The 144179-nt window shown below is 43.8% G+C and overlaps 1 protein-coding gene across 3 annotated transcripts; it reads left to right on the forward strand.

Annotated features, from left to right (window-relative positions):
• Positions 1 to 26216: 26216 nt before the first annotated feature.
• ARHGAP12 (Rho GTPase activating protein 12) lies at positions 26217 to 116599 on the forward strand (the record flags this gene model as incomplete). Of its 3 annotated transcripts, none has more annotated exons than XM_080716924.1 (17): positions 26217 to 26888; positions 67039 to 67302; positions 73662 to 73802; positions 74914 to 74994; positions 80199 to 80324; positions 83995 to 84084; positions 89823 to 89884; positions 93304 to 93385; positions 100060 to 100161; positions 101832 to 101930; positions 107894 to 107996; positions 110107 to 110223; positions 112174 to 112272; positions 114319 to 114396; positions 114683 to 114817; positions 115606 to 115708; positions 116425 to 116599. In XM_080716924.1, the coding sequence occupies 17 exons, from the start codon at positions 26217 to 26219 to the stop codon at positions 116597 to 116599; spliced, it is 2529 nt and encodes an 842-aa protein (XP_080573050.1). The 3 variants fall into 3 exon arrangements, with proteins under 3 accessions (XP_080573050.1, XP_080573051.1, XP_080573052.1); XM_080716925.1 differs by having other exon boundaries at positions 83995 to 84069; XM_080716926.1 differs by lacking the exon at positions 83995 to 84084.
• Between the last annotated feature and the right edge of the window lie 27580 nt (positions 116600 to 144179).

Genomic DNA, 144179 nt, shown 5'->3' on the forward strand with positions numbered 1-144179 from the left:
TTGAAAGTTACTCTGGTCTCAGCAAGGGGTTCAAGGTTGAGTTCAGGAGCTGTCAGTCTTCCGCCAGGCCGAGTAGGGTCAGCAGCGGGGCCTGGTCTGGAAGGGTGGTCCCCCATGTTGAGGCACCTGGGGCTCACCGCTTTTCCAAGGATGCTGTTCCAGAAGGTGGCGCTCCAGAGGGCTGAGCGGCCACCACGGGCCGCAGGGCAACTACCAGGGATCTGCCTTTGGCCGAAGTCAGGTTGTACGCTCCATTTCAGCCTGTTCCTCTCAGGAGTTAAGGACTTTAAATGCCATGTTCACCAAATCTCAATAGGGTTTGAGGGCTGTCATCAGCCTTTCTTAATTTTTCAAGTATCAGGGGCCAATTGCCCAATGAAATGGGTTGCCGACACTACAGATTCTGCCTCAGCAGATGGAGCTAAGCTGGTATAGAGGGTAAAAGCCTCCTGAAACCAATTAAGAAAAATGGCTGGGTTTTCATCTGGACCTTGGGTGATTTTCTTAAGTTTATCATAATTAACTGCTTTATGGGAAGCAGCCTGCATGCCATCAAGAAGGCATAGTATCATATGGTCTCTCATTTTTAAGCCCTCACCCCCACCATTTGGGGCTGGCTGATACAAGCTGGCTACCAGGCACCACCACAATGGAGTGACCAAGATGACAACCTTGTGATGTCACCAGGTTACGACCGCGTCATCACAAGATGGCGGTTAACAGGGAAAATGGGGGCTGATGGGGGAGAGCGGTCAGAGGGACGGGAGCACAGGAAAAGAAGGCCTGAATATAAAGGACTTCTGCCCATTTACCAGACCACTTACAAAAGTTGCTGATCCCGGTCAGGGTATTAAAATCTAGAGTTCTGTCTTTGGGCCGCAGTGACCCATTATTTTGGAATTCTGGCTTCCCATGTCTGGTCTGCAGGCAAGAACGAAAAACAGAAAACAGGCGCTCCCGATTATCCTGATCAATGTCTGGGAACTAGGGTCAAGAGGGCGGAAAAGACGTCTCAGTCCCTCCTCAAGTCAGGAGGATGACCTGGTCATGGGGGGGCAACTCTGATGTGCCTACCCATTTCAATAACAGAGAAGCTGAAGGCAAGAAGCCAGAAGGCAAGAAGCCGGACCCGCTGACCAGAGGAAGAGAAGGAACTTACCCTGTTTGAAAGTGGAAGCGGTCGGTCCAATTCAGGGCTGGGTCTCAGAGTCCAGGTTCCTGGGAGTAAAGAGAAGGGCTCCTGAGAAGAGTCACAGGGGCTCAGGGAGGAGGAAAAAAAAGAGAGAAAAGATAAAAAAAAAAAAAAGTCCTCTTGGGTTCAGAGGGTTTTGGCACCAGATGCAATGTTGAAATTGAGTTGAGGGTTGCGAAGGAGGAAAACACACCAGCCAAGTTATTAAAGGCCTCTTTAATTAAAACTGGCGCCTTCGGGTGAGGTCTGCTGACGGGGCCGTGGGGGAGGGGACCGATCACCGAGCAGCAGAGTCACGCAGTCAGCAGAGTCACGGTAGGCAGAAACATGCCGCACAGAGGAAGTGAGGGGACTTATGTAGCCGGGTCTCGGGGTCGGGCTAGCGGCCGGCCCTCTCGTGACATCTGCAGCCTCGCAGCACCTGGAGTCTTGCGACATCTTTGCTTCTGATTTCCAGGGTTCTTCCTCCTTTCCCCACTGCGGGGTCTCGTGGCGGAAGGGAGGGACCTGACCTATCACCCAGGGGCATTCTACCTCCCAGCCACACTCCCAACCCCCTGTTTTGTGGTACTGGGGATGGAACTCAGGGGCATTCTACACCCCCAGCACCATTTTTCATTCTATATTTTTGAGATAGGGTCTCACTGAGTTGCAGAGGGCCTCACTAAGTAGCTGAGGCTGTCCACGAACCCCAATACTCCTGTCTCAGCCTCCCAAATGGTGTGTGATTACAAGCATGTGCCCCCCCCCTTTTTTTTTGGTGGTACTGGGCGTGGAACCCAGAGGCTTTCTACCTCCGAGCTATACTCCCAGATCTATTTTTTTGTATTTCATTTGGAAACAGGGTCTCACTAAGTTGCTGAGAGCCTCACTAGCTGAGGCTGGCTTCGAACCTGTGCGATCTCTTCCTAGAACCAAAGCAAGGGCAGATGACAAAGGGAAACTGTGCCCTGATAAAAATGTGCTGAGGTGTTAGTTTATTTAATCCTCCACCCATCCTGAGAGAGCAATTGCATACATTTTTTCTTTTTGGTACTGAAGGTTGAACCCAGAGGCATTTACCTCTGAGCTATACCCCCAGATCTTTTATTTTTTATTTTAAAACAAAGTCTTGCTAAGTGGCTGAGGGTCTCATTAAGTTGCTGAGGCTGGCCTTGAATCTGTGATCTTCTTGTCTCAGCTTCCCAAGTGCTGAGATTACAGGTGCTTGGCTAAATTATTATTATTAATTATTATTATTATTATTATCATCATCATCATCATCAGTGCTGGGGGTGGAACCCAGGGCATTGTACCTCTGAGTTCCACCCTCAGCCCTATTTATTTTTCTTTATTTTGAAGCAGGGTCTCACTGAGTTGCAGAGGGCCTCACTCAGTAGCTGAGGCTGTCTGCAAACCGTGATCCTCTTGTCTCAGCCTCCCGAATACTGGGATTATAAGCGTGCGCCACCACGCCTGGCTTCGGCTGAATTATTGATTGGCTAATTATTTAGTTTAAGTTTGAAGGCCAATTACTAATTTTCTCTTATTAAAAGCAACCCATACTATATAATGCTGAAGCTGTAGGTGGCAGTTTATGAAACTGATTATATGGTATTTACATAGTAGAAATGGTGAAACTTCACAAGAAATTAATAATCCTCGAAGAGATGGCGTTCTGTAAATCTGATCACGATTGCCATCATAAGAGACTTCTGAAAACTGAGCGCACAAATAAATATAATCAACTGCTGGAACCTCTCGGGCAGAGTCATTTTCAGGGTACTTGTGTAACCGGTGGCAGCAGAAGGCAGCTGACATTACGGAGTGGGCGACTGAGCAGATACACACAGAAACACACGCCTTTAGTGTTTTTCCTCAAATATATTTTTTTCTTGACCTTAATTAGCAGACAAACAAATGATCCGTGAAATTCTAATTTTATTGTGTCCCAGAAAAGGATCCAAGTCGTTAAAACTTCTTCAAAGCTCTACCTCAAGAATAATTTAAAAAAGTACCTTTGAAAACTTACATACATTGACACAATGTACATGAAGCCTCAAACTAATTGCAGTATCTGGATCTTAAATTATTAGTTACAAATATTGATAAATCAATATCTTCCGTCCATCGAGTTTGCTTATTCATTTTTCTTTTTTTCATGTAAGAAAATCTTAGAAATCTTAATATTAAAACCTAAAGAACGGCCAGGTACAGTGGTGCAGGCTGGTAATTCCATGACCTGGGAGGCCAAGACAGGAGGATCATGGGCTTGTGGCCAGCTTCAACAATTTAGTAAGACTCTCTTTCAAAATAAAAAATAAGCCAGGCATGGTAGTGCACGTTTATAATCCCAGGACTCTGGAGGCTGAGACAGGAGGATTGCAAGTTTGAAGCCTGCTCCAGCAACTTAATGAGGCTGTCAGCAACTTAGTGAGATCCTGTTTCAAAATAAAGAATAAGCCAGGTGTGGTGGTGCATGCATGTGATCCCAGTATATAAGAGGCTGAGATAGGAAGATTGTAGGCTCGAGACCAGTCGCAGCAATTTAATAAGACCCTCAGCAACTTAGTGATGCCCTGTTTCCAAATAAAAAATAAAATTGGGCTGAGCCCGGTGGCACATGCCTGTAATCCTAGCATTTGGGAGGCCGACACAGGAGAATTGCAGTTTTGAAACCAGCCTCGGTAACTTAGTGAGGCCCTCTGCAACTTAGTGAGACCCTGTTTCAAAATTAGAAATAAAATTGGGTTGGGGGTATAACTTGGCCTCTGGGGTCTATCCCCATTAGCTACCCCCCAACAAAAAAACCCCCTGACAACAGTTGGATTGACAGTGTAGCTCAGAGTTAGAATGCCCCCTGGGGGGGGGATTCAATCTTTAGTTATCAGAAAAGTAAATGATACACACACACACACACACACACACACACACACACACACAGATATATGGCTGGGGGTGTAGCCTGGAGGTAGAATGTCACTGGGTTCAATCCCCAGTACCCATATAAAACAAAACAAAAAAAACCCCAAAACACAGTAACAAGAAAACACAAGAACCTATCTTTCCATATTTTGGGATAAATCCCTAGAAGCGAAATGGGAGCTTCTGAGTATATATCCGTTTTTAATTTTGACAGATACTAAATTCTTTTTCATAAAGGCTAGCCAAAGTAGTGATACCACCTATAAATGAATGCTTTTCCATTTAGAAATCTACCGTGAAAAGTAGGTTACCTATTAAAGAATCAGGAAGAAACTGGGGCAAGTTTATTCAGCATCACATGAACGAACTCTTTGAAACACAGTTCATTTTCACTCAAAAATACACTCAAGAGAAGCTGGGTGCGGTGGTGCATGCTTGTAATCCCAGAATTTGGGAGGCTGAGACAGGAGGATTATGGTTCGCAGCCAGCCTCAGCTACTTAGTGAGGCTCTTTGCAACTCAGCGAGACCCTGTTTCAAGATAAAGAATATAAAATAGGGCTGGGGGTGTAGCTTGGAGGTAGAATGCCCCTGGGTTCCATCCCAGTGCTGCCAAAAAATAAAAAATAAAAAAAATAAAAAAATCCAAGAAGAATTTCCTGCACATCTACCCATCTCCCATCTCCCAAACACTTGTAGGGACTTGGAATAGATACACAGATCAGACTCCCATCTCTGCCTGTGTGTGGAGGCTACATTTGAGTCCTACATGTTGGAACTCTCTGCTCCTTCTTAAGAAGCCAGTTAAATGTCAACATTCTGAAAATGATCTGTTGAGATTCTGAGCGCCAGCTCCAGGCATATGCTACAAGTGTTATTTAAAAACCAGCCAGGGGCGAGTTTGCATATGATTTCATAATTCTCCATCAGGCAGGTCCTTTTAAACAGTACTCTAGTGGGAGAGCTCTTTCTCTCCATTCCATCTGCTGTTGGCGATCAGCATGCCGTGGGCACTGTGGTATCATCGAGATTAGGTTGCAAAACAGGAAGTGGTGTGGTGAGCAGATTTGCAAGTGTATGCACACTACTTGGTTCTAGTCCTGCTGAAACTCAGGGCGCCCAATTCAGGTTTGGGGACTAGGAAAGATAAGGTTATCAGCACTTTCTTATCAGGGTACAGTTTCCTTTTTGCAGTCTGTCTTTGTTTGGGTTTTAGGAGATCACACAGAGGATCCTGTGGCAGTTTCAGGAGCATACAGCAGCAATACTCTGTATGTTGAACAAGGGTGTGGCGAAGAGAACATGCTAGAAACCAAGAGTGGCACCGGAGATAGCAAGGAAAGGGAAGAGTGAATGCAGCCATCAGGCTTGCTTTCCTGGGACTGCGGCTTGAACCCAGGGGCATTCTTCCTCTGAGCTATACCCCGGCTTGAACCCAGGGGCATTCTTCCTTTGAGCTACACCCCCAGCCCTACTTTCCTTTTTTTATTTTGAAAACAGGGGCTCACTAAGTTGCTGAAGCTGGCCTAGAACCTGTGATCCTCTTGTCTCAGCCTCCTTCAGCACTAGGATTACAGGCATGTATCAGAGTATCATAAAATGTTAGCACCCACTAGGTTTAACTTAGAAGATTGTAAACTATAACTGTTAAAGTCATGTCAACAGGTGTGTGTGTGTGTGTGTGTGTGTGTGTGTGTGTGTGTGTGTATTTTTATTACCCTCTAAAGAAAAACTAGGATTTCAACTTGTGGTAAGGAGGCCAGATATTGTGGCATATTCAAGTATAAAGAGAAACACAGGAAAAGAGCCAGCTACAGAGAGGGGCTCTTGAACCGTATCCTGACTTTTATCTTTTTTTTTTTTTCTTTTTTGTGGTACTGGGGATTGAACCCAGGGGCATTCTACCTCCAAGCTACGTCCTCAGCCCTATTTTTTATTCCTTATTTTGAAACACGGTCTCACTAAGTTGCAGAGGGCCTCACCAAATAGCTGAGGCTATCTGTAAACCAGCAATCCTCCCGTCTCAGCCTCCCATGTACCGGGATTACAAGCATGCCATCACAGTGCCCGGCTTCTGCAGTTATTTTTCTTATGGTCATTATATAGGTAGAAACCCATGGGCACAAGCCTGCAATCCAAGTATTTGGAAGGCTGAGACAGGAGATTAGAGACCAGCTTCAGCAATTTGGTGAGATCTTGTTTCAAAATAAAATTAAGAAGAGGGCTGGTGGTGTGGCTCTGGGGGTACAAAGCCCTTGTACAGTCCCCCTTTGTTTGAAAGTGTGTGTATAGTTTTTGTGTAGTAATAGGGATGGAACCCAGGGGCATTTGACCTCTGAACTCCACCCCCAGCCCTATTTTTATTTTTGAAGGAGGGTCTAGGTAGGCTGATGAGTCTCACTACTTGCTGAAGTTGTCCCTGAACCAGCGATCCTCCTGTAGGCCTCCCAAGAACTGGGATTTCATGAGTGCACCACCACGCCCGGCTTATATATGAAATTATAGAGCTAGACCAAGAAGTTAACATTTCACCTGCTAGCTCAGTGCAGAGGGCAAAGTGGCAGTTGAGAGGAGAGGCGGGCTCCTTCCTGATCCCCACTGCGGCACACCTCTGGCGCAGCCTCGCCGGGAAGCGCCCCAGGCCGGCCCCAGGAGGGCGCGGTGCCCGCGGGCCAGGCCTGGCGAACCCCCGAGGGTCTCTCCGACCTCCCCCAGGCAGTGGAGGAAGGACCCAGGCCCCGGCCTTCCCGCTCCTCTCAGCCCGGGCTCCGTCTGCCGCCCCAGTGCCCTTCCCTCCTTTGCCCCGAGCGTTTTCTCAACACGTCCCACTCGGTGTTTACAAAGCGCTGACGCCCACTCTCCGCCATCCCCGCGCTTCTCCCGCCGGACCCCCGCGGCCGCCCCGCCCCCCAACCACGTGACCGCGCCCAACCTCTAGCACCGCCCAACCACGTGACCGCGACCCCGCCCCCAAGTGACCCTGACCCCGCCCCCGGCCCACCGCCCCAACCCTCGCCCCCTCCGCCTCGAGCTCTCGACCCCGCCCCTTCAAAGCACCACGCCCCCCAGCCACGTGACCGACCCCGCCCCTCCCGGAACCCGGCGGCCGCGCGTGGGGTCTCCGGCCCGCCCCCGCGGCCCGTCACGTGAGCGGAGCCCCGCCCACAGGCACGTGACCGCAGCCCCGCCCCCGCCCCGCCCCCGCGCCGGCGCGCCGCGACGTGCCCGGGAACTCACCCTCCTCGGAGACCAGCCCGCGGGACGCGGCGCCGGGAGCGCTCGCCGCCGGCCGCCGAGGAGCGAGCCGCCGCCGCCGGCCGGGTAAGGAGGCGGCGGGCCGGGTGGGCGGCCGGGCCGGGCGGGGCGGGGGCGGCCCGCGTGCCCCGGCCCCGGCGTCCTGCGGCGGCGGCGGTCGCGTGCGCCCGGCGCGGCCTCGGCCTGCGAGCTGGGCCGCCGCTGCCCGCGGTCCCGCCCCTAGTGCGCGGCGGCCGCCAGCCCCGGCGCCCGAGCAGTCGCCTCCGGGTCCTTGAATTACACGAAACCCTGTTTTCCAGCGCGCCGCCCGCCGCCCGCGCCGGCCCGTCGCTGGTCTTTCGAGAATGGCCGTCCTTAACGTGTGATGTCTTAAGTTGCTGCAGACCCCCGAGAAGAAATGGCCACACGCTCGTCACTAGGGAAAAGGCAGGGCCTTGGGGTGTGGAGGCGGGTGGTGGTTTCTTTTGCCTGCAGCCGTGTTTTAAAATGCATCCGCAAAGGCTGTAACGAGGTTTAAAGTAACCTTTATGGAAAGTTCTAATGGCATTCCAAGTGAGGTGTTAGGGGTTGAGGGTATTTAACACTGATACACGATTGGCTGTGTCTCAGTTTCGGGTCAGTGATGGCACACGGAAGTAGATTTTTATTAACCAGGCACACATTCCTAAAAGGAAGGTAATGTGGAGGAAGGAGAGTGAACCCAGAGTCACCGGGGCTCAGGTTCACATCTGCCACCTGGGACTTTGGAGCACTTGGAATGTTCCAAAGATCTGTTAGAAAGTATCTGGCCCCCAGCAGCGCTATTGTCCTATTTAAGTGGAGATAGTGACCCAGAGGTGTACTTATTTGCCCATATTCCATCTTTCTTACCTGATCACAAAGAGGTTGTATTACAAAACGTGTCCTCTTTCTGTTGTTCTGGCCTGCGTAGACCGCCCCAGCGGCTGGTTCTCTCTCTCCCTTCCTCCCTCAATGGGGATTGAACCCATGGACATTCTATCTTTGAGCTACACTCCTCTCTCTCTTTATTTTGATAGTCTCAAGACCTAGCCTGGAACTTTGCGATCATTCTGTCTCAGTCTCCCAAGTATTGGGATTACAGGGGTGCACCACCAAGCTGGGCTACCCTTTTGTTTTAGAATTCACAGCCTGGGCGGGCGTGGTGGCTCAGGCTTGGAATCCCAGTACTTGGGAGGCTGAGACAGAAGGATCGTAGGTTGGCGGCCAGCTTCAGCTACTTGGCCCTCAGCACCGTTGTGAGACTGTTTAAAAAAAAAAAAAATAGGGCTGGGGGTGCAGCCCAGAGATAGAACGCCCCAGGATTCAATCTCCAGTACCATGAAAGGATAAAATCCCCTTGGAAATGTTTTGAGCAAGGCTTTGGTCACCAAAGCAGTACTTCAGAGCAGGCAGTGGCCTAGGGACCCGGAACCTCCCGGCAATCTATGAAGTGCTAGACAAGCTGGGCCTGTATGCCTGCTTGGGGTTCTGCAGGGGTAGCTCTGTTTGGGAATAACAGAGTGTAATATAACAGATGTTATGTGTATGTTTGTGTATATATGCCTCAGTAGTTACTAATATGTCCATTTTTTGGAGGGGTTACTGGGATTGAACCTGGAGCATTCTATCTCCAAACTACACCCCCAGCCCTACTTTTTAATTTTTATTTTCTTACAGGGTCTCACTAGGTGGGCAGCTCACTACTTGCCGAGGCTGTCCTTGAGCCTTGGATCCTCCTGTCTCAGATTTCCAAGTTTTCCAAGTACTGGGATTACTGTGTCCTCCACCACACCCACTCTTTTTTTGTACTGGGGACTAAACTGAGAGTCATTTTACCTGGTAGCTACACTCTAGCCCTAGTTTATATTTTTATTTTTAAACTGGGTCTTGCTTGGTTTCTGAGAATGGCTTTGAATCAGATCCTCTTCTCTCAGCCTGTCATGTATGGGGGTTACAGATTTGGGCTACCACCCCAACTTAAGTACACTAAAATAAAACAATGAATAGTAGTTGTCTGTAGCCACTGAAAGTACTAATACTTACCAGATAAGATGGGCATTGCAAATTGACAATAAATACAGGGAGATTAAATTTTTATCTTATGATATATTTAACATATTTTGTTATAAATTGTAAGTGTGCACTAGTCTGTAGAAGGAATGAGACGTGAAAAGGTGTCCTGGTACCACATAGCATCAATGGACTTCAGCTCATCCACACTTTTTAGGACCCATGGGGCCACTATTCTTGTTTTCAGTTGTGTGTGTGTGTGTGTGTGTGTGTGTGTGTGTGTGTTACTGAGAATTGAACTCAGGGACATTTTACCTCCAAATTAATTACACCCCCAGCCCTATTTTTTAAAATTATTTTGAAAAGTTCTCACTAAGTTGTGGAGGGCCCCACTAAGTAGCTGATTGGAACCTGTACAATCCTCCTGTCTCAGCCTCCCAAATTACTGGGATTACAGGCGTGTGCCACCACGCCTGGCCTCCTCTTTTAGGTTTTATTTTGAAACAGGGTCTCACCCAATTTCTGAGGGTCTTCAAGGTGGGAAAACTGAGGCTCAGAGGGCCAGCGACTTGCTGGGTTGCAGGCAGACAGGGATGTGCGTATTTCACAAGGGAGCCTCTGTGAATTCACATGTGTCTTTCTGATTTAACAGCTTCTGTTTCCTTGAGTATACAGCGATTAATATGGATACTTTGTGTTGTGGCTTGTAGTTTACAAAGTTCTTTTCCCTTTCCGCTCTCCTAAGGCTCTTTTGAGGTTGGCATTTGCTTCCTTTGTTTTACAGATAAGGTGCTCAGGGTCTGAGAACTGATACAAGGCAGAGTTCCTTGCGCTCTCCCTTTACCACAGCAGAATTTAGAGTATATTATGGGATTAGAGTGATAATTTTGAAAGTTGGCTGAAAATTAGCTGTATTTTAATATATATATATAATTGTTTAAAAACCCCAATTTTTTTTTTTGTGGTGTATTACACACACACAAAAGTATAGTAGCACTGACCAATAATAATGAATAAGGAATGAACTACAACCTCCTAGGCAACCTGGATGAGTCTGAAAAGCATTATTCTTTTTTTATTTTTTATTTTTGTGGTAAGGATGAAATCCAGGGGCATTCTACCTCTGAGCCATACCCCCAGCCCGATTTTATTCTTTGTTTTGAAACAAGGTGTCACTAAGTAGCCGAGGCTGGCTTTGAACCTGGAATCCTCTTGTTACAGCCTTGCAAGTACTGAGATTACAAATGTGCACCACCATGCCGGACTTGCAGCCCTTTTTGTTTTGAAACAGGGTCTTGATTAGTTGCTGAAGCTGGGATCCTCCTAGCTCAGCTTCCTAAGTACTGAGATTAATTACAGGCATGTCCTACCATGCCTGGCTACCCCTGCTCTTTTTGCGTTTGTTTATTTGTTTATCTATTTGTTTATTTATTTATTGTGGTACTGGGGATGGAACCCAGGGGTATTCTACCTCTGAGCGACACCCCCAGCCTGATTTTTTATTCTTTATTTTCAAACAGGGTCTCATTGAGTTGCAGAGGGCCTCACTAAATAGCTGAGGCTGTCCTCGAACCCGGATCCTCCTGTCTCAGCCTCTGGAATGCTGGGATTACAAGCGTGCGCCACCATGCCCAGTGTTCTTTTTAAAATTTAAAAATTTTGAGACGGGAGGCTGGCATGTTGGTGCACGCCTGTAATCCCAGTGCTTGGGAGTCTGAGACAGAATTGCAGCTTCAAAGCCAGCCTCAGTAACATTGTGAGGCCCTCTGCAATTTAGTGAGATCCTTTTTTAAAATAAATAAAATAGGAAGTATAGTTCAGAGGTTAAAATACCTCTGGATTCAATCCCCAGAAACATTAAAAGACAAAATTAAGAATTTTGAGACAGAGTCATGCTGTGTTGCCCAGGTAGCCTCAGACTTGCGATCTTCCTGCCTCAGCCTCAAAGTTACTAGGATTTATAGGTATATACCTCTGTGCTGGACATTATTAGGGTTTTGTTTGGCAGTTTTATTAGGGTATAATTGCTGTATAATAAGCTGCACATACTCAAGTGTGAGGTTTGATCAATTTAAACGTTACGTACTTGTGAGACTGCAGTTCTGTAGATATGGTTTGAGCACGTCTTCTAAGGGTTCATATATTGGGAGCCGTGTGGTGTAGTGTGATGTTACCGGGGATTTTTGAGAGGTGGGGCCCAGTGGGAAGTAATTAGGTCTCCCAGGGCGCTGCCCTCAGCAGGAACTGATGTAATTCCCTTGGGACCTGCGGAGCTCTTGAGAGGTTATGGACCAGCAGGCCCCTCCCTGGCATGTGCTTGGCTTCCTCTATCGTGTGCTGTCCTTCCTTCTCGTGCTCCTGCAGTTGTGATGGCGCCTCTTCAAGAGCCATCTCCAAAGCCTAGCCAGTGCTGGCACCTTGTCCTTGAGCCTCAAACTGTGAGCTAAATAAATGTGTGTGTGTGTGTGTGTGTGTGTGTGTGTGTGTGTGTGTGTGTGTGTTTTAAATAAAGTACCCAGCTTTGGATATTTTGTTATAGTAATGGAAAACTGACTGGTACAGATACCATCACCATTATCAAGATAGTGAACATATATTGTTTACTCCCAAATTTCCTTGAACTTTTTGTACATGTATGTGTGTGTAGGGGAGTACTGGGGATTGAACCCAGGGACATTCTACCTCTGAGTTACACTGCCAGTGCTATTTTATTTTTTACTTTTTATTTTTTTATCCAAAGCTGGTGGTACTGGGGTTCCTGGAAACCCTTCTACCTCGTGGCTACACTCCCAGACCTATTTTGTACATTTTTTTTTTTTTTTTTTTTTTGGTGGTACTGGGGTTCCTGGAAGCCCTTCTTCCTCCGGATTACACTCCCAGACCTATTTTATATTTTTGAAACAGGGTCTCTTACGCCAGCGCCGCTGGCTTCGAACCTGCGCGATCCTCCTGTCTCCGCCTCCCAAGCGCGGGGATTACAAGCGTGTGCCACCACGCCTGGCTATTTTGTACTTTTTTTATTTGGAAACAGGGTCTGTCTCTTAAGCCAGCGTGGCTGGCTTTGAACCTGCACGATCCTTCTGTATCCGCCTCCCAAGTGCGGGGATTAGGGGATTACAAGCGTGTGCCTGGCTTATTTTTTACTTTGAGACGGAATCTCACTAATTTGCTGGGGTAAATTGCTGACACTGGTGTGAACCTGCGATGCTCCTGTCTCCGCTTCCCCAGTCCTGGGGTTTTCATTGTGCACCACCATACCTGGCTAGGAGTGTCCTATCACTGAGATACAGCTCCAGCCCTTTTTATTTCATTTTGGGACAGAGTCTTCTGAGTTGCCTAGGCTGGCCTGAAACTTGTGATTCTTCTGCCTTGGCCTCCTGAGTAGCCAGGATTACAGGTGTGCACTGTGTGGCTCCTGTGAACTCCTTGTGATTTTTCCTTGTTTGGCAGCTGCTGATAGGCTCTCTATAGATTAGTTTGCATTTTCTATTAACTTATATAAATGAACTCATATAGTGTGCATTCTTTCTGGATTTTTATTTTATTCTTTTTGTACTGGGAATGGAACCCAGGGGCATTCTACCTCCGAGCTACACCCCCAGCCCGACTTCTTGTTCTTTACTTTGAAACAGGGTCTCACTGAGTTGCAAAGAGCCTCACTAAGTGGCTGAGGCTGTCTGTGAACTGCAGTCCTCCTGTCTCAGCCTCTGGAATGCTGGGATGACAAGTGCGTGACACCACGCCTGGCTTGTTTGGATTTTTTTAACTTAGCAAATTATTTTGGGATTCACCCAGTTTGTTTTGTGTTATCAGTAGTTTTCTTTTTTATTGCTGAGCGATATTTCATTGTATGAATATATGACAATTAGTTTATCCACCGCTCACATGTTGATTAACATTGGAGTCAGTTCCACTTGTTGCAAGTAAAGCTGCTGTCCTTGTGTGGACACAAGGACACATTTCATTTATCTTGGGTAAGTACCTAGGAGAAGAATTCCTGGCTCATGTGGTAGATGCTTATTTACATTTTCAAGCATCTGTCAAACTTGAAATGGTTGTACCATTTTGCATTCACTAGGAGTGTGTGTGAGTTCCAGTTGCTCCACGTTCTCAGGAACAGTTTGTATGGCTACCATGCCTAGCTGATACATGGAGCTTTTTATTTGTGTGTGTGGTGCCGGGGATAGAACTCAGGAACGTCTGCCTTGAGCTACAGGGTCTCACTGAGTTGCAGAGGGCCTCACTAAGTTGTTGAGACTGGCCTCAATCCTGTCACAGCTTCCCAAGGACAGGGCCCACAAGTGCCTGGGTTAATACATTCAATTTCTTGGTCATTGTGGTGTGGTGGGAAGCTGGGCACAGTGGCTCATGCGTGCAGTCCCAGCACTTGGGAGGCTAAGATGGGAGGATTGCTAGTTCTCAGCCAGCCTCAGCAACTTAGTGCAACCCTGTTCCAAAATAAAAATAAAAATAAAAAGCCAGGTGTGTGGCTCACACTTGTAATCCTAGTATTGGGAGGCTGAGACAGGAGGATCGCAGGTTTGTGGCCAGCCTCAGCTACTTAGTGAGGCCCTCCATAAGTTAGACTCTGTTTCAGAATAAAGAATTAAAAATAGGGCTGGAGGTATAACTCGGAGGTAGAATGCCCCTGAGTTCCACCCCCCCACTAAATTAAAAAAAAAAATAGCTGGGAGTATAGTTGAGAAGTGAATGTCCTTGCCTTCAGTCCCCAGTATGCACCCCCCCAGGACAAAATGAGGTTTATACTTTGTGTTGTAAAGAGCAATGTTATTACATATTTGTATATGCTTATATTTGATAAATTTTGTTCCCCAATACCTCCCATCTCCCCCATCCCCTTCCTCTACTCTATTGGTCTCTTTTCTATTTTCATAAACTCTCCCCCTCCCCCTTGTGGTACTGGGGATTGAATCTAGGGGCTTGGAGCTACACCCCCAGACCTATTTTATTCTTTTAACTTTGAAACAGGGTCTCACGAAGTCGCTGAGACTGGCTCTTGAACCTGTGATGTTCCTGTCTCAGCCTCCCAAGAACTGGGATTGCAGGCGAGCACCACCATGCTCAGTTTCCTCTCCTTTTTTAACCCCTTCTTTTTCCATTTTTGTCTTTGTGGTGCTGGGGATTGAACACAAGGACATTCTACCTCCCAGCTTATACCCCAGACCTATTTTATCTTTATTTTATTATTTATTTATTTATTTTGGTGGTACTGGGGATGGAACCCAGGGGCTTTCTACCTCTGGGCTATACTCCCAGACCTATTTTCTATTTTATTTGGAAACAGGGTCTCACTAAGTTGCTGAGAGCCTCACTTAAGTAGCTGAGGCTGGCTTCAAACCTGTGCGATCCTCCTCTGTCTCAAGCGCTAGGATTACAAGCGTGCGCCACCATGCCTGGCTTCCATTTTCATTTCTTATTTGGAAACCTGGTCTCACGAGGTTGCTGAGAGCCGTGCTGAGTTGCCGAGGCTGGCTTTGAACCTGAGATTCTTCTGTCCAGCTTCCCAAGTACTGGGATTACAGGCATGCACCACCACGCCCAGCTGAGCATTGAGTTCTTTTTTTTTTTTTTTTTGGTGGTACTGGGGTTCCTGGAAGCCCTTCTACCTCCGGGCTACACTCCAGACCTCTTTTTACAGTTTTATTTGGAAACAGGGTCTCCTAAGCCAGCGCGCACGGCTGGCTTCGAACCTGCGCGATCCTCCTGTCTCTGCCTCCCAAGTGTGGGGATGACAAGCGTGCCCACCACGCCCAGCGAACATTGAGTCCTGATAAGTGCAGACCATCATGAATTCACCATTACAGTGATACAAAATTAAATGAAGTCTTTTTTTGAGTACTTGGGATTAAACCTAGCGGTATTCTACATCCAAGCTACGCCTTCAGCCATTTTTATTTATTTGATTTGAAACAGTCTGCCTGGGTTCCCGAGAGGCTTGCTAAGCTGCAGAGGAATTATAGCTGTGTGCCACTGTGCCTGGCAAAATCTTACCCCTGGAATTCACCCTTCTTCCCTCTCACCCCTTGCAATCACTGTCTCCGTGGTTTTGGATTTGACCATAAACTGAAATCATTTAGTGGTTGGTGATTTCACAGTGCCCCTGTTTTTACTAGCTAAATGCATACACACACACACTCACACACACACACACACACACACACACACACACACACACACTCTCTCTCTCTCTCTCTCTCTCTCACCATGTGTGTGCACACAGTGCTGAGGATTGAAAGTTTCCTATCTCTGAGCTACACCACCACAGCCCCATTTTATTTTATTTTTTTAAATTTTGAGATGATCTTATTAAGTTAGTGTGGGCCTTGCTCAGTTGTTGAGCCTCTCCTGGAGCCTGTGCTCCTCCTGTCTCAGCCTCCCAGTCCTGGGATCTGAAGTGTGCACGAAGAGGCCTGGTTGGCTTACAGTTTTAGTCTTTGTCTTGTTGAAGGGCATCTAGGTTGCTTTTAGATTTCGTGACTGTTAATAAAGCTCCTATCAATATTTGCAGACAGGGTTATTTATAGACCCAAGTTTTTAACCACCTATGCGCTTCATTGGTAGATAAGTAAGACCATGTTTGACTGTGTGAGAAACTTGAACTGTCTTCAGAGGTGGCTGTAAAATTCTTTTTTCCTTACAATCAGGGAATGCCAGTCTCTTGTCCTGCTTCCTTGCCAGTGTGTGGTGTCGTCCTTTTTTTATGGTCAGATAGTGGTCTGTTGTGCTCACTTGCGCGTCTCTTTTCAGTGGACACGGAGCTGGGCTGCATTTCTTGGCATTGTAAATATGCTGCAGTGAAAGGGGCTTGCAGCTCTTCCTTTGTTGTACGGATTTCAAAGTCAGTTATTTTAGAAAGTGTCATCTAATTTTTCTTTGACGGATTATGATTTCATGTTTGTGAAAACTCATTGCTAAACCCCAGGTCATCTTTCTTTTTCATTTTGAATTGAAATATATTCTACATTCTTGTAACAATCCAAGAACAAGTCATCAACATTGCCCATTTATGATACTGTGTGACACAGATCCTCCTCTGATGCTCTCTGCAAATTTCATGTTATTAAAACCTGTTAACTTCTCCAAATGCGTCCTTTGCTGTGGGCTCCGCTCCTTTTTGTTTTAGATTTAAATCTTGCTTGTGGATTTCCTTTTCTGGTTTCTACTTGACTATATTCTGTACTGCTTTCTAACTACCCAGTTGTTTTATATATCCTATTTTTGTACTTCTTTTTGACCAGACTGGTTTATATTTTCCTTTTACTTCTTTTTTTTGTGTGTGGTACAGTGATTGAACCCAGAGGCATTCTACCTCCAAGCCGCAACCCCCACACACCTAGTTTTATTTCTTATTCGGAAACAAGGTCTTGCGAGGTTGCTGAGAGTTTAGGTTGCTGAGGCTGGCTTTGAACCTGCGATCCTCCTCTCTCAGCCTCCCAAGGCCTGGGATCACAGGCCTGGCTCCCTTTTACTTCTTACATTTTCCTTCCCTTTTTAAAGCAGCCTCTTTAAATTCAGACCTCTCTCTCTGTTTCCATGTCTCTGTCTATCTTTCTCTCTCTCACACACACACACCCTAATTAACTAATTACCTTATTTTTGGGGTCCTGGGGGTTGACCCTAGAGGCAGAATCTCACTGCTTGCTGAAGTTGCCCTTGAACCTGTGATCCTTCTTGCCTCACTTTCAAGTACTGAGATTACTGGCATGCGTTGCCAAATCTGGCTCAATTTTTTGGGGGGGGGGCGGGTCTGGGGATGGAGCCCAGGGGCATTTGACCTTTGAGCCCTATTTTTTATTCTTTATTTTGAAACCGGATCTCACTGAGTTGCGGAGGGCCTCACTAAGTAGCTGAGGTTGTCCTCGGACCTCTATCCTCTGGTCTCAGCCTCCCAAATGCTGAGAATGAATGCTGAGATTACAAGCGTGTGCCACTATGCCCGCTTCAAATGTTTTTATATTACAAATCTGTTTACAGTATTTTTATATTGTGTAGCTATTCCTTAGAAAAAAGGGAATCTAGCTGGGCATGGTGGTGCACGCTTGTAATCCCAGTACTTGGGAGGCTGAGACAGGAGGATCACAGGTTTGGTGCCAGCCTCAGCAGTGTAGTGAGGCTCTTGGCAACTTGGTGAGACCCTATTTCCAAATTAAATATAAAAAATAGGTCTGGGGGTATGTCTGGGAAATAGAAGGCACCTGGGCTCCAGCCCCAGTACTACCATAAATAAATAAATAGAAGAGAATCAGCCAGGCGTGGTGGCGCATGCTTGTAATCCCAGCATTCAGGAGGCTGAGACAGGAGGATTGTGCAGGTTTGAAGCCAGCCTCAGATACTTAGTGAGGCCCTTTACAACTCAGTAAGACCCTGTTTTAAAATAGAGAATTAAAAAAAAAAAATTGGGCTGAGAGTGGTCTGGGAGGAAGAATGCCCCTGGGTTCCATCACTCGTACCAAAAAAACCCAAAAAACAAACAAACAAAAAAGAATTATACATTAAGAAAAAAAATCTAAGTGCATTTTATTGGTCTGTGGTTTCTTGTTAGGTGTACAATTTAGAAAACTATTTGATGGACTAATTTCTTCAGCTGGAATTTATACTAGAATTGTTACTTTTTTATGCTCATTTAGTTGATTTCTTTCTCTTTTCTTTTCATGGTAGCAGGCAAGTGCTCACCCTCTGACTTAGGTCTCCAGCTCATTTTACATTTTATTTTGAGGTAGGGTCTCACTAAGTAGCCAGGCTGGCTTGGATCTTGGGGTCTTCCTGCCTCCCTTTTGTCAAGTAGCCAAGATGATAGTTGTCCTCCATCATGCCTGGCCAGTTGATTTCTTTAGTAGACGCCTTTTCAGGGTTTTTTATTTTTGTTTTCTGACAATTGAACCCTGGGGGCATTTTACCAGAGAGCTACACCTTCAGCCCTTTTCATTTTGAAATAGGGTCTCTAAGTTACCATGCAATGACCTCAAGCTAATGTTATTGATATCTGTTTATTTTGGAGGTTTTGAGGATTCAACTTGTGATCTGGTACATGATAGGGAATTTCTCTACCGCTGACTTACCTCTCCAGTCCTAGTTATTTTTATTTTTTGGTACTGAGTATTGAATGTAGGGGTATTCTACTTCTGAGCTACATCCCCATCATTTTTTTATTTTATTTGAAAGATTTTTGCTAAATTTGTGAGGCTGGCCTTGAACCTGTGATTTTGCTATCTCAGTACACCAAATACTGGAATTTCAGGCATATGCTACCCACGCCTGGCTGGATTATTACTCTTAATATTTTTGTGATACTGGGGATTGAACCCAGGAGCATTCTGCCTTTGAGCCGTACCCTCAAGCTTTATTTTTTCCTTTGAAGCTGGGTCTTGCTAAGTTGCAGAGGGCCTCACTGAGTACCTGAGGCTGGCTGTGAACCTGGGGTCCTCTTTTAGCTTCCTAAATCCTGGGGTTACAAACGTGTATCACCACACTTGGCTTGGATTATTAATTTCCTTTTTTTGTGTGTGTGGTACTGGAGATTGAACCCAGGGCCATTCTACCTCTGAGCTACTCCCCAGTGCTGTTTTTTTTTTTTTTTTTTTTGAAACAGTGTCTCATTAAGTAGCTGGCAAACCTACAATCCTCCTGTCTCCGCCTCCCAAGTACTGGGGTCACAAGTGTGCGCCTGGCTTTGGACGATGAGTTTCTTTTGTGGGTACTAGGGATGGAACCCCAGGGACATTCTACCTCCAAGCTACAGGCTGTACGTATCTTGGTTGGTCTGGAACTGTAAACTTGTTGAATATGGTACATTGACTATATTTATCATAAGACTTTTTTTTCTTGTTTATCTTTTTTTTTATACCTAGTAAGATACAGTTGGCTAGAACAGATGTTCTGGGGGAGGAAGATGTGTTTGCTGAGATATATTTGTGGCAGGCTTCTTAGTAGTGTATATGGGAAAACTGAGAAAAAAATTAGCAGATGGAAAAAAGAGGCTGTTAGATTATGTAATAGTTTGATTAAAAGTTTATTTTTGGGGGGCATTGGGAAGTGAACCCAGGGGTTCTATTTCTAAGCTACTCCCCAGCTGTATTTTATTTTTATTTTGAAACAATCTCATTAGGTTGATGAGAATCTCACCACTTGCTGAGGCTGTCCCTGGACTTGAGATCCTCCTGTCTTAGCCTCCTGGGCACTGGGATATGTGTGTGCGCGCGTGATTTTGAAATATGAGGAAGAATGGATTGGGAAAAGGGAGGAAGGTAACTTGTAAGAGGTACGAAAAGCCTTAGTGGGTGTTTGAAATTAAGAAAAGCAGTAGAGGAGGGTGCCGTGGCTATGCCCGTAATCCTAGGACTTGGGAGGCTGAGACAGGTTCAAGGCCAGACTCAGCAACTTAGCAAGGCTCTCAGTAATGTAGGGAGATCCTGTTTCAAAATCAAAAATCAAGTAGGGCTTAGGGGTACAGCTTGGAGGTAGGGCGCCCCTGGGTTCAATCCCGGCATCTCCCTCCTCCCTCCCCGCCCCCTCTCCCCCCACACAGGCCATGGGGCGTCCTGGGCAGCAGATGAGCAGAAACCGCTGGTGATTGGGCACTTGGTGGTTGCAAGCCTGAGGGGTGGTAGCATGGGGTGGGGGACAGGTACAGAACAGATTCCAGCTAGAGGCCTGCTGTAAAGCGGTTGGCTGTGGTTGAGTAAGATCCTACCCGGACATGATAAACAGTGCTCAGCTTGAAGAGGGTTGGGTGCTGGTGGGGTAGAGGAAGAATCAGCCAATCCAAAATTAAAGCTATCAGCCTTTGTTTCCATTTTGTTTACTATTTATTTAGATAGATAAATTTATTTAGATAGATAAATGCTGCAGATAGAACCCAGGGCCTCAAAGCAGCCGAGCTGAACTGCAGCCCTTCATTCTCAGGCAGGGTCGCCCTAACGTGCCCAAGGTGGCCTTAAACCTGCTCTTCTGTGGCTCTGGCCTGAGTAGCTGGGATTACAGGTGTGCGCTGCTGTACCGGCTCATTTTTAATTTTATCTAACTTTTCTTAAACCTTGGGTTGTGATATGTAATTCTTGCCATTGGCTTTCTAGATAACCTCTAATTTCAGGACCTTCTCTGGGTGGCGTTCATTTCCCACTCCTCCTCCCGGTGTCGACGAGGTGCTGTCTCCTGGTGTCCTAGCACTGATGGGGTCCACTCGGTCCGTTTGCTCTGCCTGGCCTGACACCGCGTCTTCTGACTACTCCGGCTCTCTCGCTCTCCTTCTCTTCGCTGGTTTTCATCTGTGGGTTGTGTGTCTCAGGCTGAGCAGAGCGAAACTGACTCCCGAGCTCCTCCTCCGTGTTTGTAGTGACCAGGGAAGGTATGATCATAAAGCCTGGCAGTGAAGGAGACTACCCTGCGACTGGCCTGTAGCCCGTCGTCTCTGACTCCCCCTCCCACTAGCATGGGCTACATGTTGTTTACCTTATTCTTTTTACTTTCCTTTTCTTTCTTATTAATTATTGTCTGACCAATTATATATGTCTTAGCTACGGTAACCTTCTGAAAATCACCTACATATTCCCTTATCTCCACATCTTCAGCTATTTAAATTATTTAATTACTTCCTTGGCAAAAAACAAAAACAAGTCATCCAAAGATAAATACAGTGGTGTGTCACTTAACAATGGGAAGCGTCATGGAAATCCACTGCCGGCCGGCTTCCTCGTTGCTGAAACATCACACAGTGCACTCATGCCCACCAGGTGCTCAGCCCAGGCCTCGATGCGGTCCAGAGCCGTAATCCCAGCTCCTGCGGCCGAGCAGGAAGATCACGGGTTCAAGGCCAGCCTGGGCGACTTAGCGAAACACTGTCTCAAAAGAAAGAAAAAGTGGCAGAGAGCACTTGCCTGGCACGTGCCAGCCTGGGTTCCATCTCCAGCACAGTAGGTAGGGGGCTGCTGCTCACAGGCATGCCATGCTGGCTGAGACAGGAGGGTTTGCAGCCAGCCTCAGCTACTTAGTGAGGCCCTCTGCGACTTAGTGAGACCCTGTTTCAAAATAAAAACTAAAACATAGGGCTCGTGTAGCTCGGAGGTCGAATGCCCCTCCCTGGGTTCCATCCCCAGACCTGAAAAAGTATTAAAGAAAATAATAAAAGGTATACACTAAACTAACAACAAAAAGGAGAGCATAGTAAACACAAACAAGTAGCATAGTCATTTGTTGTTGCCACCAGGTATTAAGTGCGGCACATAATTGTGTGCTGTGCCCAGGGCAGCAGCTGGGCTTGCGTATGCCAGCCTCGCTCCTCACAGACGTGAGTAATGCTTTGCTGTGATGTCAGGATGCTGGGATAGAAGGTTTCAGAGCCATATAATCTCTTTTGTTTTGGTGCCGGGGATTGAGCCCTGGGCCTCCTGCATTCTTAGGCAAGCAGGCTATCACTGAATAGGACTGTACCCCAACCCCATTGTGCCTGCGCCTGCTCAGTCATCTGTAATGTGTGCTCTAATTGGGATTGAACCTAGGGCATGCTCCCTCAGCCCTGCACCCTCGTTTCCCTCCACCCCCTTTTGGTACCTGAGGCTGAACCCAGGGACATTCTCCTCCAAGCTATACCCCAGCCCTATTTTTATTTTTAATTTTGAAACAGGGTCTCACTGAGTTGCTGAGGCTGTCCTCAAATTTGTGATCTTCTGTACTCCCAAATACTGGGAGTACAGGCATGCACCACCATGCCCAGAACCCTGCTTGCTGCCTGCCTGCCTGCCTGCCTGCCTTTCTTTCTCTCTTCCTCTCTTTCTCTCTCCCTTTCTTTCTTTCTTTCTTTCTTTCTTTCTTTCTTTCTTTCTTTCTTTCTTTCCTGGGGATTGAACCCAGGGGCATTCCATCTCTGAGCTACACCATCAGTCCTATTTTTTAGTCTTTACTTTGAAACACACTAAGGCGCAGAGGCCCTTACTAAGTAGCTGAGGCTGTCCATGAGTTTGCGATCCTCCTGTCTCAGCCTCCCAAGCCACCATGCTTGGCTATTTTGTTTTGAAACAGTCTTGCTAGATCGTTGAGAGTCTCACTAAATTATTGAGGCTGTTCTTGAATCTGTGGTCTTCCTGTCTCCTCCTGCCAACTTCTGTGCACCTACACCCTGCTTGTCTGTTTCTGACTGAGAGAGCATTTTGCAGTGCATGACTGTACTCTGTGCAGTTTGAAAAGTTTTAGGGAGCTGGGCATGGTGACGTACGCTTGTAATCTTGGGAGGCTGAGGCAGGAGGATCGCTGTTTGTGGCCAGCCTCAGCTACTTAGTGTAGCCTTCAACAACTTAGACCTTGTTTCAAAATAAAGAATAAAAAGTAGGGCTGGACTGCCGGAGCCAGCCGGCAAGAGTACGGGTTCTGAAGAGAGGTGTGAGGATGAAGAATTTTTAATTCTAACGTGGGGGAGCCGCCAGCCTACTATCTATACTGGCCGACCCCTGTTCCTGGGTCAATATTTACTACGGGTTGACGACTACGCCTGGGTCAGTATTCTCTATTGTGCCGACGCTCCTGGCCGATGCCTGCTTCTGGGTCAATCTCATCTATATTGTGCTGACGCTGGGTTTGTTTTTCCAGAGGTATTTATACAGTCACAGGTCAATCAATATCCTCGTGCTGCCACCACCAGAATACAGTAGAGACCAATACAAAACACATACATTACAGATAGGTTAATCAGTACCCTCGTGCCATCACCATCTGATCTTCTCCCCAAACCTTGTTGACTCTGGGCGAAGGACAGTCAGCTGAGTCAGAGACACTAATCTAGGGGAAAGCCTTAATGGCTCCCCACACTGGACATAGAATACCCGAGTTTAATCCTCAGTATCACACACAAAGTTGTAGGGAAAATGTTATGTAGGTAAAGGATTAAAGCACAAAGTCACAGTGTCTTGGTAATGCATAAACCTAAAGGCTGATCATTTGTCAGGCCAGAATTTCTAATTATTGCGATGGGAAGACTGGGATGAACAGACTTGGCTGGGCTTGGAATGTGTAGAGGGAAGTGGATGTGGAGAGTTCTAGGTACTTAATAGATCACCAGGTCGATTTTTTGGCGCTGTCTCAGTGTCTTTTTTAATCTGGAGGGATCTCCTTCCCGTTTTCAGTTTTTATGCCATTGACTCTTTGGGGGCATTCAGGTCTGTACCTAATAGAATGTCTCACTCTTTGATTTGTTTCCTGGTAATTGCCGAGGGTAGAACACGCTCTGGACAAGGACGCAGCCAGGTCACATGGTGGCACTGCTCCTCTGAGGACTGGGTCATCAGCTTGTCCCTCTGACGCCCTGTTAAAGTCTGGTCACTTGGCTCAGGCCCGTCTCCCTACCTGTAACTAGCAAGTTGGCTGGCGGGGAGGGAGACGTTAGGAAGCCAGTAACTTATACATGCTGTCAGTCTGTTTGCCCACTTGGTACCGTGAACATGTGCTGCACACCTGTAATCCCCGTACCTGGGAGGCTGAGACAGGAGGACCCGATGTTGAAGGCCAGTCTCAGCAATGTAGGGAGAATCTTTTTCAAAGAGGACTAGGAGTGTAGCTTGGAATTAGGATGCCCTGGCTTCAATCTCCACTACCACAGAAAAACAAAAACCAAAAAACCAGATACTTCTTATTTGCCCCCAGAAAGCATGAGGACAGAAACGAGGCTGAGCACCAGAAGCAACACGGTGGTCCGAGGCACGGCAGGCGCGGGGCGCTCAGCGCTTGTGTGTTTGGAGGGTGGTGCTGAGCGCAGTCCTGATGCGTGGACTGTACTATGTGCCTAAGAGCAAGTATAAGGATCAGGCCTTAAATATGGGCAGCGTTGTATTCTTAGCCTTCTTGAAGGATTTTCAGGTAATGAACTTTTTTAAAAAATGGGTTTGTTTATTTATTATTATTATTATTATTATTATTATTATTATTATTATTATTTTGGTGGTACTGGGGTTCCTGGAAGCCCTTCTACCTCCGGGCTACACTCCCAGACCTATATTATACTTTTTTAAAAAAATTAGAAACAGGGTCTCTTAAGCCAGTGAGGCTGGCTTTGAACCTGTGCGATCCTCCTGTCTCCGCCTCCCAAGCGCGGGGATTACAAGCGTGCGCCACCACACCCGGCTAAAAGAAATGGATTTAAGTGTAATGGTGGATATTTATATCTGGAACCCAGGGGCATTAGACCTTAGAGCTGTACCTCTTGCCCTATTTTTTATTCTTTATTTTGAAACAGGGTCTCAACTAAGTTGCAGAGGGTTTCATTAAGTAGTTGAGGCTGTCTGCGAACTATGATCCTCATGTCTCCACCTCCCAAATTGGGATTACAAGTGTGTGCCACCATGCCTGGAAATTTTAATTTTTTTAAATATTAAACTTGTTGTGAAAGTAGTTTGTCTAGGAAGTAAACTTTGTTTATTTATTTATTTATTTTTTGCAATATTGAGCCCACGGGCATTCTACCTCCAAGCTACATTCCCCCCTGCCACCCCCTTTCCACCCCGTCCTATTTTTTATTCTTTATTTTTTTTATTTTTTTTGTGGTACTGGGGGTGGAACCCAGAGGCTTTCTACCTCTGGGCTATACTCCCAGACCTATTTTATATTTTATTTGGAAACAGGGTCTCACTAAGTTGCTGAGAGCCTCACTAAGTAGCTGAGGCTGGCTTCGAACCCGTGCGATCCTCCTGTCTCAGCCTCCCAAGCGCGGTGATTACAAGGTTCTCACTATTGTGGAGGGCCTCATGAAGGTGCTGAGGCTGTCCTCAAAGCTGCAGTCCTGTCTCAGCCTCCCAAGTACTGGGATTACAAGTGTGCGCCATCATGCCAGGCTTTTTTTTTTTTTTTTTTTTTTTTTGAAAGAGTCCTCGTTGCTGCAAGTCCTGCTAAATTGCTGAGGTTGGCCTTGGCTCTGCAGTCCTCCTGGCTCAGTTTGGGATAAGACACGCACACCACACCCTGTGAAATGCTGTTCTTTAAAAAAAGATTATATTGGGAAACTAAACTTTTTAAGTTAAGTAACTTAGAGTTTTTCTTTAAGCCCACTCGTAGTGTTCTTAATGTTTTGGAAAATAAAAAGTAAACTATGCCGGGTGTGGTAGTGCGTGCCTATAATTCCAATATCTGGGAGACTGAGACAGGAGGATCATAGATTCATGGCCAGCCTCAGCTACTTATCAAGGCCCTCTACAAATTAGTGAGATCCTGTTTCAAAATAAGAAATAGAGGTAGAGGTGTAGCACAGAGGTACAGTGCCTCTGAGTTCAATCCCCAGCCTCCCCCTCACTCCCAAAAGAGTGAGCAATTATTGCAGGCTCACTGCGGGTCAGCTCCTTCAGAGAGTGCCTTAGGTGACGACTGCGCAGTGAGCCCAGCCCGGGGCTCAGCCATGGGCAAGTCCTGATACATGGCCCTCGTTAGCATTAGCCAGCCTTTCTAACCAAGCGAGAGAAGTTCGAGGTAGTCGTGAAAATTAGAAAAGTTTTTTTTTTTTTTTATCCTGGGGATTGAACCCAAGGGCACTGCACCTCTGAGCTACTCCCCAAGCCCTTGTTTATTATTTATTTATAGACAAGGTCTCACTAAGTTGCTGAGCCTGGCCTCAAACCTGCAATCTCCTGTCCCAGCCTCCCAAGTACTGGGATTACAAGTGTGCGCCAGCACACCCGGCTGAGGGCGGTAACCCTTTGAATGGCTGTATTATAGGATGCTTGTGAGTAAACATCAGGTCCACATGGCATTAAACTTTCCCTTTATTCTCTCTCCCCATTTAAATAGCTAGCTATACCAACGCCAGGCCAAAGCCATGATGCGGCACACCCCCCTTTGGGAGAGGTGACTATTCCTGAATAAAAATGGCTGACAGAGGCGGGAAGATTGCTCCAGGACAGGCGTACATTGAAGTGGAATACGACTATGAGTACGAAGCCAAGGACAGGAAGATCGCCATCAGGCAAGGGGAGCGGTACATCCTGGTGAAGAAGACCAACGACGACTGGTGGCAGGTGAAGCCGGACGAGGGTGCCAAGGCCTTCTACGTGCCCGCCCAGTACGTCAGGGAGGTCGCCCGCAGAGCCCTGATGCCGCCCGTGAAGCAGGCCGCGGGGCTGCAGGGCGGCCCCCCGAAGACGGCCCAGAGCCTGCAGCTGCAGCGCGCCCCGGACAGCGTGAGCAGGGCGCCTGAGCTCTCTAGTTTCGGGAAGCCGGCCTCGTCTGCTCAAGGAATGGGCCTTATTCGTGATGCCAATCAGAATTTCGGTTACAGCCCGGGTCCGACTCTCGCTCTCAGCCTGGACCTGACCCATAACAATGGGAAGCTTAACCCTGACTCGCACTCTCCCAGAGTCTCCAGCCAGAACAAGACACGCTTGTTTGGCCACTTTCCTGGCCCGGAGTTTTTGGACATAGAGAAAACTAGCTTCTCCCAGGAGCAGTCTTGTGACTCGGCAGGAGAAGGCTCAGAAAGAATCCCCCAGGACTCCGAGTCCGGAGACGAGCTCAGCAGCAGCTCCACCGAGCAGATGCGGGTAAGGCCAGCCCAGAGCCGTGAGCCGCGAGGCCTCGGTAGGAAGGAAACGTCCGCGCGCTCACTCGTTTTCCTTTTTTTGTGGTCCTGGGGATGGAACCCAGGGGCATTCGACCTCCAAGCTACACCCAGCACTGTTTTTCATTCTTTATTTTGAAATAGAGTCTCACTTAGTAGCAGAGTGCCTCACTAAGTTGCTGAGGCTGTCGTAAACTGCGATCCTCTGGTCTCAGCCTCCCAGTGCTGGGATGACAGCGTGCGCACCACGCCCGGCCTTTGTGGTGTATCTTTGCGCTACTTGGATTATGTCCTGGGATAAATATGTAGAAAATCTGTGAAAGGTCGTGTGATGTTCATCAGGGATCGTGGTGCTTTCCTAATTCTCAAACCTTTATAGCACTAGAACTTAATGTGAAAAAGATATTTTTTCTTTATTGATTATGCATAAGGCAGAAAGGATTTGCTTAACTTTTACCCAGTGATGATATTTCTTTTTTTCCCCCCAGTACTGGAAATTGAACTACCAAGGGCATTCTACCTCCGAGCTGTACTTCAGAACATTTTTTGTGGTGCTGAGGATTGAACCCAGGGGCGCTCTACCTCTGAGCTACACTCCCAGCCTGATTTTTTATTCTTTATTTTGAAACAGGGTCTCACTAAGTTGCAGAGAGCCTTAATAAGCAGCTGAGGCTGGCCTCGAGCCTGCGATCCTCCTGTCTTGGCTTCCCAAGTACTGAGATTGCAAGCATGCGCCACCATGCCCAGCTATTTATTTATTTTTTTTTTGGTGATACTGGAGGGTGGAACCCAGGGGTTTTCTACCTCTAGGCTACACCCCCAACCCTATTTTATTTTTTATTTGGAAACAGTATCTCACCAAGTTGCTGAGAACCTCACTAACTTGCTGAGGCTAACTTCGAGCCTGCAATCCTCCTGTCTCAGCCTTCCAAGTCTTGGGATTATAGGCATGTGCCACCATGCCCAGCTATTTTTTTTTTTTAATTTTGAAACAGGATCTTGCTAAGTTGCTGAAAGCCTCACTAATTTGCTGAGGCTTGTTTTGAACCCATGATCCTCTTGTCTCAGCCTTCCATTTACTGGGATCACAGGAAGGAGTATGCCACCATGCCTGGCTTGATAATCATTTGTTTTCATTTGTTGGTTGCTGGGGATCAAACCCAGGGCCTTGTGCGGGTGAGGCAGGTGCTCTGCAATTGAGCTACATCCCCAGCTCTTTTTATTTGAGACCAGTTTTGGTTGTTACCCAGGCTAGTCTTGAACTTGTGATCTTCTTGCCTCATCCTCCCAAGTTTTGGGGATTATAGGTGTATCTCTCCACACCTGGCATATTTCTTTTAATAGAAAATGTTTTACTCTACAGATAAACTCATTTGATTTGTTTCCAGTACATCTTCAGGTATAATAATGAATAGGTGAGGAAAGGTGTTACTAGAGCATTAACCACTGACATTTGCTCATTGAAATTTATTAACCTAGAAAATCAAAACGGCATAGAGCGCATAAACCTTTAATTCTATTACTCTACTTTTGTGTCTAAGTACTTGATTGCCTTGAACTTTAGTCTAGGAAAAAAAGAGTGTTCACAGTTCCCCACCCTCTCATCTAACTTAATTTTTTTATTAGGTCTGTGCCAGTTTATTTCTCATGGGAAGTAAAGCCTTATTAGAAGCCCCATGCCTGTAATCTTAGTACTTGAAAAGCTGAGACAAGAGGATGGAAGGTTCGAGGCCAGTGCTGATAATTTAGTGAGACTCTGTCTCAAAATAATTCCAATAGGGCTGGGGGGTTTTGCTCAGTGGTAGAAGGCCGTGGGGCTCTATCCCCAGCGTGGGTGCTGGTGCGGACTCTTCATGGCTCGCAGAGGCTTGAATGGGGACTGGCTTTGCCGGAGGAAGCTGCCGAGGGAGGACTTGGGGGAAGCCGCGTTGTCTTCTAGACCCTGAGCTTGGAAATCTCGTGGCCATCCCCTGTTGAGGGTGCAGCTCAGTCTTTTGTGGAGGACTGTACACAGAGGTATGAGTAATAGGATTTGAGAATACTTGGGACCCCCTCACGGGCCCTAGCCAGTAAGTATCAGTCAAATGGAGCTGCCATTGATAATGTCATCATTTCTTTCTCTTTTCTTCCCTCCTTCCTCCCGCCCTTCATTCAATCATTCCTTTTTTTTTTTTTTTTTTTTTTTTTAGTACTGGGGATGGAACCCAGGGGATTTCTACCTCCGGGCTACACTCCTAGACATATTTTTTATATTTTATTTGGAAACAGTGTCTTACTAAGTTGCAGAGAGCCTCACTAAGAGCTGAGGCTGGCTTTGAACCTGCGAGATCCTCCTGCCTCAGCCTCCCAAGTGCTGGGATTACAAGCGTGCGCCACCATTCTTTTCTTCATCTAGCTATCAAATTATTCCAGCACTATTTGTTGAAAACATTCTTTATTTCATTGAATGATCTTTGGCCATAGACATACTGGCTTATTTCTGTGCACTCTGTTCTGTTGGTATGTAGATATAGACTGTCTTAGTTATTCTTGTTTTGTAATAAGTTTTATGTATTTATTTACTTATTTTTATGACACTGGGGACAGAACCCAGGAGCCTTCTACCTCAGAGCTTACTCCAGCCCTATTTTATTTTTTATTTTGAAACAAGGTCTTATTAAGTTGCTGAGGCTGAGCCTGGCGTGGTGGCACATGCTTGTAATTCTAGCATTTGGGAGGCTGAGACAGGAGGATCGCACAGGTTCGCAGCCAGCCTCAGCTACTTGGTGAGGCTCTGTGCAACTCAGTGAGATCTTGTTTCAAAATAAAGAATAAAAAGTAGGGCTGGGGTGTCGCTTGGAGGTACACTGCCCCTGGGTTCCATCCCCAGTTCCGCCAAAAAAAAAAAAAAGTTGTTGATGCTTCTTTGAACTTGAGATTCTCCTGTGCGCCACCACATTCAGCGTATTTTATTTTTTAAACAGGGTCTTGCTAGGTTGCTGAGAGTCTTGAACCTCAAGTCCCCAAGTACTGGGATTGGTCACAGCCAAGCCCAGCTTGTGTGCATGAGAAGGATGCTGTAATTCTTAGCCTTGTCCCTCCAGGTGCTTTCCCTTCCGCTTCTTGCAGGAGTCTCTGTGGTGGTCTGCAGTTGGAGTGTGATGTTGTGTAGGTGTTTTGGTATGTATCCTGCTTTCCGCTTGAGTTCTTACTGGCGTATTGTGAGGCTCGCTGGTTTCTTTCCCAGCCATGTCCAGTGGGCCACTCATGCCATCAAAGGCCTTTTTGTAAAAATTTCGGTTGCAGTTTTAATTTCTGGCATGAATCTTGACTCTTAGATTCCTTTTCTTCCCTCTGCTTACATTGCTCATTGGTTCCTCTGTGCTGTCCACTTTTTCCTTTATAACCTTGAGATGCAGGTATTTTAAATTCCCTGAGAATTCCAGCAACTGTTTTGTATCCAAGTTTGCTTCTGGTATTTGCTTTGTGTTTTTCAAACTGTGTTTCTTACCTTTTGGCATGCCGTGCCATTTTTGGTTGCACACCAGATGCATTGTATCAAGTAATAGGAATGGAGTAATTCAGGCCTCTAGGGTGAGATGTCAGTCAAATCTAGGGTGAGATGTCAGTCAAATCTAGGGTGAGATGTCAGTCAAATCTAGGGTGAGATGTCAGTCAAATCTAGGGTGAGATGTCAGTCAAATCTGGCAGGAATTGATGTTTGCTGGAATTTCAGAAACCAGAGGCTTTCAGTTCCTTATGCACCTGTGTTTTTGTCTCTGTTGTTTTGGACTTCTCTAAGACCTTTTCCTTCTTATATGTCTGTTTTTTTTTTTTATATTTTTATCTGGAAACCAAGTCTCTTAAGCCAGAGAGGCTGGTTTCGAAACGCGCGATCCTCCTGTCTCTGCCTCCCAAGCGCGGGGATTACAAGCGTGCGCCACCACGCCCGGCTATAAGTCTGTTTCTTGCAGATCTGGATGGACGTGTGGGGAGGGGGTGTTCTGTGAGCCTGTTAAATCCTAGTCCACTAGTGAGGCCGTCCCTGGGCCGTGAACTTGCCAAGTGTTTCTTACCTTCCCTCTTCCCCCATGTGAGAAGGAGGCTGAGACAGGAGGATTGCAGGTTCGAGGCTGGCTGAGCAATTTAGGCCCTTTACAATTTAGTGAGACCCTGTTTCAAAACAAGAAGTAAAATCAGGGCTGGGGGTGTAGCTTGGAGGTAAAATGCTGCTTGGGTTCAACCCCTAGCAACCCCCCCCCAAAAAAAAAAAAAAAAGTCCTGTATGTGGTTTTTATGTTCATCTTGTATCCCGTTACCATGTCTAACTCACTGGTTAGGAGTTTATTTTTTGATTCTTTGTGATTTTCTATGTAGATGTAGATAGCAATGTCACCTGCAAGTAAGGACAGCATTGTTTTTTCCTTTCTGTTTAGTATGCCTTGTATTTCCTTTTTTATTTTTCTTTATTGCCCTGGCTAGAATTTTCAGCACCATGTGTAGTAGGAAAGCGTGTACAGACATCCTCGTCTTGTTCCTGGTTTTAGTTGGGAAAACACTGTCTTTCACAATGAAGTATCCTTTTATGTAGATACTCTTTCTAAATTTTGTAAATACCCTTTATTCCTATTTTTTTGTTTGTTTTGTGGTACTGGAGATGGAGCCTAAGGGATTCTACCTCTGAGCTATACCCCAGCCCTATTTTTTTATTCCTTATTTTAAAACAGGGTCTCACTGAGTAGCTGAGGCTGTCCGCGAACCATGATCCCCCTCGCTCAGCCTCCCAACCAAATGCTGGGATTACAAGCGTGCACCACCACACCTGGCTTGATATATTTTTTTTTCATAAATCATGCATGGAGGTTGAATTTTGTCTGGTGCTTTTTTTTTTTTATATCCGTGTGATTTTTTTTTGTTTGTTTTTTGTTTTCCTGTGGCCTATTAATGGCTTACGTCACCTGACTTTGGAGACACTGACTACCCTGCCTGGAGTATACCACATTTGGTCATGGTCATGTGAATGAACTCTTTTGGTTATTTTTTTTGTATCTTGCTGAATTCCATTTGTTAATTATTATTTTTTGCATTTGTATTTAGGAAAGAATTTTTTGGTTTGTATTTTTTTGTGTACTTATTGTTGGTCAGCTAGGATACCAGCAGGATACTAACTTCATAAAATGAACGGAGTAATGTTCCCTCCTTTCAGCTTTGTGTGAGAGACCCTAGCATCAGGCGTAATTCTTTAAACTTTTGGTAATGTTTTCCCATGACTCCTTCTGGGCATGGGATTTTTTTTTTTTTACCGGTAGTGGGGATAGAGCATTCTACCTCTGAGCTATACCCCCAAGCCCTATTTTTTTATTCTTTATTTTGAAAAGGTCTCACTGAGTTGCAAAGGGCTTCACTTAAGTAGCTGAGGCTGTCCACGAAGTCCTCCTGTCTCAGCCTCTCAAATGCTGGGAATTCAAGCGTGTGCCACCATACCCCACCTTGCTATTTTTATTTTTATGGATATTCTTAAATTCTAAATTTTCCACTTATTTCTTTCTTGTATTTTTTTCTTTTGCTAAAGCTTCGTATTTTTGTGGAATTTTCTATTATTTCATTTGTTCCAAATACATTTGTAACTAATTGTTGAAGCTTTTCTTTCTTTCTTTCTTTTTTTTTTTTTTTTGTGACTGGCGTTTTAAGATAACTTCTTTTCCCTTTTCTTTTGGTACTGGGGATGGAACCCAGGAGCATTCTACCCTTGAGCTACCCTGAGGCCTGCAATCCTCCTGTCTCAGCCTCTCAAGCACTGTTATTTACAGGTATGTGTCACCATGCCTGGGCTTGTTTTAAGATCTTTATCAGACAGCTTTGTATCTTGCTGGACTTGGTGTTGGCATGAATTGATTTTTTTTTTCATTCATTTTGAGATGTTTTTGGTTTTTAGGATGACTTAGCTTTGATGGAAACATGGGCACATCTGTTATACCATCACACTCTGGGTGCTAATTAAACCTTACCGAGAAGCGGCTGTTCGGCTGGACGGGGGCCAGGGAGGCCCAACGCTGTTACCTGTTGCAGTAGAGGACCCTTACTGCAGGAGAGGGAGGTGGTCCTGACTCCAAGCCCCCTCAGCCTCCTGGCGGGAGGGCGGGAGTGCCTTCTTATTTACTAGGTGGGTGCTGCCGACTGATGCCCTAGTGGACAGCACCATTGCCTTGCTTACCGGTGGTGGGCTCTGACTCTTCACGGGCCTCTGACGCCATCGCAGCAAGAGGGAGGGGCCACTCTTTACTTCGCTGATGGAGTGGACGTCCAGGCTTCCAATGGGGTCACCACTGACTGCGCTCGGGTGAGTGTGGCGTTGGCGTCCTGTTACTCACCGGCAGTGATACCTCCTTCCTCCCCTGCTTCTGTGGCCCCACCCTGGCGGTGTTGGGCACCTCACTTACCGCTGGTGAGTGTAGAAATCCAGGCTCACCCAGCCCTTGCGGGGGTGTGGGTAAGGCTTTGGTGGCGGTTGCCTTTGCCGGAGTAGAGAAGATAGACGCTTTCATTCTGTTCGGCTGCCCCTTTTCTGGTCGTTTTGCTAGGGAGAGCAGGGCTCCGGGGGCCTTTTAGTCTCCGCCTGTTGTGTTTTTGGATTGCTAATGTCCTCCTTCACGCAATGTGCCTGTTTGAAGCCAAAACTAAACTCACCAGACGCACTGGCCCGTTGGGCACAAAGTCCCATCCACCTGTCTCCGCCTTGCTTCATGTATTTAGTCCAGGGGTTCTATTTGCACTTAGAGGAATAGAGGAAAGTACACTTGTTTTTCTTCCTAGAATTGGAAGTAAGTATTCAACTGCAGTTTTCTAGGTTTTTTTTTTTTTGGTCTCTTGAAGCTTGTTTACTCTCGGCTGCTAGGAGACTCCCTCCCGTCCTGAGTCATTTGCGCTCTGTTTGCCTGGGCTCCTCACGTTTTTGATGGTTTTCTTTCTCCTTTACTAGTATGTAAACTCCAGGCCAAGCTGGTTGCGTATCTTGGTTATGCCTCAGTGTAGAGTGCTTAGAATACCGCCTGGTGCACAGTGAGCCGGGCGAGGTGGTGCACGCTTGTAATCCCTGTGCTTGGGAGGCAGAGACAGGAGGATCGCGCAGGGCTTAGGAGACCCTGTTTCCAAATAAAAATGTAAAAATAGGTCTGGAGTGTAGCCCGGAGGTAGAAGGGCTTCCAGGAACCCCGGTACCCCCCCCCCCAAAAAAAAAAGAATACCACCTGGTGCACAGTAGACAGACTCACTGCTTCTAGAATGAGGGCCAGTGTTTAGCCACGTGCTCAGAAGTTAAAGGAAAGGAAAAGGGGACACCTGGACTAATGTTCTGTAAAAGATGCACGTTTCTGTTTGGAAAACAGGACTCTAGACAGAATATAAGCTTGAAAGAATAAAACCATGAAGCCAGGCATGGTGGCGCACACCTGTTCCCAGATAAAAAATTTTTGGGAGTGTAACTTGGAGGTAGAATGCCTGTGGATTCAATCCCCAGCGGCACAAAAAGAAAAAATAATAATAAAAGAAAGCCAGGCATGGTGGCGCATGCTTGTAATCCCAGTACTTGGGAGGCTGAGACAGGAAGATCACAGGTTCATGGCCAGCCTCAGCTACTTAGTCAGACCCTGTTTCCAAATAAAGAATTAAAAAAAAAAAAATACAAGGCTGGGGGTGTAGCTCAGAGAAAGAATGCCTCTGGGTTCCATCCCCAGTACTGCAAAAAAAGAAAAAAAAAGAAAGAAAGGGGAGTTGGGGGAAGAATTTATAATAAAATACAGAGTTTTAAAAATCTGAGTCAAAATCTTAAAATTCAGTATAAAGAGTTTATGTGGACAAGTTTAGCTGCCATTTCCACCCCTAGTAAAATACCATACTTAGTGTCTTAGAGCAACAATCGTGTAGGTCATGTCAAGGTTCATACTAACGATGATGACCACAGTCAGGAAATGTTTAAATTATGTTCTGTTTTAGTTTTTAATGGTGACAGAAATAAATACCATACACATTATAGGAAGTTTTATTATAATGATAACTAATACTTTTTTGGCATTTGAAGTCTAATTTTAAATAATCTGGAAACTTTCACACATGGAATAAATAACTCATCAACTTTTGAAATTCATTTTTGTAGTATGATGAATTCACAAAACCCATTCTCTAATGTGTTACAGAATTAAACTTTGTTTCTAATTAAAATTATCAAATCTCTTTTAGTCCTTCAAATTGTTTGCATTGTTAATAAAGATAGATGTTTATTGTGTTTTAAAATACAGACTGTAGGCAGGCGTGGTGGCACACGCTTTGTAATCCTAGCACTTGGGAGGCTGTGGCAGGAGGATCGCGCAGGTTCAAAGCCAGCCTCAGCTACTGAGTGACTCAGCAACTTTAGTGAGACCCTGTTTCCAAATAAAATATAAAATAGGTCTGGGAGGATAGCCCAGAGGTAGAAAAGCCCCCATGTTCCACTCTCAGTACCACCAAAAACAAACAAAAAATACAGATTGTAAGTGAAGTGTACTTGTATATATTCATATATTTATAAAGCAGGATCTTCCTGTGTATACAATTTCACTATAATGACTATTGAAAAATATTATACAGATAGTATTTTAGTTAAGAATGCTTGAGGGTGCCGGGCGTGGTGGCGCCCACTTGTAATCCCAGCATTCGGGAGGCTGAGACCGGAGGATTGCGGTTCGCAGACAGCCTCAGCTACTTAGTGAGGTCCTCCGCAACTCATTGAGACCCTGTTTCAAAATGAAAAGATTAAAAAAATAGGACTGGGGGTGTAGTCCAGAGGTACAATGCCCCTGGGTTCCATTCCAACTACCACACACACAAAAAAAAGAATGCTTGAGGGATGTGGTTTTTCAGGTTAGTTGGATTTCTGGTCATTTTAGTGTTAATTATAAAGTGTGTCTTGTTTCAGCGGTCGAGCTTTTCCTAAGTCTCACCCACGGGATGGTGCTGAGACTAGGAGCATGTGTACGCAGGCTGTGTGACTACAGCCGTCCCGTGCTCCCACCCCCTCATGGCCTGGCTGCTGGACCCAGCAGGCCACTGCTTGCTGCCCCAAACGGTGAAGCCGGGCGTGGCGGCGCATGCTTGTCTTCCCAGCACTGGGGAGGCTGAGACAGGAGGATTGTAGTTTCACGACCAGCCTCAGCTACTTAGGCCCTCAGCAACTCAGTGAGGCCCTGTTACAAAATAAAAGAATAAAAATAGGGCTGGAGGTGTAGCCTGGAGGTAGAATGCCCCTGGGTTCAATCCCCAGTACTGCAAAAAAAGAAGGAAAGAATGTAAAAGTGAAAGGCTGATAAACAGCGTAAAAAAGGTACGTGAAATTATAGTAGATACTGTATTGGCAGCAAGACCTTCACAGTGTTTGCCTGTGTACGGTTGAATTGGAATCTGCAGATGAAATAATAAAGTAGCGATTCTTGTCATTTTCCTCATTTTACCGGTTTTTGCCTTACCTTATTAAGTATTAATATGAATTGTTTGACCCTTCCCCTTCTCTCTTTCCTTCCTTCCTTCCTTCTTACTGTCCTCCCTCCCCAGGGGCACGCTGCCTCTGAGATACCCCTAGCCCTTTTTATTTTTTAACAGGGTGGCGCTAAGTTGCCTAGCCTGCCCTTGAGCCCTTTATCCTCTGTCTCGGTCTCCCAGGTCCTGGGGTTCACCTTTCCCTTACTAAGACAAGCTATTCTCTTCTGAAACTTTCTTCCAAATGCTACCTGCCCTTTTACCTCATGATTCCTAGTGCATTTGACTTTATTTTACAGATTTTTTACTTTTTTGTACTTGAATCCCCGTATATAAGAACTGTAATATGTAAGTTTAGAAACTCAGTTGCGACTAGCTTAGACAAAAGGGAATTTATTGGCTCCTGAAAATGAACTACAGGATGGGGTTGTTCACTAGGCCTTAGGAGTGATTAGAACCAGGTCCTGTTCCTGGCCAGGGCTCTTTTCCTTCTCTTAGGAGTGATTAGAACCAGGTCCTCTTCCTGGCCAGGGTTCTTTTCCTTCTCTTAGGAGTGATTAGAACTAGGTCCTGTCCTGGCCAGGGCTCGTTTCCTTCTCTTAGGAGTGATTAGAACCAGGTCCTCTTCCTGGCCAGGGCTCTTTTCCTTCTCTTAGGAGTGATTAGAACCAGGTCCTCTTCCTGGCCAGGGCTCTTTTCCTTCTCTTAGGAGTGATTAGAACCAGGTCCTCTTCCTGGCCAGGGTTCTTTTCCTTCTCTTAGGAGTGATTAGAACCAGGTCTTCTTCCTGGCCAGGGCTCTTTTCCTTCTCTTAGGAGTGATTAGAACCAGGTCCTTTTCCTGGCCAGGGCTCTTTTCCTTCCCTTCCATCTCTCTCCTCTGGTACCCTGCAGGTGCTTTTCTCATTCTTCCAAATAGATTTCTTCCACATGGTTGTGGACAAGGTGCCTGGACTGCCAGGTCACACTCAGCCTCGGCTTTTCTATTAGAGAGTCTGTTTTTCTTCCCTTTGTCCTGGAGGAGTCTGGCCTGGCTTTATTTGGAGCATTTATAGCCAGGGGCTGATGGACCTCATCCAACCTGCATAGTTGGAATTGGAGGAGACTTTCCCTACAGAACTGGAGGTGTGCTGTTCCCCATAGAGAGGGTGCCGGGCATACAGAATGGTAGATCTGCCCTGTCTCTTTCTCTGACTTTGAGTCGGTAGGTCTTCCCACCTTATCCCTGTTCTGTAGCAGGCAAGTCATTGGCACCAGGTGCTGTGAAGAACGGGGGAGCCAGAATGGAATTTCAGGTATTTCTGTTCCCCATAGGGGTTTGACCTTCACGCGGTGTCTGTGCTGTAAAAAGAGCAGAATAATGTTCTTTTTGTGAGTTGTTATATTTCTGTCCCTTCATATTTATAGCTCTCATTGTCAAAGATTCTGTCCTAGGCAGCTCTGCCAACCACCTTCATGAAACGGCAGGTTTCTTGAGAAGAAACCCGGCATTTCATTAAAGATGAAACGGAGTTTCTTCTCCGTTTTCTTGAGAAGAAACTCGGCATTTCCTTGCCAGGTTCTTGTCTATGGTGAGTGAAAAATGACACCCGCAGACTGCAGGAAGGGGAGTAAAGGTTTATTGGAAGCAGGAATAGGGAAAAGTGGCTGAACACCCCAAAGAGGCTGTCGCAACTATGAAGTCCAGCAGCTGCCTTCAGGACAATACTTGAGGGTAGCCCAAGCTTAATGCCTTCAGTTGCAAGCTGCTTTCTCCCAAAGTCCACGCCATCTGCCAGAAAGGAAGTGCAGGTCACCCCTAGGGGCCCTGGTTGGCTTTGATGTCCAGCAGAGGCCTTCAGTTGCACTCCACCTTCTCTCAATGCGAAGAGAGAGAGAGAGAGAGAGAGAGAGAGAGAGAGAGAGAGAGAGACTCCCCAAAGGTGAGAGGTTAGAGGTTCCCTGACAGGGAAAAACCCTCTTGATGACTGTGCTAGGGGTTTATATATGTCTGCATGTCCTCTATTGGTTGGAGTTGGAGATTCTGGGGATTCTGGGAAGCAGCTCTCAGAATTTGCATAGGGTATTTGCATATCCTTTGAAGGGTCCTTTCAGTAGGAGTGTCAGACTTGCTCCAGTGATGTCTCCTGGGTTTGTTGATTAGTAAACAGATGGTTTTGTGAATTCAGCTTTAGTCCTTATCTCTGAACCTTGGGATAGCTGATCTCAAAAGCCTTGGAAGTTAATTAGTCCTCACCCCTCAGGAAATTGACTTTTTTCTACTGAGGCCTCTTCCCTATCTGCCTACTTCCTTCTACCTCCTCATTCTGACAATGAGTAATATAGTAAGTCATCTATATAGAGAAAGCAATACTCACTAAAAAACAACAACAAACCTTAGTATATATCTACAGTTGATAAGGGGTGAACTTGTGAGATTAATTTTATTTAAGAGAGTATGTGTGTGGGGGGACACTGGGGATTCAACCCAGGGGCATTCCACCTCTGAGCTAAACCCTCAACCCTATTTTATTTTGAAACAGGATCTCAGTAGGTTCTGGGATCCTCTTGTTTTCATCCTCCCAAGTCCTGGAATTCCTGGCATGTGCCACCACGCCCTGCTGTCATGGTTAATTTTGTGTCAACCTGACTGGACTCCAACATTTGATCCAACGTTACTGTGGATGTATCTGTGAAGATTTAAAAAATTTTTTTGAAGGTGGGCTGAATCTAAGCCAGTGGATTTTGAATAAAGCACATTACCTTTCCTAATGTGGGTGGGTCTCATCCAGTTAATTCAAAGGCTGACCTCTGTGGGCCCTTTGGACCTTATGGCAACTCTTCCCTGGACCATCCTGCTGGCTACTCTGCACACTTTGGGTTTGCCAGACTTCACAGTCTTGTGAGCCAGTTCCTTAAAATTAATATAAACCGATCCTTCCTCCCTCCTTCCTCCCTCTGTTGATTCTGTTTCTCTGAATTCTGACTCATACACGGGGTGTGGCCACTGCAGGGCCCCAGGCTTTGTGATCACAGCTGCGTGCTCCTAGAAAGGCATGGAGCGCACCTACCCTACGACTTTGTTTTCAGGGACTCCTCGTCCACGGGGCCGGTGCTCACCGGCTCTGCAGCAGTTCTGCTAGGTGTGTTGAGCACCTCTGGGAGGCTAGTTTGAGGGGAACAGATGGACTGAAGGAAGGAGGCTGCTTGTATCCAAAACAGGGAATGCGAGGCAGAAGCAGTGCTCGTTCATGCAGCATAATTGCTGGCTGTGAACTCAGGGTGGTGGTGCACCCTGTCACCCCAGTTCTTGGGAGGCTGAGACTGGGGGATCATATTGCAGGTTCGAGGACAGCCTCTGCAGATTGGACTCCCAGAAATTTAGCAAGACCCTGTTTAAAAAAAAAATTAAAAGGGCTGGGGTTGTAGTGTGGAGGTAGAATGGCTCAGGCTCAGTCTCAAATAGCTCCCCCCCAAAAAAATTGTTTGCCATACATTGGAGTATGTCTGTCTTTTGTAGTAGGGAGTAAATATACTACTTGTGTCTCAGAATTCTTGGATAAAAAAAGCCGGGCGTGATGGTGCACGCTTGTAATCCCCGCTCTTGGGAGGATCGCACAGGTTCGAAGCCAGCCTCAGCTACTGAGTGAGGCTCTCAGCAACTTAGTGAGACTCTCAGCAACTTAGTGAGACCCTGTTTTCAAATAAAGTATAAAAAATAGGTCTGGGAGTATAGCCCAGAGGTAGAAAAGCCCCTGGGTTCCACCCCAGTAAAACACACACACACACACACACACACACACATACACACACAATTCTTGGATATACTGTGTAAATTTCCTTCACATTCTGCCAGATGTCTCCATTTATTCAAGTCTATGATTTAAAAAAATATCTGAGATTGTGTGTGTGTGTGTGTGTGTGTGTGTGTGTGTGTGTGTGTGTGTATTTTTTTTTCTTTACTGGGGATGGAACTCGGAAGCATTCGACCTCCAAGCTATACCCCCGGCCCTATTTTTTATTCTTTATTTTGAAACTGGGTCTCACTGAGTTGCAGAGGGCCTCACTAAGTAGCTGAGGCTGTCCGCGAACCGCTGAGATGGTATATTTAAAGACCAGAGTCACATTGTCAGAGTATCAGAAATTTCTGTGTACACAAACACATGCATATATAATTGTGAAATTGTGAGAGGCAATAGAAGACATGGTTGAAAAGATGGTATAATCATTCATAATAGAGTCGTTAAAATATGTACATTAAAATTGTTCTGTTTTCATCTTGTTTCCTTCCTAGGGAAGAATTTGCTAATCTAGGTGACATATCAACAAAAACAACAGATGTTAAAACATTTTTGCATTTTTGTTGAGAAAAATCTTATCTGTATGCGCAGAATATCTTTGGCAATTGCTTCGGTAAATGCCACACAGATGGCTTAAGCTCAGAATGATTATACAAATAATTTTATCACAACAATTGTTCTGAAGCCTGGGATGTATAACATTTAAGATCCGATTTTTGGAATACAGTGTAACTTAATATACATTGAAGAAATACAATAATAGAAAAAAGAAAGAAATTAGTGTTATAGATGTTCCTGTAAGAGATACTTGACCATTTTTCCAGTTTTTATCTTTTTGTATAGGAGATTGAATCCAGGGATTTTCTACCTCCAAACTACACCCCCAGCTCCCCCCCCCCCCCCACACACACACTTTTTAAAACGGAGGGCAAGTTGCTAAGGTTGACCTTGAACCTGCAATCCTCCTGTTTGAGCTTCCCAAGAACTAGGATTACAAGCATGTGCCACCACGCCTGGCTTCTGTTTGTTCTTAATGTTGTAAATCCTGTAACGTTTCAACATTTGAAAGATAAGCATGATTCACTGAATGAGTATGTTTTTAAATGACCATTGCATGGAATTTAATGTGACAGAGTACAAATAGTTATTGATAGGATTTTCAGTCCCACATTCCCGGCTCGAAGAGAAGAATGTTAGAATGTTCACAATTACATGAAAAGACTTAAATACCTTTCCCTTGAGCTGGACATAATGGCGCACGCTTGTCATCCCAGCATTCGGGAGGCTGAGACAGGAGAATCGCAGTTCGTGGACAGCCCCAGCTACTACTTAGTGAGGCCCTTTGCAACTCAGTGAGACTGTTTCGAAATACAGAATAAAAAAATAGGGCTGGGAGTGTCCCTTTGAGGTAGAATGCCCCTGGGCTCCACTCCTAGTATGAAAAAAAAACCTTTCCCTTTTCCGTCAACACATCTGTGTAAGATCATTGTTTCTTATGTACTCCAGCAAATTGAATATAGAAGCAGAGAATGCAGGCAATAATAAGATCTGTAAAAATGGGAAAAATGCCATTTCATTAATATTTTGGGGGTGAAATGATCACTTTTATAAATAAATGCCTTTACAGTTTCTTAATTTCTGATTCTAAATATCAGTAGATAGCCCTCCATTGGCAAAAACTCTCTGGGTTCCTGAGGGTGATCAGGCTTCTGTGCTTGAGTGCTGGCCTCCCGTGCTCAAGGCCTGGGTGCTATCCCAGCACTGCGAGAAAAGAGAACCAGTGCAGAGGTTCTGGGACCACAAGGATTGTGCTGGTGAAGGCTCTGTGTTTCACTAAGTCAAAGTGGGATGTGTTTTTTTGTGTGGCACTGGGGATTGAACCAAGGGGCATTCTACTTTCAGGCAACGCCCCCAGCCCTATTTTGTTTGTTTTTCGCAGTATTGGGAATGAAACCCAGAGCCTTCTACATCTTAGCTACACTCCCAGACCTATTTTATATTTTACTTGGAAACAGAGCCTCACTAAGTAGCTGAGGCTGGTTTCAAACCTGCACAGTCCTCCTGTCTCAGCCTCCCAAGGACTGGGATTACAAGTGTGGGCCACCATGCCTGGCTTTCCTATTTTACATTTATTTATTTATTTATTTATTTATTTATTTATTTATTTGCGATACTGGAGATGGAACCCAGGGGCATTCATTCTATCTCTAAGCGACACCCCAACCCTAGTTTGTTTGTTTTCTTTCTTCTTTCTTTCTTTCTTTCTTTCTTTCTTTCTTTCTTTCTTTCTTTCTTTCTTTTTTTCGGGTCTGGGGGTGGAACCCAGGGGCATTCAACCTCCGAGCTACACCTCCTGCCCTATTTTTTATTCTTGATTTTGAAACCGGGTCTCACTGACTCGCAGAGGGCCTCACTAAGTAGCTGAGGCTGGCCTCGAACCTGTGTGAGCTTCCTGTCTCAGCCTCCCAAGAACTGGGATTACAAGCGTGCACTACCAGGTCTGGTTCCTATTTTACTTTTATTTGGAACTAGGGTCTTGCTAGATTGACGAGAGTTGGAAGTGATGGAGGCCTGGTAAAATGACTCTTCTTAGAGTGTAATCCCATCCTGTACTGTGCTTAGAGTAAATATTAGAGACGTAATGATTATGATAATTATTTTGATTAAATTTTTAAAGTTTAATGAAATAACTTGCTTAGTTATAGAGACAGCTGCTGGATGGAATTTTTGGGGGGGTTACCGGGGAGTGAACCCAGGGCCATTCTACCTCTGAGCTACACCCCCAGCTCTATTTTATTTGGAGACAGGGTCTTGCTAGGCTGATGAAAGTCTCACCACTTGTTGAGGCAATCCTTGAACCATGTGATCTTCCTGACTCAGCCTCCAAGCACTGGAATAACAAGTGTGTACCACCACTCCTGGCTAAATGAATGCTTTCAATTGATTAATTAATTAATTGTGGTGCTGGGGATTGAACCCAGCCCAATTTTTTACTCTTTATTTTGAAACATTATCTCACAAGTACTGGGATTACAAGTGTGTACCACCACTCCTGGCTTTATTTATTTTTTTAGATGAATGTTTCTACAAAGTCTGTATTAGGCTGGTCATGGTAGAGCACACTTAAAATCCTAGTATTTGGAAGGCTGAGACAGGAGGACCACAGGTTCAGCCAGCCTCAGCAACTGAATGAAACCCTGTTCCAAAATAAAAATTAAAAAGGGCTGGGGTGTAGCTCAGGGATAGACCCCACTGGGTTCATTCCCCCCCAGCACTGCATGCGTGTGCACAAAAGTTTACATCAGTAAATATAGTAAACTATCTCTTAATCATACACAGGACAATTTAAAACTTTTGATGCAAAGTCATATTGTGAACTATAGTAATATTCAAGTCATAGAGTATTTTGGCTTAGAAATAGCTTAAAATTATATCAAAAGTATGGTACATAAAGGCACATTGCCACAATGAAGACATGAAAACCCTGAACCTGCAGAACTGGAATGACGAGAAGTGAAAGATTCCAGTCTCCAGTACTGGTGGGGAGGGGAGGAGATTTCCTGTAGGTAGGGTCAGGCTGTTTTAAATATTTTTTGTGCTGAAGCTGGAAAATGAAAAGCTCAAGGAAAGCAATCTGCCTGTGTGTACGGAAGGTGCCTTAACCTGGGATACATCTGTTTTTCAGTACCATGTACCATGACCGGAGGTGAATTGACACCATTTTTTTCTATTTTTTTCCCCCTCAAAAACTATCTCACCAGCTACACTCCAGCCCTATTTTTTATTCTTTATTTTGAAACAGGGTCTCACTAAGTAGCTGAGGCTGCCTGAGAACCTATGAATCTTTTGTCTCAGCCTCCCAAGTACTGGGATCACGAGCGTGTACCACCATGCCTGGAAATTTGTATTATTTTCAAGTCAGGGTAGACGTATTTCCTTAAACAGTTGTTATTTCTTTTTTGTTTTTGGTACTGGGAATTGAGCTCAGGGGTGTTCTCCTAAGGTACACCCCCTTCCTCCCCCTTTTTTAAAAAGATTTTTAAAATTTTAACATTTAATTGATTTATTTTTTTAATACAAATTTTTATTGAGCATAAATGGTATATATTTAAACTATACTTGGTGCCCTCTCCCCCCTCCCACCATTTTCCCTTTCCCCCTCTCACCAATTGTCCAGGGTAACGATTCATAATTTTACACGTATTTGGATGTAGACCCTCATTAATCAAGTTCAGTCTTCGTCCTCTCCTATCTTTGCATTCAAACTTTGCTGGTATTTCCCCTCACTGGTATCCTCTACGTTCCCTAGTTTGGGCATATTAGAGGAACATATGTACCTTCTCCTTCTGTGCTTGGCTGATCTCACTTAACATACTGTTCTCCAGGGCTTTCCATCTTCTTACAAATGCCATGATTTTGTTCTTCTTTATAGCTGAATAGAATTCCATTGTGTGTATTTCCCATAATTTTGCAACCCATTCCTCTGTTGATGGAGACCTGGGTTGGTTCCATATTTTGGCTATTACGAATTGTGCTGCTATGCTTTTTTAAAGTTTTGAAGTGGTCTCACAGAGTTGCTGAGGATGGTCTGAAACATACAGCCCTCCTGTCTCAGCTTCCCAAGACAGATTAAAGGTGTGTGCCACCATGCCTGGTTCTTTGCCTACTTTAAAGTAGATTACCATGGGGTTTTTCTTGGACTTAATGTTGTTCAGGTTTCTTCGTATCCCAGGTATTATCCCCTGGTCAGGTGTGTGGTTCGCACACGCTCTCTCCCATTCTCTGTTGGTTGGTTTCCCGTGCTGTACAGCGTTTCAGTTTGTTTTAATCCCATTTGCTCTTTTTGCTTCTATTTCCTTTGCTTTTGGTTCTTACCCCCAAGTCTGCCCGTTCCCGTGTGAAGCATTTTCCTCAGACTTTCGTATCTGATCCACTTCCTTTGTAACTGATGAGAGGGGTCTGGCTGTGCCCTTCTGCCTGTCGCCCGCTTCCCCAGCGCCATTTAGTGAAGACTGGCTTTCTCCAGTGTCTGCTCCTCGGTCGGCACCACTTGGCTGTAGCTGTGTGGGGTTCTTTCTGGGCCTCTGTCCCCTTGTTCTCCATGGCTGTTTTACCGCCATTACCAATTTGCTTTGATTCCTACAGCTTTAGGGCATTGTTTGAAGTCATAGTGTAAAGGTTTCTGCTCTGCTCAAGAGTGTGCCTTGGCGTGTGTGTGTGTGTGTGTGTGTGTGTGTGTGTGTGTGTGTGTGTGATACTGGTGTTTGAACCCGGGAATGTTCTACCTTTGAGCTATCCCCTCAGCCCTGTTCTGTTATTTTTTTTAAATTTTGAGACAGGGCCTCCTCATTAAGTCGCCGAGAGCCTTGCTAGACTGCTCAGGCTGACCTCGAACCTGTGGCCCTCTCAGCCTTAGGCAGGCACTACGGTGCCTGCTGTGCTTTGGCTGTTTTGCTTTGTCTTCGTGGTCCTGTGTAAATTCTAGGGGCCCCCAGATCTGTCGAGATTGTCATTGGTATTGCCATGGGGTTGCATTGAGTCAGTAGATCACTCTGGGCAGTAGAATCATTTTAACAATATTGATTTATATAATGTCTCATTAATTTTTTTATTTTAACTTTTGGGTATTGGGGATTGAACCCATGAGTATTCTACCTCCGAGTTACAGTGTACAGTACCCCTAGCCCTGTTTAATTTTTTTTATTTTGAAACAGTCTCACTAGATTGATGAGAGTCTCACTACTTGCTCACAAAAAGGAGAGCATCATTTAGTAATTTTAAATATTTATTGCCTACACTTATGCTGTCAGGCATCATATATATAGTCTTCTCCAGTCTTTTATTAAAAGATGGGCAGTGTAGCACTTTGTTTCTTGATAATGTTTTCCTGTATAGGAGAGTATGTGCCAGTTCTTACGTATGAAAATATTTTACCCTGCAGTAACAAAAGTAATTTTAAACACAGCTCTAAGATACTATTGCTAATCTTCCTACTTGGTAGGACAGTATAGACTTGAGTAATAGCCTGGACTTTGGAATCAAATAGACCTGGTTTTGAATCCTGGTCCAGCAACTTCCTCATAAAAAGGCATAACTAAACTTCTGGGTTTTGAGACCACTAACAAGATAAGTTGCATGCCTCAGGGTAAATGTTTAAATTTTTTTATTTTTTTGTGTGTGGTACTGCAGATGGAATCCAGGGCATTCTACCTCCGAGCTACCCCCAGCCCTATTTTTTGTTCTTTATTTTGAAACAGGGTCTCACTGAGCTGCAAAGGGCCTCACTAAGTAGCTGAGGCTGGCCGCAAACTGTGATCCCCCAGTCTCAACCTTCTGAATGTTGGGATTACAAGCTTGCCACCACCATGTCCAGCTTGTTTAATATTAACCTATGTATAACTTTTGTTTTTGGCAAAGGAAATTTCATTGAAAAAGTTGACAACTCTGGATTTCTGTTGGAGGCCCGTCAAAAGACACGCAAGCAGAAAGTCTTAAAATAAACATGTATTCCATATAGGCTTAGATAGAGTTTCTTCGAGTGTGTGTTTTTTTTTTTTTTGGTTTGCTGAATCGGCCTCTCTCATATCTGTGGGTGTGGTCCCAGGATAAGCCTGTTTTTTAGCCAAAAGGTATAATGCTGTTGTTTCATAAAAGTCTTTGTTTTCAGCATTGTATTGTTTATTTTATTTCTGTTGTATTTGATGACCACTCCTTTGTCAGTTTGAATACTTTGATGGGAAACTGATACACCACATTTGTTTTAGAAACTCGTCATGGCAAGTTTGAGAAGTAGAGGCCGAGAGTGCAGGTTTGGTGCCAGCTTGCTGGATTCAAAGTCCAGGTTGATTGCTTGGTAGTTGTCTGACCTTGGGCAAGTAGTTGGACTGCTGGAACTAGTAATACCTGTGTCATACAGGTCTTTTTTTCTCTTTTTCTTTTTTAGCCAAACTTAGGATTTAACTGGGAGTGCTCTACTGCATTTACCTCTCCAACCCTTCTTATTTATTATTATTATTATTATTATTACTACTATTATGTGGTACTGGGGTTCTTGGAAACCCTTCTCTGGGTTACACTCCCAGACCTATTTTGTTTTTTATATTTTTATTTGGAATCAGGGTCTCTATAGCCAGCACAGCTGGCTTCGAACCTGCGTGATCCTCCTGTCTCCGCCTCCCAAGCGCGGGGATTACAAGCGTGCGCTACCACGCCCGGCTCCCCAGCCCTTCTTGTTTTTATTTTTTATTTTGAGACACGTCCTGCTAAGTTGCCTAGGCTGGTCTTGAATTTATGATCCTCCCATCTCAGCTCCACGTTGCTAGGGATTACAGACATGTGCTGTTGCATGGAGCTGCCTTGCTGAAGTTTTGATGAAGATTAAATAAATTAATGTAAGTTCTTAGAATAGGGCCTGGTTCACAAAATATACTACATAAAGACTATTATATATAGATGTGGTATTGTTACTTTGATCCTAAACATTCAGATAAAGATTTTTTTCTGACAGTTTCATGAAATGTAAGAGGAAAAATAGCTAACCTGTTTGAATATTTACTTAGGAAGTTTAATTTACTTAGCGAGTGAACATGGGAATGGAAAGGCTATAGGAGTAGAATTCTGTATCTGGTTGAGGTTGCAAAGGTGGATTCTGATTAGCTCCTGGAGATTTGGTTGTTTGACATGAAGTGAAATGAGGCTCTGCCGTCTACATAAATGTTTTTCTGAGCCATGAAAAGGCAGGGTGTTTGCAAACAGAGCCTTCAGTGTCCTTCCTGTATTTCAGGAAAGTTTGAACCCATTAAATGAAACAAAAATTTAAAGTACCCAGCATGAACAAAGTTATTTTCCATACATATTTGTCTTTTTTTTTTTTTAATTGGTGTGGTACTGGGAATGAACCCAGGGCAGTTCTGTCTCTGAGCTATACCTCCCAGCCCTATTTTATTTTTTATTTTGAAAATGGGTCTCGCAGCCAGGCGTGGTGATGCACGCTTGTAATCCCAGCACTCAGGAGGCTGAGACCAGAGGATTGCGGTTCGTGGACAGCCTCAGCTACTTTGGTCCTCTGCAACTTAGTGAGACCCTGTTTCAAAATAAAGAATAAAAAATAGGGCAGGGGGTGTAGATCGGAGGTCAAATGCCCCTGGGCTCCACCCCAGACCAGGAAAAAAGAAAAGAAAAAAAAGCAAAAAGGCTTCCCCAGGCTGTTGAGTCTCCTGCATTGCCGTGGCTGTCCTTGAACCTGCCACCCTCCGGTCTCAGTTCTCCCAAGTACTAGGATTGCAAGTGTGTGCTGCCATGCCTGGCTTGTAAAATATTTTTATCATTTATTAAATCTTTTTTTTCTCCCAGTGGGGATTGAACCCTGGGGCATTCTCCCTCTAAGCTATACCCTCAGCCCTGCCTTTTGAAATTTTTCTTCTTGAAACAGGTTCTGCCTGCGTTGCTGAGGTTGGCCTCGAACCTGTGATCCATTTGTCGTAGCCTCCGAAGTCTTGTGATTACAAGCATATACACCAGGCCCAGCTTAATAAGTTTTTATTTAGAAAGGGAACAGCAGTGGGAAAGAAGAAAACTATTACTTCAGGTTTATTTGAATAAGTCACTTACGCTCTCATTAAATGAATGCTCACTGAGCATTTGCTGTGCAGCTTCGAGGATATGGTGAGCAGAGCATACAGCCTTCAACAGAGCACACTTACACACCGTAACAGAGACCTACGTAGAAAGCATTTTTGTTTTTTTTTTATCTCCAATAAGAAAACATTTTTTTGAGCTGGGTGTGTGGCGCACGCTTGTAATCCCAGTACTTGGGAGGCTGAGACAGGAGGATCACACAGGTTCAAAGCCAGCCTCAGCTACTTAGTGAGGTTCTCAGCTGCTTGGTGAGACCCTGTTTCCAAATAAAATATAAAATAGGCCTGGGAGTGTATCCCGGAGGTAGAAAGCCCCTGGGTTCCACCCCTAGTCAGTGTGTGTGTGTGTGTGTGTGTGTCTGTCTGTCTGTCTCTCTCTCTCTCTCTCTCTCTCTCTCTCTCTCTCACACACACACACACACACACACACACACACACACACACACACACACACACACAAACAATAGGTCAGGGATGTAGCCTGGAGGTAGAGGCCTATGGTTCCATCCCCAGGACCACCAAAAAAAAAAAAAAAAAAAACACTTTTATTTAATTAGACATTCCCAACTTGTGGGGTTTACAGATAGCTACAGATATGGAGTATGTACAGAAGTCAACACAGAATCATACAAGGTGTTCCAGGAGGGTGTGGGTTTGTAGGCACTGATAATTTTGCTTAGTTTTTTTCCCCCAATTAATTTTTTAGGAATGGAAATTGAATCCAGGGGCATTCTATCTCTAAGCTATACTCTCACCCCCTTTTTTAATTTTGAAATAAGGTCTTGCTGAATCGCAGAGGCTGGATCCTCCTGTCTTAGCCTCCCAAGTACTGGGATTACGGGCATACACCACTGTCCCTGGCTTTGGATTTTTACCCAAATTAAAAACTAATGGCTTAGTGTCAACCTGTTAGTCTATATCGGCTTTTTTTAACTAGAGCCAAGTGTGAACGTATCTGGTGGTTTGTTGGGCAGCATCAGTGACCAGGATCATATCTGAAAACAGGAAAAATATGCAGAGAAGGATATGGTGAAAAATTGAGCAATTTAAATAGTTAACTAAAGATAAATATTCCATATTTAATTTTTGTGTCTTTTTGACTCAGGCAAGAAACAAGCACATACATAAAGTTATGCTTTTAAAATTTAAAAAAAATTTTTGGTGGCATGACAGATTGACTTCAGGGGTATTATACTTCCCAGATGTGCCCATCCCCTTTTAGTTGTTGTTTTGAAACAGATTCTCCAGAGGTTGCTGACGGTCTTGCTCAGTTGCCGAGGCTGGCCTTGAACCTATGACCCTCCTATCTCAGCCTCCCAGTTACCGGGATTATAGGCGTTTAATACCCCTGACCTAAATTTGTGTGGATTTTTTTTTTTCCTTTGTGCTGCTGAGGATTGAACCCCAGGGGCATTCTGAGTTGCAGCACCAGCCTTTTTTATTTTTTTGTTTTGAAGCAGGGTGTTGAGGCTGGCCTTAAGTCTCTGATCCTCTACACTGGGCTAACTCTTCCACTTTTAAAGAAAACCTTTTAATCATTTCCATAGTTAAACAAGAGACATATTTTTGTTCTTTAAGTGGACATTCAGTCTTAACATGTAAAAACCTAAGAGTTGAAAGTGGCTACAAAGGTCAGAGTGATCCAGGCCCAAGTTCTGTGTTCACATAACTGAAGGCCTCATTTTCTGCTCAGCCTCCCTGAGTTGTAGGCTGTGACAGGAGAATGCTGGTGTTTCAGAGTTCTGACCCATCCAGGCCAGGCCTGCCGCTGTAAGTACAGCGCCAGCCAGCACAGAGCGCAGCTGTGTTTCAGCAAAACTTGGTATACCAATGCAGGCAGCAGCTTTTTTAGTTTTGGTACTGGGTATTGAACCCCAGCACTATTTTACTCTTTTTATTTTGAAATAGGGTCTCACTAAGTTGCGGAGGGACTCACAGTTGCTGAGGCTGGCTGCGAACCTGCGGTCCTCCTGTCTCAGCCTCCCAAGTACTGGGACTACAAGTGTGTGCCACCACGCCCAGCTAGCTTATTCTTATAATGTAAGAAAATACTGTAGGGAGAAATGTGGTGCTTTTTAAAAAAAGATTTTCATGTTTTGCCTCATTTTAGTAAATGTAAAATATATTAAAGTAGTCAAGTAAATCACAGAATCGCATACTTGTACAGGTGATATCTGAGGTTTCTTAACTTCAGATGTTACCATTATGTGGTTAAGGAGGTGACTGGCTGACAGAGGACAGTTCAGACCAGGAGCGGTGGCACCTGCTGCAGTCTCAGCACTGGAGGATTGCAGGGCCCTCAGCAACTTAGCGAGACCTTGTTTCAAAACAAGAAACGAAAAGGCTGTCCGTATAGCTTGGAGGTGGGATGCCCCGGTGTTTAATCTCTAGCACTTGAAAATAAAGGGAAAAAAAAAGACCAAATTTTATATGTTAAATAAGGAACTTTAGGAGTTTCAGTATGACATTTCAGAGGTGGGAGATGTTTGACAGTTGAAAATCCTGTGTAAAGGGTTGCAGCCTGTGCCTGTTGTGATTCCAGCTTTAAGACTTCAGTGTGCTTATACTTGAGTGGTGAATTTTCTCTGATTCTGATTTTTAATTCTAATCTTTATTGTCTTTGTTGTTTTTTTTTTTTTTTGTTTTGTTTTGTTTTTTTTTTGTAATGGAGAATGAGCCCAAGGATGTTTTGCCTTCGAGCTAGACCCACAGCTCTAGTTTATGCTTTATTTTGAGACAGGGTCTTGCTAGGTGGCTGAGGCTGTCCTTGAACCTGCAGTCCTGTCTCAGCCTCCCAAGTGCTGGGCTTACAGGAGTGCGCCACCACGCCCACTTGTACTTCATGATTTAGAGAAGAGTGTGTGTAACATTTTCTGCAGCGTGGTGCCTTTTTCTATTTAGTGAAGTGTGACTTTAAGGTTTATTAATTATCTGCTAAATATTTAAGCATATCAGATTTTCCTTAATTTTATTTATTCATTTTTTGTGGTACTGGGGATTGAACCTAGGGGCATTCTACCTCTGAGCTACACCCCCAGCCCTAAAATTTTTTGTATTGAAACAAGGTCTTGCGTGGTTGCTGAGGCTGTCCAAGCCCGCCTGCCTCCTCTCAGCCTTCCCAGTGCTGGGATGATGGGCGTGCGCCCCTGCTCCCTGGCTTCATTTATCTTCTGTTGCTTATTTGAGAAGTATTGTTGAACACCCAAGTCATGTGGATGCTTGTGTTAAAACACTCAGGTAAGGCTAGGCGTGGTGGCGTGCGCTGGCTTAGGAGACCCTGTTTCCAAATTAAAAAAAAATATATATATAAAATATAGTTCTGGGAGTGTAGCCCAGAGGTAGAAGGGCTTCCAGGAACCCCAGTACCACACACACAAAAATAAAATTAAATAAAAATAAATAAATAAACACTCAGGTAATTTTATTTATTTATTTTGTACTGGGAGTTGAACCTGGAGCGTTCCACTCCAAGCTCTACTCCTAGTCCTATTTTATTTTATTTTATTTTATCTACTTAATGATTAGTTTGTTTATGGTGTGGGGGATTGTACCCTAGGAGCATTCTACCACAGAGCTACATCCAGGTGCTATTTTATTTTGAAACAGGGCCTCACTAGGCTGCTGAGCCCGGCTGTGAACCCGGGATCATCCTGTCTTATCTCCCGAATACTTGGATTATAGGTGCGTGCCACAATGCCTGGTTTTTCGTTGTTGAGGGCCTTGCTGAATTGCTAAGGGCTGGTCTTGAATCTGTTTTCAGCCTCCCAAGTACCTGGATTACAGGCTTGTGTCACCACACCTGACTTGTTAATGCTATTTTAATAAAAATGTTTTTGTTTGTTACAATAACTTATTAGTCGGCTGTTCTTTAGATACAATCAAATGAGAAGAAATTTAGTATTTTTTTTAACTTTTTAGCTATAGATTTAAAGACTTAAATAGTAATTGAAAAATGTCTGATACATAATTGTTTTTATGAATATTGTTTCTGTTTGTTTGTTGTACTATGGATTGAACCCAAGGGCATTCTTCCTTCCAGCTACACCCTCAACCCTTTTTAGTTTAGTTTTGAAACAGTCTTTGTTGGCCATTGAGAGTCTAAGTGCTGATCGCAGGTATGTGCTGTGGTGCCTGGCTGTATATAGTTTTTTTTTTTTGTTTCAGTACTGAAGATGGAACCCAGGTGCATTCTACCACCAAGCCACATCCCCTCCTCTATTTTTTATTTTATTTTATTTTTATTTTTATCTTTTTGGTGTTACTGGGGTTCCTGGAAGCCCTTCTACCTCCGGGCTACACTCCCAGACCCATTTTTTAAAATATATTATTATTTGGAAACAGGGTCTCTTAAGCCAACACGATCCTCCTGTCTCTGCCTCTCAAGCATGGGGATTACAAGCGTGCGCCACCACGCCTGGCCATATATTTTATTCTTTACTTTGAAACAGGGTTTCACTAAGTTGTAGAGGGCCTCACAAGTGGCAGAGGCTGTCCTCCAAACTCATCCTCCTGTCTCAGCCTCCCATGCACTGTGATGATTACCAGCATGTGCTACCACGCCCAGCTCTAGTTTTTAAAAATTTTACCCTTTTATTGGCATAATGAGATTCATGGTGATACAAGCATGTGTGCACACATCGCTTGGTGTATTATTTCCCTCCGCAGCCCTGCCTCCCTCCCCTCCACATAGTTGTTGTGTTAGTTTACTCACTGAGCAAGAGCGTGAAGACTGGCCATTTTGGTAGCCTGCTGTTCCTTCCTGTGGGCAGCACTCCATTTGTTAGAAGGAACTGGGCGTCTCTACCACTTTCAGGCCATTTCATCCCGACGAGCAGCAATGCCTGACGCGGAAGTGCTGGCCAGCGTGCAGGAAATCTGAGCGGACTTTCCTTCTCTGCCAGAGTTTCTCTGATTCCTCCCGGGAGTGTTCAGGTGCCTGTGGAGAGGGACAAGAATGTACGGAGCCATGTGGAGCTGAAGGGGCTGCCGCATCTCAGTGAGCCTTGGGCAGGACCACTTTCCACACAGCCAGGGCTTCCTTTGACTCTGTGGAGCCTGAGGGAGGGAAGGGATGAGAATGAGTGTGTGCGGGAGAGTCTTTGCTAATAATTCAGAACTGAGAGCTACTTTTTGATGAAGAGGAGGAGCTGGAGAAGCCAGCCTCAGCTACTGAGTGAGGCTCTCAGCAACTTAGTGAGACCCTGTTTCCAAATAAAGTATAAAATAGGTCTGGGAGTGTAGCGTGGAGGTAGAAAGCCCCTGGGTTCTACCCCTAGTAACACACACACACACACACACACACACACACACACACACACACTTAAAAAAATTAGCAGCTGATTGACTCTTCCCCCATTTTTTGATTTAAGGCTCTTCAGTGCATATACGATATTGGTTAAAACTTGGAATTGGTTAATACTTGGAGTATTGACCTCCATGGGTACTGTTGCGGTGAAATGTGTTTGGTGTGTGAGGTGAGAAGTAATTCTCCCACCACAACCACACAAACAGAAAAACCATGGATTCTTGTCCTAAGTTAAGAATAAATATGCAGAGCTTGGACAGTTGCTGAAGATTTAAAGAAGTTTATTAAAAAGATAGAAATACAGGAGATAGTTACAGCCCTGTGCCCGAGGGAGAGGCACAGGGGGGCAATTCAGATGAAATATACCAAAGAACTCCAGTTTACCGAGTGTTTTTATCTCAACCAAGTCCGCAGCAGGTCCTTTGATCTGAAGATATACTAGCCCTATCTCTAGCCCCATCTCTGCTGTCTCCAGCCAGATTTGCCCCGGAAGGGGGGGGGTGCTGTCCTGCCTCCAAACACAGCCCTCTACACCTCTTGTTCCATCCCCCAAGATGTGTGAAATTGTTTTTCCTGGATCTGGGATTTCTTCAGATTTCCCTTAGGCCATTTGTTTCTCTTTAAATACTGATACATTAATATATTTTAAAACCTCTTTCCAATACTAGTACAGGTACCATCACAAGTGTTCTATGCCTTATTACGTAGCCGTAGAACTTCCTAAAGATCACTCCAGAATTATTATATAGTTTTATTTTTTATTTTTATGGGTCTGGGGATGGAACCCAGGGGCATTCGACCTCCGAGCTACACCCCCTGCCCTATTTTTTTTTTTTATTCTTTATTTTGAAACAGGGTCTCACTGAAGTTGTGGGGGCCCTCACTAAGTAGTTGAGGCTGTCTGTGAACTGTCTACTCCGGTTTTAGCTTCCTAAATGCTGGGATTACAAATGTGCGCCACTATGCCCAGCTGCGAACCTTGCTTTTGTCTAGATGGTCTCATTTTTCTTTTAAATCAACACTCACAAAATACTGATTAGCGCCGGGTGTGGTGGCACACGCTTGTAATCCCTGTGCTTGGGAGGCAGAGACAGGAGGATGGTGCAGGTTCGAAGCCAGGCGCACTGGCTTAAGAGACCCTGTTTCCAAATAAAAATATAAAAAATAGGTCTTGGAGCGTAGCCCGGAGGTAGAAGGGCTTCCATAAACCCCAGTACCACAAAAAAAAAACAAAAAAAAAAAACTGATTAAAAACAAAAAATTCAGCAATAATTCTGCCTCAGAAATGTTACAGAACTTTACATAGGACCTTCTGTTCCTTTTAATGTATGTATATGTGTAAATTCATACTGTATGTATCCAAGTATCTATTTTGAATATCTTTGAAGGAATTCAGGACTTAAGTATTTCTTGCTTTGGTGAGAAATGAGCATTAAAATGATTGAAAATAGTTTTAATATTTTTTGTGATAGACAAGGTTTTCACAACAGCTAAAGACATAATGCTTTAGTATTTGTAACTATCATAACTATCTGGGCATGGCACATGCTTGTAGTCCCAGTACTTGAGAGGCTGCAGTGGGAAGGATGCGGGCTTGAAGCCAGTCTCAGCTATTAGGGAGGCTTCCAGCAACCTAGTAAGTCCCTGTTGGCAAATAAGAAATAAAACCAGTCTGCCAGTCTGGGGTGTACCTTGGAAGTAGGCTGCCTCTGGGTTTAATCCCCAGTGCCACGAAAAACAAAAACAAACAAAAATCTTGTAAGTGCATATTTTAGTATCAGTATACTAGGTTATACAAGCAGCTGTATCAGTCAGTTCGTTGACAGATAGAAATTGGTATCATATATAACAAATACAAATTTGCCAATGACTTGATTGGTCCATGTGATATAAAAGCCCATTTATTTGTTTGGATTTGTTTCAAATGATAATTTACAAACTTTTTTCCCTTAGGTAGTATTTTTGAAATTTTTTTACTTCAGATTTTTTGGGGAAAATAATGAAAGACGACATTAAGTCATCAAAAATAAGAGAGAGAGGACGGCATGTTAGCCATTTATGTATATGGTAAGAGTGTATGTTAACTTTTATGTGCTTTGGAGTTCATAGATTAAATAACTGCCAGGTACCTCCACTTCTAAACTTTTACTTATGCCTGTAGCATATGCTTTCAACAGGTAACTGCTTTTTCGTTTGTAGTTCCGCCATTAACTTTTTTGTTTTGTTTTTTTTTTTGGTGGTACTGGGGTTCCTGGAAGCCCTTCTACCTCCGGGCTACACTCCCAGACCTATTTTTACATTTTTATATTTGGAAACAGGGTCTCCTAAGCCAACGCGCGCTGCTGGCTTCGAACCTGCGCGATCCTCCTGTCTCTGCCTCCCAAGCGCGGGGATGACAAGCGTGCGCCACCACGCCCGGCCATTAACTTTTTTATCTCTAGAAATTTCCGCGGTGGAGTCCAGCATTCCTTAGCCGGTCCCTGAGTGCTGATGGCGGAGCTCGGTTCAGTCCCGGGAGGAGGTCTGCTGGAACGCGGTGCTCACCCGCTCGGCAGAAAACGGGAGCGCGGCTCGCCGGCCAGCGGAGCGCCCACCGGAGAGTCCGTGTGCGTGTACTGACCGGAGACGGACGGACCTGGACGGACGCTTTCAGCAAATTAAGAACGAGGCTTTCCCAGTAAATGCTGTTTTCTTGCAGCTCTCTATTTGAGTCTTTCCATTTCTTGAAATACTCTGAGAAAATAAGGTAGTCATCCATCCCATAGCAGATGAACAGCGGAGAATTAGTAGAACTCTGTTGGAGTAAAGAGACACAAAATGACTTGGAGATTTTTTGATTGAGTAGTTTATTTATTTATTTATTTATTTATTTATTTATTTAGTGGTACTGGGATCAAACTCATGGATATTCTACTTCCAAGCTACACCCCCAGCACAATTTTATTTTTATTTTTTTTAACAGGTCTTGCTAAGTTGCTGAGGGCAGCCTCAAACCTGTGGTCCTCCTGCCTTAGCCTCCCAAGTGCTGGGGTCACAATCGCGTGCCACCACGCCTGACTCGAGCGGGCAGCTTGTGAGCCCATTGTTTGACATGATGGGGTAGTAGGTTGTGGGAAGACATGAGGCAGAGGTTTTGAGGTAGTTTGGGCTGTGTGGAAACAATGGAATTAGGTAGGATTTCCCAGGGAGACTAAAAATCAGAGCCAGGAATGAATTTTAGCATATGGATTTCATGATCGCATCTTTAGTTAGGTAAAATGGGTTTCACCTAGGAACATGTTCAGTGCAGGTGTGAGACCAGGCAAGGCAGGCAGGTCAGCCTGGGGCAGTGGGCTTGTAGTACAGGTCACATGTTAGGGCATAACAGAAAGTGAAGTTAGAGGAGTGCGGCCTTGATCTTGAATGGAATTATTATTTATTTATTCACTTGCAGTGTTCCAGATTGAACCCAGGGGCATTCTACCTTTGAGCTACACCCCCAGCTCTTTTAAAAGATTTTTGTTTTTGGACAGGGCCTCACTAGGTTGCTGAAGGCCTTACTAGTTGCTGAGGCTGGCTATGAACCTGCGACCCTCCTGTCTCAGCCTCCCAGGTACTGTGTACAAGCACGCCCCCCCACCCGCTGGGAATTCTTTCTTTCCTGTAGGCAGTTCTCCCTGTGGTGAGCCTCCCGCGTGCACTCCCGGGGCTTGGCCTGTTGGTCGGCTCCCCAGGGCGGCCGCCCTTGTCCGCCAGCCCTTCGCCGGCCACCTGTGTGCACAGCCCGTAAGTAGCCGTGGCCTTAGTCTTTAGCAGGATGTGTTCGTGCTTTTGACAGCTGGTAGCTGTTCGTGAGGGTCAGCAGCACAGGAACAACTTCCAAGAGAAAGTTGGTGTATGGCTTTCTAGAAGTGATCCCTGGCCAGCCCCACGGCTTTCTCCTCGTGACCTGCTTTATCACTGCCTGTCAGGGAGGAGGGAGAAAGGTGAGGGGCTCTGCAGGTGTGGGCTCGGAGCTTCAAGGAAAGGAAAAGCCACAGCAGAGCTAAGAAAGCTCCCGCGTGTGACCTGTGAGCGTGTGGGGCCTGAAACCCTGCGGTGCTGGAGCAGCCTGGGCTCTGCTCTCAGGCCGGGCGGGCGAGGTGGCGCTTGTGATCTCAGTACTTGGGAGGATCACAGGTTCCAAGCCAGCCTTGGCAATCTAGCAAGGCTCTCAGAAACCCAGGAAGCCCTGCTTCCAAATAAATAAAACCAGCCAGGGGTGTAGCTTGGAGGCAGAATGCCTCTGGCTTCAATCCCCAGGACACAAATGACCAAACAAACAACTGCTGTCCTGATACACTCTATGAAATCCACTTTGGTTTTTTTTTTTTTTGCACTGGGGATTGAATATCCTCCGAGCTTACACCCCCAACCCAATTGTGTTTCTTATCTGGACACAGGGTCTCACTAGGGTGCTGAGAGCCCCTAGGTTGCTGGGGCTGGCCCCATCCTTTGATCCTCCTGTGTGCTGTAATTTCAGGCATGCACCCCCACACTAGCAGACGATTCTGCATTTATACTAAGGTAGTTATCTAAGGATTAATAGAGTTGCATATGCTGTTTAATAAACAAGGGGTGTAGCTCCTAGTGAGAATATGCATTCTTCCATTCTCCAGAGTTCATTGTAGAAGCAATTCTTGAACTAATGCCATCGCTTCTACTTTTCCTGATAATTGACAAATCCTGATATTTTGGGTATTAAAAATAAGGCCAGGGGTGGTGGTACACCCTTCTAATCTCAGTGCATGGGAGGCTGAGACAGGAAGATCGCAGGTTTGAGGATAGCCTCAGCAAGTAGTGAGACACTCATTAAGCTAGTGAGACCCAGCTTAAAAAGGACTGGAGGTGTAGCTCAGAGGTAGGATGCCCGGAGCTCAGTCCCTAGCACCCCCCAACATAAGGATGCAGGTACAATCTAAATTTACAGTTACCTTTTTATTTATATATTATTATTGTTATTATTTTACTCTTAGTTACCTTTTAATGTGTGTGGGTCCCCAGTTTTTTCTTCTGTATATTGCAGGAAGATTATTGTATCTATCTATAGATAAAGTGGGACAGGCCAAATCTTTTTTAAATATAAAACTGGGCCATGTGCAGAGGTGCTAGTCCCAGTTCACTTGTTAGTTAATGACAGATAAAGCTCATAAAAATAACTTTGTTTTTTGTTTTCCTTTTAATGGTTTATTTTCTGCTGGTATGAAAAATGCACTTATTTTTGTTGGTGACCGTTCATTTTGTTGGTGACCGTTGGGTTGTTCTCATAAATATCTGCAAGTGAATTTTTATTTTATTCATATGCTGAAAGTGCTCCTTGTTGCTTTTTCTTTTAACTTTTCTTCCTTTGATTCATTTGCAAAATAGGAAGCAACTCCTGGTGAGGTCTTAAGAATCCTACAAGGATTTCTGTTTCTTATAACAGAAATTTATTGGCTTGGGAGTTTGGTTTGCCCTAAATTTACTGGAGTTTTATCAGTGTCTTTCCAGCAATAATGTATATAAAAATCACATCACAGGGTACTTAAAAATACAGTTCTTGACTACCTTTTGCCCTTTTTTTTTCTCTCCAGTACTGGGGATGGAACCCAGGGCATTCTACCTCCTAGCAATGCCCCAGTCCTATTTTCTATTCTTTATTTTGAAACGGGGTCTCACTGAGTAGCTGAGGCTGGCTGGGAACCGCAGTCCTCCTGTCTCAGCCTCCCAAATGCTGGGGTTACAAGTGTGTGCCACCACGCCCGGCTTCTGACTTCTCTTATTCACAGCTTTCAGGAGGCTGAGATAGGAGAACCACAGGTTTGTGGACAGCCTCAGCTCCTTAATGAGGCCCTCTGCAATTTAGTGAGACTCTGTTTCAAAATAAAGAATAAAAAATTGAGCTGGGTGTGTAGCTCGAAGGTAGAATGCCCCTGGGTTCAAACCCTAGTACCACACACACACAAAAAAAAGTACTTGGGAAATTATTGGGTGATCAATCAATGAATTTTTCCATGATTTGGGCAGTTGATAATAAACATGCATATTTTTTGTTAGAGATTAAAGTTTAGCATTATACAAATAGTTTTCTGTTGTCTTTTCACATATCTTGAAAATTGAAGATTTTAATTGATTTTTAATCTTTTTGGTGCTATTGAGGATTGAACACAGCATTTTATTTCTGAGCTGCACCCCAGCCATATTTTTATAACTATTTATTTATTTGTTGTGGTACTGGGAATTAAATCCAGAGGCATTCTACCTTTGAACTACACCTACGTCCAATTTTTTTATTTTTATTTTTTAGTTTTTTACAGTACTGGGGATAGAACCCAGGGGCATTCAACCTCAGAGATACACCCACAGCCTATTTTTTATTCTTTATTTTGAAACAGGATCTCACTGCATTGCAAAAGGCCTCACTAAGTAGCTGAGGCTGTCCATGAATCGTGATCCTCCTGTCTCAGCCTCCTGAATGCTGGGATTACAAGCATGTGCCATCATGCCCAGCTTCCAGTTTGATTTCTTATTTGGAAACAGGGTCTCTCACTAGGTTGATGAGAGTCTCAGTACTTGCTGAGGGTGTCCTTGAACTTGTGATCCTTCTACCTTGGCCTCCTAAGTACTAGAAACGATTCCTACCAGCAAATGAACAAACAGCATTTCAAGTGACATTGTCAGGAGTTAGAAATTTTAGTTTTATTGTCAGTAACCTCATCTCTCTGCACTTCTATTTACACTTGGTGTTGAATATTTAGTTTTCAGACATAAGTTTCACCTTCTTCTTGGTTTATCAGTTTTGAGGAATTGCCTTCCTGATTTGAAGATTCACTGATTAATTATTTTCATTTCTTATATTAGTTCATGTTACTCTTTATTTACTTTGTAGTGCTGGGGATTGAACCCGGGGCTATTCCACCTCTGAGCTACATCCCTAGCCCTATTTAATTTTTTTTTACTTGGAAACAGGGTCAGCCAGGTGTAGTGGTGCACGCTTTTAATCCCAGCATTCAGGAAGCTGAGACTGGAGGATCTCAGTTCACGAACAGCCTCAGCTACTTAATGAGGCCCTCCGTAACTTAGTGAGACCCTGTTTCAAAATAAAGAATAAAAAATTGGGCAGGGGGTGTAGCTTGGAGGTCGAATACCCCTGGCTTCCCCTGAGTTGGCTTTGAGCCTGTGGCCTGTCTGTCTCCCGAGTCCTGGGGTTGCCTGCGCACACCACCACGCCCCGCTTCCTCATCATTTTAGATCAGTGCTCTCTCCTGTCCAGCCTCCAGATTGCCAGGCTGTGGGTTTTCCCTGCCAGACGGGAGTTCTGGAAACTACCTCCAGGCACACACCTGGGAGTGGAAGCAGTCACCTTCTTCCTGGGACCAAGGTCCCGCGCTGTTTGCTGTGCAGTGCCTCAAAGTGTTTATTACCAATTGTTTCCTTTTTTTAGTTGCTTAGGGAAGGAGGTATTTTCAGATATTCATGGCTGGTAGTCTTTTTATTTTTGGTGATTCTGGGGATTGAACTCACAGGTGTTCTACTCTGAGCCTGCCTTTTTTTTAACCAAGGTCTTGTGCCTGCAGTCCTCCAGCCTCAGCCTCCCCACTACTGGGATTCTAGGCATGCACCACTGTGTCCGGCTCTTTTAATAACTTTGTTTTGGAGCTCTGCATTGAAATCTTTGACTTATATAGATGCTTTCCAGTTTGTGGTTTCTGTCTCTGTGTCTGTCTCTTTCTTTTGATAATTTCTTTCTAACTTTCAAATACCACCTTTCAGCTGGGTGTCTTGGTACACGCCCATAATCCAGTACTTGGGAGGTATAGACAGGAGGATCACAGGTTTGAGGACAGCCTCAACATTGTAGTAAGGCTCTCGGCAACCTAGCAAAACCTGTTTCAAAACAAAAAATAAAAAGGGCTGGTGGTGTAGCTTGGAAGTAGAATGCCTCTGGGTTCAATCCCCAGTACTACAAAAAAAACCACCCTACCCACCAAGCAAACCCCACCTCTCCTCGCAGACTTCTCTCGCTTCTGTGGCTCCTTTACTGGCGCTTTGTCCTCTGTGTGGACCTTAATTATATCCTGCGGCAGTGATTAGAATAACCCCGCTAGACCGTGCGCTGCCCACTGTCCAGGGCTTTGTTTCTTCCTCTCTGTGTGCTCACTTAAGTTAATGGCCCCATGTGTGTGCCGGTGACTTTTTACATTTATAATTTTAGTCCTGACTTCTGTACGGAGCCCCCGTCCACATATCAGCAATCTGAGCACTTTCACTTGGATTTTCCAAAGGTGATCGGTCTAGTAGAATCTAAGTGTTGTGTTTCTTTGCCCTTCTCCGTCCGTAGCTCTCTACGTCATGACATTAATCCATGGTGAAAAAACAGATTATTATTATTATTATCATCACCATCATCATTATTATTATTTACTTATTTTTTGGAGGTACTGGGGTTCCTGGAAACCCTTCTACTCCAGGCTACGCTCTCAGACCTATTCTATATTTTTATTTGGAAACAGGCCTCTTTAAACCAGCGAGGCTGGCTTTGAACCTGTGTGATCCTCCTGTCTCCACCTCCCAAGCATGGGGATTACAAGCGTGCGCCACCACGCCTGGCCAGATTATTCTTTACATAAGCAAATATTCAATCTGCATACTGATTTAATGCCATAATTTTCTCTTCATTACTGTCATTAGGGCACTGTAGTTTTTCCCTTTTTTTTTTTTTTTTTTTTTTTTGGTGCTGGGGATGGAACCCAGGGACATTCTACCTCTGATCTACACCCCAGCCCTATTTTTTTTTTTTTTTTTTTTTTTTTTTTTGGTGGTACTGGGGTTCCTGGAAGCCCTTCTACCTCTGGGCTACACTCCCAGACCTATTTTATATTTTTGAAACAGGGTCTCTTACGCCAGCGCGGCTCTCTTTGAACCTGAGCGATCCTCCTGTCTCCGCCTCCCAAGTGCGGGGATTACAAGCGTGCGCCACCACTCCCGGCCCTATTTTTTGTTCTTTACTTTGAAGCAGGGTCTCACTAAATTGCAGAGGGCCTCACTAAGTAGCTGGGGCTGGCTGAGAACCTGTGATCTTCTTGTTTTAGCCTCCCAAGTACTGGGATTACAGCATGTGCCGCCACACCCGGCTTAGTTTTTATTTTGAAACAGGATCTCACTGAGTTGCAAAGGGCCTCCCTAAGTAGCAACCAAGATCCTCCTGTCTCAGCTTCCCAGATGCTGGGATTATCAGCGTGCTCCACTGTGCTCGGCTTAGTTTTCTTCTTAAATAGGGACACAAATGTCCACCCTGTTTCTCAAATTAGAAATGTGTGTGGTTTTCTTAATCTTCTCCCTCTTTTTTGCATCTAACCAGTTCCAGGCCTTTAATCTTGCTTTTGTTCAGGCATTTATGTTGGCATACTTTTGTTTACATTTGTTTCTTTGTTTATCCAACAAATTTTATTATCTGTTGTGTTAGTTACTAACTACACTGTGTGCTAATATTGCATGGAATATGTAGAATTTACAGATTAAGATTTGGAAGATTAATGTGTTTATAAAATTAAGCTTTTTTCATTTAGGGGCAGGGCTTATCTATTTAAACATAATTTTAGGTTCCAGAGTAAGTGTTTCTGCTGCTAGGACGTCCTACCCGAGGTCTTGCACACAGGACCAGGCCCACGCCCCCAGCCCCGGAGGAGTGTCCTAGGTGCTTCCTCATTTGGTTTACACGTTTCTTTTAAGGTAATTGTCAGTGTTTAACAGTTCTTTTCCTATTGCAAATGAGAGGTTTTTTTCAGTTGTGTTTTCTCAGGTTTCATTATTCGTGTATGGGAAACTGATTAGGTGATCATGTATCTGGCCAATTTATTAAACTCTTCTAGTAGGGTTTTTTTTGTGTGTGTGTGGTACTGGGGGTGGAACCCAGATGCTTTCTACCTCTGGGCTATACTCCCAGACCTTTTTTTATACTTTATTTGGAAACAGGGTCTCACTAAGTTGCTGAAGCCTCACTCAGTAGCTGAGGCTGGCTTCGAACCTGTGCGATCCTCCTGTCTCAGCCTCCCAAGCGCAGGGATTACAAGTGTGTGCCACCACGCCTGGCAACAGTAATATTTTTTAAAAGCTAAAGAAGTATTACGATTCTTAACTTGCTAATAAGAATTTTATATCAAGTCTGTATTTATCACATTCAATACAGACTTGATATAAAATTCTTATTACTTGGTGTCAGTCATGTTAATCTGTAAAGAATTATAGTATAAGATTTTCTAAAAACATATTTTCTTAACTTCTTTTTTTCTCATTTATTTAGGGTAGTGCTGGATTAAGATATTTTTCTCTATATTTACAATTTACAAGTATGATATGTTTATATGACACCTTTATTTACTTATCTGCTTTTTTTGGGGGGTGCATGATACTAAAGATTGAACCCAAGAGAATTCTGCCTCTGAGCTACACCCCGGCCCTTTGCGTTTTTTATTTTGAGACAGAATTTCACTGAGTTGCTGGGAGTCTACATTGCTACATTGCCAGGCTGTCCTCAAACCTACAACCCTCCTGTCTCAGCCTCCCCAGCACAGCGGGTTTACAGGTGCACACCACCATGCACGGCTTTGTCTTTTGTTCAGAATTATACTAACCGTAACAGTTTCTGTTTGATGGAACATTTCAGTTTTTGTTTCAAAAAGTTGTTTTAATTTGAGCTGTTTAGTTGTTTCACAAAGATTTAGCAGAATTTGTTCATAAGCATAATTTATAAAATGGCTGTTTGTTGACACCCCCTAAGTTCTAACCGAGTATCAGGGGCAAAGACTCCCTAGATACTTGTTGGATAGGATAAAACTTCTCTAGGTAAGGTTCTGAGAAATGATTTACTGTGCAGAGTTGTTTTGTTATTTTAACAGATTCGTTTTTGTTAGAATGTATTGTTATGGCTACTTCACCAGGATATGAAATTACTCCATAAGAGAAATAAATGTGTATCTGTTTCCATGGATAGATTTTCTTCATAGAAAGGTACTCTTTGGAGCCAGGCGTTGTGATGCACTCTTGTAATCCCAATACTTGGGAGGCTGAGACAGGAGGACCGCAGGTTGGAGGCCAGCCTCAGCTACTAAGTGATGCTTTCCGCAATTTAGTGGGACCTTGTTTCAAAATGAAGAATAAAAAATAGTACTGGGGGTGTAGCTCGGAGGTAGAATGCCCCTGGGTCCAATTTCTAGTACTGTAATCAATCAATCAGTCAATCAATAAAATAACAAAAGAAAGAAAGGTACTCTTTGGTAGTGTCTAAAATTGGAGCTAACATTCTTTTTAGGAAAACAGTCCAATTTGCATCTTTGAATACAATACTTGTGTAACTACCATGTGTAAAAAATACAAAGTTACGATTTTACAGCCATGTATTTGTGTTTTGGATTATTTTTACTGTCTTTTAAAGTTCTGCACTTCAGACTCATTGGATGTAAGATTGGTGAGTAAGCCGAGCCCTGTCCCAGAGCGCCGTGTGGTCGGGCGCGCCGCTGACCTCTAGCGGCAGAGGCCGTGCTTGCAGGTGGACGCCTGCGCATCTGCCTCAGGTGCCGTGTCCCGGTGGTGAGTGGGGTGGTGAGTGGGAGAGTCTGGCCTGCGTGTGGACGCGCACCGCTCCCAGGTGTGGCTCTTGTCCTTCAGCAGTTGGGGTTCTGTGCAGCTTAACACAGCACAGTGACCTTGGGCAAAGCACATGGAGGAGCCTGCGCTTACATCTACTGAGTTGTTTAAAAGCAAACAAAAAACCTTCAGATTAGACAGGTAAATCAGAGTTACTGATTCTTTTTTTTTTCTTGTTAGGATGTTAACAGATGAGGAAATATAGGTAGAGATGAAATTGTTTGTTTATGGCATATGTTGAGAAATTATATCTGAAAAGGAACAGAACCTCACAACCTCTCAGCTTGCGTGTTCTTTTGTGCTCCCTTATCTTAATTTTTTTTTTAATGGATCTGGGGACGGAACCCAGGAGCATTCAACCTCTGAGCTACACCCCTGCACTATTTTCTATTCTTTATTTTGAAACCGGGTCTCACTGAGTTGCAGAGGGCCTCACTAAGTAGCTGAGGCTGGCTGCAATCCTCCTGTCTCAGCCTCCCGAATGCTGGGATTACAAGCGTGGCTGTCTTCTTGATTTAAATTACAGGTTAGAATACAAAATATTTCTTTAAGGAGTTTTCTGAGTAAAAGCAGAGATATCCGTGTGTTGAAAGGCTTTTTATATTTTAATAAGATTGCCTAAAAATCATAGTTTTCCAGCTGAAGAAGACCTTGGTGTTTTTGTCCAATTCTTGTATGCATGGAGAGTTAGGATTTCACTTTCAGACTGGCAAAGTGGTCTTACCCAACATCATTAAGCTTCTTGGTGACAGGTCATGAACTTGAGCTAGAATACAGCTCCTCTTGGGGCATTCTTTCAGGCTGAAAGAAAGTATCAACACTTTGGGTTTTGCTTGAAGTTTTTGCTTATTTCCAATCAAGTTATGATTATTAAAACTTTAACCATTATTTTCTTAGAATGTATATGGGTAATATGGTTTTGTCTTTTTTCGGTTTCTTTTTTCTTTGTCACTTTTCCCCCCTGTTTTGAAATGAATTATTGGGCTAGGCATGGTGGCGCACGCTTGTAATCCCAGTATTTGGGAGCTGAGACAAGAGGATTGCAGGTTCATGGCTAGCCTCCGCTACTTAGTGAGGCCCTCCCCAACTTAGTGAGAGCCTGTTTAAAAATAAAGAATACAAAATAGGGCTGCGGTTGTAGCTAGGAGGTAGAATGCCCTTGGGTTCCATCCCTAATTCTGCAAAAAAAAAAAAATTATTATATATTTTTATAAATCTATTTAATTTCATTTTATTTGTAAGTATGCCACTTTTACACATGTAATTAAAAATTTTTTTTTCACAGGCAAATACACCCCCAAATCAAGGCCGGCCAGATTCCCCCGTGTATGCGAACCTCCAGGAACTGAAGATATCCCAGTCCGCTCTCCCCCCACTTCCCGGGAGCCCAGCCATTCAGATTAATGGCGAGTGGGAAACTCATAAAGACAGTTCCGGGCGCTGCTACTACTACAACCGAGGGACGCAGGAGAGAACTTGGAAGCCACCGCGCTGGACTCGGGATGCAAGCATGAGCAAAGGAGACCCCCAGAGTCCGGGGGACCAGGAGGTACGGCTGAGGGCTCAGCCCACGCTTGGCACGTCTTCTCTGCAGCGTTCAGAAGCAGGAGAACAGCGGTGTGTCTCGGAGCAGTGGATAGGACACTTGAGTCTCTGGCATGCTCAGCAGTCTCTGCAAGCCGCGGCCCATTAGTGCTGGTTGCTTGTGCTCCTTAACTAGCGGGCGATGGCCAACCTCGCACTGTGCTTTCTGGCTTCAGCACTGAGTCAAAGCTGTCTACTGCCGAGGCGCCCCTTAGCTTATTAGAAGATACTAACTTACTGCATAAGCCAGTGACGTTCACAGAAAAGAAGGGAAGAAAATGGATGATGTAACTCAGCCAGAGATAAACAGGATTATTTGATTAAAACAGATGCTTTTCTTCAGTGGTTCCGTATGGCTAGTAACTTTTTTCTCTTGTCAGCCAGAGATACCAGATCACTGTAGAGGAAGTAACGATGGCTCCTTTCTGTGGTCGTGACAGTCCCTCTCGGGCATTGCCGCCTCTGACAGCACAGCCTGCACTGCCCCTCGTACTCCCTCCCTCCCTCGCGCCTTGCCAGGCTGCTGCGGGAGTGCTCTGTTACACTTTGGAGAAGCTTCAGTGGGCCAGTGAGGCGCTCTGGGCTGTTGGAGGTATAGGAGGAAGGCCGGGAGGACGGAGGAAGGGCCGAGGCCGCGCCCTGCAGGGGCTCCAGGCAGCTGCAGCTAGGCGGGCTGGAGCGGGAGGCCGCACGTCCTGCACCCAGCAGCGCAGGCTGCTTGTAGTTAATACCTCCCCTTGTCTCTTTCTCAGTTGGCTATTTATAGCCCGGCCTTAGTGGTAACTTGCACTTTTAGTGTTCAAGAATGAGGGCGAAAATCACGGGGTTCATGCTTAACTATAACATAAAGTTACGGAAGCTTTATTCGAATTCTGGATCTTGAATGACTTGAGAATAAACCATCCTATGTTTCAGTAGTAAAGTAAAATTTTAGAATTTGGGAGATTTAGGCCGGACGTGGTGGCGCATGCTTGTAATCCCCGCGCTTGGGAGGCTGAGACAGGAGGATCACAGGGTTTCGAAGCCAGCCTCAGCTACTTAGTGAGGCTCTCAGCAACTTAGTGAACTTAGAGGTAGAAAGCCTCTGGGTTCCACCCCCAGTACCACCAAAAAAAAAAAAAAAAGAATTTGGGAGATTTAGGGAAAAAACTAAATAATAGATTAATATACAAGTTTAAAAGTATATAAAGAGACATTAAAAATTTCCTTTTAGCTTTCTATTTTAGTAAATAGAGGAAAGTGCTTTGTCTATCAGGGTCTTAGCTTATACTTTTAGTTTCTGTACAAATTGCATAAAAATAGATATTCCCAGAGTAGCTAGAGCATGTCTTCTATAAACGTCTCTAGAAAAGTCACATGGAGAAGGTAAAATTGAGACTGTGTGTGTGTGTGTGTGAGAGAGAAACGTCCTTGTTCTTTTCTCATATTTAGCTGACTGTAGGCCTGAGCGTAGGGTTCTAGGGTAGGAGTAGTTTTCTTTCACCATTAAATGGCAGCATTTTACTAGGCTTATTTTTGTGCCTTTATTGGTGCGTTACAGTCATGTCATAATGTAAATCACGTTGACAGTGACATCCACGCGCACACTCTTGGTGGGCCCCCCCGCCCCCCAGTGGCAGCATTTTATTTTATTTTATTAATTAATTGATTTATTTTTGGTGGTACTGGGGATGGAACCCAGGGGCCTTCTACCTCCGGGCTACACTCCTAGACCCATTTTATATTTTTATGTGGAAACAGGGTCTCTTAAGCCAGCGCGGCTGGCTTCGAACCTGCGCGATTCTCCTGTCTCCGCCTCCCAAGTACGGGGATGACAAGCGTGCGCCCCCACGCCCGGCTCAATGGCGGCATTTTAAACTCCACTGGACGGGAATCTGGCGAGTTGCTTATTGGGGAACAGCCAGTGTCCTGTCCTTTGGGTCTCCACTGGGACTGGCCAGAGTCTCAGCAAGTCCTCAGCTGCTGCCTAGAGGGTCAGGGCTGGCGGGCTCAGCATTCAGTTTGCAGACGCCCCTGCGCTGGTCCCCTCTCTGCTTCCGTCCCAGTCATACCTGCTCTCTCTCAGCTGAGGATGCTACGATGTCCCCGGAGGGGAGGTCGTGCCTGTGAGCAGATGTGATGAAGACGACTCTGGCAGTTAGGGCTTGCGCTGGTGCCCCTGCCCGGACCCCCAGGCCTTGGCCCTGAGCCAGGTGCGGGTCCTGCCAGTCCCTCTGCGCGCCACGTGGACTCTGCGTTCTTATGCTGGGGTAGTCCAGCGCTTGCCCATCTCTGACTGTTGGCTCCTCTGGGCTCTCCCTGTCCGCGTGAGTTCCTGTCTTTTTTTTTTTTTTTTTTGGCAGGTCTGGGGATGGAGCCCAGGGGCATTTGACATCCAAGCTATACCCCCTGCTCTATTTTTTATTCTTTATTTTGGAACGGGGTCTCACTGAGTTGCAGAGGGCCTCACTAAGTAGCTGAGGCTGGCCACGAACCGCGATCCTCCAAGTCTCGGCCTCCCGAGTGCTGGGATGACAAGCGTGCGCCCCCACGCCCGGCCGAGTTGCTGTCTTTTTAAGCACATTTCACTACTGTGACTGCAGGGGCTCTCACACAAGAAGCCTGTTGTCTCAGTGGCTCCCCAGAACAGCAGCTCTCACCTGGGAGTGAGTTTGCTTTCTGGGACATTAGCAGTGTTTAGGGGACTTTCTGATCGTCACAGGATGGGGGCTACTGGCATCTAGGGAGTAGATAGATCCAGAGATGCTGCTGGACGTCCAGCAGTGCCCGGTGCCGGCGCTGCACATACGGGATCGTGTGCCCTGAGTGTGGGCGGGGCCGCTGTTGCCAAGTCCTGTCCCCGACACTGGAGCCCCCGCACTTCCCAGAGTCACGTGTTGACCAATTTCCTCTTGCCCTAACAGATTACGGTGCCGTGGATTTTATATAGTTTACTTCCATTTTCGGCCACCTTACTTATTGTTATTGGACCTGATGATTCAAAGTTAATTCTCAGTTTTACCACTTTATTTTCTCATATTTTTTTCTCTTTTCTTACATAGTTCTGTTTCAGGTACCTGCTTTTAATTCCCCCATGAGCATCTGTTAGTGCTAGAATATTTTTTTTCTTCTAGAAATGTGTTTGTTTTTATTTTTGAAGAATATTCTCAGTTGATACATAATTCTACATTGACTGTTAATTGTTTGTTTCTTTCATGGAAAATTTTATTCAGATGTTTTCCAGCTTCTGTTCTTGATGCTGAAAATTCAACTATCAGTCAGATTGTCTTTTTTTTTTTTGTACTAGGGTTTGAATCCAGAGGCATTCTACTTCCAAATCACACCCCCAGCCCTTTTTATTTTTTATTTTGAAACAGGATATTGCTAAGTTGCCGAGGCTGTCTTTGAACCTGGGATCCTCCTGTCTCCGCCTCCCAAGTACTGGGATTACAGGTGTGTGACACTATGCTTGGCTCGGTCAGGAGGAACTTAACTAGAATCAGGATCATGGTCTGGAGAAACTAGTGTTCTAGTTTGGGGGTCCATAAACACCTTCAAAGAGAAAGCTAGTTTTATAAATATTTGATTCTTTGGATTTTTGCTTCTACTTAGTTTATTTGTTTTTTGTGGTACTGGGGTTCCTGGAAACCCTTCTTCCTCTGGGCTACACTCCCAGACACCTATTTTTTCAATTTTATTTGGAAACAGGGTCTCTTAAGCTAGGGCAGCTGGCTTCGAACCTGCGCGATCCTCCTGTCTCTGCCTCCCAAGCGCGGGGATGACAAGCGTGCACCACCACGCCCGGCTCTACTTAGTTTTTGACCTCTGAGTACTTTTAAAAAGAATGATGTCCTGATTTCAGCCAGATGCTCAGCTGGGATTTGTCCCAGCCATTTGTCTGTAAGCAGAACTTGTGTGATCGCTGCCCTGTCCCCAGAGTTACTGTCACTAACCCTCCTGGATTCCGTAGTTGTTGAGTATAGAACGATTAACATTTGGAGAGTGCTTGCCAAAAATATTCTCAGTTTTTATTTAATGTTATTAAGCAGCTATTTTTCTAGCTGTTGTAACAAGGGTGTGAAGATAACGGCAGCTTCTGCAGAGTAAGAAAACATGCCAAGACACTGGAGGCTACTTTTCATGACAGAAGAGAATATTTTTTAGTTTGTTTGTTTCTGTAGTATTGGGGATTGAACCCAGAGTCAGTCTACCCCAGCCCCTCTTTTTTTTTGTTGTTGTTGTTGTTTTTTTTTTTTTTTGAACTAGGTTACTGAGAATCTTGCTGTGTTGTTGAGGCTGTCCTTGAACCTGTGGTCTTCCTGTCTCAGCCTCCCAAGTACTAGGATTATAGGCATGCACCACTACCTACTCAGCCAGAAGAGAATATTTTATTGCACAAAAACTGAAAAATTATGATGAGTACTTTGTCATCTAGAAAGTTAATTCATGAAAAGCACTGATAAGTGGTTTTTGTTATTTCTTAATTTTACTAATTTGGATTACTTTCTTTTTTTCTCCCAGTTTCTAAAAGATTTTAATGTGTGTCTACATAACCTTAAAACTGTATACTCTTAACTAAAATAAAAGGTAATTTCCTGCCGGACATGGCGGCACATGCCTACAATCCTAGTACTTGGTGGGCTGAGGCAGGAGGAGACCAACCTGGGAAACTCGGACCCTATTTCAAAATAAGAAATGAAATAGGGCTGAAGGTGTAGTGCAGTGGTAGAACGCCTCTGGGTTCTTTCCCCAGTTCCACATACACATCCAAAACCCCGATTCTGAATTAAGTGTTTGAAAGTGTTACCATTGCAAAACACAGCTCACGCTGTGCACATCTGCAAAGTTGTTCATGCTTATTTTTGTGAATATAATAATATTTGTATGTCTTCACAACATGGAAAATCTACTTCCCATAGTTTTCAGTCCAAATTATGGTGATAGGAAACACAGTGTGGTTGAGTAAGGTTGAATTTCAGAAACTGATGTAGCCAGGTGCCAGGAAGGGCCAAGTGTTAATCTGGTATTTGTAGAATGATTGCGGAGCAACTTGCTTCTTGGTTGCGTTACGTGCTTCTGGTTAAAGACAGTCAGAATTGTTTCCTTAGTCTTCTGGAATGCTTCTCTTCTACGTCTGGAGTTGATTGTCCACATCTGTGTTTTCATACTGAATTTCTGTATCATACTTGAATTTTCCAATATTATTACTTGTTTTTGAAGTTGAGTTTCCAGTCGTCTTTTATGAGCATTTGATTGAGCAAATTAGGGTAACTTGCCAATAAATTAGAACACACAACGCAGCGTCACAATGCTAGTGTTTTAAATCTTCCCTCACCCACTTTATTTGCGTATTTATTTTTACATTTATCTCAGCTTTTATCTCCTGACACACAAACATGTCTGAATGTGGGCCGCATTGTGGTGCGTTCGTAAGCACACAGCCTAGTTGGTCGTTAACTTTTCCCGTGCTCTGCCTTTCCTGCCCACACTTCCTCTACTTCACTGGTCTTCCTTCCAGGTTTCGTGAGATCCTTTTTTATTCCTTTATTTCCCATCTACTTTAAAACAGTGGTCAGAGGATACTTACCTGCCCAGCATTTGGCTCACTGTGAGTGATACATAGAGGATGCTTTTCAAGATGCTCAGTCCAAGGTAGTTCTCTCATCCCTTCGTTTGCACATGTACATGTGTTTGTATACATACCCTGTCATTTTTTAACCTGCGATTTCAGTTCAAAAGGAGTATCAAGCCGGGCGTGGTGGCGCACGCTTGTAATCCCCGCGCTTGGGAGGCGGAGACAGGAGGATCGCGCAGGTTCGAAGCCAGCCGTGCACGCTGGCTTAGGAGACCCTGTTTCTAAATAAAAAAAATATATAAAAATAGGTCTGGGAGTGTAGCCCGGAGGTAGAAGGGCTTCCAGGAACCCCAGTACCACCAAAAAAAAAAAAAAAAAAAGACCCTGTTTCAAAAATATAAAGTAGGTCTGGGAGTGTAGCCCGGAGGTAGAAGGGCTTCCAGGAACCCCAGTACCACCAAAAAGCAAACAAAAAACAAAAAGAGTATCAAAGAGAAGGAAGCATTTTATCACTCTTTAGTCTTAAAACATTTTATTACGGTAAATTTTTCTAGGGTTAATTTAATGTGATAAAATAACTAACCACTATTCTACTTCACCACTTACAATGTACTATTTAGAGAAATATCAATTTGTTTTGAAATTAAATATTCATATGTATTCAAGATATCTTAGCACGTATAGCCGAGTAAGTTCAATCTCTTAGAGTCTCAATGGCCGCATATTTATATTCAAAGAAGATAAACCCTTGTGTTTCTGACCATTTATAGCTTCTTTCATCAGAAGAAAACTCCCACAGCACTTGCTACAGCCAGTCAGACAGTCAGTGTGGTTCTCCTCCAAGGGGTTGGTCAGAAGAGTTGGATGGACGTGGCCACACCCTATATACCAGTGACTATACTAATGAAAAGGTACCTGGTTTTTTTTTTTTCCTCATCTAATATTTCTTAGTAGAATTCTGTCATTAAATAGTTGTGTATTGTAGTGTTAGTAGTGTTAAAAATTCACTATTTTAATCTTATAATCATGCCAGTGACCACATGAAAACGTACTGGAACTGCTGATTGATGGTTTTAAACTGCTACAGCGAGAGTGCTTTCTGTGGTGATGAAACCCGCTTCAGAGGGACCTTCTAAGTAGACCTTTGAGTGTCTAACTGTCCTTGTCGAGTACATTTTCTCTGTGTTTTGCCTGAGGAATAGTTCTCTGGAAGTATCTTTCTCACCCTGTATTATTACACTGTCATACTGCCTATGGCGCTTTTTCTATTATGACCAAATTTGTATAAAACAAAAACATGAATCTAGTATTTTGTGATTAATTGGTCTAAGAATGAATATTGAAATCTTCTGTGTGTTCTGCATCTGGTATCACTTAAGAAAGTAGCTGCTTGGTTGTGCTGGTTTAGAGAACAGACTGGAGGCTCCGTGGGCTAGACCTCCCCTTGCTTCCCTGCCTCAGCGCGCGGCGCCAGGGCCGAGGAAGCAGCGGGTTTCATTCATATCTGAATCCAGATCGCGTCTGTCTGAGCTGCAGTTAGTGTTTCCTGCTCCGTAGCCCCTGCTTCACGTTGCAGGAAGTTCTCCTGTCACTGTTTAAATGTACTGAGTGGGGTTCCTTGACCAAGGGCGGTAACTCCTGAGGGTTGGTGTGAAAGAGGCTTGAATTAAGTCTTATACTTAAGATTGAAAAGCCGGTCCCTTTTGTGAAGGCTCAGACCTGTTTCAGGACAGCCCTGTATTAGTGTTCCAGGGCATGTGTACCTCAGCACGTCTTCCTTTAGGCCATGTGTCTCTTGTTATGTTGCTAAGTGGCATCTTAATTACTAACATGACATTGGAGGAAAGAGGAAGATTCACATGAATATTGAGTACTATACTTACACACTTAAAATGCAAGTCTGCAAGTTTGCCGATTTTTTTTCAATGTTCTTGAGCAAATGAAATTTATAAAATAACATCTAATATCTCTTATGGTGACAGCTTAAACTCACTTTTATTTAAATTAATTACATTTTTACAGTGGCTCAAGCACGTGGATGACCAAGGTCGACAGTATTACTACAGCGCGGACGGGTCACGGTCGGAGTGGGAGCTGCCAAAGGTAATGCGCTTGACCGCCATGCTTCTCTGGAGCAGCAGCTGCAGCGATGCCGAGAGACAGTCTCAGCCGCTTGGCTTTTATATTGTTTCGTATCTTTTTTTTCCTTTCTTTCTTTTTTTTTTTTTTTTTTTTTAGTGGTACTGGGGTTCCTGGAAACCCTTCAACCTCCAGGCTACACTCCCAGACCTATTTTATATTTTATTTGGAAACAGGGTCTCTTAAGCCAGCACGGCTGGCTTCAAACCTGCACGATCCTCCTGTCTCTGCCTCCCAAGCGCGGGGATAACAAGCGTGCCCACCACATCCGGCTCTTCTTTATATTTTTGAAACAGGGTCTCCCTAAGTTGTGGAAAGTCTCACTAAGTAGCTGAGGCTGGCCATGAGCCTGTGATCTTCCTGTCTCAGCCTCCCAAGTACTGGGATTATAAGCATGCACCACCATGTCCCGCTAACTTATATTAGTTTTGTTGCCACATAGAAAGGATTTCTAAGTTGTTACAATTACAGACTTAAAAGCTAAGTAATCTTCCACTAAAGTTGTATGGTGCAGTTTTTTATTTTTTTATTTTATGGTGGCCCTTAAGAATTTCTTCGTTTTTAGTCTAGAAATGGTCTCTTTGTGAACCTCTGTGATAATCTTAAGACTACTATTTATCAAAATTTAAAGTGAATTTAAAGGAAACACCTGCCAGGTGTAGTGGTGCATGCCTGTAAATCAACCCCACTACTTGGGAGGCTGAGACAGAAGGACCACAGGTTCTTGGTAATTTAGTGAGGCCTCAGCACTTAGTGAAACACTTATAAAATAGGGCTGGGGCGTAGCTCAGTGGTAGAACGCCCCTGCGGTGAATGCCCAGTAGCCCATGTGAACACACACCCTGCAAGCATCTGTCTGGCGGTGGCAGATGTCAGGTGAATAAGGAAGTATTGCTTGAGGAGATAACTGGAGAGGCCCGCATGGATTCATCTTGGAGATAAAGGAGTGACGTTACAGAGAGAACTTAAGGTTTTCAAAATATGAAAATGTCCCCAAAATATAGTTGTATTGGAATTGTGGAATTGTAGTCAGGGTCTTTTTAGACTTCTAAAGGCTTGTCTTTAGACTTTTTTTTCTTCTTAATCATACTTTTTGGGGGTGAGAGAAGTTGATATCAGGCATCCTTGGGTTTCAGGAGAACAGAGTTGTTAAAAGAAGATTTTCACTGGGTGTGGTGGTGCGTGCTTGTGATCCTAGTACTTAGGAGACTGAGACGGGAGGCACAGGTTCTCAGACAGCCTCAGCTACTTAGTGAGGCCCTCCTTCCACAACTGAGTGAGACCCCATTTCAAAGTAAAGAATAAAAAATGGGGCTGGGGGGTATAGAATGCCCCTCGTTCAGTCCCCAGTACTGTGCGTGTGCACACACACACACATGCACACACACACACACAAAGTAGATTTCAATCATTATACTATAATGTATTTATAACTGTTACAAGCGCTGGTATAAGGCAGAGTAACACTGAGGGGTCTTATATTTCTCACATGGCTTTCTTGGTGATGTGCTTGGCATTTGAAGCTCTTACATGACTTATACTTTACTGGTAAAGTGTTGTTAATTTCTTAAGTCATTTCTTTTGGCAGTGATTATCCTTTGTACACAACCAATCACTCAGAGTTGGCCTTTAGGACTATCCTGCTTCATCAAAACAAGCAACAGTATGCCTGGCTTTTAAGTGGAAGCAAAACAACAACTGAACCCCACAGCCCTTTTATTGATTTTGTTTCTTCAGGTCCAGTCCGAGGGCTTTATCGCACAGGTGGTGCTTTTCATGGATGTGTATTAGTTGTACAGCTAAGGGGCTTGGGTGTGCCGTTCCCACGCGTGGTGCGTGGCGATGGCCGCTCCTTTCTTAGCACCCCTCCTCTGCTTTCAGCACAGTTTGCGTGTGCCCACGTGTGCGGGAGAATGTGTGATGCTGTCTTTCAGTGTCTGACTTGGCTGACTGATGCGCTCCACGTGTCTGTCTCTGCAGACGGCAGTTCATGCCCTCTGTGGCTGGACATTCACTGTGTAGGCACGATGTATTTTCTTTGTCCATTCATCTACTGGCGGGCACCTAGGCAGACTCCGTGAATTAACGTGTATATGCGAGCATCTCCTTTGTGTGCCGACTTAGCACAGCTGGACCATGCAGTAGCTCTATTTTTAATTTTCTGAGGAACCCGCATACTGGTTTCCTTAGTAGTAATTGACTTAGCAATTGACATTCCTACCTATAGTGTATAAGGGCTCTTTTTTCTCCACATCCTTGCCAGCCTTTTAAAAAATAATTGCCATTCTAACTGAGATGAGATGGAATCTCAGTGTAGGTTTTATTTTGGAGTGTGGTATTGGGTTTTGAACCTAGGGACATTCAATCTCTGAGTTAACACTACTAGCACTATTTATTATTATTATTGTTATTATTTTTTTTTTGGCGGGTCTGGAACCCAGGGGCATTCGACCTCCAAGCTACACGCCCTGCCCTATTTTTTATTCTTTATTTTGAAACAAGGTCTCACAAAGTTGTGGAGGGCCTCACTAAGTAGCTGAGGCTGTCAGTGAACTTGTGATCCTCCTGTCTCAGCCTCCTGAATGCTGGGATTACAAGCATGCGCTACCACACCCAGCTATTGTTATTTATTTATTTATTTATTTATTTTGTACTGGGGATTGAACCCAGGGGCATTCTACCTCTGAGATAAGCCCTATTTTTCATTCTTTATTTTGAAACAGGGTCTGACTAGGTTGCAGAGGGCACTAAGTAGCTGAGGCTGGCCACAAACCTGCAGTCTGCCTGTATTAGCCTTCCAAGGCTGCGATTGCAGGTGTGTGTCACCATGCTTGGTTTAATTTTTTGTTTTGAAACAGGTTTCACTAGGTTCCTGGGAGTCTTGCTAAGTTGTCGAGGCTGGTCTTGAACCTGTGATCCTCTTGTCTCAACCTCCCAAGTACTAGGATAATGGATGTGTGTCACCATACCTGTCTTCCATTTGAATTTTAGGATTGAATTTTAGGATTTGAATTTTTCTAGACTTTGAAGTATGTCTCTGGTATTTTGATGAGGATTACACTTTTGATAGTTCGGCCTTTTTAACAGTATTGATTCTCCCAATCCATGAAATTTTTTTTCTTCAATGTTTTATAATTTTCATTATAAGCCTCTTTCAACTCCTTATTGGCTTTATTCCTACTTTTAAAAAATATGTACTTTGAATAGGATTACTTTCCTGACTTTTCCCCTGCAGTGATTTATTATTGGCGTATAGATAAGTTGCTTAATTTTATATACTGTTACTGTACTGAATTTATCACTTCTAAAAGCCCTGGTTAGAGTCTTGAGAATTTTCCATGTATAGAGCCAGATTATCAGCAAATAGGTGTTTTGACTTCCGGCTTCTCTGTTTTTATACCTTTTATTTCTTTCTCTTGTCTAATTGCTCTGGCTAAAATTTCTAGTACTATGTTAAGAGCGGTGACAATTGATATCCTTGTTTTATTCCTGATCTTAGAAAAAGTACTTTCAGTTTTCCCCATATAATATGTTGGCAAAGGGTATGTCATAAACTTTATTATGCTAGGTATGATCCCTCTATACCTAATTTATTCAAGGACTGTATCATGAAAAGATGTTGAATTTTATCAGAGGCATTATTTTGCATGTCTTGGTAACAAATAAGTGAGTAGCAAGACATTATTTCAGTTTGGCCCTGATCAAGTCTGGCAGTTTGTTGAAGCTGTAAGCTTCAAGCAGGAGCCTAAAGAAAAGTCTTTCTGTGGTCTGTTGGCAATTCCACAACTTTGAAAATGCAATGGTCAGTTCATTAGAAAGAAGCAGCCGAGTAAAAAAACTTTTTTAAAATAAAAAATGATTTCAGTCTTCATGAATTTGTTGACATCTTTGTGCATAATGTATGATCCATGTTGGAAGAAGTCCACGTGTGGTGAAGAGGATGCATTCTGCGCTGTTGGATGCAGTGTTCTGTAGAGCCTACTCAGCCCGTTTCATCTATAGTGTAATCCAGCTCTTTGTCGACTTTGGTTTCACTGACCTTGCTATTGGCAAGAGTGGGATATTGAAGCCACCCACTGTTGTTGTGTTGGGGCATATGTCTGGTAGTGATTCCTTTATAAAAATGTGTAATTGGATGTGGAACCCTTAAATATATGAATGCTCTTGTGTATATGAGCATTATTTTCAAGACTAAAGCCAAAAATTAAATTTCATTGGATTTTAAAAGTGGAAGCAATGTTAAAAAATAAATTTGTTCAGCCGGACGTGGTGGCTCACGTTTGTAATCCCCACGCTTGGGAGGCGGAAACAGAGGATCGTGCAGGTTGGAAGCCAGCCTTGCTGGCTTAGGAGACCCTGTTTCCAAATAAAAATATAAAATAATAGGTGTCTGGGAGTGTAGCCCGGAGGTAGAAGGGTTTCTAGAAACCCCAGTACCACCAAAAATAATAAATAAATAAATAAATAATAAATAAATAAATAAATAAATAAATAAATTTGTTCATTGATCTATCTCCATTTTAAAGTCATGGTAGTATTTATTGAGAATATACTGTCTGTAATATTTAATACATTTTATACTTTGCTTCTTAAAGCAATTCTGTGAATGAAAATTTTTATTGTATCTGCTTTGCAGTTGAAGAAACTCCTGAAACTTAAGGATATTTATATTTATTATTTATATTTGTAAAATATTTATTTTACAAAAGATAACTAGTACCTGACTCTTACCAACTCCAAACTCTCTAATCTTCTCAGTTGTTTCAGAGTGCTGATCAAAGAATCCTGTGGCTAGAAAATCCATAAGTGAACTTTGCTTATCAGTCATGTGTCTTTGAGGCAGCATATTTATTTATTTATTTATTTATTTATTTATTTATTTATTTATTTATTTATTTTTGCAGTGCCAGGGATGGAACCCAGGGGTATTTTACCTTCGAGCAACACCCCCAGTCCTATTTTTTATTCTTTATTTTGAAACAGGGTCTCGCTGGGTTGCAAAGGGCCTCACTAAGTAGTAGCTGAGGCTGTCCACAAACCTGGATCCTCCTGTCTCAGCGTCCCGAATGCTGGGATTACAAGCGTGCGCCACCACGCCCGTCTGAGGTAGCATAGTTAGATTCCACTTTTCTTTCTATTATTTAAGAAGTATATTTTGTTTTCGTCAGTACAATCCTTCAGCCCAGCAGCAAAGAGAAATCATTAAGAGTAGGAGCTTGGACAGGCGGCTGCAGGAGCCCATAGTGCTGACCAAGTGGAGACATAGCACCATTGTGTTGGACACCAACGACAAGGTAAGACTTTGAGGAGAAGTCTCTTGCGAATCTGGGCGAGTTCTTCCTATGTCACAGTGTGTCCGATTGTAACTTCCACACTCCTGTCTCATGTGACGTGTCTGTCGTGTTGATCATTGCTAATGCATACGACATCTTTTCAACTAAAGCTTTTGATCCACACGTACGATGAAATGTAACTATTACTCTCTTTTGCTCAGTTGTGTCCTTAGTGACTGTTGTTGTATGTATTGAGCATCAGTTTGTCATGAAGTGGGTTTGAAGTGGGTTTGGCTTTGAGTACTTGAGTGTTTACAGTTTTGCAGTCGTCATCTCTGCGGCCTAATAATGTGTCCACCTGACACGTGTGAGCTGTCGGTGGCGCGTTCTTTTCCTTACCTGGTGTGAGAGGCACATTTGTGTTCTTCCTGGCCATCTTCTTCAGCCCCTGGTGGTTCCATAGTGAATGGTTCTCTCTGTCCCGGCGAAGGCCAGCATCTACTTCCCTTCTTTGCCTAAAGCACTCTCTGCACAAAGCGCTTCTCGCATTAATCTGAGAAGTGACGTTCTCTGTTTCTTAGAAAGGATTCATCTTGATGCAAACATCAGAACTGATGTTTTTACAACGTCCTTAAGAGTTTGGTTTCATTTTGGGGATGGGGTAGAATGGTGAAAATATGCCAGATTAAATAAGGTGTTTTAGAAAGACGTTTGTCATTAGGATACTCATTCTCTCATTCTCTCTCTCTCTGTGTCTTTCTCTCTCTCTTTGTCTCTCTTTTTAAGCCATCAGGTTTCTCTTGTAGCATAATTAACAGGCTTTCTACATTTTTCCCAATTTTTGGGGGGATCGTTAGTGAAAACAAAACTCTCTTAAGGCATATTTCTCTATATTTGGATGCTTTCGGTCTTAAAAATCTTTTATAAAAATTGATTTTTGTTAGTCAAAACAAGTGTAATTTAGTGAGGCTCTCAGCAACTTAGTGAGACCCTGTTTCTAAATAAAATATAAAATGGGTCTGGGAGTATAGCCTAGAAGTAGAAAGCCTTTGGGTTCCACCCCCAGTACCACCAAAAAAATAAAAAAATAAAAAATAAAACAAAAGAAACAAGTGTAATCATTTGGTACTATAATTGACCATAAAATTAGTCTTTGATTGGACGTGGTGGTGCACACCTATAATACTACTTGGAACGCAGAGACAGGAGGCCCATAACTTCAAGGACAGCTCCAGCAAGTAGTGAGACCTTCATCAACCTATCGAGACACTATTTCAAAATAAAAATAAAATAGGACTGGAAGTATAGATCAGAGTAAAAGTGCCCCTGGGTTTAATCTCTGGACACACACAAGTGCACACACACACCAAAAAGCAACAGCAAAAGGTTAGTCTTTGTATAGTAAAAGGTTGACCTTTGTGGAATTGCAGGAATAGTCTACACACACATTATGTTTCTACACTTAAAGAACAGCAGTGGAAGTACACCAGTTTCTAGTGTAGTGTTACACAGTTGCTGGTAGAAGGTGTGCGTATTAAAGGAGTGACAGTCTGGAGTCTGGGGGCGCAGTGGTAGACACCTTCGTCCTCGGGCCCTAAGCCGTGCAGTCTCAGCCGATGGCTTCGGGGCCCTACCAGTTCCATGCTGACCGGGCCACCTCCAGGCTTGTGAAAATATTAGCATTGAGATTACCCTAGGCAAGTAAAATTTCTAGAGATTTTTAATAGAAAAACTCACTCAGCTCCAGGAACCAGATTATAATTCAGAGTATATTGAAACCTCTTAAGTACTTTATATAATAAACACTCAGGGGCAAAACCCATCTCTTAAACGGCCTCTCTTGCTTTTCATACTTCAATAAATATGATGATTATTTTGGTTATGTATAAAGTTTCTTTAAATTTCCCTTAAGATTCATTTTCAATCTATTGCTTAAAATAACTTATTACATTTCCTCTTCTCTCTAATTGTCCCAGAGTTGAAGAATATGACTGTCTCGAGACCAGAGGCTACTTATTTTTAATAGACATTTCTCCCCACCTTATCTTTTGTGAGCAGATTCATAAGCTAATTGCTTCATTAGTAAACTTTTCTACTTCTTATCATCACCTATTATATATATACACCTTCTTAAAATAGGGCACACTTTGAGGTTATTAAAAAAAAAACTACACCAGAATAAACGAGCTGTTCTTCTAGCTTATATAAGGGGTGAAGTGTATAAAACTCAGAATGTGATCAAAGAACCCTAATACTGTTTAGAAGTGTTGCTAAGACATTGGTGGTCATAGTTCAGCTGGCAGAGAATGTATGCATATATCTCTTGGTTTCTGCTTATGTATGGCTTTTACCAAAACCATTATTTATAGATGCATTATATTAGTACATGCATATATATTTTTATAAAGATACATGAATGTATAATTATAATTTTTTTTTTTTTTACTTTTTAATAGTTCTAATTTTTTTTTCCAGTACTGAAGTACTGGGGACTGAACCCAGGGGCATTCTACCTCCAAGCGCAACTGCATTCTTTATTTTTTATTTTGAAACAGGCTCTCACTAAGTTGCAAAGGTCTTCACTAAGCTGAGGCTGGCCACATACCTGTGATCCTTCTGTCTCAGCCTCCCCAATTATTGATTGGGATTACAAGGGTGGGCCACCATGCCCAGTTTAGGCTTAACACATTTTTTTTTCCTTGGTGAGTTATTAATTTATTAAATCTTATGTTTCTTCCTGTAAATTTTTTTTTTTTTTTTTGTATTGGAGATCGAACCCAGGGGCATTCTACCTCTGAGCCACACTTCAGCTTTATTTTTTATTCTTTAGTTTTGAAACAGGGTCTCAGTAAGTTGTGGAAGGCCTTATTAAGTAGCTGAGGCTGTCTGAGAACCTGCAATCCTCCTGTCTCAACCTCCTAAGTACTGGAATTACAAGTGTGTAACACCACACCTGGCTTTCTGCATATTTTAAATTTTGCTTATTCTGGTATTCATACTATACCAACATCAAACTGGTTAAATTTAAAGACAGGAGGATCACAGGTTTGAGGACAGCCTCAACAAGTAGTGAGACTCTCATCAACCTAGTGAGGCCCTTTTTCTTTTTTTTTTTTTTTTTTTTTTTGCGGGTCTGGGGATGGAACCCAGGGGCATTTGACCTCCAAGCTACACCCCCTACCCTAGTTTTTATTCTTTATTTTGAAACTGGGTCTCACTGAGTTGCAGAGGCTGTCCGCGGACCGCGATCCTCCAGGTCTCAGCCTCCCGAATGCTGGGATTACAAGCGTGCGCCACCACGCCCGGCTGGCCCTTTTTCAAATAAAAATAAAATAGAGATGAGGATGTTTCCTGGCAGCATGTGTGATGACCTGAGTTCAACTCCCTAGTACTGCCCCCCCAGTTAATAAAATTTATATATAATAACATCTTAAGTCAGTATGTGTCATTTGTTTTGAGTAAACCTATATGCATTATTTAAATTTAATTGCTACATATAAAATTTGCCAAATTGCATAAATTTTTATAACATCTGTAGTTTTCAAATTAGTTTTAGAGCTGAATATAGAAAGAGAAATAACAAAGAAAAATGTTCTTTTAGACTGCTTTATTAAGATTTCCCTCTCTGAGTACAGGGTAAGATAGATTTATATAAGAGAGAGTAACCTTTTTCATTACTTATTTCTCGTAGGAATCTCCAACTGCCTCAAAACCCTGCCTTCCTGAAAATGAGTCTTCTCTCTCTTCAGCAAAGCACCAGGATCCAGTTAGTATGCCAGAAATATAAGTGTAACACAGGCTAGTTTCCCACAAGTTTTATGAATTAGTTTTTTTCTAAATGTAATATTTAAATATTTCTTGGGCCTTTATAAAATTTTAGTTTACATTTTTTAGAAATAAGTACAATGAAAACATTTAAATTAAGAAATATTTTATTGTTACAGAAACACTTCTTTGTGCAAAATACAGTATTTAACATTTATTTTCTGTGCCATATATTCAGTGACTGATTTATATTTGATTTAAAAACATAAATATAAGCCGGGTGTGGTGGCACATGCTTGTAATCCCCGCGCTTGGGAGGCGGAGACAGGAGGATCGCGCTGGCTTAAGAGACCCTGTTTCCAAATTTAAAAAAGTATAAAAATAGGTCTGGGAGTGTAGCTCATAGGTAGAAGGGTTTCCAGGAACCCCAGTACCACCAAAACAAAAAACAAAAAAACATAAAAAACTTCCAGTTGCCTGGCATAATGGTGCATGCTTGTAATCCTAGTACTTGAGAGCTGAGACAGGAGGATTGTTTGTGGTCAGCCTCAGCTACTTAGAGAGGCCCGCTGCAACTTAGTGAGACCCCGTTTCAAAATAAAGAACAAAAAATAGGGCAGGGTGTATAGCTCAGAGGTAGAAAGCCCCTGGGTTCAATCACCCCAAAAAAATCCTCCCAGAGAATACTACCAAATTATACCTTCTCACTGGGTGCAGTTGTGCCTGCCTGCCTGCAATCCCAGCTACTTGGGAGGCTGAGGCAGGGTCACATGTTCAAGTCCAGCCTAGATGACTTAATGAGACCCTGCCTCAGAATAAAGATCTGGGCATGTAGCTCCAGTGCTAAAGCTTCCCTGGCTCCACCTGCAGCTCTGAGGGAAGAGTGTGTGGAGAGCATGTTGTGCTTGCCATCTTCCCTCAGTCCGAGGTAAGAACAGCCCGCCTTTCTATACGCCAGACGCTCTTCTCTTTCTGTGTAGCACGCACGAATACCGGAGACACTGTCTCAACTCTTAAGTTTTCCCTCAAGCGGAAATTTGAGGACTTCTCCCCTGACTCCCGTCTCTGCACTCCCCAGCCTCCCCCTCGGGCTGACTTGGCTGGTGCCCTGTTGCGGCCTCTTTTCTTCTAAAGTCCTTACCCAGGACAGGGAGTCTGCAGGACGACGCGATGGCCACCCCTCCTGGTGCAGCGTTCGCTCCTGTCGTGTGGGTCCTCCTGCGTCGGCTGCCTCTCTGCCCTGGGGGCCTGCTCTGCAGCTCCCTGTCTCTGCACTTGCGTTTCCACTCAAACCTTTCTCTCCCACACCTTAACTGGCACCTTCGTTCAATCTTAAGGGTTTGGTCGACTTTACCTTCCTCAGAGAATCCACTCTAAACCTCTAGATTAGGGAAAGCTTCCTGTGATGGTCTTCATGGCATTTAATTTTAATTGTATTTTACTTCATTATAAAACAGTAACACTGGCCCTTAATTGTGTGTGTGTGTGTGTGTGTGTGTGTGTGTGTGTGTGTGTGTTTTACTGGGGATAGAACCTAGGGGCATTCTACCTCTTGTGCTACACCCCAAGCCCTGTTTTTTTATTTTTTATTTTTATTTTTATTTTTTAATTTTTTTTTGCAGGTCTGGGGATGGAACCTAGGGGCATTCGACCTCCAAACTAAACCTCCTGCCCTGCTTTTTATTCTTTATTTTGAAACAGGACCTCACTAAATTGTGAAGGCCTCACTATAAGTAGCTGAGGCTGTTCACAAACCTGCATTCTCCTGTCTCAGCCTCCTGAATGCTGGGATTACAAGCATGTGCCATCTCGCCCAGTGCTTAAACTTTTTCATTGATATAAAAATCACATAATATATAATTAACCACCAACTTTTTTTTTTTTTTTTTTTTTTTTTTTTACTAGAGATTGAACCCAGGGGCATTCTGCCTCTGAGCTACACTCCAGCCCTCTGGTAATTTAGTTCAAAACAGGGTCTTGCTAAGTTGCTGAGTCTGGCTTCAAACCTGTGGTCCTCCTGTCAGCCTCCCAAGTCCTGGGGTTACAAGTGTACGTCACCACACTGGCTTCCTGCCCTGCTAGGACAGGACAGTGTTACTACAAACTCTATGGTCAGAACATGACCATAATTGGTCAGTCTTAAAGCATTTCTGCTATTTTCTTTTTTTCTTTCTTTCTTTCTTTTTTTTTTGGTTGTACTGGGGATGGAACCCAGGGACCCTCTATTTCCAGGCTACACTCCCAGACCTATTTTATATTTTATTTGGAAACAGGTTCTCTTAAACCAGTTGAGGCTGGCTTAGAAACTGAGTGATCCTCCTGTCTCAGCCTCCCAAGTGCGGGGATTAAAAGCGCACGCCACCACTCCCGGATTCACTTATTTTCAATATGAGTTTTTCTTTGTAAACGTTTTCTTTCTAAATATCAAATATATTTAGACTAGCAAATATATTTAGTTATGAATTCTGGCATATTTTACAGGATTTAGGATTTTTCTGTGACATTATCTCAGTAACCAACACAAAAACATCAGTTGATTTTGAGTCATATTATATTGAGAGAAAGAACACCAAATGGTATGAAGCTAAACATCTGTCTAATTTTGGGAAAAGTTTTCCTAAGCCTTGGATAGCTAAGCCTCTATTACCCATCTGCCCACTTGGCCTCGGCACATTCCAGACCTGTGGTATTTAAGTCAGAGCTTTGCCTGCTGTGTTGCTGGCCGTGGCTGGCATTTCTCTCATGTTAGAGTAGAAGTACCCTGCTGGCAAATTACTTCAGCGAACAGGTGCTGAACACTAAGTACCTGCTCCGCAGACCAGGCACCGGCTGTGCGCCACGCAGCCCTCCCATCGTACGGCCCGTGGAGCAGACAGCGAATGAAGAAGATGCACGCAGCGCTCTGCACGGAGGCTTCACAGACCCGGGGCTGCTGTAACCAGAGTAGCAGGGCCTCGGTTGCTTGTGAAAACCAGAAGCCTATTTCTCACTTTTTTTTTTTTTTGGTGGTACTGGGGATGGAACCCAGGGCCATTCTACCTCCGAGCTACACCCCAGCTCTATTTTTATTCTTTATTTTGAAACAGAGTCTCTCTGAGTTGCAAAGGGCCTCACTAAGTAGCTGAGGCTGTCCGCGAACTGCCATCCTCCTGTCTCAGCCTCCTGAGTGCTGGGATGACAAGCGTGCGCCACCACGCTGGGCTTACACTTCTGGTTTTCAGATGGCACCTTCTCCGTACATCCTCACATCGGCAGTAAAAATGAGCAATCCCTTTGGAAAAGGCACTGGCCCCAGGCATGAGCTGCACTTCAGGCCAAGCACCTCCCAAGGCCCCACCTCCAAGGCCGGCACACTAGGACAGTTCAGTGTATGAATTTCGGCCACACAGACATCTAGTCCAGTGCGGTGAGGGAGTCCAGCTGGGGAAGAGGTAGACCAAGGCCACTGTTGACTGTTAGGAGGAGGAGGAGCTCCGACTGCAAATGCTCGGGGAAGGAGCCAGATGCCTGTGGCTGTGGAGTGCAGGCTCCTGCGGGCCTCCATCCTGGGCCACCAGCACTGGACTTCCCGTGAGTTGGGCCGCTGTGCTCTCGCTGTCTTTCACCTGGATAATGACCAGCTCACTCTTCTCTTGCCCCCAGTGGGGTGCTCGCTCTTTCCTCCTTCCTTTGAAAACATCTCATTTCACCCGCCAGCTCCTTGGGTGGAAATTAACATTTCTCCAGTTTCTCCTACTGTGGTGTTTTCGCTCCTGCGGCTTCTGGCTGGCTAACTCTCACTCCTGTGCATGGGGCTCTGCTACTCTGGGAAACTTCTCTCTTCGCCTTCTCTCCTGGGTTAACTTTTCTATAGCAGTTACCACATTATGGATTTTTTTTTTTGTATTTTTAAAAAATGCCTTTGAGTGTGGCATGTTTAAGTTTCTTTTATAGAGCATTTCACACTTAAGGTGTTGGAACTTGAGTCTTGGTCCCTGTTGAGAACTTGGTGAAAGTTCTGGGCCCTTTTGAACAATGCTCATATAGTGTTGAACCGGTTGGGTCCATCTGTCGACTCAGGTAAGAACCCTGATTAAGGCGGTCGCGCTTATCCTAAGGCTTGGGCAGTCTGCCATGGCCGCTGTCTGTCCACCGCTCGTCCTGTTCCAGCGCCTGAATTTCCTCCCCATCTCTGCTGCTTTTACACAATCCAGCTTTGATATTTCTGTGGCCTTAATTCTCACGTCTCTGCCATTGCAGTTCTGATTCACGTAGCCAGTGTCTAACCACTCACGTTAACCTTGCTTGTTTTCCATATATCAAAAGATTTTTCCCGGCTTCTGAGAGGATGGGCAGTAAATTGAGAATCCTCTTGTTTAACATCTTGCGCACACTTAAAGTTGTGTACTTGATGTTTTTGTTGTGAGGCAACGGAGTTTATCTGAAAAAGGAAATTTATAAAGGTTTGCTTTTTGAAAAACTACAGTAAAACGTAAGGGCTATTTCCAAGTTCTCAGTATACCAAAAATGTGAGTTAACTAACACATTTCAGCTCCATCTATAGAGCCATCTTTTATCAGACCAGGCAAACTTTCAGACATTACCTTTTGGACATTATTAAGAAAATATTCAATGTTGTGTTTATCTCTCATTGAAAACATTCATATTTTCTGATTAAAGTGCATTGAGAAAATACAGCTGAGGAATCAGAAATAAATTCTGAATTGAGAAAACTTTTTTCTTTGTGTATTTTTATGTGTGTATGTGCATTTGAGTTGAATTTAAATTGTCTTGTCTCATATACATATAATACCTACTAATGTTCATAATTACTGTAGGCACCAACTCATTTTGATTAAATTCTTCTGAATATAGAAAGCTAAGACAGTGGGAAAGTGCTTTATTTTCACCTGGAGGAATTTTAAGATAACCTTTTTGCTTTAAGATGGCCTTTTTGCTTTGACAGAATTTCATAATTTGTGTCACTATTTTTGATAGCAGTTGGTTAATAAATCTAGTTTTTTTAGAGCCCAGCTCACCATGTGATATGTTTAATGAATCACATACTGAGATTTTTATGCCACATTAAAGCCAGTCTGTGCAGTTACTTTTGAGTAACTAATTACCACATTTATTCTGCCTATTTGTACACGCTGACAAGTGTATCAGGTTATTGGGTTTTTTTAGGTTTTCATTTTTGTGATGCTTGTCATTATTGCATTTTATCATTTTCTTTAAACAGGAAAACATATTCCTCATGCTGACTTGTTCATATGAAAATCTGATTTTGACACAAAGTATCTAGTGGCTGCTGTGACTTAGAGAAATGTTCAATTTGAAAATTACTGAAAATTACTTAATACTTTTGTATTAGGAAGATTATATTACTAATGTACTGTTGAACTAAGCATCTGCCTACTGACTAATCTTTTCTTTTTTTTTTCTTTTCTTTTTTTGGTGGTACTGGGGGTGGAACTCAGAGACTTTTTACCTCCAGGCTACTCCCAGACCTATTTTTTACTTTATTTGGAAACAGGGTTTCACTAAGTTGCTGAGAGCCTCACTAAGTAGCTGAGGCTGGCTTCGAACCCGTGCGATCCTCCTGTCTCAGCCTCCCAAGTGCAGGGATTACAAGCGTGTGCCACCACACCCGGCCTAATCTTTTCTTTTAAGGTAGTTTTTAGACTACCACACTATTTTGGTTTGGTTGTATGTTAGGTTTGAATGTGATTGTCTATCTGAGTGTTACATCAGTGATACTACTCTGTTCCATAGGGTCAAGAGAAATACGGATTGTTAAACGTAACAAAAATTACTGAACATGGGAAAAAGGTTCGGTAAGTACGTACATCTTTAGTGTTCTTACCAAATTTAAATAACTGGAAAATTATACTATAATTATATTTTATTAGAAATGATTAAAATATTTACAAGAATTTCTAATAATGTATTTTCTAGTATAATACTGCGTATAAGATTGTTATGAATTTACGAAACATTTCCTTTGACATTTTTCTTTATTTTTTGTGGTACTGAAGACTAAATTCAGGGGCATTCTATCCCAGAGCTATACTCCCAGCCCTATCTTATTTTTTATTTGGAATAGGTTCTTGCTAGTACTGCAAAAAAGTGAAAATATGATAATTTAAACATGTTTTCTAGTTGGTAGACTGTAGATGATCTATAAAGATAAAGTTGAGTGTGGTGGCACATACCTGTAAGGATTGCAGGTTTGAGACCAAGCTCAGCAATTTATTGAGCTTTGTTTCAAGAGTTTAAAAAAAAAAAAAAAATATATATATATATATATATAAAGAGCCTGGGGTATATTTGAAAGGTGAAATGCACCTAGGTTCAATCCTTGTCTGTCTCTGTGTGTGCCTGCGTGTGTGTCTCCCTCGCTCTCTCCCGCCCCTTACACACACACACACACAGCCTGAGAGTATAAAATAAATTTATAAATAAAAAGGAATCAGTCTAGGATATCTCAAGAGATCCATAGAAAATAAAATAAGAATATAACAGTGGTGCCAGAGAAGTTCCAGTATCAATAAATACAAGTAGATTGTTTGTTCATTTATTTGTTTATTTTCTTATTTATTGTGGTACTAGAGATCGAACTTAGGGGGCATTCTTACATTCATCTATTAAAACAAAAACATGATCAGAATGAAACATAAAATAAAGCCCAATTAAATACTGTATATAAATGAAACACCTAAAATATCCAGAAAAGGTAAAACAAAGAAACCTCAGAATAAGGCCTGGCAAGGTATGAAAAATGAAGCAGAATGAGGAATCTTACTGGGGCGCACTAAGCACTGCACAGGTGGCTGCTTTACAATGGTCAGGCAGCCTGGACACACTCCACGAGGAAGGTGCGATCACCAGGAACAACCAGTCACCAAATACAGTCGCACCAACAGTCATGGCGCCAGGCGTGCTGGTACTAGCCTGTCATCTCAGGACTTGGAGGCCTAGAAATGAGGATTCCAGGTTCAAGACCAGCCTCAGCAGCTTGGCGAGACTCAGCAGCCTAGCGCAAGACCCTCTTTCAAAGCAAAAAATAACCAAGGACTGGAGATGTAGCTTGGAGATAGAATGCCCCTGGACTCTGTCTAGTACCACCTCCTACCCCAAGCCCATAAGCACCAACTATAGGAAATAAATGGAGAAATGGAAACTTAGTTGTAATTAATTTTATTTCACTTCTCCTAATCCATGAAGGTCAAAGAGAAATTAATGAAAGAGTAAAGTAGGTCTGATTGATAGGTACTAAATGTCTTTGAGTACCTGTAGAGTTTTCACAAAACTGGCCATATGTTTGGCTGTAATTCTCTCAGTGATGGATTCAACATTCAGTTTTACTCTCTCTGCAGTTGAATTCCCTTATAAGTTAATTTTAATTTCTTTTCCTGTTTGCAAACACCAGTCTATACTTGCTATTTGAAAAGTACTTTGCTAGGCCTGAGAAAGAAACAAAAATAAATGAAACACTGTTTCTGCCTTCATATAATTTACACCAGTGGGAGGGATATTTAAGTGAGAATCTCTAGTACAGAACTGCATATCATGAAGGCAGAAGCAAGTGGGACATGGCCAGTGCAGACTGGTCAGCTGTAAAGTTCTCAGTAGGAACACTGGCTATAGCATGTTCAGTGTGAGTTTTTCTGTGTCTGGAGATAGGCTTACTTCTTTAAAAGCTCCATATATACCACCGTGTGTGTGTGTGTGTGTGTGTGTGTGTGTGTGTGTGTGTGTGTTACTGGGGATGGAACCCAGGGGCATTCTACCTCTGAGCTATACCCCCAGCCTGATTTTTTATTCTTTATTTTGATACAGGGTCTCACTGAGTTGCAGAGGGCCTCACTAAGTAGTTGAGGCTAGCCGTGAACCTGACCCTCCTGTCTCAGCCTCCCGAATGCTGCGATGACAAGTGTGCGCCACCACGCCCGGCTCATACCTTACTCTTTAACATTGATTAGCTCTGTAATGTGGATTGAAGGAGAAGAGATGGGGGCCTTTTCCTCTATACATTTTTGTATCTAGAGTTATTATATATCTTTCTAGTTTAGGAGATAAAAATATCTCAGTAACTTCAGTGATCAGTAGTGTGTAACTTTATGTTTATAATGTGTGTAGTATTTACTGCCATGAGAGGACTGTAGATAACCAAGAAATAATGAAAGTGTGAAATGAATTAGGTGAATGATAAACAGGTAGGTTCAATTTTAATTGTAGATAAGAATTCTTGCCAAATATGATGTTCTGTTTGTATGACTTTAAATTTCTGTCCTTGACCACAGTGAGATGTATTAGTTCCTTCATTTTTAATTAAGTAACTAATTTATTTATTTTTGTTTTGGTGGTACTGGGGGGTGGAACCCAGGGGCTTTCTACTTCCAGGCTATACTCTCAGACCTATTTTATATTTTTATTTGAAAACAGGGTCTTACTAAGTTGCTGAGAGCCTCACTAAGTAGCTGAGGCTGGCTTCGAACCTGTGCAATCCTCCTGTCTCAGCCTCCCAAGTGTGGGGATTACAAGCATGCGCCACCATGCCTGGCAAGTTCCTTCATTTTTAATTTTTATTTTTGGTCAGGATCATTCTATCTCTAAGTGATACCTCAATCCATTTATTTATTTATTTATTTATTTATTTATTTATTTATTTATTGTTTTTTGGTGGTACTGGGGGTGGAACCCAGAGGCTTTCTACTTCCGGGCTATACTCCCAGACCCATTTTATATTTTATTTGGAAACAGGGTCTCACTAAGTTGCAGAGAGCCTCACTAAGTAGCTGAGGCTGGCTTCGAACTTGCGTGATCCTCCTGTCTCAGCCTCCCAAGCGCGGGGATTACAAGCGTGCGCCACCATGCCCGGCTGAGTCCTTTTTATTTTTTATTTTGAAACAGTCTGGCTAAGTTGCTGAGGCTGGCCTTGTATCCATGGGCTTTCTATCTTAGCCTCCCAAGTACTGTGATTACAGGCATGCACTATCATGCCTGGCTCTATATTGGTTCCATGTGAAAATAATTAACAATTTGATTCATGGTTTTCTGATAATTTGTATTTGTTTTTGGACCTTGATGATCAGGTTGGGACTGTAAATTGTATTAACATTATATCCCCAATGAAAATAGTTGGGGTGTTAATAATGACTCCAACGGTTGGTAACAGCCAGGTAGGTAATTTCTAAAATGTGGTTAGAAGAACTGGACATTGGAGCCTTACTTGGTCATCTTTTAATTGCAGAAAAAACTGGCTGTCATCTTGGGCAGTGTTGCAGGGTTCATCTTTACTTTTTACCAAAACTCAAGGAAGTAGCACAAGTTGGGTAAGTCTTTCTCCTCTTGGGAGGCTTTACACCCTTAAATTATATGAATAGTATTCTACCTGAATTTCAGAAGATAATTTTATGTGTCGTCCTGGTTAGAGCAATGTGCATTTCAAAGTAAGTGAAGTTTTCTTAAAGACTCCTTTTGACTCATAAGAGAAATTACTAGCTAGGAAAGTCTTAATTAGTTGTATTATCAAAATCAACAGATTCCACTTTGTCCATTAAACGGAAAGGTTGGCTCATATTGGATGTTACAGAACAGAGGCATTTCTTTATGCATTTTCAGGGTATTAAAGCTTTTCTGGGCTTGTGACTTACCATCTTAGATACTGGGCTAGGAAATAAGCACTGATGTAGCAAGCCCACCTTGAGATGTGATCTGACCTAGTACTAGCCAGCGACTCAGGAGTCCATGTCAGTAGTTAGCCTGACTTAGAAGAAAAAGAAACGTCTCCTTTACTTGTAAGTTGTGGCGTTTTCGATGTGTGTGAGTGTTTTTGTTGTTCCTCACATTGTTGTAATATAAATACTGACAATCATAACTTGTGAGGTTTAATTGCTGACATTTTTTGGCTGTTTAGTACATAACAGCTCTTGTTCTTACTGCAGAGAATGATGTGCCTCTTAACCACTTACCTCTGGGACAGTCTTGGTTTTCTTCTTCCCTCCCTGGGCACAGACGAGAAAGCGAGGAATTGAACAGTTCAGGTCACTTGCTTAAGGCCTTCATCTTCTAAGGGGTAGATCAGGGTTTAGGACTTGGGCTCAAGAGTCATGCTCTGGATATTCCTGAAAATGTTTTAGTAATTGAGGTTGAAGTGTACCTGTTCAAATAAAACTTAAAATGAAATTATTTTAAATATATTTGGTCTGCTTCATATCTGTCCTACCTTAACCAATATTTTCATACAGTCACTAAGTTCACTTAAAATTAATGCAAGACCTATGAGTCTTAAATTTGATAACACGAAATCCATTTATAAGTTCTAAAAATTTTAGTCTTTTATAATGTAGCCATGAAACATTGTTTTGAACCGGAATGCTACACAGCACGCTAGTTCTCAGCTCCTGTGATGGGCAAGTAAACACCTTACAAGTGAGCATTCTAGGATTGTTTTCTGTTTTGCTTCTGGCTAATCTTTTGATTTTTCCCCCTCTGTTCAACCAGTAGAATGGAAGTGACTGCGATACGCTTTTCTATTAAAAGATGGAAATTTTGGTTTGACCTAACGCAGATGGCTAATTGTGTCTTTCTCTTCTTCCCCTCTGAGTTAAAGCACGTGGCGCTTTGTGTTCATACATTTCTAGGGGAATGCGAATTATTTCTTTCTTGCTACTTATGGCTCAACGTTTATTTGAAATTGAGCGAGGAAAATGAATGAAAGAAAAGGAATGGAAAAGCATTTGGAGATGAATAAGTAATAGCCAAGTCCCTGAAGCAGACTGCATAGTGGCCACTTACTAATTCCTTCTCTTTAGAGGTTGAAGGTTATGCCGTGCAGGATAAGCAGCTAGCTAGAGTGTTGTGGTACTTGACACATCTTCCAGACAGGCGAGCTTCCAAGGGGTTTAAGGAAGAAAAACCACGTTTTAAATTTAGAGACATCATGTGGTACCACAGCGCCCATCATTTGGATAAGATGGTTGCGTTCCATTGAACGTTTTTACTCTAGAATGCCTTATATCATTCTGAACTCACAAGAAAAATGCATTACTGCCAGAGGAGGGTGTATGGTTTTTCTATTTAAGGCTGTGTTTCTGCATTGCCCTGTGTCAATAGTGAAATACAGTTTAAAATTCAGTTTTGAAGTTGTAGAATTCTTTCCTTTCCTTCTCTTTCTTCCCCTCCCCCTCCCTTTCGTTTGCACTGGGAAGAGAGCTAGGGTGCTTGAACTCGGAGCTTCACTGAGCCCTGTTCTCTATTTCTAATTTTAAAATAGAGTCTCAGCACATTGCTGTTCAAGTATCTGGCCTTGAACCTGTGATCTTTCTGTCTCAGCCTCCCACGTACTGGGAGTACAGGCCTGCACCGCTGCGTAACCTGGCTGACATTGTAGAATTCTTAATGAATTTTTAACTTTAGAGATTTTCTATTTGAGTTTTTGACTCTTAAGTGAAATTTTATTGATATTGTTATATTATTTAAAATATTTCAAGAAGACATAACTAAAATAGTTTTAGTAAAGACGAAACAGATTTAGGGTATGGTAAAATGCTTGGTTCTATAGTTAATTCTCAATTTTTATTTTATGTCTTATTTTAGAATGTCAGCCTGCCTTGCTTTACCCATTCACACGTACTAAGGGATTAATAACAAGTTTAAATGGCCTAAGTAAAAGCAAGTAATATTATTTTAGTAAAAAGGTATGTGAGTGTATATATGTTATGGCAAATAGTACATTCAATAAATATCACAGTGTGTGACAAGTGCAAGGTGACCCTAACTGGGAATTAGGGTGCTTTTCAGTAGGGTTTGAAGGGCCTCTAAGGTGAGTGTAGGGGAGCACCCCGTACCCCACAGGCTGAGGCAGGAGGGTCACAGGTTCAAGGCCGGTCTTAGCAGTGTAGCAAGGCCCTGAGCAACTTAGGAAGACCCTGCTTCAAAGTAAAGAGTCACATAGCGCTGGGAGCATAGCTCGGGTAGAACAGCCCTTGGTTCCATTCCCAGCCCCTTTCCAAAACTAGCATCTAGCTCTGCTTCTGTGTTCAGCCACCAGCTAGACCTCTTGCAGTTAAGCTGCGGCCGCCCTGGTGCATGAGTAGAATCACATCCTGCCTAATGATGAGGCTCTCAGGTAGCCTGAAAGCCAAAAAGACAAACCCTGCTGTGAGGACCGCCCTCGGACAGGCCCTGGGAGGTTGGTGCTGAAGCCGCCCTCCTCTGAGCTCTGTTCCTCAGCATCCTTCGGTTGAGTTTGGGTGCTTCAGTGGAGGAGAAGTAGAGTTCTTTAAAATGTGGATTCACACTTTGCATAGACACTAAGAGAGCCTTTGAGAAAATAGCAGGCTTAAATATTGGACTCACTCTGGGGGACATGCTCAGTGAGGAAATACTGAGCAGAATCACTCACACTCTTCAAAATTCTGTGTTTTTAAATAATTTGCTTTGCTTTTTTTTCAGAGAGGATAGTTAGAATTGAGTAAATAAAATATATATGCTGCCTGCAATTCTGCTTTACAAGATAAAATTTGCACAGATGCAATATCATCCCAAACTCCAGCGATCCTGTTCTCCTTTATTTTATTTATTATTTATTTTTTGAGGGTCTGGGAATGGAACTCTGGGGATTTGACCTCTGAGCTATACCCCCTGCCCTATTTTTTATTCTTTATTTTGAAACAGGGTCTCACTAAGTTGTAAGGGCCTCACTAAGTAGCTGAGGCTGTCCGCGAACCTCAATCCTCTGGTCTCAGCCTCCCAAATGCGGGAATTACAAGAGTGTGCCACCACACCTGGCTCCTGTTCTCCTTTAGAACAGTTTTCTGGCAAATACTAATTGCCCACCGTTATTCCATCAGTAACATAGGCTTGTAGTGTGTTTTTTGTCTTCATCTCGTTTCACTTCAGAACTGTATGTATTGATGTAGTTTGTTCAAACAAACGCCGCAGCCTGCGGTGCTCTGGGCACTGTGCTGAGTGTGAGGTTAGAGGTAGATAACTGGGTCCTGTCTTCCCTGCTTCCAGCGAAGTCCTGGGGAAGAGCGAGGGCAGTGATGTGCGGGGTGATCCTCAGTTCCCCTCGGCACCTCTGAGTGCAGACGTCACCCTAGAAATACCAGCAGCTCCTCACTGCTTTATGCCTCGAGATTCCTAATAGTCACCTCCTGTGCCACGCACTTCTCCATCCTGGGAGCTGTCCTGTATATCATAGGGTGTTTAATAGACGCCTGGCCCTCCACCCCTACTTGTGAGAACTAAAAATGTCTCCAGACATTTTATCTCCTAGAAGACAAAATTGACTCTGTCCTAGAGAAAAAGCCACCATCCTAGAGGAAAGGCAAGCAAGCGAGCTGGTAAGACACTCCCGAGAGGTGATGTGCAAGGGGCCCAGGGGACAGTGCCTCGCAGTTCCCCAGCAGGAAGCCCCGGGGGGTTCGAGCAAGATGGCGGCAGGCCAGATACGAGCTTCTTTTACCCTTCGAGTTTTCTGTTGCGAACATAGGCTAAGACAAATCTCTTTAATACAAATATTATGATGCAATTATCTTAAAAATAAAGCACAAATTTATGTAATAACAAAGCCAGAAAATATTCTGAGATAAATCCTAGAGTTTTTGCAAAAGCACGTGAGAGTTGAGCTTTGCTTGGGCTGTGTCCGCTTGTAGAGTTGTCCTTGTCCTGCCTGGTCCCTCCTGCCATTTCTCGTATGCTGTGTGCCTTGTCATGACACCGTTTTCTTCCCTCTCCCCATCAAGTCAGTCTGCCACCGGGGTTCAGTCTCTGAGTTCTTGCTTTCGCTGCTTTCTTCTGGGAAAACTCTCAGCCGCCGGCCTGCTGTTCCATGTAAAGCCCGATCCTGTCTCAGCGGCCACTGTGTGTGTTCCTCTTGCATACCCCTTGCACAGTAATTTTTGTTTGTTTTTTTGTTTCTGCCATGAGTTCATTGGTAGGGAGGCGATGACAGCAGAGTGGGACTGGATTCTAGAAAAGAATAACAAAAGGATGCTGCCGCCGTGTTCATCACGTGTCCCTGCATTGCTTCATGCCACTGTATTTTTACTTAACTGGTTGGTTGGCTGGTTGTTTCATAATCTATAGCTTAACTATCTCCAGAGCATAGGATGAAACACCAAAGAAAATAACTTGATTTTTAAAATCATTTAAAAAAATGTGTGTTCAAGCTTTATAACTTTTGAGATACATCGTTTTTGCTCAGGAAGCTACCTGTCACCATCTTGTGGCTTTATGATTAATTATTTTTGAACAACAAAAGGTAATTACAAAGGCAAAGACTTTAAAGAAAAGGGTTAAATTTTTATTGTGATTTTATTACAGTCCTGCTTATAAACTCTAAATTTTGTGGGGTTTTTTGTTCTGTTTGTTATACCTAGTCAGTTTTTTAAACCGACACATTATTTTGAGCCGCACTGCTAGCTCAAAAGATGAAGTAAAAGGAACAGTGGAAGCCTAGCCATTTAAACGTGAAGCTCCTAAGTAGTCACTGATACTACGAATTGTGAGGAAGTCACCACAGGCCGTGGGTAGAGCCTTTTCCCAATGGCAAGTATAATTGGACTAGAAAACATTTTAGCAAAGGAAGTTTCTCATATTGAAGCATTTTCAGCACTTCTTCATGATCTTGAGATTATAGTTAAACATGCCTGAGAAGTATTAAAACAGCCAAATGAATAAAAACGAATACTTTGGATACTTTAGGAATACTCTTTTCTGTTCACACTTAGCAGACTTAATAGACATCTCAGTTAACAGTGCAAAAATAAAGACGCATCTATTTAACACATTTCCCGCCCACTAACCTTTCCCGTATCCGGTCACCAGGTAGCGCAGGTAGCGGATCACGCCGGCGCTCAGTCTTTCACCCTGAATTGCTGGGCTGTGTAGCATCCGGCTTCAGTTACTGTTTCTACCAACAAGGCTGAATAAAAGAAGATGGGGTGTAGGGTCTTCTGTTTTCAGAAGTTACTGCTGTTGATAACACAAAGATGACAAGGAATAGCTCTTGAAAGCACAAAATCAGGAGTAGAGAATGTTTCTCAGGCAGGATGTGCGCTTAGTGTCTGCATACTGCTATTTATACATGTGTGAGAATATTGTCTTCCTTTGTGAGTGTTTTATTTTACATGACCTCTATAGGAGCTATTACAATATATATACAACTTGCGTATGAAGACCTATTAGTTTGTACTTTTTCCAACATAATTTTGTATTTTTCCTCACTCTGGTGGTTAAAAAATTTTCCATGTGTCTTTATACATACATACATACATACACACACACGTGTGTGTGTGTGTGTGTGTGTGTATACACACGTGTGCACGGAGTGTGGAGATTGAATCCTGGGGCCTTGTACTTCCGAGTTAATGCACCCAGCCCTATTTTTATTTTTATTTATTTATTTTGGTGGTACTGGGGTGGAACCCAGGGGCTTTTCTACCTCCAGTCTACACTCCCAGACCTATTTTATACTTTATTTGGAAACAGGGTCTCACTAATTTGTTGAGAGCCTCACTAAGTAGCTGAGGCTGGCTTCAAACCTGTGCGATCCTCCTGTCTCAGCCTCCCAAGTGCAGGGATTACAAGCGTGCACCACCACATCCGGCTTTTATTTTGATTTTGAAACAGGGTCTTGCTAGGTTGATGAGAGTCTCACTACTTGCTGAGGCTGTCCTCGAACCTGTGATCTTCCTATCTCAGCCTCCCAGTTACTGGGATTGGATTATAGGCATTCATTACGACACCTGGCTTGTATGCATTTTTTTATTATGATGGAGATTGAGCCATTTTATTTACTTTTTTATAAACTGTACATCTATACTTCTAGACATTTTTCAGTTTTGAGGTAGGAATTGTTATTTTATAGTACGGAAGGCAAAGAATTGGAGATCTCTTGATTTATTGTTAATAATATAAAATTGGCCTTAATTTCTTTTTGAATATATACATATGCATGAATATCACATGAAAGTTTTTTTCTTTTTCTAAAATGAAGTTTGGTAGTAATCAGTCCAAACCCGAGTTCACGGTGGACCTCAAGGGAGCAACAATCGAAATGGCTTCAAAGGATAAATCCAGCAAAAAAAATGTATTTGAGGTAATACATGTTTTCCTAAGTAAAACTCAATTTTAAACTATTGAATCTTCTGCTTTTGAGTTATTTGGGGAACTAGTCCTTTGTGATGAGTTAAGGCAGAATTGGTGATTAAGTTGCTTTGCATCATAATTTAAGGAAGAAAGGTATGAAATCAGCTTCACGTGTGTGAGTTACTGGAACTGAGACTATATCACAAGCCTTGCTTTTGTAATCCTGCCTTCCCCAGCAACAGTGTAAATGACATGGTTCCCTTTCCTACCCGATCTGACACTAAAAAGGAAAGGAGGTACTAATACAGGGGGCCGTGGTATGTGGAGCCAGGAAGGAGATTGGGGATGTTTTTACCTTCCTCTAGATTTTGCTGTAGACCTAAAACCAATCCAAAAAAATGAAATCTTAAAAAAAATAAAAATGAGATGAAGACCTTTCCATTTTGTGACTCAGAACTGTCCACAGATTAATGTGTGATCTGTATCAGTTATTTAAAAATTTTTATTATTTATTTGCCTCTTTATTTACTGTCTTGTGTGAGGATACTAAGATTCTACTCCTGAGCTACACACCAGCCCTATTTTATTGTTTTATTTTGACACAAGGTGTTGCTAAGTTGTGGGGTTGGCCGTGAACCGTGATCCTCTGGTTTAGCTCCCACAGACTGGGATAACAAGCACACGTGCTCCACCATGCCCGGCTTCTATCAGTTACTTTTGCTTGTGCCCCTTGGCCGGGGCTTGAGCTCTCTGCTTTCCAGGAGACTGCTACAGGCTCCCTCACAGGGCCGCCTCTGGGTTCCCAGGGTCTTTCTTCTCAGCCATTATATGTGCCTTTTTTTTTTTTTTTTTTTTTTGGTGGTACTGGGGTTCCTGGAAGCCCTTCTACCTCTGGGCTACACTCCCAGACCTATTTTTACATTTTTATTTGGAAACAGGGTCTCCTAAGCCAGCGCGCGCGGCTGGCTTCGAACCTGTGCGATCCTCCTGTCTCTGCCTCCCAAGAGCGGGGATTACAAGCGTGCGCCACCACGCCCGACTATATATGTGCCTTTTTAAGTAGAAAATCCTGAAAACTTACTCCCTTCAGATAGTCTTTTTGTAACCAGATAGACAGATTTCAAGCTATGTAAAAAAAAAAAAAAGTCATAGATTTTATTTCTTTATGAATGAATTTTGTTTGTTATAATTTTAAGTACATAGCTCTGACATTCATAGTCATTTTAGTTTCAGCGTTTGTATTGGAGTTTGGTATCCCAAATTATTAGATTAGATTTTCATGTTTAATAAAATAACTTAAAGAGATTTTTTTAAAAACAGTACTGGGGTTGAAACTTAGGGACATTCTACCCATAAGCTATGCTCCAGCCCTATTTTTTTTTTCTTTATTTTTAAACAGGGTCTCACTGAGTTGCAAAGGGCCTCACTACGTAGCTGAGGCTCTTCACGAACCTGGGTCCTGTCTCAGCCTCCCAAGTACTGAGATTACAAGCATGCACCACCACGCCCGGCTAACGGGATACTATTTAATACTACCAAAAAAGAAATTCCTTCGCCATCTAGTACTTCCAGCATTATGAATACTGGTCCCTACTGTTGGTTTTGTGAACTTTGGACTAAATGCATTTAGCTATTTTGTTGAGAATACTGACTTCTGCCCCATTCTCCTTCTCTCTAAAGCTGAAAACTCGCCAAGGAACAGAACTGCTAATTCAGTCTGACAATGACGCTGTGATTAATGACTGGTTTAAAGTTCTTAGTAGTACTATCAGCAACCAGGTATGTGTGTGACTAAGGTCAAATTTACTGTATTTTATTTATTCTAATTGTTCATTGCATTTCCAGATTCTAGTTTATATGTGAAAAGACACTTGATATGTAATTTATTTTGGCAAAGGTGTGGAAAACACAGTGTTCACTTTAGCAATCACGGGAGACCGGTAATGTAAAGAATTTTAACATTCTCTTGTGCGAAACATCTGCTGCCAGTGGATTTAGAGTAATGTTTAGACCAGTAAGGCATCATTCAAAATAATGTTAGATCACTGAGGCACTGGTTGGAAAAGAAGTAGCTTAGAAAGAAGAAACAGTGCTTAGCAGTATTTGTTCAGTGACTGCATGAGTCGGAAATAGTGCTGTTTGTTTGAAAGAGGTCCTAGGTCAAGTACAGCTTTTTAAGCACTCTTTCTTTTCTATTGACACCTCCTTAGTTTTCCTGCTCGTTCCCTTCTGAAGGTATTCAGTACTGTAATATTCTTGGTAAATTTCTTATTTTTACAATGATCAAACAAACTCAAATTTATATTCCGAAACTATGCTAATAAGAAAAGTAATAAACAGATAGGAGCTGTATAGTTTTATACTCTGTATTTTTACCTTTCACCAAATGGGGACATGGCTCCTCATTGATAATCATATATTGTCGCGCGCAGTGACGACTCTTACACGATCTTCCTCAAGCAGTTTTATTACCCCAGTTTCAATGCTCTCTCAACGCCCTCTCAGGTAAAAACAACATCAGTCTTCTATCCTCTCCCTCATCACTCCACCAACCCTCCTTCTGGCACTCTATGTCTCTGCTGCAGCACACACCGGTCACAGTGGTGGCTTTGTGATCATGTCCGTCGCAGCTCGGAGCCCAGAGCAGTCCGCCAAGAAACTGCTCTTCCTGTCCACCAACCCTCTTCTCCTTCTCCTTCCCCCCGCTAGGGCATGCGCGCTTTTTAACCTTCTCCTGGGCGGGCAGGTGGTAGCACGAGGCGTTGCGTCACTAATTATCCGTAAGGCGCCTGATAGGGCTCACTGCGCAGGCTCAGGGCACCGCCAGCCTCGTGAGCCTCGTGACTTGGCTGCAAGCCCAGGCGCCATCTTGAGTCCACGCTGGCAACAAGCCTGGGTGCCACCTCGGTCCTGCCGAGTGGGCCCCGACATATCTCCCTTTTTGTTTTATTAAAATAAGGCTCGGGATCGTGCCTGTCTTAGGTTGCCGACCCTCAAGGACCATTCTTACCCGTCATTGGGAGAACAATAGCATGATTGTTTCCCTGTCTTAGGTTGAAAGGTCCCGGGGACGATCTTACCCGTCACTGACTACCGATCCAGCATACTGAGCCGTACATGGGGAGATAAGCCAGCTTCAAGGGCTGCCAGAGCTTGCACCAATATGCGCTGTTGTTGCAGTGCGCGTTGTCGAGTTCGCCTGATATATCCAACCATGAAACATCATGCTACCACCAGCAAGAATGCCCAGAACGCCATGCCACCCCAGTCTTTTAAAAAACCCAATGTTCCGTGTATTAAGTCCATTCATTGTTGTACTGCGGCGACTTCCACGCGGGTAGAATTAATTGCAGCGATGGATGCTCATAGCTCAATCATGGTGTGTTCAAATTCACGGCTCCAAGTTCCTAGAAGCGTCTTGCTTAATTGACGAAACAAATTGCCTGCATGGGAGAAATTCTGATACTGCACATACGTTATACATATAGTCCAGATAATTGAGCTTGCTGAGCCATGCCAGCAGCCACATGTGAGGATAGAGCATTCATAGTGGCTGCAATAACTGCCACGGCCACAGAGGCCACAATTACAGCAATAAGAGCAGAAATTCCAAAGTCTCCAAGGGTGCATAGAAGCATAGCAGAAAGTCAGAAAACAGGTATCAATAAAACAACCTAAACTATCATTAACCAAGGTAAAGGAAGAGGGAAAGTAGAAATAATTCCCCAAAGATCTTAAAGAAAACAACTCATCTCTACGGTACCGAGCAGCAGTTTACAACTCTTACGTTAGGAACTAATCTTCTGACCTATCCTTTACACATTAGGCGCCTTTTCCAACTAACCTCAGGTGTCTTCCATCTATGGTGGCGGATTAGGAGAGGGAGTCGAATCAGGACCAGCCCGATTCTCTAACTTGCTTACACTAAAAAATATCCTCCTTAATGGAGCCCCCTTTGATCGGGGAAAATACAGCGCTGTCCCTCGCTTTTCCGCGAGCCTCGCTTATCCGCGAGCCTTATTTACTAAATATCCTCCTTAATGGAGCCCCCTTTGATCGGGGAAAATACAGCGCTGTCCCTCGCTTTTCCGCGAGCCTCGCTTATCCGCGAGCCTTATTTACTAAATATCCTCCTTAATGGAGCCCCCTTTGATCGGGGAAAATACTAAAAAATATCCTCCTTAATGGAGCCTCCTCCTCCCTTTTCGGAGTCAAAGGAGTACTTACCAGCCGGCTGCCCGGGACTGCCGAGGTTCTGATCAAAGCGAAGTTCCCCGTACGGGCCACCATTTGTCGCGCGCAGTGACGACTCTTACACGATCTTCCTCAAGCAGTTTTATTACCCCAGTTTCAATGCTCTCTCAACGCCCTCTCAGGTAAAAACAACATCAGTCTTCTATCCTCTCCCTCATCACTCCACCAACCCTCCTTCTGGCACTCTATGTCTCTGCTGCAGCACACACTGGTCACAGTGGTGGCTTTGTGATCATGTCCGTCGCAGCTCGGAGCCCAGAGCAGTCCGCCAAGAAACTGCTCTTCCTGTCCACCAACCCTCTTCTCCTTCTCCTTCCCCCCGCTAGGGCATGCGCGCTTTTTAACCTTCTCCTGGGCGGGCAGGTGGTAGCACGAGGCGTTGCGTCACTAATTATCCGTAAGGCGCCTGATAGGGCTCACTGCGCAGGCTCAGGGCACCGCCAGCCTCGTGAGCCTCGTGACTTGGCTGCAAGCCCAGGCGCCATCTTGAGTCCACGCTGGCAACAAGCCTGGGTGCCACCTCGGTCCTGCCGAGTGGGCCCCGACAATATATCAATGACAGAAATGAAAAATAATACTTACGGGGACCAGAGAGATCTTTTTCTGTTCTAGCATATTAGCCATGAAGCTGTATATAACTACTTCCTTTGCAGTTTGTAATATTGTGAGACATTTCTGAATCTTTTCCCTTCCTTTCCATTCAATTCTAACCAGGGCTGGACAGACCCTTATGTCTTTGCACCTCAATATGGTGGGGTACAAATTGTTCCTTAATCTCATCTTCCCCTATTCATTCTTAATGTCACCGTTATGTCAAACTCCTGATGTCACCTTTATAATTCTGTACTGCTTAGAAACCTCTGGGAATCCCGTTAAAATTCAGCAACCTGAGCCCAATCTATTCACATGTACCTTCTGCTCTACCCGTTTTAGATTTTCAGCTGTGATCAGAGTAATCTGTTTAGTGTCCCTTGAAAGCATACGCCTGCATTCACTTAACAAATATGTGAGCACCCTGAACACTGGACCGATACCAGCATACCATCAGAAACCTTATCTACGTAGTGTGTAGTTAGAGTGAAAGACAAGACACAGATCTGTTAATTTAATAAAGTGTGACGGGTGTTATGGTAATGGTGTACCAGATACTCCCCAAAACACACTGAGTGTAGCATAGTGGCATATGTCTGTAATCCTAGTACTTGGGAGGCTGAGCTAGATGGATTATAGGCTCAAGAACAGCCTCGGCAACTTAGTGAGGCTCTCAGCAACCTAGCAAAACCCTGTTTCAAAACAAATAAAAAAGGGCTGGAGGTATAGATCAGAGGTAGAATGCCCCTGGGTTAATTCCTCACACACACACACACACACACACACACACACACACACACACACACACACACACGAAAAACACTGGTTAATTAGAGCCAGCATAGTGTAGTAGTCAAGTAAGGCTCTACAGGGAAAAGTATTGTTTTATTTAATTGAGGCTTATAGGATCAGGGAATAAGCCTAGTGACCATGAATTTTTTTTTTGTGGGGGGTGTGATACTGAGGATGGAACCCAGGAACTGTCTACCTCTGAGCTACACCCATAGTCCTGTTTTTTATATTTTATTCGGAAACAGGGTCTCATTAAGTTGCTAATAGCCTCACTAAGTAGCTGAGGCTGGCTTCAAACCTATGTGATTCTCCTGTCTCAGCCTCCCAGGTGCTGGGATTACAAGTGTGTGCCACCACACCTGGCTCTGATTATGAAATTTAAAAATAACCTACTGCTTCCAAAGTGTCAAAAGATACTCAAGACTACATGTAGCAAGAGGTACACAAGACTTTTGCAGGAGAAGTCACAATTTAGAAACATTGAAGAAAGAGATATATAAAGGAGATATATACTGTGTTCATGGACTAAAAGTTTATATATAAAAAAAGACATATACAGTGTTTATAGACTGAAAGATTCAGTAATATGAAAATAAAGCTTTCTTCCAAATGATTTATAAATGTATGGATTTGAAGCTAGGTGTGGTAGTACATGCTTGTAATCCCAGTACTTGGGATGCTGAGACAGGAGGACAACAGCTTCCAGGCCAGCCTCCGCTGACTCCCAGCAACTTAATGAGACACTGTTTCAAAATGAAAGTATAGCTTTCTGTTTGGTCGTGTAGCTCAAAGATAGAATGCCCTGTGTTCAATCCACAGTAGAAGTAAGTTAGAATTTATATAAAGATGCAAAGCACTAAGGAATTATCCAAGATACACGACTTTATAAACTGTATTAGTTAATACAACATGGTATCCACGCAGAGATACAAAACCTAGACTCAGATCCATAGACCTTTGGACACCTAATGTACGGCTGTTCCAGTGAGGAAGAGTTAGCTTTTCAGCAGACAGTGTTGGTGTAGCTGGATATCCAAGAAGAAAAGGGGGCCCTTCCTTATACACAAAAGCAAATTACAGTGGAGTAAAGACCTCAGTGGGGGAGGCAAGGCAAGCCTTTACGTCTGAGGGTTTTTAACCTGTAAAAGCTACCTTGCCTAGGTTGAGGATGAATTCTAGGGTTTCCTTCAGTCCTGACACCCATGAGCCTGTGACTGTAAAGCTTGCACTGTGGTCACAAGATGATGCTGTTGTCTTACACTGTCATCACAGATGACACGGTTGTCATATCCGTGAATGTGAGCTGATCCTGTTTTCACAGTGCAGTGATGCGTGTGTATCACCAGCACACTGGCCTGCCTTCACCTGCTGCTCACATGCCAGGTAGTGCTACCTTCTTAGGAAACTCATGCTGGGAGGGATCATCAGAAATCAGAATTAGTGCCACAAGGGCGAAGAAGATACTTTGCTTTTAAAGGTTTGCCGTATGTTAGAGTTACTCATACTACATACGAATAGGTTTTTAAAGTTTATTTTTAAGAGTCAGTTGCTGGCCATTCTGAGCATTCTTTTTTCTTTCTTTCTTTCTTCCTTTCTTCCTTCCTTCCTTCCTTCCTTCCTTCCTTCCTTTCTTTCTTTCTTTCTTTTTAATGGTACTGGGAGTGGAACCCAGGGGCATTCTGCCTCCGAGCTACATCCCCTGCCCTATTTTAAATTTTTTATTTTGAAACCAGGTCTGAGTAGCAAAGGGTCTTACTAAGTAGCTGAGGCTGTCCGCGAACCCGGATCCTCCTGCTCAGCCTCCCGAGTCCTGGGATCACAAGCTGTACACCACGCCTGGCTTATCCTGAGCATTTTGCTGTTAACCTGAAGTCATATTAGAAGTGATGTGTGTCACCGGGCATGGTGGCGCACGCTTGTAATCCCCGCGCTTGGGAGGTGGAGACAGGAGGATCGCGCAGGTTCAAAGCCAGGCTTAAGAGACCCTGTTTCAAAAATATAAAATAGGTCTGGGAGTGTAGCCCGGAGGTAGGAGGGCTTCCAGGTACCCCAGTACCACCAAAAAAAAAAAAAAGAAGTACTGTGTGACAAACCTCTAACGACAGGCGACAGAAACTGATGAGGCGATTGAGGAGGAGACGCCGGACTCCCCGGGAGCAGAGAAGCAGGATAAGGACAAGGACCAGAAGGACCTCAAGAAACTCCGTTGTAAGTTGTCCCCTCGCGGTTGGCCAGAGGTTTGAGTGAGCTTGTTCTCTTCGTTTTTCAAAGATTTAAATAAGTCCCTGTATGGAGCTGAGTGCACACCCGCCGCATTGGAGGTGTTAGGAGGCTGCGTAGTTACCGCTCCGCGTTCCGTTCCTTTGTGTTAACTCATTCTTCACCGGGTTTCAGCTTCACGGTATGCGTCCCTAGGGCATCGTTGATTTAAGGTGCTGTGGTATTTCAAGGGAGTACATTGCTGTGCACTTCTTTCGAGGCTTTGAGGAAGCCGAACTGAGCTGACTTAAGAGTACGTAGTTCCTACGGAAGCCTCTACGTGGAATCTTGGGCTTCAGGAAGTCCACAGTCATGGTGCAAGTGCCACGATCCCCAGCTACCCGCCCGGCAGCCTTCTCTGGACTGAGCTGTGTCTGTGCACATGCACAGATGTGTGTGTTAATATCTCCAGCTAGGTTTTTAAGTTGCTAAAACAAGCAACTTAAAAAAAGCATTTTTTAAAAGGTTTTTTTTTTTTTTTTTAATTTTTCTTTTTGTGGTGCTGGGCATTGAACCCAGGTACATTCTACTTCTGAGCTACATCCCCAGCCTGAGTTTTTATTCTTATTTTGAAACAGGGTCTCACTAAGTTGCAGAGGGCCTCATTAATTAGCTGAGGCTGTCCATGAACCGCGATCCTCCTGTCTCAGCCTCCCAAGTACTAGGATTACAAGTGTGTGCCGCCAAGTCGGCTTATTTTTTTAAATTTTGATCCAGGGTCTCATTAAGTGGCTGAGGTTGGCCTTAAACCTGTGATCCTCCTGTCTTAGCCGTCTAAGCACTGGGATTATAGGTGTGCGCCATCATGCCTGACCAAAAAACAAAACAAAACACACACACAAAAAAAACCCCAGCATTTTCTAGTGGAGACCCTTGTGGAGTTTCCTATTGAAACAAGCCCTTGGCTATGGCTTTGCTCAGTCTAACTACTGCACGTTTTAGGAAATTTTGACCTCCGATGAACTGAATGACTGGAAATCGGTTCTACTTTTGTCCTACAGTCATTAGCATGTAGCAGAGTTAGCACATGGAATGTGATTATTCTTATTCTTCGTTAATACAGTCTTTGTGCTCTCAGGTGCTCCCAAGTACATTATTCTCAAGAAACAGAAACTTAAATGTTTGTTATTGCTGGACGTGGTGACGCATGCTTGTAATCCCAATATTTAGGAGTCTGAGACAGGAGGATCGCACAGGTGCAAAGCCAGCCTCAGCTACTTAGTGAGGCTCTCAGCAGCTTAGTGAGACCCTCTTTCCAAATAAAATAGAAAATACGTCTCGAAGTGTAGCCCGGAGGAAGAACACCCCTGGCTTCCATCCCCAGTACTACCACCAACAAAACAAAACAAAACACTTTTGTTATTATGGCTGATAAATCAAGACCAAAAATAATGCAAAACTCTGTGTGTGTGTGTGCGTGTGCGTGTGCGTGTGTGTGTGTGTGTGTGTGTGTGTGTTGTGTGTGTCTGGGGATGGAACCCAGGGGCATTTGACCTTCGAGCTACACCCCCTGCCCTATCTTTTAGTCTTTATTTTGAAACAGGGTTTCACTAAGTTGTGGAGGGCCTCACTAAGTAGCCGAGGCTGTCTGTGAACCACAATCCTCCTGCCTCAGCCTCCCGAATGCTGGGATTACAAGTGTGCGCCCCCACGCCCGGCCCATGCAGAACATTTTCTAGGTGGTCCCATTCTTAAGAGCTGGGCATGATGATATGTACTTATAATCCCAATGATTGGGAAGCTGAGACAGGAAGACCACAGTTTGCAGCCAGCCTCAGCAACTAATGCCTTCTATAATTTAGATTCATGTTTCCACATAAAAGAATAAAATAGGGCGATGGTGTAACTCAGGTAGAATGAATTCAATCTCCACTACCACCAAACAAAAACATAAAACATAAAATTGATGGAGAATCAAAGACGATAAGTATATTAAAGTCAGAAGGATGAAATTTGTACTGGTTTTGACATATGAGGTTAATGTTTTTAGTGTGCTGTGGGAAAAGTTTTATCAGAAAAGTTTTTATTTTATGTAATGCTCTTATCTGTTTGTCTGAAGCCATGAAAGTGTCTAGCATAGATTCTTCCGAACAGAAAAAAACCAAGAAAAACTTAAAGAAGTTTCTTACACGACGCCCTACTTTGCAAGCTGTTCGAGAAAAGGGTTATATTAAAGGTAGGTAGGAGAGGCAATATTTCTAATAATGAATGCCAATCAAAATCAGAAATAAGAGATTTCAAATTAAAAACTGGAAAACTTCCAAACAATAAAAAAAGGTTTTCACTCATTATTGATAAATTTTGCAAGTACAGTGTTTAAAAGACATTTATTTGAATCATTGAAATTGAATTTTTAAATGTATATAAAGTTAAACTAAAGGATGGGAAATACATACATACCAAACTAAGTTTTTGGAAACCTATATCACAGGAAGCGCACAGATGTGGCAGGGGCACGTTTTTAGACGTCATAGCAATGAGGAGTTCTGGTTTTGCGGTGTGAACCCAGAAGTTACAGAGTTTGAGTAAACTATCGCTGACCAAGTAGAAGGAAAGGAAAAAAGAGCGGGATACTTTGTTCTAGATCATTTGCGTTTAGCTCTCATTTACAGTTATTTTAAAATTAGTAAAACATGTTTTTTTTTATTACCTTATATATTATGTCATTTATGTGAAGCACTTTTTAAAATAGGAAGGTGTTTTTTAAAATCACATATGCCTGCTGGGCGTGGTGGGGCATGCTTGTAATCCCCGCGCTTGGGAGGCGGAGACAGGAGGATCACGCAGGTTCGAAGCCAGCTGCGCTGGCTTAAGAGACCCTGTTTCCAAAAATAAAAATAGATCTGGGAGTGTAGCCCGGAGGTAGAAGGGTTTCCAGGAACCCCAGTACTACCAAAAAAAAAAAAAAAATACATATGCCTGACTTTACCTTACCTACAAATGTGTTTAATTTCAAAGGTAAAAAGTTTTAATACGTTATTTCAAAACAGTGACATTCAGAAATAAAGGTATAGGTTACACACACACACACACGCACATACACACACACCTAATTAGTTTCTAACAAAGACCATCAGTAGAACATCTGTTTGTAAAACATCTAAATTAAAATTAAAAAATGAGTCTCATGAATGAGACTTAAGACTTCTAGGAAGAGTTTAGTGAAGTGATTCAGTTTAGCAATCTTAAGAATTATGGAGAAACAAGTACTTCTAAATAAAGCACAAGAATTGTCATGTCAAGTCTAGAGTCTTTAAAAACAGCCTGACGGTAAGTTGGTGGGAGCTGTCGCTGTTATGATCATCCTTCCTCTTCATGAGAAGTGTACACCATTGTCACGTTTACGACACTGTTCACCACTTCAAATATATTGTTTGTTGGCCAGAATATTTAACACTAGAGTGAAATTTCTAAGCTTTTGGGTTAAAAGATTAATAGGACAGCCTTTGAAGTATATTTTGTGGAACCACATGTTGGCACATGTTGGCCATGCATATGTTTGTTTTGACACCTTGAAGAATGTTTACATTTTTGCTAAGGCTCAGGCAAGAGCCTCAGTGCCATGAGTGCCTGTGGGATTGTTGAGGAATCGGGATCGCTGCCCTCACACCTTCCACTCCAGCGGGAGGCGGACAGGGTTGCTCGCATAGTGACAGATACTGTGAAACCAACATGGCAATAAATGAATGGAATTGGCTTATCTCAAGGAAGTCAGGAAATTTTCCTAAGAAGGTGAATTTTAGCCTAAGACCAGGAGTCTTTGAAGAGAAGGAGTCAAATTTGGGGGAGAAATCATTCTCTGCAAAAAGAGCAGAAAGTACATAGGTGTTTGCTTAGGTAGGAATGAGTTGTGGTATTGAGACATTTAGTAAAAAAATTGCTGAGGTTGAGAAGCAGACCGGGCTCTGCCCACCAGGCAAGGTGCAGGTCATGGGCATGGTTTCAGGATGCACTGGATGTTCATGAGATTGAGAGGTAGACCAGGCTCTGCCCACCAGGCAAGGTGCAGGTCATGGGCATGGTTTCAGGATGCACTGGATGTTTTATGTTTCACTCTAAATGGTGTGGCCAGTACCGGGACTACATTTTAGCAAGGCGGTCATTTTTAAAAATACATCTCTTTCAGATCAAGTATTTGGATGCAATCTTGCTAGTCTTTGTCAGAGAGAGAATGGTACAGTGCCAAGGTTTGTGAAGCTATGTATCGAGCATGTTGAAGAACACGGTAAGGAAATTTTTGATTTTTTTTCACATTTTAAGCAAACCAACTCATTGTTTTGCCATCAAAATCTCTAGGATTTTGTTGATTTTGAGTAAGATAACCAAAAGTTCTCTATGGTCCTAAAATGTTAAGGAAAGCATTTTCTTCGCAAAATACCCTCCATATTTGTACCTGTGACTAATTAAGACCGCTGCAGGCCTCTATTGAATGCTTAATCTCTTGTGGTTAATAAATAAGGTAGTGATTGTGAAACTGAATTTATCAAGGATGTTGTAACAGGGTAGAAGAGTTGAGAGTTTTAATTTTTATTTTTTTATTTTATTTTGTTTATTCTTTTGGTGGTACTGGGGGTGGAACCCAGAGGCTTTCTACCTCCAGGCTATACTCCCAGACCTTTTTTTTATATATTTTATTTGGAAACAGGGTCTCACTAAGTTGCTGAGAGCCTCAGTAAGTAGCTGAGGCTGGCTTTGAACCTGCGCGATCCTCCTGTCTCAGCCTCCCAAGCGTGGGGATTACAAGCGTGCGCCACCACGCCTGGCTTTAATTTTTATTTTTGAAACAGAATCTTGCTAGGTTGCTGAGAGTGTCACATTGCTGAAACTGTACTCAAGCCGACAACCCTACTGTCTCAGCCTCCTAAGTACTGGGATTGTAGATATGTGCCACCACCCTACCACCCTGGTGGGGTGTTTACTGTTTCTTTTCTTATAATAAAAATCAGGAAAATTTCTGGTTCAAGACCAGCCGCAGCAACTTAGCAAGACTCTCTCTGCAACCTAGCAAGACCCTGTTTCAAAACAAAAAGCAAAAGTGCTAGAGATGTAGCTTGGAGGTAGAACGCCCCAGGGCTCGATCCCCAATGTCACAAGAAAAACAAAACAAAAGAAGCTCTTTTTATGTTATTTCCTGAAAATAAGACAAACTAATTTGTTTAAACATTTATAATATTTATACTAGCCTTATATGAATTAACACTATATTGAATACAGTCCCATTAACTTACATCTATATACATTTTGTACAGTTAGACACATATAATTTGACTTTTAGTTTTTGCTGGTTTTAGATAACCTTGTATATAGATAACCTTTGTCAGCAAGACAGTTGAGAGCCTCTCACTGGTCTCTCTATTTAATCCAAAGGAATGGTGCACCCGCTGAGGTGCTTTGTTAAACCGGCACGGCGCTGTCACCTGATGATGCCTGGAAGTTGAATCTGTCAGTTTCAAATGATGCTTTTCCATATATAAAAGAAAATAATAAGCCATATCAAGTGATCTGTTGTTTCTGTGGAATTGTTAGTTATTAGTTTATATTAAGTTTATTTATTAAAATCACTTAGTATGGTAACTGTTTGAAGAGAGTCCTCCAAAGCTGGGTCCAGTGGCACACATCTGTAATTCCAGTGTGTGGGAGGCTGAGACAGGAAGATCACAGGTTTGAGGCCAGCTCTGAAGGACCTTGGCAAGACCCGGGGTGTTGCTTAGAGGTAGCACCCTCCCCCACCCATCCCTAGTACCACCCCTTCCCCCCAAAAATACCTTCAGTATGTACATTCGTAGTGTAAAATGGTATGCAAAGAATGGATGAGTTGATTCTTATCCACTGGCTTCCCTTACTTTTTGAACGACTCCCAGGTTTCGTAGAAGTTTATCTTAAATTGTTAGTATTTGGAGTTTAACAAGATGTTTTCTTTGAGCTAAGCCACAGTGTGCATGATAAAGTAGAATTATTTTGTTTATTAAACATGATTCATCATGAATCATCATTCTTCTCCCTTTGCCAAGAGTGTATACAAAGACATTTGAAGGAAAGGGTCTTTGTTCATTTGATTTATGCTGATGCTGATGAGTAAGAATTCTGAAGCCAGGCGTGGTGGTGGGCCCCTTGGTCCCAGCTCCCCTGGAGGCCGAGTCCACAAGTTCAAGGCCGGCCTTGACAAACAGGGAGGCCTGTCTGGGGTAGGATGGGGGGTGGGGAAGCAAAAACCAATTCCAAGGCATGCAGCACAGTACTTTCAACCTAAGTAATTGTCCTTATTTCTCAGGTTTGGATATTGATGGCATCTACAGAGTGAGCGGCAACCTTGCAGTAGTCCAGAAGCTCAGATTTGCAGTCAACCACGGTGAGGTTATACCCAGTCGTCACGTCCGCAAGCACCACTCAGAACTCTTAGAATTGGCTTACGTAGCCGGGCGTGACTACATTGCACACTTGCTTCAGCAATTTAGTGAGGTCCTCTGCAACTTAGTGAGACCCTGTTTCAAAAATAAAGACTAAAATAGGGCAGGGGTGTAGCTCAGAGGCAGAATACCCTTGGGTTCAAACCCCAGTACCGCACACGCACACACACAATTGCTTACATTTGGGTGACGTAGTTCATAAAAGTGAACTGTTCCTGTTGTTTTCAGATGAGAAGCTGGATTTGAATGACAGTAAATGGGAGGACATCCACGTCATCACTGGAGCACTCAAGATGTTTTTTCGAGAATTACCAGAACCTCTGTTTACATTTAATCATTTTAATGATTTTGTTAATGCAATTAGTAAGTATGTGATTCCTCTCTAGATGCTGGGAATCCTTCCACAGTTTAGGTCACTTGCTGTCTGTTTGATTTTTCCTATTTTTTAAGCAAGTGTTTTCAAAGGATTATTTTACTCCAGAATTTTTTTTTCTTTTCTTCCCAGTTTCCCGTTTTTATTTTTATTTATTTTTTTACTTATAAGTGGAACATATTGAAAATGGTACACATTTAGACTGCTTGGTGCCCTCTCACCTGGTTCCCCTTCCCCCTCCCAACAATGAGTGTCCAGGTTAACCATGCCATATCCATACTTTTACACATATTCAGATGTAGCTCCTCCATTCATCAACCTCAGCCTTCTTCCTCTCCTATCCTTCCATTTCAGCTTTGCTGAGGTTTCCCCTCCATTATCTGGAGTCCCTCTGGTGTCCCTAATACTCCCTAGTTTGGGCATATTAGAGAAAACATATGTCCCTTCTCTTTCTGTGCTTGGCTGATCTCACTTAATGTAAGGTTCTTCTTGCAAATGACATGATTTTGTTCTTCTTTATAGCTGAAGTTGTACAGCTATTCCATTGTGTGCATTTCCCATAATTTTGCAATCCATTCATCTGTTGATGGAGACCTGGGTTGGTTACATATTTTGCCTATTACGAATTATGCTGCTATGAACTCCAGAAATTTTAAATGTGGCCACCAGATGTCACTATGCATCGCCAAATACCAGCCCCCCCCCCCCCCAAAAAAGTCATTGCTTTCAGTTTCATAAGAATTTGCTGCAAAATACCTGGTTGTTATCTTTTTTCCAGAACAAGAACCAAGACAGCGTGTCGCTGCTGTTAAGGACCTAATCAAACAGTTGCCAAAGCCAAACCAAGACACAATGCAGATTCTTTTTAGGCACCTCAAAAGGTAGGCGAGCTGTGCCGTTAGGTGTGGGACAACTCCGGGCAGTGCGGGATCGAACCGGATCCCAGCCCTGCTGTCCCAGGAACTTGGGAAAGATATGCCTTTAGTGACATTAGAGGAGATAGTGCCTGCAAGCGTCCGTATGGTGCTAAGCACATAGCAAGCGTTCAGACATTGTTGCTAAAGTTACCTGAAAATGAGATTGGCCACTAATGGAGTGTACCTAATTACCCTAAGGTAAGGCCGTCAGGGTTCTCGGTTACTGCGTAGACACTTTACAAACTGACTTGCTTCGTCTAGTAAAAAGAATATTAGAATCCTAAATGATCCCAGAGTGACTAAAAAACTCATAAAGTTGACAGTTTTGATCTCTGTCCCCATGAAATGTTCTCCCGCCTAGGGTCTAGGGGGATGAGTGCTAGTGAAATGTTGTAACGCACATTTATGGTCTGTGTCCTATTTTTAAAATTAAGCTAAATAACACACATTTTAAAGTTGGTTACAGTGTGTATAATTATACCTCTCAGCCATGTTTATCCAGAAGCAAGCTTCCTGTTGTGTTTAGACTGAATTCTGCTTGATTAAATAGTTTATGTATCAATCTAGGAAAGCCAGGGCTATTTCTCTTTTCTAAGTGTTAGGTTTATAATACAGTCTGAAAAATTTTCCCTCTGTTTTTTATTTTCTCCTTTAACAACTTTTTTTTTCTCCCCCCATAGAGTTATAGAAAATGGAGAAAAAAACCGAATGACCTATCAGAGTATAGCAATTGTTTTTGGTCCCACTCTATTAAAGCCAGAAAAAGAGACTGGTAATATAGCAGTTCATACTGTCTACCAAAATCAGATTGTAGAATTAATTCTTCTGGAATTGAGTTCCATCTTTGGCCGTTGATTCTTATGGAAGACAACCTGTGGAGTAGAAGCTGGATTCTGTCAGATATCAAATCTGTAAACGTGATTTTTTTTTTTTTTTTTTTTTGGACCAAGCAGTGACGCTTTGATTTTTGCACTTTGTTGAGGGATCCGAAGGGAAGGGGAGTGACGCTGCCTGCTAGGCCTTCTTACTTGCTGCTGGCTCTGTTGCAAGGTGGTATAACTGTGTGTAATTTGGGATTTATTTTATCCTGAATGTTTGCATTTCATACTCTGAATTTCAGTAAAAATGAAGTCTAACCAGTCATATACACTGGATAATTTGGTAAGAAAAACTACATCCCCCTGTGAACTGGATGATGTGGACTCTCTTCTCTTGATCTTCAGTTGATACTTACAATCAGTATTTACCAAAAAGCAAAAACACCACCATTCTTTGGCGTTCGAAACATAATGAAGCATGTCCACGCTAGAACCCAGGCACTTCTTTTTTGGTGTCTCCACATGAGGTGGCAGTCTACGCGCTACATTCTCCATGACCCAGAGGTGATACCTTGAGGAAGCTTGCCGCCTCTCCTGTCCTTCCTGGGTCTCGCGGTTGCTTGGCGGGGCAGCCCACAATATTACTTAAAACACTGTGACGCACTGGAGTTCTACCGAGCATAATTCGGTTCAGGGTATTTGGGGGCTCTCTCACTACACTGAATTGTAGCTAGCAATCCGAATTATATCTAGTGCCATATTGAGTTCTTGGTCAGACCCTGTGGAAAATTGGACATTATTTGATGTAAATATGGCTAAAGTCTTAATATGCTTTAGCTTATGTATATAATCGTGTTGTATAGTCTCAGAGTACATTCTAACCCTATGTTTCTAATCATGATATTGGTAATCTTTTCACAAATATTAGGTTTCCTCCAGAAATAGGCCATTATTTGGAAAGTTAACTGTGCACTTTTAGATTTTAATTACATTTACAGGCAGATCACCGTAATGCGAATGGTACTGGAAAAATACTGAATAGACTTGCTAAATGGTAAATGCACTACACGAGGAACCTTTTAGATTATTTAATATGTACAGATTACATTAGAAAAATTTATTACAGAATTCTAACCTCTGCAGTTTGAATAGTGAAAACCCATATGTAAATTAGATGGATCTTGGTTGAAAAATGACATTGCTGAATTTGAGAATTTCTTTTTACATTACTAATATAGATTGATTTTGTACAATAAAAACAGGGTTTCGAAGGTTTTTGTTACAGGGAGCATGGTCTGTTGAAAATTTTTTTTAAATGTATTTTTCTAGATTAACTGCTATATAAAAATGTCTAATCTAATAAAGAAAACTATAAGAGGTTTAGAGATTTTTCCATTGGAAATGTGCATTTTGGTTATTTTGTTTGTTTTTCATTTGCTGGCATAATCTTATACCTCATTTTAGAAAACCAACCAAATCCACCATTTCCTGTGGCAGGTGTCTCCCTCTTTCACGCCTTCCCGTTCCTTTCCGTGCCAACCCCTCCCCCTCATCCCAGCACACACTTTATTTCTTCATCGGTATTTGAAAGCCAATGATTTGTGACCAAGATTCTTTTTCCAAGAATTGCATTTACAGTTTACAGATTGCCTTCCTTGGAAACGAAACAAACAAAAAAATTGTATATCTGTCTAAAATATTCTCCTCTGAGTAATGTGGTTCAAATATTGTATTTGCTGTTGTGATCTTGTTCAGTGGGTAACAAACTAAAGTACTTGACTGCGAAGGCAGGTTGTTGAGGGGGGAGAAAAAGTCCCAAGTAGAACGCTTAGATTTGCCTCCAGATCTCGTTAACAGCTTCAGGGCTGGCTTATTTCTTACTGTACACCAGGAAAACAATTAGACTCAAACCTGTGATCTGTGATGTTCTCTTTGTGGTCACGAATATGTCAAAGGTTAAAGTTGTCCTGTGTTTCTTGTTTCAAAGTGTATGTATGTGTATGTGAAGTCTTAAATGTTTTATTAGTCTGCAGCTAATCATTTTACTGTAATAATGTATGTACAATGAGATCGGTGTCTTGTGTTTTCATCTTCTGTGAATTAAAAATTCTCACTTGTTTTTGTAATAACAAAGCCAGTAATATTTTCCTGTCTTGACAGCTTGATTTTTTTTTTAGTAGAAAACATATTAAAAGCTAAAAATAAATTATCAACGAAATTTTGTTTACTAACAGACCTTCCTTCATGTCATAAAAGTATTTTTAGCTGGGCTTGGTGGCACATGCTTATAATCCCAGTACTTGAGAGGCTGAGATAGAAGAATCACAGGTTCAAGGACAGCCTCAGCAAGTAGTGAGGCTTTCATCAACCTATCATCCTAGCAGGACCCTGTTCAAAAATAAAAATAAAATAGGGCTGGGGATGTAGCTTGGAGGTAGAATGCTTCTGGGCTCAATCCCCAGTACAACACACACACACACACACACACACACACACACACACACACACACACGTAGTTGGAGATCGAAAGAGAGTGTATATTTAAATGCACTCTTTACAGTTCTAGCTAGAAGAGAAATTTAACCTTTATAGTAGTAAGAAATGTTACCTTTACTCTGGATAATTATGAAATAGTTCTGAAAATAAAATATTTGGATAGAAGTAGGTTTATACTCTTATGAGAAGCTGATGGAATGAGTCAGCCAGTTTGGGCTTACAGATTTTAGGAAGGGTGTGTGCAGGTTTATAATATATATACACCGGCACATACATTTCTGTATGTATGTAATGTGTATATGAATGTATATAATATGCATATGCCATTGCACAAGTGGAAACTTCAATAACAATAATGGAAGATATCTGGAAACTTAGTACTATTTTAGTTTCAGCACCCTTCTTTGCAAGCCCATAATACTGGATATGAAAATAGGAGTGGGAGCCTGTGTGGTGGCACATGCGTACAGTCACAGTTGGCAAGCTGAGACAGAGGGATCACAGGTTCAAGGACAGCCTCCGCAATGTAAGTGAGGCTCTCAGCAACTTAGACCTTATCTCAAAAAGTAAAATAGAGCTGGAGTGCAGCTTGGAGATAGAATGCCCCTGGGTTCAATCCCAATGAGTATAACACATGGGTAGTGAGGGGGAGTCACCCCATAACTGTGCCAAGAGATTTTTCCAACTTGTGGGAGAGGCTTCTAGGTAAATATTTAAAGGAAACATAATTTCTCATGATACTAATTCTTCAAGTGTCTTCAGGCATCTTAAAAGAACACACGGACAGGTCCACAACGTATCATTTTGGTCAAAAAGAAAAAAATAATCACAGCACCACATACACAGTAGTTGAATAAAAGCTGAATGTTCCAACCTTGCGTTTGTGCAGAGAACTGAACGTGGGTAGGAAGTGAGGATGTGTGGAGTTGGCTTTGTCTCTGAACTCCAGCCATCGGCGCTGAGGACCCTCGTTTGTAGAAAGCCCTCCTGCAGCACGTGCAGGAGTGCCCAGTGGAGGTGCTAGCCGTGTGCTGCCGCACTGGGGGCTGGGCAGAGATTTTGGTTTTTAAAAAGCCAGTATTCCAGTATTACTAGTATAGTCCTCTTAAAAACAACTTTAGTTTTGGGTACCCAAAAAAAAAAAAAACAAAAAACCAGGACTCAAAACCAACAGTCTGATGTTAACAGCGCCTTTGAATCTATTGGAAATACTGGGGCTTGTGAGCTGGGGCCAAGCGGAATCCGGAATCCGCGGTGGTACTCCAGAGAAGGGTGGCGCGGAATGCCTAATGAGACGTCTGCAACTGCAGGGACCAGGGAGCGCTCTGGGGAATCTCAATTAGTCTCAGCTGAAGTTTTGTGGCCCAGTGGTGGCTGTGAGTATGTTCAGCGGGGTCGAGCTTTGACAAATTAGCCTTCTGTGAATATAGCACTTGAATGAACTCTGATTTCCTCTATTACTTCCTTCTCCCACCCCCGGGGGGGGGGCACTTTCCAAGAACCTTCTGAAAGTACTTGTCGGACGAGGTGACTGACAAACCACCACGTTTTAGGAAGGTCCGGTTTCTTTGCTCATCAGCCTTCCCTTCCCTTTTACAACTCATTCATCCAAGCTGTAGCATATTGCAGAACTTCCTTGGCAGAATAAACTCGTAGCCGGGCGTGGTGGCGCACGCCTGTAATCCCCGCGCTTGGGAGGCTGAGACAGGAGGAGCCGGGTTCGTGGCCAGCCTCGGCTACTTAGGGGAGGCCCCCAGCAACTTAGTGAGACCCTGTTTCCAAATAAAGTATAATATAGGTCTGGGAGTATAGCCCAGAGGTAGAAAAGCCCCTGGGTTTTTTATATGTATAATATAAATATTTCTATATATTAGCTAATGTATATGTTTGAATATATATAAATACTAAATATATATTAAATAAATATAAATATTAAATATTTATATATATATAAAATTTTAAAAAAGATACTCAACCAGGCATGGTGGTACATACCTGTAATAACAGTACTTGGGAGGCTGAGACAGGAGGATCTCAGGTTCAAGCTACTTAGGCCCTCTGCAACTTAGACACTGTTTCAAAATAATAAAAATAGGGCTGGGGGTAGCTAAGAGGTAGAATGCCCCTGGGTCCAATCCCCAGTACCACACACATACAAAAAGTCATCAACAGAGTAAAAGGACAATCTTCAGAATGGTAGAAAATAGCCGGGCGTGGTGGCGCACGCTTGTAATCCCTGCGCTTGGGAGGCGGAGACAGGAGGATCGCGCAGGTTCAAAGCCAGCCGCGCTGGCATAAGAGACCCTGTTTCAAAAATATAAAATAGGTCTGGGAGTAGAGCCCGGAGGTAGAAGGGCTTCCAGGAACCCCAGTACCACCCCCCCCCCAAAAAAAAAAAGAATGGTAGAAAATATTTGCAAATAATACATATCTGATACTGGTTGGTATTCAAAATACATAAAGAAAAACTAAAAACAAGGACCTGATTAAAAGCTGAGCAAAGGGCCTGAGTAGACATTCCTCCAAAGAAAGTATACAGTCGAGCGTGGTGGCACACGCTTGTAATACCAGCATTTGGGAGGCTGAGACTTGGCGGATCTCAGTTCGTGGACACACTCAGCTACTTAGCAAGGTCCTTTGCAACTCAGTGAGATGAGACCCTGTTTCAAAAAAACTAAAAAACTAGGGCTGGGGGTGTAGCTTGGCGGTACAATGCCCGAGTTCCATCCCCCGTAAGCACAGGGAGAGATGCCCATTGCCACTGGTTATTAGGGAAACACCTCTCTTAGAATGACTGCTATTCAAAACAAAAAGCAAAAAGACAAGTGTCGGTAAAGATGAGAAACTGGAAGGAACCTTGGATTCCGTGAATTAAAATGGCAGAGGCAGTTTAAACATGATGGTTCCTCAGTATACGATGCAGCAATGCCACTCCAAAGAGCTCAAGTTCAATTAAAAAGCAGAACCTAAAGATTCAGTTACTTAGTCTCCATAACTGCCTGGCGCTAATGGCCACCACATGGTGTGCCTGGAGCTGATGGGGACATTTCCATCCTCAGGAAGTTCTGGAGGACACTGCTCTTGTGGAAGGTAAGTTGTGAGAAATAAGCAATTGCTAAAAGCAAATTTTGCAGAATCCTTTGAAAAGCAAGGCTTGAAGCATTCTGTTATGTCTCAAACCCTTCATGATCGTCTTACACACACGACACTGGGAGGGCTTAAGCTCAAGGGGAGGGTAACTTTCCATGCCAGGTCTCCCAGCTCGGGCTTTGCCACCTGTGCCAGGCTGGTGCGGGAGGATGAGCAGGCGCGTTCCACTGGCGGCTCTACGGGTGCTGGTTTGAAGTTGCCTTCACACAAAGCCTCCAATGACATGGTTCTCGGAGAAATTCAGGGAGGCTGCACTGTGAGATCATTAACATTTCAGAAGTTTGTGTCATAATAGTCTTTTAAATGTTAGGAATTCCCACTTTGATAGGAAAAGTTTTCTAAAATCTTATTTTAGACAAATGTAATCATGAAAGAAATAGATCTAACTGGTTCTTACCCCTGGGCTCCAAGCTACTTCTCATTCTAATTACTCCTAACTTTTTTTTTTTTTTTTTTTTGGTGGTACTGGGGTTCCTGGAAACCCTTCTACTTTTGGGCTACACTCCAAGACCTACTTTTATACTTTTTAAATTTGGTAACAGGGTCTCTTAAGCCAGCGCGGCTGGCTTCAAAACCTGCACGATCCTCCTGTCTCTGCCTTCCAAGTGCGGGGATTACAAGCGTGCGCCACCATGCCCAGCTTACTCCTAACTTTTGATAAAGCCCTAAATGAAGTAGTAAAGGTGTCAAAACCTTACATAACAAAACTTCTCTCTTTTGAGAAGACTAGTCAAGAATAACATTCTTGACATGTAGTCAAGAATGAAGGGAAGTTGCCAGTCATCTCAAAATGAGCCAGCTGGTCTACCCATGACCCCACCAGCTGCTTGCTGAGCATGGTGTGTGGCTACGTAGAGCCCTTAGGACAGGTGCTGGGGTTTGTTTCTTTTTTTATTGAAATAGTATTTGATGAATTTTCCTGGTGTCAGAAGTGGTACTGACATGCATAATTGACATATACATTCTCTCGTTAAAGAAGCTACTGCTGATGAATTTTCAGCCCTGTTGTCAAGGCTTTCTCTTCGTAAGCATCTTAAATTTCCAGTGTAGGGTGTACAGTAGTGTGTTAGAAACCCTCACTAAGCCAGCGCATTGACAATGCCTTAGTCAGACATAGCTTTGTCCTCTAGTAAAACGGACTCGCCAGCCCCTCCTACCCTCTCACTAAGTGCATTGGAACGTGAGATGCTTCTCTATTCTTTCTTCCCTTTCTCTCCCTGCACCAGCAGTTCCTGTTTGCTTTGTGGGCCGGTGTTGTGTACTCACAGAAGCTGCAGTGGGCCTTACTGCGGCCCCCATGTTGAAAGCACCCCTTTTTCTTGGAGAAGATGCACTTAAGACATCCAAACACAGGGAAGCCAAACAGGGTGGTGAGAGGGAGCTGGGGAGTCCCAGTGTCCTTGACTCTGGAGAGTGCATCCTGGCAGTGAGACTCCTGCTCTCAGCCCTCCCTAGACCTGTCCCTGTCTCTTGACCTGTGAATGTCAGCCACGTCATTGCCTGAGCATTGCCAGTAACTGGCTGATGTCCTTACCATCATACCAGTGGCCAATGCTTGTAGTGATTTTAGTTGGCATCAGGAACCACAAAGCCAGTGTCCCATGATAGGAGATTGCTCTTTTATTGTATTATTTTTTACTTGTATTTTATTATTACTTTTTATTGGTGCATTGTACTCATACATCTTAAAAAAAATTTTTTTTGCAGTATTGGAGATGGAACCCAAGGCATTCTACCTCCAAGCTACACCCCTAGCCCAATTTTTTTTTATTCTTTATTTTGAAACAGGGTCTCACTAAGTTGCAGAGGGGCTCACTAAGTAGCTGAGGCTGGCTGCGAACCCGGATCCTCCTGTCTCAGCCTCCCAAATGCTAGGATTTACAAGCGTGCGCCACCACGCCGGGCATACTAATACATCTTAATGGGGTACAAGATGGTAGAGGCATACATGCACACATCACTCATTTAGCCCTTCCTTCTCTGATTCCCACCCCATTTCCATCCTCCCTCTTGCTCATGTTTGGCTTAGTGATTGACTTTGATATGTTTGTGAATGTGCATCATGGACATTAGGGAATTTCCCTCTTTCCCCCTTCCATTCCTCTCAGGTCACCTTATTTGCTCATCTATGGTTTATCCTTCTTCATCTACAGTTCCTCCTATGACCCTTTTTCTCCCTAGCTTCCCTATATTAGGGAGAGTATCCGATATTTTACTTTCTGTGACCGACTAATCTGACTAATCATAATGTTCGCCAGTTCCATCCATTTCCATGCAAATGACATAATTTTGTTTTTCTTTATGGCTGAGTAAAATTCCATTGTATACATATCCCACACTTTTGTAAACCATTCATCTGTTGATGGACATCTTGGCTGGCTCCATAGATTGGCAATTGTGAATTGTGCGGCTATGAACATAGATACGCATGCATTAGTTTGGTAGATTGGTTTCCATTCTTTTGCGTAGATAACCAGGAGTGGTATTGCTGGGTCATATGGTAGGTTCATTACCATTCTTCTGAGAATTCTCCATACTGTTTTCCAAAGTGGTTGCACTAATTTGCAATCCCACCAACAATGTATTAGAGTTCCTACTTCTCTGCATCCTCACCAGCATTTGTTGTTGTTTGTGTTTTTAATGATTGCCATTCTAATTGGGGTTAGGTGAAATCTCAGGGTAGTTCTGATTTGCATCTCTCTGATTGCTAATGATGCTGAACATTTTTATATATTTTTGAAATTTAATTTTATTGGTACACTATAGTCTTACATCATAATGTGGATCTTACTGACAATGGCATACATTCACACAGTACTTGGTGCCCTCCCCCAAACTTCCCCTCTTTTTCTATGTTTAGATAATTTTCTGATATTACTTCTTTGAAAAGATTGTTGATCCCTTTGGTTTCACCTTCTGTTCCCTCTTCTATGCCTATTATTCTTAGGTTAGCACTTTTTAAATGGGCCCATATCTCTTCAATGTCCAATTCATGCTATCAAATTGTTTTTTCTAAATTATATACTATGCATTCAATTTCTTGAGTGGTCATCTTCTAAGAGAGAGATTCTGTTTTCTATGTGGTCTAGTCTACTGTATGTAGTTTGTATTGATGCCTTCACTTCAATAATTGAATTCTTCACTTCCTTCAGAGCTTCCTTCTCATTCCTGTCCAGGGTATCATGTTCTTTATTTATTTGTTCCTTTATTTCTTTCTGCAGTCCTCCTGAGTCTATGTGGATTCTTTCAGCCATTTAAGGTTCACTTTCTCTATTAGGTTCTTGAGCATGTTCTAAACACTCATTTGCTCTGAAACCTATAGTAATGATGTTAGTTTGTAGCCCTACTTTTTGTTCTCCTTCAATGATTGAAGCTTACTTCACTTTGGCCTGGTGTCTCTGTCTGTGCAGGTGTCAAATGCCACCGGCGCCTCTCCCCCTTCAAGCCTCAGTCTCTGAGCTCCCAAAAAGGGCCAGTCTCAGTCTATACAGGTGGCTGGTATCAATGGAGCTGGATCTAGTGTAAACATAGGTCCACAGACTCTGAACTTGTGTCTCTCCCTGCCTACATAGGCAGCAGGTGCAGCTGGGACCAGACCCAGTGTATATGTAGGAGTCCGTGTTCTACACATATAGGGCTGGGTTGGTCCCACTTGTCCCAAGTCACCATGATTAGGTGGTCTATGGCAAACTCTGGTGGCCCTGGCAGCTGTCTGCTAATCAGTGCCTCTGTCGTGTCTGACAACAGACTCTACCCCCACCTTCATCAGGGTAAATCACAAAGTCTCAGACCCTGCGAGTCTGTCCTTGCTGTTGGAGTCCCTCCAGTTAGCTGGGAGGTCTCCCGTGGTGACAGCGAGTTCACTTACAGTGCTGTTGAGCACCACTCTGGATCTCCAAAGGACGCAGTGAGCCTGTCAGCTGCTGCCTCAGGGGTTCAGGCAGAAGTGTCCTATGGAGCATGGGACAAGAACTCAACCACTTAAAATTCACTGAGTTGCAGCCACTTACTTCATTTTGGTCTCTGGAAGCCGCAGTGCCAGCAGTCCCCAGGAGATTGCTGTTTTGTTTTGTTTTGTTTTGTTTTGTTTTGTTTTGTTTTATTGTTGTGTGGCACTGGGTATTTTACCTCTGAGCTAAACCCCCAGCCCCATTTTATTTCTTATTTTGAATCAGGGTCTCACTAAGTTATGGAGGGCCTCACTAAGTAGCTGAGGCTGGCCAAGAACCTGCAATCCTCCTGTCTTGTCCTCCCAAGAACTGAGATGACAAGCATGCGCCACCACATCTGGCTTGAGGTTGCTACTTTAAATAGCGAGTAGTAGCTGGGCATGGTGGCACATGCTTGTAATCTCAATACTTAGGAGGCTGAGATAGGAGGGTTATGGGTTTGTGGACAGCCTCAGCTACCTAGTGAGACCCTGTTTCAAAATGAAGAAAAACAATAGGGCTGAGGGTGTAGCTAGGGGGTAGATGCCCCTGGGTTCAATCCCCAGTACTATACACACACAAAAACAAATAAGCTGGGCATGGTCCCAGCATTCAGGAGGCTGAGACTGGAGAATCGCAGTTCGTGGGCAGCCTCAGCTACTTAGTGAGGCCCTCTGCAACTCAGTGAGGCCCAGTTTCAAAATAAAGAATAAAAAAAATAGGGCAGGGAGTGTAGCTCAGAGGTAGAATGCCCCTGTGTTCCATCCCCAGTACCGCAAAAAAAGCGGGGGGGGGGGGCTACAAACTAACCCAAGCAGCACATGTCAAGAGCTGTCATTCCTGCACTCTTGCTAAGGCGTGTCTGTCAGATGGATCCAAGGTGTGGGGCTGTGAGCAGCCTAGCTTCCGCAGGTGAGCCCTGGTTCTACCTGGTCAGATGTGAAGTGGTGAGATGAGGTCTAACAGCAATGGCCACACAGCAGCCCACAGTGTACTTCCTGATGAAAACAAAGTGCATGGAAAGATTCTGGGGAGAGGGTGGTGACGACACCATGATATTTCAGTTTCCTAAATGTAGTGATGTTGACCACAAAGGGAGGCACTGGGTATCTTCCCGAGCCCTCGCGGTGCAAGCAGGCATGAGCGGGCACGGATGGAGCCAAGTCCGCCTGGATGGGCTTCTGCGGGAGAAGGGGATGCATGGAGACGCAGCCCAGGGGCTGAGAACTGCCAGCTCCGCCCCCGCCTGCTCCTGCAACCAGAGGCGTCTCACAGGCAAGGAAAGCTTGGAAAGTGGGTAAAAACTGAACCTCAGAAGCAGCAAATAAAAGAGGCTTAAGGTGGGGAAGGGAAGTAACTCCCCAAACCCTCCCTGGACAGCGAGCCGCCGTACTGCTCACACTGCAGACAACACGAGCGCGGACTCCAAGGTCAGCAGAGCCTTCCTGAACCCCGCCTCATTCCCACACTTGAAACTTTGCACAAAAATGAATAAAATATAGTACTAAGGTCTAATTCCATATAAAGTGTATATAAGGAAAAAAGGAATAATATCCCAGAAGCCTGTTAGAAACACCTACAACAGCTGTAATGTACTATTGAAAAATGAGCTTAAAGTTTTTAAGAATTTATACAAGATATGTAAGAATGATAAGTTCAATAGGTAATGCTTTAAAAGGAATAGAAGGTGCAAAAAGAACATTTTAAAAGTAAAAAATGAAGCCAAGCATGGTGGCACATACTTGTACCAGTACTTGGGAGGCTGAGACCAGAAGATCACTTATTCACGGCCAGCCTTAGCTACTTAGGCCCTCTGCAACACAGGAGACCCTGCTTCAAAATAATAAATAGAAAATAGGGCTGGAGATGTAGCTCAGACGTAGAATGCTCCTGGGTTTAATACCACACACAAATTTCAAGAGCACTTTTCCTGAAATTATGTATTGAAATACCGCACCAAGTAACTAATGCTTAGCTAAAACAACCAATACTAGTACTAATATTCTAGTAAAATTACTTGCCTGTCAAGGAAAGAAGTATATATATTGGCCATCATTTTGAAAAGGGTACCTGATTTCTAAGAGAAATGATTAGGTCATCATCAGATTTTTTTTTTTTTTTTGGGTGGTATTGGGGATTGAACCCAGGGGCATTCTACCTCTGAGCTCCACCCCCAGCCCTATTTTTTATTCTTTATTTTGAAACAGGATCTCACTAAGAAACCTCACTAAGTAGCTGAGGCTGTCTGCGAACCATGATCCTCCTGTCTCAGCCTCCCGAATGCTCGGCTTTATCATCTGAATTTTAAATAGCAATGCTTTATATCAGGTTAAAACTGAGCAGTATATTCAAGAGTCTCAAGAAAAGAAAAGTCAGCCAAAGACGTTCTATAAAAGAAATAAATGAACAAATTTAAATTTCAAGTATAAAGGGCACAATGTATTAGACATTTAAGAAAGATACTCTTGGTTGGGCGTAGTGGCGCATGCTTGTAATCTCCATGCTTGGAAGGCGGAGACAGGAGGATCGCGCAGGTTCGAAGCCAGCTGCGCTGGCTTAAGAGATCCTGTTTCCAAATAAAGTATAAAATAGGTCTGGGAGTGTAGCCCGGAGAAGGGTTTCCAGGAACCCCAGTACCACCAAAAAAAAAAAAAAAAAAAAAAAAAGAAAGATACTCTTCCCATGAGCCTATTACACAACTACTACTACCAAATGTCTTAAAAGACATCAGCATAAGAACTGATTTGATATATTAGCTAGATGTTATTGCTAGGTGAATACCTGAAGCAATTCACTTATAAAGAGTCAAATTGGGGGCTCATGGTTGTGGGTGTTCTAGTCCAAGACCACTCGTGAAGGCGGCACATCAGGGCAGAATGAAGTATTCCCCAAGGTAGGGAGCAGAGAGAGACAAGAAGCTGGGGTCCCACGGCCCTCCTGGCACAGCCCCAGTCACCTGGATGCCTCCCACGAGGCCGCCTCTCAACAGCGCCGCCACTGCCCAGTGGCACCATCCTGGGACCAAGCCTGGCACAGCCAAATCATGGCAGGTGAGCAGGAGGTATTTAACAGCATATAGAAATAAGAATTAAATAAGGCCAGCAGGAAGAAAATACAGCTTCTGTGGCCTGACAAATGGAATTCTGTACTGTTTTTGCAGTGGCAGCGGGAGAACATATGTTACGCTATAATGTTTTCAAGAATCATATTGGCATTCTGCCCGATGTGTATGTAATACAAGATTAAACAAATGTGTCTATATGGGAGACTTTAATTCTACTGTGCCCTGGGTCCTTGACAATCAGAATTCTTAGGATGGAAGGAGTAACAGCTGGGAAAGTTACAGTAAGAACTCTGGAGAATTTAAAGATGCAACATGATGTAACATCATGAATTTGTTTTTATTTGGTACTAGAGGTTGAACCCAGAGGTCTTTTACCTCTGAGCTATACCCTCAGCTCTATTTTATATTTTATTATGAAACAGAGTCTTACTAGTTTGTAGAAGGCCTTGCTAAATTGCTGAGGCTGGCTGTTAACCTGTGATCCTCCTGTCTCAGCCTCCCAAGTACTGGGATTACAGGCCTGTGCCACCACACTTAGCTACAAACTACATTTTCCTTCCTTCCTTCCTTCCTTCCTTCCTTCCTTCCTTCCTTCCTTCCTTCCTTCCTTCTTTCTTTGCTCTCTCTTTTTTTTCAGTACTAAGGATGGAACTCAGGGGTATTCTACCTCCAAGCTACACCCCCAGCCTTATTTTTTTTCCCCTTATTTTGAAACAGGGTCTCACTAAGTTGCAGAAGGCCTCACTAAGTAGCTGAGGCTGTCTGCAAACCTGGATCCTCCTGTCTCAGCCTTCCAAATACTGGCGTTACAAGTGTTGGCTACTACTTCTTTTTATGTACAATTTGTTGGCTTTATCCACTTAAACAATAGAATCTCAAGAGAACAGATAAAAGTAAAGTGTAATAAAATAATAAAGGACTAAGTTTTGACTACTGCCTGTGTGTGTGTGTGTGTGTGTGTGTGTGTGTGTGTGTGTGTGTGTGTTTTACTGGGTATTGAACCCAGGAGGGCATTCTAACATTATAACTCTGAGCTATACCCCCTAGTCCTATTTTATTTTGAAACAAGTTCTCACTAAGTTGTGGAAGACCTAAGTTGCTAAGGCTGTGCTCAAACCCGTCATCCTCTTGTCTTAGCCTCCTAAGTACTAGGATGACAGGCCTGCACTACCACACCTGGCTATGAGCTACTTATTTATATAGCTATGTGTACATAAGTATAGTTGATTGGCTCTGTCTCTTTTAAACACCTAGAAAAAAATGACCAGCGTTGGAAGTATCCTTAGCACCTGAATATCTTTCTCTTTTCTGTCTTTCTTTCTTTCTTTCTCTTCCTTCCTTCCTTCCTTCCTTTCTTTTATTTATTTTTCTTTCTTTCTTTCTGTCTTTTTTTTTGTGGAACTGGGATTGAACTGGGTTCAATCCCCTTCTGAGCTACTCCTCCAGCCCCATTTTTTAATTCTTTATTGTGAAACAGGGTCTCACTAAGTTACATAGGGCCTCACTAAGTAGCTGAGGCTGGCTGCAAACCTGTGATCCTCCTATCTCAGCCTCCCAAGTACTGGGATTACAAATGTGTGCTACCATGCCCGGCTATTAGTCCATAATCCTGGTGCTTGGGAGGCTGAGACAGGAGGATCGAGTCTAGCTAGCAAAGACCGATTGTAACTCAGCAACACCCTTAAGAAAAAAGAAAAATAAAGAATGAGATAGTTTGAACTTCAGGATAAGAATCATTGGAATGAGTTGAAACCCATTAACGTTTAGACCCACAGATTTTTGTGTATTAGTTATTCAGAATGCTGGGTTCTGCTGTGCCGTATTCATACAGACTTATATCATAGTTTGGGCAAATTTGTTCCTTATTACCTTCCCTTCCCTTCTCCCCATCCCTGGTCCCTCTCCTCTGTACTAAGAGTCTCCCTTTAACATCATGACACCCCTTCCCCCTTCCCCATCTTTCACAGATGAGGGGAAACACGTGATATGTGTCTTTCTGAGACCAGCTAATGTCACTGAACACGATGTTCTCCAGTTCCACCCGTCTTCCCACAGATGACGTAATTTCAGTCTTCTTTATAGTGGAGTGAAGCCCCGATGTGGGTATATGCACCACATCTTCTTTATCCATCCCTCTGTCAACAGACACCTAGGCTGATTCCATAACTTGGCTTTGGTGGACTGTTCAGCGTATATTACTGAGCATTCATGTATCACTCCAATATGCCAACTTTAATTTCTTGTAATCCATAAATTAATGATGATGTTTGAAACCGGAATTGGCTGCCTGTTGATGAGAGATATAAACAAATTTATATCGTTTTTTGTGTGTGTGGGTCTGGGGATGGAACCCAGGGGCATTCGACCTCCGAGCTCCACCCCCAGCCCTATTTTTTATTCTTTATTTTGAAACTGGGTCTCACTGAGTTGCAAAGGGCCTCACTAAGTAGCTGAGGCTGGCTGCAAACCATGATCCTCCAGTCTCAGCCTCCCGAATGCTGGGATTACAAGTGTGTGCCACCACGCCCGGCTAATTTATATCTTCTTGAAACCTGATAAAGGGGAAAGAATCAAGCATTCAGCTGCCTTTCTGTGTGCACTTGGTCTCTGAGGAAACAAATGGCAGTGGAAGGAAAGCACCTCGATGTAAAGGCTTCCAACTAGTAACTGAAAGAAGAAATGATAGCTGCATGCCTGTGACCCCAGGCCGTGGGCGGCTGAGACAGGAGGATCGCAGGTTCTCAGCCAGCCTCAGCAGCCTACTGAGACTCTGTTTCAGGATAAGAATTAGGGCTGAAGGTGTTTAATTCCAGAGGTATAATGCCCCTGGAATTTTGGCATTTTATGGTTTAATCCCCAGTACCTAAATAAATAAATAAGAGAAAAGAAAGAAAAGAAATGACATACTATCACCCACTTCATATCTTCCTTTGGATTAATATAAGCAGTAAGCATCAGTGGCTACTAGCATCATAAAAAATAGAAATAACAGCTGGGCGTGGTGGTGCACGCTTATAATCCCAGCGCTTGGGAGGCTGAGACAGACGGATCGCACAGGTTCGAAGCCAGCCTCAGCTACTTAGTGAGGCTCTTAGCAACTCAGTGAGACCCTGTTTCCAAATAAAATATAAACTAGGTCTGAGAGTGTAGCCTGGAGGCAGAAAAAACACTGGGGTTCCACCCTCAGTACCACACACACTCACACACACAAAAAAAATAGAAATAACATATACATTCACTCTTTGCAATGGAAGGAAAGAAGAGCTGTTTGGGTCTTGTCACAGGAAGCAAACATTGAAATCTGATGCAGGTTTGCATCCAGCTTCTCATGTACAGAACTACATCAAGAGAATCCAGACTGTGGCTCCGTGGCCCAAGGATCTGGCTTCTGTAATTAGCACTGCCGGCATGGTGGTCTACCCTGGATCCCAGTGCTTTGGAGCTGATACAGTAGGTTTGCTGGCTGGGGACCAGCCTCAGCAATTTAGCTAGACCCCCCAGCAACCTAGTGAGACCCTGTTTCAAAACAAAACAAAAAAAAAGGGCTGGGGTGAGTGAGGCTGGGTCTGGAGCCAGCAAGGCCAGGCCTAGAGCCTGTTGCACGGCAAGGCCAGGTCTGGAGCTAGCGAGGCCAGGCCTGGAGCCAGCCAGGCTGGGCTTTGAGCCTGTTGCGCGTGGGGTGGGTTGGGGTGGGGCTGGGACCAGGGCCTGCTCCTCAGCAAAGGTCCAGTGGGTCCCTGCAACCGTGTGGCCAGGAAGCACTAGAAGCTGCCGCTGCCTCACCTTGTGACCTCTATTAAAAAAAAATTGGTTGTGAGTGGATCATCTTGTCAAAGTTACTCACCTTTTGGCTTTCAGGATTTCAGTAAGTGGGAATAAGTGTGAAAATTAAAAGAAGGACTTCCAAGGAAGAAAGAAACTGTAATTAATTGGATGTGGAGAAATAGAAGCTCTATTACATTGTTGGTGGGATTGCAAGTTGGTGCAACCACTTTGGAAAACAGTATGGAAGATCCTCAGAAGAAGGAAAGCGAACTTACCATATATGACCCAGCAATACCACCTCTGGGTGTCTACCACAAAGAATGAAAACCAAAATACCAAACTAATGCATGAGCAACCATGTTCATGGCTAAACAGTTCACCATTGCCAAACTGTGGAACCAGCCAAGATGTCCTTCAACGGATGAGCGGATTACAAAACTATGGGATGTGTATACAATGGAATTTTGCCCAGCCATAAGGCAGAACAAAATTATGGCATTTACAGTGAAATGTCACAAAAAATAAGAAATCAGGTGCTTTCCCTAATGTGCGAAAACTAGGGAGAAATGGGTAACAGGAGGAACTCTAGATGAAGAAGAATCCTCTAGAGGAGCAATTAAGGTGACATATCTGAGGGGATGGGAGGGGGAAGAGGGAAACTCTTTAAACCACATGATGGACTTAAACATATCAATGTCAATCAGGAAGCCAAGCATGGGAAGGAGGGAGGGGAGGGAAGGGTAGGGGCTGATTGGGTGATGTGTGGGTGTATATCTCCACAAGTCTTTTATCCCATTAAGATGTATGACTACAATGCACCAATAAAAATTTATTTAACAAAAAGGGCTGCAGTGTAGCTCAGAGGTAGACTGCCTCTGGGTTCATTCCCTAGTAACACACAGACACACACACACACACACACACACACACACACACACACCTCTGTAATGAAAAAAGGGTAGAAAAAGACCCTATACTTTTTTTTTTTTTCTGGTACTGAGGATGGAACCCAGGGGCATTCTACCTCTGAGCTATACCTCCAGCCCTATTTTGTTTTTAATTCTTTATTTTGAAACAGGGTCTCACTGAGTTGCAAAAGGCCTCACTAAGTATTAGCTGAGGCTGTCCTCAAACCGCGATCCTCCTGTCCTAGCCTCCCGAATGCTGAGATCACAAGCGTGCGCCACCACGCCCAGCCTGCCCTTGATTTTTATCTGTGCTCTCCAGGTGGCACTGCGCTGTGTGGTGCAGACCAGCTAATGGTGCTCTTCATACGTCTTCCCCAGTCTTGTCTCAGCCGCACCATTGCAATCTGAACTGGCCGCGGTGGCAGGATTTAGACCAACTCAGGGAGCGTTGACTGTGTTGATTTGTCTAGACTTTCGGAGGTGATGAAAGAGGCATTAATTCAGATTAAAACCCAAAGTGTGTCTGTGGGCATTACACTGTCAACAACAAAAAGTTGAGAGCCGGGTGTGGTGAGGCTCAGCTTGTAACCCCAGCATTCGGGAGGCTGAGACAGGAGGATCGCAGTTTGCAGACAGCCTCAGCTACTTAGTGAGGCCCTTTGCAATTCACTGAGACCCTGTTTCAAAATAAAGAATAAAACATGGGGCTGGGGGTGTTGCTCAGAGGTAGAATGCCCCTGGATTCCATCCCTCTAGTACTCAAAACTATGATCTGACTCAGAAGGAAAGCAGCTATGTCGCAGATGAACAAATCACGCTCTGACACATGTGGTGAGGGTCTCTTGTCTGACATAATTTTTTTGTAGTATTAGAGATTGAACTCAGGGACAGTCTACCTTCGAGCTACACCCCAAGTCCTATTTTCTATTCTTTATTTTGAAACGTTCTCACTAAGTTGTAGAGGGCCTCATTAAGTAGCTGAGGCTGGCCTTGAACCTGCGATCCTCCTGTCTCAGCCTCCCAAATGCTGGGATTACAAGCATGCGCCACCACGCTCCGCTTGTCTGACTTGTTGTGAATGATAATGACCCCAGCGCACATTCAGATTGTCCTTACTCACCAATCGCAATCCGAGGATGGCCGTAGATTCAGGCATCTGAGGAGAATCAGTAAAAAGATGCTTTGAGAATAAATTGCTTACATGAAAATTGAAATACAGAATATTATATACTTTATTATTTATGTTAGTCAAATTCATTAAAAACAGATGCAAGCCGGGCGTGGTGGCGCACGCTTGTAATCCCCGCGCTTGGGAGGCGGAGACAGGAGGATCGCGCAGGTTCAAAGCCAGCCGCGTGCTGGCTTAGGAGACCCTGTTTCCAAAATGAAAATGTAAAAATAGGTCTGGGAGTGTAGCCCTGAGGTAGAAGGGCTTCCAGGAACCCCAGTACCACCAAAAAAAAAAAAAAAAAAAAAAAAAAAAACAGATGCAAATTGCTTATGTGGGATTTGAAATAAGGAACGTTACATACTTTATTACTTACATTACCCAAGTTCATTATACACGTTTTGTGCCAGCTCCCAAGGGCAAAGTGTGTAGCAAATGCTGGTTTCTTTATTGTCAATATGACCGTAACGTAAGAGCAGGCTCTTGAGAGGGGAGAGAGCTCGTGAAGACTGGAGAGTGTTCGGCAGGAAACTCAAGTTATCGAAATGACTCAGATTTTAAGGTGACTCCAATCAGTTACATTTGACAAGAAAGTCCACATATAATAGCTGAATGAAAAGTTGGAAGAAGCTGAGCACAATGGCCCTTAGCTGTAATCTCAGTAGCTGGGAGGCTGAGACAGGAGCGTCACAGGTTGGAGGCCAGCCTCAGCAATTTAGACCCCGTTTCAAAATAAAAAACCAAAAGGGTATTTGTTGGAGGTAGGATGCCCCTGAATTCAATTCCCAGTACAAACACAACTCCAGCAGCAGCAGCAGCAGCAACAAAACACCGTGCCTATGCCTCAACAAACAGCTAACCTACATTCAAAGAGCACTTTCTGAGCCGGGCGCGGTGGTGCGCCCTTGTAATCCCCGCGCTTGGGAGGCTGAGACAGGAGGATCACACAGGTTCGAAGCCAGCCTCAGCTACTTAGCAAGGTTCTCGACAACTTAGTGAGACCCTGTTTCCAAATATAGTATAAAATAGGTCTGAGAGTATAGCCCAGAGGTAGGAAAGCCCCTGGGTTACACACACACACACACACACACACACACACACACACACACACAGCGCTTTCTGGAAGTCTGATAGGCCGTGGGCTCTATTAAGTTCTGGTTGCAATCGCTCTGGACTCGTCTCTACCTGGGGTCAGGGCATTGGAGTGCGCATGACATTTACTAACACATTCCACATGGACAGACTGGGCCCTCTGTGATTTGGGGTTGGAATAACCAACACACACAAAACTATCAGCTCTGTTTAAAATGACTGTTTTTGCAAGGCAGAGGATCGGGGAGGAGAAAAGCAGCTTTCACCGACTGACTATAGAAGTTATTTGTGCAAGCCGGGTGTGGAGGCACAGCTAAGCGCTGATCCTAGCTTGGGAGGCTGAGACAGGAGGATCAAAAGTTCCAGGCCAGCCGCAGCAGACTCTCAGCAACTTAGCGAGACCCTGTTTCAAAATAAAAGAATAAAAAGAGCTGGAGGTGTATCTGAGAGGGGGAGTGCCCTTAGGTTCAGTCTCCAGAGCCCCTAAAAGTTATCTGCACAGAGATTTTTTTCTTCACTTCTACTAAATGCAGTGATGTGTGGTTTTCGAGTGTCGTACTTGTCATCAATAAAAGGTACACGGTCTCCTTCAAGTCGCCCAGCCTATTTGAAATGCTTTTGGGGGGGGGTTGAAACCAGACCCTCTAGGCAAGCGCTGTACCACCCTGGTACACCCCCAGCCCCCTGTTGGTAACTTTAACAGGACTATTTTTATTAGCCGAACTGCTTAATGTTTTTCTCTTAGAGAATGGTTATATTTTATTATTGAGAATAATTGTGCTGCCAGGTAACGGAAAATAAACATTAAACACTGATGTTATCATCCCCTTGACTTGTCTAATTTTCCTACCTCATAATGCGTTGTGGCTGGACTGATGGAATCGAGCCGTAATGGTAAATGGCCTGTCAGACCAATCTGTCTGCTCCGTTCATTATCTTTGGAGCAAATACGCTGAGCTGGTTGTGTGTGTGTGTGTGTGTGTGTGTGTGTGTGTGTGTGTGTGTGTGTTTTAATTTCCTAGAGCTCACAATAGTAGCTGGAATTGCCTCTTTGCCGAAGTGTACTTAGTATGTATATATTCAAAATAAAGTAGCTGCCCATGCATATCGTAGTCAGTCGTTCAAAAAATAACCATCAGGCTCTTTGTGTTTTCATGTTTTCTTACTGATAATAATTAATCTTCAAGTACGAGGCAGCAGTAGTGAAACTCTTCCACTTGTCACCGTTCTTCCTTGTTATCCACAGAAATTATGATGGTATACCTGCATGTCTCACTAAGCTAGAAATTACCTGCATGTCTCACTAAGCTAGGCGCAAATGCAGAGGTTTTTTCTTCGGGTCCTCAGGCAATTGAAACTGAAAACCACTTTGTCAGAAATACAGGAAGGCCTTCCAAAGAATAAAACAGAAACTGTAAACCGACTCCATAGTAACTGAAGTGTAGTGCTATTTTTAAAATCGTAGGAGATCCGAGTTCTGGATGTGGAGGCGATCATAAACATTGTAAAGCTTTGTTTCTTCTGGAGGTTGCAGTTAGTTTCTGTTACTGTAACACAATACCCAAGATCACCAGCTTATAAATAGAAAAGCTTTATTTTGGCTCATGGCGTCAAAATAAAAGATAAAAAGGGCTGGGGTAGCCGGGTGTGGTGGTGCACACTTGTAATCCCAGCATTTGAGAAACTGAGCTAGGAGGATGGTGGTTTGCAGACAGTCTCAGCTACTTAGGCCCTTTGCAACTAAGTGAGACCCTGCTTCAAAAAATAAAGAATAAAAAAATAGAGCTGGGGGTGTAGCTCAGAGGTAGGATGTCCCTGGGTACCACCCCTAGTACCACACACACACACACACACACACACACACACACACACACACACACGGGCTGGGGGTATAGTTTAGAGGTCAAATGCCCCTGGGCTCAATCCCTAGTACCAAAAATAAATAAATACAAAGTTAGCAACAACAACAACAAAAGAAAAATAACATCTCAGAGAAGGAAAGTTTTATTTGCCTCAGGGTTCAGAGGGTCAGTTCATGGTTGAGAGAGAGAGAGAGAGATAGAGATAGAGATAGAGATAGAGATAGAGATAGAGAGAGAGAGAGAGAGAGAGAGAGAGAGAGAGAGAAACAGACAACAGGAGGGACTGATACAATCCCCAGGGCCACACCCCCAGTGATCTACCTCTTCCCACCTTCATACTGCTACCACCCAGTAAATCCATTCAGATTTTGAACCCACCAATAGCTCTACCCACTGAGGAGGTCAGAGCCTCATGATTCAATCATTTTACCTCCTAGTATTGTTGTGTTGCCAACACATGAAATACTCGGGGGACACTCCATCTCCAAACCATGGCAGGTATTTTGGTGGGCTGCTACTTTCTGGGTTCCGTGTGTGTGTGTGTGTGTGTGTGTGTGTGTGTGTGTGTGTGTTACCAGGGGTTGATTTCAGGAGGGTTCTACCTCTGAACTACACCCTTAGCCCTGTTTTATTTTATTTTATTTTATTTTATTTTATTTTATTTTTTGAAACAGGGTCTTGCTAAGTTACCGAGGCTGGCCTCAAGCTCACGATCCTCCAGTATCAGCCTCTTAAGTACTGAGTACAGGCATGTGCCATTGTAACTATTTTGAGCGTCCAGTTCAGTGGCATTAGCACCTTCACACGGAAACACTTCATTTGCCATCAAAAATTTTGCAGCTGGGATGGTGGCGCGTGTCTGCAATTCCGGGTGCTTTGGAGACCAAGGCAGGTGTTATGTCAGCCTGGGGAACTTAGGGAGATGCTGCCTCAAAATAAAAAATAAAAAGGTCATCAAGGTGTGGTGGCACACGCTTGTAATCCCAATACTTGGGAGGCTGAGACAGGAGGACCTCAGGTACTTAGTGGGGCCCTCCGCAACTTAGTGACACCCTGTTTCAAAATAAAGAATGAAAAATCGGGCTGGGAGTGTAGTTTAGAGGTAGAATGCCCCTGGGTTCCATCCCCAGTACCACAAAACAAAAATAATCAAATCAAATAAAAAGGTCTGGGGGTGTAGCTCAGTAGTAGAGTGCCCCTGGATCCAATCCCCAGCATCAAACAATAACAACACAAACAAAACAAAAACCAAAGACTTTGCTCAAGTACCAAGAAGATTGACCTTAAGGCAGCAGCCTGCGTCAGTGTGCATTAGCGCCATGGATTTGCACAGAGGTACAGCCGTAGCTGACCACGGAGCTCCCTGGGCTGTCGGAGCCTCTGCGCCTCCTTCCTGTCCCTCCGCTCTGCTTTGGAACCAGGAGGGCGGCTCCATCTTGCTCAGAGACAGAATCCATGAAGATGACAGGGCTGGCAGGGACCCGGGACCTGCTGCTCTGTGGATAGCAGCGAGCAATGCTGCTTCTGTCTGCTTGGGGGACGCCAGAGCAGAGCTAGGGAGCTGGGGCTGAGCGCTTGATTATTTATTTATTATCAATCTATCTATTTATTTTTTTACTGTGGTGCTGGGCATGGAACCCATGGACATTCTACCTCTGTCTGAGCTACACCCCCAGCCCTATTTTATTTTTAATTTTTTTAATTTTTTTTTTTTTTTTTTTTTTTTTTTTTTTTTTTTTTGCGGGTCTGGGAGTGGAACTCAGGGGCATTCAACCTCCAAGCTACATCCCCTGCCCTATTTTTTATTCTTTATTTTGAAACCGGGTCTCACTAAGTTGCAGAGGGCCTTACTAAGTAGCTGAAGCTGTCCGCAAACTGTGATCCTCCGGTCTCAGCCTCCCAAATGCTGGGATTACAAGTGTGCACCATCACACCCGGCGTATTTTTTAAATTTTGAAACAGGGTCTTGCTAGGTTGATGGGAGTCTCACTCGTTGCCTGAGGCTGTCCTCAAACCTGTAGTCTTCCTGTCTCATCCTCCCAAGAAATGGGATCACGGGCGTGCACCACCATGCCTGGCTTTTATTTATTTAGTTTTCACCAAGCATCATCGACTTAAGCTGTGCAGCTAGTAGACTTTATTTTAGGCTCGTCACTTTAGGGAGCAAAGGTCGTGTGGGAAACCTCGCCACTGCAAGCAGAGGCCTGCTCACCTGTGACGCGGGCGGGCCGCCAGAGGCCTGGGCAGTCAGCGCCTTGGCTGAGGCTGGGCCTGAAGGCTGCCGCGGGGGTGTGAGCCCTCCCCGCTCCTAAGTGGCCACCCTTGGCCCCCCACCTTCGCTGGGCAGGAATCGCACCTCCAGACTGCGCGGCTGTGGAGTCGGACAGCTGGATGAGATGGGGGATGGGAGGGCAGCATCCTGTATGCCATTTTACAGGTGAGTCCACTGTGGCCTTCGGCCGAAAGGCGCATTGGGAGCAGAAGCCATCTATCTCCAGCGGAGGGCACAGCGCAGGGTAGGGCTGTGGGGGCCAGGCTGCGGAGGGGAGCGTCGTGGGGGTGTCCCTGCTGGTCCTGCCCCCACCTGTTGCTTAAAGCCCTGCAGATAACGCCTCCCGGTAAGATAGCTGCAGACCCCTTTCTTGCCCCTGCCCCTGCCCTGCGCGGGCCTGTCTAGATCCCAGGCCAGCAACAGTCTTCCCAGAGACACTGCCTGCTGTTGGTTTACGGGGACAAGCTTCCCGTGCACGCAGCTGCGTAGCTTAACAGATCTGTGACCTCCAATGGGAGCAGCTGCCCGGCTGGCTTTGTTTGGCCTTAGCTCTGGGCTGAGGCAGCTGGGGGGTGGGGGTCCCCTCCAGCACCTTCCAGAGAGCCGCCCGCCCCGCCCCCGACTGCTTTGGGTGGCCTGAGTATGCAGCAGCTCACACACAGTTTATGATAGGACGGCGAGCATGGGCCCTTCATAAACAGTGAGTCGTGGGTGGCGGCAGCAGCCCTCAAAACTGATCACCGGCCCTCCAGGTGGCTGCTAGCATTTGTGTGGGGTTTTCCTGCTTAGCCAGAAAACTGCTTTAGCAGCAGGCCCCTGAGCTGGCAGGAGGGCAGAGGTCACAGCTGGCCGCTGGCGCCTCAACCTAGAACATAATCCCCAACTCTGGTGGCGAGACTCTGTTTCCCCAACATGGATATGCATGTGGACACACAGGCACACACACACCCACGCACAGGCGCGTCTTCACACGCGCACACACACATGCTCACGGGCACGGGAAGCAATAGGGCCCCGGAGCAGCGAGCTCTGGGCTGAGAAGCTGGCACACAGGCCCCAAGGGCTCACTGCGCATGCAGAGGCTCAGAAAGGCTTCTGCCCAGGCCCCTGGCTCCCCATCTCCCTCCTCCCAGCTCCACTTTCTTGCTTTTTTATACTGGGGGTGGAACCCAGGAGCAGCCTACCTCGAAGGTACACCCTCAGCCGTTTATGTTGTGGAACCAGGTCTTGCTAGGTTGCTGAGAGAGGCTGGCTTTGAACCCGAGATCCTCCTGTCTCGGCCTTAGTACTGGGCTTAGAGGCGTGCCACCACGCCCGGCTTTGGCCAAGGGCTTTGATTTGGGAGTGGGGTACATTTGGCGGCCTCAGGAGCAGAGCCAGCCAAGGCCCTCTAATGGGAGGGAAGCACAGGTGGGGGCCTGGTGCGGCTCAGGGCCCCGGGCTGGCGCCCAGCTCTCCCAGGCTTCCCTGTGCTCCTGGGCACGGCGTGTCTGTGTCTGGGAGACTAGACCTCGCCGCGGCGACTGCAGACGTAGTGGACGAAAAAGAGATGGAACGTGTCTTTACCATGTGTCCCCAGCGACCCAGCTTCCTCCCGAAGGTTCCACCGTCTCCCAGGAGTGCCACAGGCTGGTGGTAGTTTCTAAAGTATGGGCTCTCTATGTCCAAACCATGACAGTGAGTGGGCCACCCCAAACCCACCCACAGGGTGTGTGAGTAAGGCCCCTCAAGGCTCGGTGCTGGAAGCCAGGCCCCGCTGCGCGAGGTTGAGCAGTGGCCGGATGCCTGTAATCAAGGTACTTGTGGAGGCTGGCCTTGAACTCCTGATCCTTCTGCCTCAGCCTCCCCAAGTAGCTGGGATTACAGGTGTGCGCCACTCTGCCTGGCTCAGATGAGATTCCTTTAACTAATAAGCCTCACAAAATGGACAGGCAGCTTAGACGGTTCCCGCAAAAACAAAAACAAAACAAAAACGCCGAGCATAGAGGGAGGACGAGATGAAGGCGTCTCCTTTGACTTCCCGCACAAGCTCGTCTTAATTGTTTTTAGCTGCAAAAAGAACAGTGTAATCAGATCTGTAAAGAAATCGGCCAACAATACATTAGCATCTTGAGAAGTCGCAGATATACGGCCATTTCATCCTTCCTGGATTCCCCAAGTGTACACCACACCTTGAGTTATAAGAGACCAAGTAGACATCAAACAGTGAGATATGGAGACAGAGCTCAGCACTGACCCACCAGCCTGCTAAGTCATGCAATATTTCAGCTCTTAAACATTTTTACTAAACTAATAATAATAAATGTCTAGAAGCTTAGAAGCCATGTTCCATGGTAAAACTGGCCAAAATAACACATGGAAAAAATATGAAAAAAAAATTTTTTTTGCAGTACAGGGGATGGAACCTAGGGGCATTCTACCTCTGAACTACATCCCCAGCCCTATTTTTCTTTTTTTAATTTTTTATTTGGAAACAGGGTCTCACTAAGTTGCAGAGGGCCTCACTAAATAGCTGAGGCTGGCCATGAACCTGTGATCCTCCTGTCTCAGCCTCCCAAGTACTGGGATTACAAGTGTGTGCCATCATGCGTGGCTAAAAAAATATGAATATTTGAGGAAATAAATATTAGAATGCATACTGCAGTACAGAAGTTCTGCCACCGGGTTGGGATGAGAAGGTACTGCTTTGAGAATTCTCTCTAGTGCCCCCTTACTTGTTATAAGATAAAACAATTGAAAGGATTTCTCTTCCTCTTGTGAAGGTAGGATAGAAGAAATAAAAGTAATATGTAGCTGGGCACGGTGGCACAAGCTTCCAATCCCAGTACTTGGGAGGCTGAGACAGGAGGATCACAGGCTCATGCCCAGTTTTAGCTACTTAGTGAGGCCCTCCACAACTCAGTGAGACGCTGTGTCAAAACAAAACAAAACAAACAAACAAACAAAAAAACACAGGGCTGGGGGTGTAGTTTGGAGGTAGAATGACCCTGGGTTCAATTCCCAGTACTGTGAAAAATAAAATAAAACAAAATAAAGCAATATGTAAAAACGAGACATAAGGTAAGAAAGGTAGATGTAACTTTTTTTTTTATTACTTTTTATTTATTTATTTATTTATTTTGTGGTACTAAGGGTGGAATCCAGGGGCTTTTCTACCTCCAGGCTATACTCCCAGACCTATTTTTTAATATTTTATTTGGAAGCAGGGTCTCACTAAGTTGCTGAGAGCCTAAGTAGCTGAGGCTGGCTTTGAACCTGTGATCCTCCTGCCTCAGCCTCCCACGCGCTGGGATTACAAGCGTGGGCAGCGCACCCAGCTTTAGACGTAACTTTAATAGGGGAGTCTGTGACAAAATCCCCTGGTACCGTGACTTCCCACAGGTGTACGAGTCCCGGTTTCCGAGGAATTAACAAGTTTTGACTAATTACCCTGAGTACTGCTGACTGTCCTCAAAGAGGTCTCTACTGACCAGACACCAGAGACCGCACAAAAGAACGGGGAAGGTGGCCCTGACCCTAGGCTGGGAATTCCCTCACGAAATACCGTGAACTATTTACTACCCAAACTAGGAGTATTTAAGCCGGAGACGTGTCTGTTGATCGGACCACAGAGAGTGATCTCCCTGGTCGCTGTAGCCATCTCTGAAGAGTCTAAACAAAGGAGACGCCCTCTGGTAAGACAGCAAAGAAGGCCCCATCGGACTGAGGTGACCAAACACCCGAAGTCAGCTGTGACTGTGGCCCGACGTCGTCCTCACATACCATCCCCCCTCAAGACAGTCTCCCTAAGTCTTGAACCCGATGCGTCGCTCCTGGAAATGGTGACCTGTATTCTCCCTTGAATGTGTCTTTCTTTCTTTCTTTTTTTCTTTTTGCCTTATTGGGGATGGAACCCAGGGGCATTCTACCTC

This window comes from Muscardinus avellanarius (assembly GCF_963383645.1).
Source record: "Muscardinus avellanarius genome assembly, chromosome: 20".
Taxonomy (NCBI): domain Eukaryota; kingdom Metazoa; phylum Chordata; class Mammalia; order Rodentia; family Gliridae; genus Muscardinus; species Muscardinus avellanarius.